General features: G+C 37.9%; 19 protein-coding genes, 1 non-coding gene and 1 pseudogene across 22 annotated transcripts; 11 read left to right on the plus strand and 10 right to left on the minus strand.

Annotated features, from left to right (window-relative positions):
- Positions 1-19191: 19191 nt before the first annotated feature.
- On the minus strand, positions 19192-21263 carry LOC136413044 (cyclic GMP-AMP synthase-like receptor). 2 transcript variants are annotated; one of them, XM_066396388.1, is made up of 2 exons: positions 21211-21263; positions 19192-21153 (listed from the first exon to the last, which is right to left on the minus strand). In XM_066396388.1, exon 2 carries the CDS (start codon positions 21120-21122, stop codon positions 19770-19772), a length of 1353 nt encoding a protein of 450 aa, XP_066252485.1. In that variant the 5' UTR covers positions 21123-21153; positions 21211-21263; the 3' UTR covers positions 19192-19769. The 2 variants fall into 2 exon arrangements, with proteins under 2 accessions (XP_066252485.1, XP_066252486.1); XM_066396389.1 differs by having other exon boundaries at positions 19192-21143; positions 21211-21256.
- Positions 21264-23409: 2146 nt separating this feature from the next.
- On the minus strand, positions 23410-26234 carry Eno (enolase). Its single transcript, XM_066396384.1, has 8 exons — positions 26088-26234; positions 25412-25540; positions 24884-25096; positions 24534-24827; positions 24348-24479; positions 24116-24297; positions 23882-24054; positions 23410-23828 (listed from the first exon to the last, which is right to left on the minus strand). The coding sequence occupies exons 1-8, from the start codon at positions 26215-26217 to the stop codon at positions 23645-23647; spliced, it is 1437 nt and encodes a 478-aa protein (XP_066252481.1). The 5' UTR covers positions 26218-26234; the 3' UTR covers positions 23410-23644.
- Positions 26235-26546: 312 nt separating this feature from the next.
- ND-B18 (NADH dehydrogenase (ubiquinone) B18 subunit) lies at positions 26547-27257 on the plus strand. Its single transcript, XM_066396409.1, has 3 exons — positions 26547-26778; positions 26843-27011; positions 27061-27257. Exons 1-3 carry the CDS (start codon positions 26646-26648, stop codon positions 27152-27154), a joined length of 396 nt encoding a protein of 131 aa, XP_066252506.1. The 5' UTR covers positions 26547-26645; the 3' UTR covers positions 27155-27257.
- A 620-nt stretch (positions 27258-27877) lies between these two features.
- Positions 27878-29130, plus strand: LOC136413052 (15-hydroxyprostaglandin dehydrogenase [NAD(+)]-like). Its single transcript, XM_066396401.1, has 5 exons — positions 27878-28063; positions 28118-28244; positions 28298-28404; positions 28460-28788; positions 28843-29130. The coding sequence occupies exons 1-5, from the start codon at positions 27962-27964 to the stop codon at positions 28985-28987; spliced, it is 810 nt and encodes a 269-aa protein (XP_066252498.1). The 5' UTR covers positions 27878-27961; the 3' UTR covers positions 28988-29130.
- A 60-nt stretch (positions 29131-29190) lies between these two features.
- Positions 29191-32330, plus strand: LOC136413040 (protein peste-like). The gene is made up of 7 exons (XM_066396382.1): positions 29191-29316; positions 29422-29579; positions 30675-30804; positions 30861-31011; positions 31071-31268; positions 31419-31707; positions 31761-32330. The coding sequence occupies exons 1-7, from the start codon at positions 29312-29314 to the stop codon at positions 32312-32314; spliced, it is 1485 nt and encodes a 494-aa protein (XP_066252479.1). The 5' UTR covers positions 29191-29311; the 3' UTR covers positions 32315-32330.
- An 18-nt stretch (positions 32331-32348) lies between these two features.
- Positions 32349-33478, plus strand: LOC136413191 (endoglucanase-like; annotated as a pseudogene).
- On the minus strand, positions 33457-35158 carry Uba3 (Ubiquitin-like activating enzyme 3). Its single transcript, XM_066396390.1, has 5 exons — positions 34796-35158; positions 34517-34745; positions 34281-34457; positions 34031-34224; positions 33457-33976 (listed from the first exon to the last, which is right to left on the minus strand). Exons 1-5 carry the CDS (start codon positions 35096-35098, stop codon positions 33536-33538), a joined length of 1344 nt encoding a protein of 447 aa, XP_066252487.1. The 5' UTR covers positions 35099-35158; the 3' UTR covers positions 33457-33535.
- A 190-nt stretch (positions 35159-35348) lies between these two features.
- Positions 35349-38082, plus strand: mRpS30 (mitochondrial ribosomal protein S30). The gene is made up of 8 exons (XM_066396376.1): positions 35349-35661; positions 35953-36159; positions 36216-36354; positions 36745-36908; positions 36965-37098; positions 37157-37327; positions 37379-37704; positions 37763-38082. The coding sequence occupies exons 1-8, from the start codon at positions 35429-35431 to the stop codon at positions 38036-38038; spliced, it is 1650 nt and encodes a 549-aa protein (XP_066252473.1). The 5' UTR covers positions 35349-35428; the 3' UTR covers positions 38039-38082.
- Positions 38083-38116: 34 nt separating this feature from the next.
- Positions 38117-41002, minus strand: LOC136413034 (protein TAPT1 homolog). Its single transcript, XM_066396374.1, has 8 exons — positions 40667-41002; positions 40354-40612; positions 39987-40300; positions 39820-39917; positions 39236-39477; positions 38965-39183; positions 38732-38916; positions 38117-38578 (listed from the first exon to the last, which is right to left on the minus strand). The coding sequence occupies exons 1-8, from the start codon at positions 40797-40799 to the stop codon at positions 38280-38282; spliced, it is 1749 nt and encodes a 582-aa protein (XP_066252471.1). The 5' UTR covers positions 40800-41002; the 3' UTR covers positions 38117-38279.
- Positions 41003-41321: 319 nt separating this feature from the next.
- Positions 41322-43609, minus strand: Smyd3 (SET and MYND domain containing, class 3). The gene is made up of 9 exons (XM_066396751.1): positions 43545-43609; positions 42942-43083; positions 42734-42889; positions 42590-42678; positions 42410-42537; positions 42177-42353; positions 41831-42128; positions 41603-41765; positions 41322-41549 (listed from the first exon to the last, which is right to left on the minus strand). Exons 1-9 carry the CDS (start codon positions 43570-43572, stop codon positions 41327-41329), a joined length of 1404 nt encoding a protein of 467 aa, XP_066252848.1. The 5' UTR covers positions 43573-43609; the 3' UTR covers positions 41322-41326.
- LOC136413294 (phosphoserine phosphatase-like) lies at positions 42963-44721 on the minus strand. Its single transcript, XM_066396755.1, has 2 exons — positions 43706-44721; positions 42963-43083 (listed from the first exon to the last, which is right to left on the minus strand). The coding sequence occupies exon 1, from the start codon at positions 44418-44420 to the stop codon at positions 43737-43739; it is 684 nt and encodes a 227-aa protein (XP_066252852.1). The 5' UTR covers positions 44421-44721; the 3' UTR covers positions 42963-43083; positions 43706-43736.
- A 634-nt stretch (positions 44722-45355) lies between these two features.
- On the plus strand, positions 45356-46748 carry LOC136413293 (ubiquitin thioesterase otubain-like). Its single transcript, XM_066396754.1, has 4 exons — positions 45356-45573; positions 45883-46182; positions 46234-46419; positions 46469-46748. The coding sequence occupies exons 1-4, from the start codon at positions 45466-45468 to the stop codon at positions 46685-46687; spliced, it is 813 nt and encodes a 270-aa protein (XP_066252851.1). The 5' UTR covers positions 45356-45465; the 3' UTR covers positions 46688-46748.
- A 139-nt stretch (positions 46749-46887) lies between these two features.
- Positions 46888-50315, plus strand: LOC136413292 (beta-1,4-glucuronyltransferase 1-like). Its single transcript, XM_066396753.1, has 10 exons — positions 46888-47036; positions 47818-47975; positions 48162-48355; positions 48408-48651; positions 48707-48838; positions 48897-49033; positions 49088-49192; positions 49378-49634; positions 49687-49812; positions 49862-50315. Exons 3-10 carry the CDS (start codon positions 48211-48213, stop codon positions 50063-50065), a joined length of 1350 nt encoding a protein of 449 aa, XP_066252850.1. The 5' UTR covers positions 46888-47036; positions 47818-47975; positions 48162-48210; the 3' UTR covers positions 50066-50315.
- A 3606-nt stretch (positions 50316-53921) lies between these two features.
- Positions 53922-56858, minus strand: LOC136413142 (nose resistant to fluoxetine protein 6-like). The gene is made up of 13 exons (XM_066396528.1): positions 56425-56858; positions 56173-56369; positions 55909-56120; positions 55798-55856; positions 55670-55747; positions 55498-55613; positions 55254-55444; positions 55049-55184; positions 54810-54997; positions 54567-54760; positions 54385-54516; positions 54165-54307; positions 53922-54112 (listed from the first exon to the last, which is right to left on the minus strand). Exons 1-13 carry the CDS (start codon positions 56687-56689, stop codon positions 53972-53974), a joined length of 2052 nt encoding a protein of 683 aa, XP_066252625.1. The 5' UTR covers positions 56690-56858; the 3' UTR covers positions 53922-53971.
- Positions 56859-57880: 1022 nt separating this feature from the next.
- Positions 57881-62494, plus strand: LOC136413105 (U8-agatoxin-Ao1a-like). 2 transcript variants are annotated; one of them, XM_066396478.1, is made up of 3 exons: positions 57881-58024; positions 60774-60846; positions 61528-62494. In XM_066396478.1, the coding sequence occupies exons 1-3, from the start codon at positions 57949-57951 to the stop codon at positions 61694-61696; spliced, it is 318 nt and encodes a 105-aa protein (XP_066252575.1). In that variant the 5' UTR covers positions 57881-57948; the 3' UTR covers positions 61697-62494. The 2 variants fall into 2 exon arrangements, with proteins under 2 accessions (XP_066252575.1, XP_066252576.1); XM_066396479.1 differs by having other exon boundaries at positions 61561-62494.
- Positions 62495-65253: 2759 nt separating this feature from the next.
- LOC136412965 (uncharacterized) lies at positions 65254-75585 on the plus strand. The gene is made up of 7 exons (XM_066396242.1): positions 65254-65967; positions 72463-72567; positions 73383-73547; positions 73610-73707; positions 74293-74446; positions 74502-74637; positions 74692-75585. The coding sequence occupies exons 1-7, from the start codon at positions 65841-65843 to the stop codon at positions 74837-74839; spliced, it is 933 nt and encodes a 310-aa protein (XP_066252339.1). The 5' UTR covers positions 65254-65840; the 3' UTR covers positions 74840-75585.
- TRNAC-GCA (transfer RNA cysteine (anticodon GCA)) lies at positions 74141-74212 on the plus strand. The gene has a single exon. It is a non-coding gene; the product is annotated as a tRNA-Cys (tRNA).
- A 2282-nt stretch (positions 75586-77867) lies between the features above and the next one.
- On the minus strand, positions 77868-104167 carry RhoGAP102A (Rho GTPase activating protein at 102A). The gene is made up of 14 exons (XM_066395976.1): positions 103989-104167; positions 103695-103895; positions 86157-87786; positions 85938-86077; positions 84607-84763; positions 84450-84554; positions 83330-83514; positions 80557-80784; positions 80351-80501; positions 79873-80299; positions 79630-79821; positions 79113-79405; positions 78892-79056; positions 77868-78828 (listed from the first exon to the last, which is right to left on the minus strand). Exons 3-14 carry the CDS (start codon positions 87763-87765, stop codon positions 78134-78136), a joined length of 4347 nt encoding a protein of 1448 aa, XP_066252073.1. The 5' UTR covers positions 87766-87786; positions 103695-103895; positions 103989-104167; the 3' UTR covers positions 77868-78133.
- On the minus strand, positions 88871-90560 carry LOC136413000 (UDP-glycosyltransferase UGT5-like). Its single transcript, XM_066396301.1, has 3 exons — positions 90303-90560; positions 89218-90253; positions 88871-89161 (listed from the first exon to the last, which is right to left on the minus strand). Exons 1-3 carry the CDS (start codon positions 90541-90543, stop codon positions 88885-88887), a joined length of 1554 nt encoding a protein of 517 aa, XP_066252398.1. The 5' UTR covers positions 90544-90560; the 3' UTR covers positions 88871-88884.
- A 917-nt stretch (positions 104168-105084) lies between the features above and the next one.
- On the minus strand, positions 105085-106631 carry mRpL17 (mitochondrial ribosomal protein L17). Its single transcript, XM_066396061.1, has 3 exons — positions 106299-106631; positions 106070-106244; positions 105085-106006 (listed from the first exon to the last, which is right to left on the minus strand). The coding sequence occupies exons 1-3, from the start codon at positions 106494-106496 to the stop codon at positions 105726-105728; spliced, it is 654 nt and encodes a 217-aa protein (XP_066252158.1). The 5' UTR covers positions 106497-106631; the 3' UTR covers positions 105085-105725.
- A 172-nt stretch (positions 106632-106803) lies between these two features.
- On the plus strand, positions 106804-107817 carry Bet5 (blocked early in transport 5). Its single transcript, XM_066396209.1, has 3 exons — positions 106804-107000; positions 107383-107592; positions 107651-107817. The coding sequence occupies exons 1-3, from the start codon at positions 106902-106904 to the stop codon at positions 107777-107779; spliced, it is 438 nt and encodes a 145-aa protein (XP_066252306.1). The 5' UTR covers positions 106804-106901; the 3' UTR covers positions 107780-107817.
- The last annotated feature ends 2400 nt before the right edge of the window (positions 107818-110217 follow it).

A 110217-nucleotide genomic window follows, 5' to 3' on the forward strand; every position in this document is an offset into this window, starting at 1 on the left:
TTGTTAACAAACATGAGGAGACGAGAGATTGATACCACTTCTGATTGATACCCATCGTACCTCAAGTCATTAATAGATGAGTCAATTCGCACTCAATTCCAGCCGCGCTCAATCCTCACATTTGCAACAGAATGACACCTCCTAAGCAAATACATTACGAACGTAACCACCCACACGTAGAACATATGCGCCATTAGCGTTGAGATTAATGACAAAATAACTTTGTGAGAACAGGAACTAAGTACATAGACCTCAGGCTCGTTGTTGCTTTTGTAATGGCGACGAGCATGACTCACGGTTTCTCACTCACATAAACAATTGAATACATAATTAGTATTGTTGGTGTTCTATTGTGTATGTTTTATTATGCTTCCAACGTAAAGCGTGGGCATATGGCATATCTATGCGCGACTTCGCAGAATTGATAAGGCAAATTAATTTTTCCTTGCATAATCAAGATCTATCTGCTTTCAAGGTTGAAGGATGATTAGCTAAACCCACTGTGGTTAAAAGTAATTCGCACCTGCCAGTCGTGCAGACGCTCAGGTAAAAACCTTCGCTACCAAACTGCCGGCGATATACAGGCGCGTATTCATGACTAATTCAGTCAATCAATTATAATCGAGGTCGGCTTAAGGCAAAATTTATGCAAATTCGGCTATTAGTGGGAAAAGTCACCAAAAATACAGTAAACGAATTGCCAAGCCTTGGCATATTCAAGAATGGAAGTGAGAGAAACTTATTATGGAGATGCAGCGCTTGTAGGTAGGGACAACTTATGCAACTTGGAGGTCAAAGTTCCACCTGCATTTCCATGGAAACTGCACCTCACCTTGATTGCTGGCTAACGCAAGGAGATAAGAAAAAAACGTTATTAACGTAATCATGATTTCAAAACACTCGATCATTTATTTCTAGGAACTGACGTGACTAATTGCATTGGGATATTTATTATCAATCTCTGAATGGTTATTCAAGCGTGCAGTGAAACCAGCAGCCTGGTGAATTAGAATGCAACTGCTGAACATAATGATCCGGACGTTTGATTCCTGATGAAACCCACCTTGCAAAGGAACCTTGTTTGTGTCATAAAAATGTAGTCAGCTGTTTCTCATATCCGCACTTGCCACTTTCGACCCTCATAGCACCCCAACAGCTGACTGCTTTATATACCCAAAGTTGCAGCCCTTAAATGTAAGGGGGAAACTACCCTTCTTCCCTATATCGATTAAAACTTCCTCCCTATATCGATGTTAGTGCGCCCGGAATCCGCCCTACTGTGTCATGACGCGGCGGAATCACGGCGATCAATAACTTGCACTTTGAGGCAATTTGAGGAGGAAGTCATTTTCGGTTTTAATGGGGCACCCTCGAAATGATCAAAACAGAGCCCGAGAGGTCGTCGTAGCAGGTAGCTCTTTATAAGGGCGACACAAAAAAAGGTCTGAAGGGACCAGAATCTCGAAATGATAAATATCTTGTGAACATATGGGGGCATAAAATGCCAGAAATTCAAGAAGGTAGATTAGAATCTGACCGTTTTAAGTTCTCAGAAAACCTCAAGGTGATATGAATGTCAACGGTTTTTTCTACGGAATTTTTGACCACAGTTCCATTACGAAACACGAATCAACACCCCAATTTGGTCTGGATCAATTTCTTTTAATCACGTAGATGTGTGCTTAAGAGAGGCGATCTTCAAGCCGAACTTGTGGCCGCGTAATATGGAAGAAATTCAATGAGATTAGAATCTGATCGTTTTAAGTTCTCAGACGACTTCAAGGTGATTTGAAAGTCAATGGTTTTTTCTGCTAAATTTTTGGCCGCAATTTTGATTTCTATTACCAAAAACAAAAGGAAACATTCAAATATGGTCTGAACCACTTCCTTTAACTTACGTAACTGCGTGCTTAAGAGAACCGATCCTCAAGCCGAATTCTCCACTACCTGCAGGTAGAGGACAATAGTGGTAGGGTTCCAAGAAGGACAATGGCAACCAAGATTTAATAGCTTAAACCGGGCCATAATATTATCATTTAAATGTGCTTTCAAGAGGAGGTGTTAGTATTCAGAAATTGTATTTTTACGATTTTGGTTTGCGGTCAAGGTTACCTAAAGGTCAAAGAAACCCAATCAACGCTTTTTCAATATTAATGGAATTATTGTATCGAGCAGCAACAAGGAAAAAACTCGTTTGCAATGCTAGGACTAGACTCCTAATTAATCGCGTGTTGTAAATGAGCGCACCGGAGCTTGAAGCAACTGTTCAATTGGTTCTTAACAGTTAACAGTTGCTTCACCGCTTTTGAACAAAAACTGAATAAATTAGGTTGCGTATTAATGCACTTTGCATTGTGATATTGTCTGTGAAAGGAATTCCCAATTAGACTTGTCTAACACGTATAGGAAATGTTTTATTTAAGGTGAGTGAGTATCGGTTTCAAAATATTACTCCTCACTAGCGTTAACGACAATGGAAGGGAATAAAGTGCGAATACGTGACGCTCGAGCATCGATGTAAATCATTTTGCGACTGGGTTCAAGGCCCAAATATGTAACGCAATAAAAAGGCGCATTAATTACCGATTGAAATGCGCTATTGCTCTGAACAACCGTAAAATAACAAAAAAAATGAGATTTGAGCTGGGATTCGAGTCACGGAACGCGTCGTTTCCTAACCGCAGGCAGGAATACAAGTTTACTTATGCGATTACGCCTCTTGAATTTATACGGGGCCATTACGAATTTTCAATCAGTATTGGGAATATTGCCTTCACCGGCTGGATTGATTTCTAGCACGTAAAAAACGCATATCACGTAAATCAGAGCGTTAAAACAGAGAAACTCAAAGGCACTAAAAACCGAGAAAATACACCTTTTTCTTTGACTGTCGGGATATTGCGTTGTTATTGACTCAAAAATGGCATCGACAAACCCTGGATTTTCGTATTCCTTCATTTACTATGGGCTGCGCGCACAAGTATAAGGAAATAAGCTTATTTCTCACGGCTTTCATACGGGTATCCATAGCAACGAGGCAACGCAAACATCAACAGTTCGACGGTCATTTTGGTCACAGATGTATCCAATTTTCAAGTTCTAAGCAGTAAATTCCTTTTATTTGTCACTAATTTTTGCAAAAAGACGTGCAACTTGCGAAAAAGATGATGGTATGAGTGACCGCACTGATTTGCGTCTCGTGCGCACACATCGCATTTGTCGAGTAGCATTTCGTGCTCGTTGTCCAATTATTATTATTATTTTCTTATACGAAATAAAATTGTGACCTCCATTATAATTTGTGTTTGCGGGTTCTCAAGTACCGCCTATCCATAAAAAAAGATATTAATCAACATTAACTTAATTGGCAAACAATACTACATAAACTTTTCAATAACCGATAGTATAATTTAAGCTTGAATTGATATCTACATTGTTTGTACTGTAAAGTGTGAATAATAGTTACTATCAGACATCTGTTCCCTTTTTACTAGAGATCATGGAATGGGTATGGTCATTTCTATATTTAGAATAATGCTTTATTCTAATCATTTCGCCCACATTTTGTGTCATTAGTATTTCATAAAATATACATTTTTTACCACTCCAATGAGTGACTCGCATCAGCTGAACCCATATAGGGCTCCATTGCTCAATCCAATTCGATCGACTCAGTCCTGTGAGCGGGGCCTATCAGGTACTTTAGGGAAATCATTTGGAATTATGAACTTATTACGCACAGGCTTCAATTTATTCTGTTCAAAGAATGTATACCTTCATTGATGATTCCAAAAAACTATATTTCAGCTCGAGAACACCAATTTTGTAAACAAACACGACCGAAATCGTGCACATTCTCAACAAATTCATTCGAAATCAAATTCTAATAAAAATGTTCAATTTTTTTCTGTCAAACATTCGTTTGCCACGTACTGTTCGTATCTCCGACTCCTCGATCCTTTTTCCAACCGCGCCCTCAGACAGAGACGGAAGATACAACGTATGATTCATCTGTTTGTAAAGCATTAGAGCAAAGCGACAAAAGCAGGTAAAGAATAATACAGTTGCGAAACTTATTTAACTAATTCTCGGTGACTTTCCAAAATCCCATTAAATCTCGACCCATTTTCGCAAAGTGCTGAATATTTGTCATGTTATTCGAGCGAAACTTTGTTCAGAACTCCCGAGAAAACAGTTTACGTACATAGAAAACTTCTTTAAGTTAGAGAAGTTTCAAGGGTTTCCTTCAGAATCTGGGAAAACAAAGTTTAGATGAAAGCCCCAGCTCGAAGGAAATTATCCTATTTGCACGTGATAGTTTTTCAAGTTACAAGACAAGAAATTAACCATCTGAGAGTTTAATTATTCAGCTTGAATTGACCTCAAAGATCTCGTATTAAATCGGAACAGAAACAACGTTCTGAAAATGAAAACATGAGCATCTGGCCATCATCGTCATATCCGTCCTTCTATTGCAGTTTTCCGAACTTTCCCGCTGTATATAAAAGTTAGAAAGTTTATTAAAAAGTTTAAATTGGTTTTTACTCCTTTCGAAGTTGCCGAACTTTCGACCGCAAGCAAAGTTTTCATTCCATTTTAAATAAGCCGGGAGTGTAATGCGAAAAGTTAGCCCGGTGCAGTTAACTTTCGAAGTTCGCTCTTTGTTTCCGCGAAACTTTATATGAGTCGAGGAAACTGTGGAAGTTTCGAAGTTTGGTCTCATTCCGCCCGGGATAATGGAGAGTTCCTGAAACTGGTTATCTGCGGGGAGGCATTTAATAACTTCCGATTAATTTATATCAAAGAGCCAGTTTCGGGAGGGAATTCGACCTAAACTTACCTCGGCATTGTGCGAGTCGTTAGGTCAAGCACCTACCTGAAACAAAGAATACATAAAGTTAATTACCAGGATTAAGTGGAAAAATAACAAGAGAAATAATGGCAAAGGAACCGAAACGAGTTAAGTGATGCTTCTAATGGCCAAGCCTGCAAATTGAACAATTTCCAACGCATTTGCTGGTTAGTTTCCATGAAAACCCGCATGTGTGCATCCGAAATGCATTGATGCAAAGTCATTAAAAGTTGCGGTTTTACCCCTTATAATTGTTGTCAGAAGTGCATGTTTTTTTGTTTATCTCAACAAATATTTAGGAAGTTTAATTGGGTTCAGACTCGAAGCAATAATAATATGAAAGTTCGACGTTCCGATCGGATAAATGGAGTTTCGCCGAAGGGAAATTGCGAAAAGTTTCTCTGCTGGAAGTTGAAAACTCGCTACGATGTTTCTGTTTAGACAGACGGCAATACAATAAAACGATATTTGGATATTTATAAAGAAAGATGAATGAGGAACGTTGATCCACATTTCAGTGTGTTCGCTCGACCCACGCCAAGTCAAATTACTGCATCTATTTATAATATGACGTCTTTGGCCTCTTGCTTTGTACACACAAAACATCTAAAAATACATGAAAAATCTATATATTTCTCTGCGAAGCATCTCTAACTCAAAAGTTTCTCCAGCCACCCATTAAACTATCGAGTTGCATTCCACCCAAACACGCCCCATTAAAACGAGATTCATTCGCCGGATTGCCAGCTCGGTGCTGCCGCAAAAGCAGTTTCTATAGCAACAATGCGAGGATGCAGCAGACGTATTTATTTTAGGGTAATCGCCTCCCCTATTCCCCTCCCTGGAATCCACGAGACTCGCTCCCCTTTCCCCGCCCCGGGCTGTCGCTTTCAACTACCCCCGGGGGGCGCCTTTTGATGAAATCATGTCATCGAGGGGGTAAAAGTTATGTACACTGTTGCCAGTTGGGTTAGTTTGGGTTAATAAGTTAATCTTCACAAGCCACTAAGATGGAGTACACGGAACTCGGTCCCCTTTCCCCGCCTAGGGGCTGTCGCGTCCAACTACCCCCGGGGGCATCCTTTGATGAAATCGTGCCGCCGAGGGGACAGAAACTATGCACGCTGCAGCCAGTTGGGTTAATAAATTGACCTTCACAAGTCATTGAGATGGAATTCACGAGACTCGCTCCCCTTTCCTCGGGTTCTCGCGTTCAAATACCCCCGGTGGGCCCTTCTAATGAAACCGTGTCATCGCGGGCGGGAATTTATGCACACTGCAATCGGTAGGGTTAGCTTGGGCTAATCGATTGACCTTCCCCAAGTCATTGATATGCATACTGCTAGATAAAGTGAACTAGTGCTGCAATTGGCGTAAATCACGAGAAGCCGGTTAGTTCAACACAAAGGGAGAGTGGCACCCGGTCTAGACGCCCTCCGAAACAATTTATTGCGGAACTCCCTTATTCATGAAACGCCCTTTTAAGCCGTCCCCTTGAGTCACGAAGTTTCGATTATAAAGGGCCGAGGGAGGTAGATGAATTGCGGAATTTTTCACGTGACGTAAACAACACAACTAACCCAGAAATGTTGCCACGTTTAAAGGGAGGCAATGACCGTCAATTTACGCTAGTTATTAGCCTTTATATGGTTAATCTCGTTAATTAGGTTTACAAATCATGTGCGCTTCTGTAAACATTGGGCTGATTCATCTGCGCGCTCGCAATCGAGAGTGATTAACATATGCATGGTAATTAAGAAAGTTTCAGTCCTTGAACAAACAATGTTATCATGCATGTATGAGGCGGGTAAACAGTGCACAAATTAAAGTAATTAGATACTTGGAAATATATTAACGTTTATAAAGTATGTATTTACGAGCAGATACGACCCACGGAGCTCTATGTGCATGAACGTAATGACAATGGCAATTTATTGTTGCTGCGGCGATGTTACGCTTCAATGTCATTTGGAGGGCAAACAACGCTCATTGCTTATGGATTCTTTCATAATAAATTTAGCCTTGATATCCCCTGGTTAAATTTAAATTTACCATAACATACTCCTCATTATGCATAGCTCTAATGCTGCGTGAAAAATTCATACGGTTTTATTGGTTTCAGGGCCAGTTTTTCAATCGTTTGTTTACGTACGAAGCGAGGTTTTCCATGCCTCGTCACGGTATAAATTCCAGCTTATCGGTTGTGATTAACCTATAGGCAAATCTTATCAAAAGGTTGTAAACGTGGTTATTGATAAACGCACAATGGGGGGAGTTTGCGGCAGTCCCCGGCTTCTACTGCCTCATGGATATTTTGTCCCTTTTGGTAAATAATACATTCCGAGCAAGGTTGCTCTTTGGCTCTATGTGCTTTAAATTATGGTGGATTTGTCATCCGGCAGGACCCCTGTGAAGAGTAGAATTCCAGGGCTAGTTTCGCAGGACAACTATTATGTATCTCCCCAAACAATTAGGCCATTAGGATTTTCCGTCACATCAGCAGATTCTAGTTGAGTTCTTAGCTAATTTTTTAGACAGAATCGATTAGAGAAGAGTAGGAAGATGCGTGAAATGAAACATTACTGCACAAGCTAAAAATGGAAAATGTAGTCGCGTTAAAATTTAATTTTCGTAAATTTTAAGTATTTAACAATTCCCTTCTTATATAAAAAAAAGATATGCTCACTTTGATCAAAATTAAATTAGAAATCGAAGTGTAAGTTACAGCAAAGTTTAAGCAAAATGAACTTTATTGGTTGCGATGTCCGAGTTTCGTCCCTAAGGGCATCATCAAACGCAAAATCTAAAACAAGTATACATTGAACAATAAAAATCTGGACACATAAAGGAGCTAAAATCGGATTGGCAGATGATTAAAAGATACACACACTAAGCTAAATGTTAAACCTGCAAAGTCTCGTTATTGTTCTAAAAAAATGCGGGGTTCGGCCTTCGCCAATTATCTGTTGTTCACTTGACATTTCTTTCCAGGTAAAGACTAAGTGGAGATCGTCCACGAGTGTGGAAATGTGTTCCAATCTCACTTACGTCAATCAGGTCTTTAATTAAGAACCGCATTTAATATTTTGCAATTTGAAGAACGATAGCGTGTGTGAAATCGAAATAACATAAACATTCTCGGTGCTGCCCACTGCCTGATAATGACTAGACGTATAGTACATTTTAATTATCTGCAAGTCAGATTCTAATTCGTTTGTGTCCAGGTTTTTATTGAGGTTTATTGGTGTAGGTATTTCTAGATTTTGTCTGATGATGTCCATGGGGATGAAATTAGAGTAAACCACCCAATAGATAATTTTTAAAAAGCGTTTTTACGATCAAATATCGAACTTATTAAACGACTTTTACATTTGGGTTATGGACATATTGACCTCCTTCTCCTTTACATGTTCTCATGGACGGATAAAATTTCGTCTATTCATAAACAAAAACATAAATGCCAGATGCGGCAACGTCGCCTACCCCCCTCGATTACCGGGACAACCACCCACACAGTACACGTGCTGACGACGGGAATTTCGCCCGAGTCCCCTGCGCCCCGGCCGTCCCGCAACCCCGATCTGTGACCTCGGGATCGCGCTGTGGAGCGCTAACTGTTGCCCGGGAAACCTGTTTAGCTGGCTGGCTGGCTGTTTGCCCTGCTCAGACCAGGGACGTCCTTGAAAATCGTTTAAATTTAATAAAGGGACTCCTTTGTGTGTGTGTTTTCGAAAGGTCTGGAGAGTTTTCCAGGTTTTGGATGCGCGTTTTTGTCTTTAGCGCGTGAGTCACAAGGGCGTCGGTTAAATGGAACACGACACACGAAGGTTCTTTGTCGCCAAAAAAAGTAATGTTTTTATCACACAAAGTGCACCCAAACTAACCTACTTAAATCATTCACATTTTTATGTGGTAAGAATTAAAATTTAATAAAATGCTGTAAACAGGCCAGATATTGTGACCCATGTCACATTGTTAAATATCAAACAAGTACTTATATTCTACATACTTTTTAATTTAATTAAAGGACACATAATAATAAAAATTTAAGGGTTTTATTGTTTTTGATGCATTTAATAGACCTGCAGCGCGTCTCTCCGGCACTGGATCTTTCAACGACAAAAGAAACTCATGACTAAGCCAATTTGAATACAAAATTGAATCATAATTCATTTACACAACTTTGAATGTCACCGGAAGGAAAGAATGAAATCGATATTTTATATTGGCCGTAGTGAAAGCTGCTAATTATTCATGCTGTTTCTAAAAGTAGCAATGGTATCTAGTAGATAATCATAAAGAAACATCTGTGAGGATTACTGTATAATTTTCTTGAAAAAGATAATTGGTTCGTATTAATCAATCGATTTCAATTCTTCTTTGTAGTGTGACGGAGAATTTAATTAATTGTGCAGAAGGAGCATTCATGCAATATACAGTTTTATTAGGTACAAACTATCTGTGGTTTGATTGAAAACCATCTTGATGAAATATTTTTAAGGTAATTTACTAAATTAACTGGACAATTGACCTATTTTTTTTAAGCATACGTTTCAATACAAATTCTTATGAAAAAATACAGGAACGGAGTAGATATGTTTTCAAGGAGGTAAAATTGAAAATAAAATTATATCTAAAAAGTCTTGTTTTGGAAAATGCACAGTTGCAGAGAAAGCCTGCCGGGCCATTAATAATTTTATAAGTTAATTAATTAGCTCCACTCACTATTACTGTCAACACCCAAAGACGTGTCAGAAAATTTATGGTGGAAAATATGTTCAAAAAGAAAAAAAATATGAGGAAAGTTTTCAAGGCATTTCTGCAGAATTCCGTGAGCATTCAAGTATGAAGAAAGAGAATGTTAGGTAACCCGGCAACAAGTGTTTCTACTTATGGGTTTCATTAGGTTTTTTTTCATATTCATTTTTTTATTCCTTATAAATCCAATCATCCGCGAAAACATTTCCTTCTTAGATTATCGGAAACGACTCATTAAAACAGAAGAATCTTATAACTATCTATAACCAGAATCTAATAACTTCTGGGTTAACGTTCGTGCAAGGCAGTCACAACTCTTATAACACTGTTATATAGAAGACATCAGTAAATTAGGCAGCTGAGACTCTTTAAAAAAACTGCTTTGTAATTGATTTGGGCATTTGCATACAATTGAAATGTTTTATACCGGCGCCAATTCAGTGTTTACAGCTACTTATCGCATGTAGCTACTGAGTGGTTTTATGAACGTTGCTGCTACTCTGATGAAGGGTTGTGACTACGATGAGGACGTCAAAGTCATCGCCCACAAACACTGGCTGCTCTCAAAGAATAAAACTTTTGGCAGGTTTAAACCCACTTTACCATGTCTTTCTCTTTCACGAAGCGAGCTCCGTTAACGGGCAATGTCAAATGAAGGTGAACCGAGCTGCGGGCAAAATTGATGACTATGCACTATTATGCGCTGCTGCGATATGTCCCTCGCCTTGCAGATGTTCCTACGTTTTACGACCGCATGGCACGAAAGGAAACAATAACACCGAGATGGAGATAACAGTCTCGTGAGGCACTTTAATACGACCATATTTACCAAAGGACAATCTTTACAGTATTTTCGGGCTCAGAACGCCAAGTAAGTTGAGATTCAGGCCGTTTACCTATAGACCACAGGAAACCACACTTGTGCAGTAAGTGTAATAATTTTACGATCCAATGGGCACTAAACAAAAGCACGAACGTCGCGTAGCGTAGCGTAGCGTCGCATATTATTCGAACGCAGCTTTCGGTACGCCGGGAAACGGTCATAAATCCACGGTAATGGACGGCAATATACCGGGTCCGCCGACGTTTCCCCCGGAGTTATATCGGGCAATAAATAACCGGGGAGGTTCGCCCGGTTTTGGTTTTTTGCCCGCTTTTGGTTTCTTTTTTCAGTCGCGGCAGTGCGGTGCTGCCCTTTGAAAAGGAACATTGCTTATAGACATGAATGGAAATAAGTTACATTCCACATGCATGAGAGCGAGATCGCGCCGACTAAATTGTACCTTTTGATGGCCTTAAATTGATGTGGCTCTGACTGCCCACCGGAAAAGAAAAACCAGCTCCCAATCTACATAATAGAATCCACGTAGAACCAGTTAAGTCGGTCCACGTACAACCAGAGGAGCTGTAACTTTCAAATGACCTCTACAACTTGAATGAACGTTTAACGGTACGACCAGTTTTCCCACTTGAAAAAGGCAGCTCTCGCATAAACTTGATGGTACTGAGACTCTTTTTATTCACTGTTGAAATTATTGTACCATAGCCATTTATGTATCTATAATTAATTCCCAACGAAATTTACATTTAATGAAACAATAAATTTATATTCCTATTATTCGCGGTTTTGTGTCCATTCGCAGAATCAATTAAACCGTTGTTTTTGCGAAAAAAGAAAACTAATTAAAAATGTGTGGCTAATTAAAACCGCTCAAGACGCCAATAATATATACGTCGATTTCATCGTTTAAAAGTTTCCAGCAATTAGGCAATCGCGTCTAATTGGACTTTTTCTAGCAACCGACCAGATGACGCAGATGCCAATAACAAAAATGGAAATTCCTTACTGTTAAATTAAAAACAGGTTGTGTAAGCCGTATACCCTTATATACCTAGGCTGGTAATGTCGTGAATAATTTACTGTAGGTATACATAATGGTTATTTATGCAGGCGACATTTAAAATGTAAAATAGCCGGTTTTACTGCGTTCTTTTTGTCGTTTCCTTTCCTTTCTTGTCGAATAATTAATGTCGGCGACCGTTGATAAAAGGAAGTTTGTTGGATGCGGGTTTGTTGTTGGTCATCAAGAGAAAAGTCCATTTTTTACGATAAAACTGTGTCAGTGAACTCGGTAATTGGCGGCTTATACCTGAATTAGGAGCTTTCAAAGACGACAACAAAGAGATTTGGATTCGAACACTACCTGCATTCTTTGTTTATGAAACGTTAATTTGTCTAATTCTGCGTACCTCCAATTTTCGCGTTATCTTATGTATTGAAATAACCTCGTCTAAATATCTATGGCGATAACACTTTAACATTTAATTAAACCGTCTACATATAGGTTCATGTAGAGCAAACAGCAAACAAACCATTTCGTGGATATACAAAAATTCGACAAAGCTTATCGGGGCTCGCCTAATCATATCAGGTGGCTTCAATAAACCCTAAAAGTTCCATGTTATGAAATTATGTTGTAATTATTATTGGAAAAGCGTCTATAAATATGTGCCTCAAAAGCATAATAAAAATGATTACTGTACGATATCAATATGTTGATTGAGTTGAGGAATATTTTATTGTCAATAAAAGTGCATAAAGGTTAACATTCATACATCACAATGCGTAATATATGTATCTGTTGTTTGGATGAGGTTTTATCTTATTTGTGTTAGGGATATTTTGCCCTCGTTTGGTCGGCTCAAGTGCAATGAATCCGGATGAAATTTCATTTTGATAACACAAAAATAATGATAAACGCAACAGCGGAGTCCAAATGAATTGCGTATATGGAACAAGAAATATTATTTTATTTTATTAATCATTTCATTGTGTTGGATGTGTTATTGTATTAATCATTCTATTGTAACAAAATTTCACCCAAAACAAATAAAAAGTATTGAAATTCTTACTGTTTTTTTTTACCGTCGATCGCTTAACAGCAAACCCAATTCGGTGGCAGTTATTTCGTCCAGATGAATTTGAAAATATGTACTTGACATCAGACATTCCTTTCAGAGGCACCGAATCAGGCAGTCAGTAAAACTGTGTCAAACCGTTCTTTGCATTAAAAGTTCCTTGAACACTGATAAACTGGGAACAGACCCACGTGCCCCTTTTTAAGTCCATAACAATCGCTCCTGCAGATTTTGCATGACAACTTTCTAGCCTTTATTTTATGTTCTCGTTGAAATGCTCGTGGACAACAACTTCATTTCGAAAAGCAACAACGCTCGGTTTCGGCCCCAATTATACCCTGCAGCAGCCTTGATTCAATAAATTAAAGCTTACATCGCACGCGGCGTTTCGAAGATCGCATCACTTCGCATAATTAATTAGTCAACCTAAATTTAATCCAGACTCAGTACAAAGTAATAAAAGTGGTAAATTATCACGAGAGAGGATCCTGGAAACGATCCAACTTTCCCGTCTCAGAGGAAATTCCAGCGGTAGACTGCGAGGTATCGGTTTACATGCCCGAGAATACAGTAGTGCAGTTAAATTTAGAGCTCTAATGTTAGTTTTAGTAAAAACAAACACTTTTGATGTGTGCCAAATGGTTCGGATGCTTTTTCCTTCGAAAATAAACCGGCAGTGATTAATAGGCTAGATCTCGTTTGATTTGTTTCAATGAGGGTTCTTGTATAATAAGTTAATCAATACGCGTGTATGGGCTTCCCTGGAGAAACTCGCAAAAATAGCCCAGATTTAACCAGGACGTTTATTTCGTGCAAGATTTCAAAATGGCCTTTTTGCCGCTTAGTGTAGGAGCTTGGCCAATGACAGTCGAGGTAGAATGCAACTGTCCCCCCGAGCTACTCGATTGGGGTTTGTCGATCTAGTGCATAGTGCGCCCATGTTTGGAACGGGTGGTCATTAAAAAAAATCTCGCAGCAGGCAGTGAAGCGTGAACGTAGGGCGCTGATTAAGCAATTTGCTGTTTACCATTAAATTTCTGAAGTATAGACAACAGCTGATGAATTTATCCCAGACATGCCTGTGATATTCCAACGTCTGCTTGATATTTTTGCAACGATGACAACACATTCTTTTAACTGTCAGCAGTAATAGCCACGAAGCCTAGATGCCGTCATCCTGTATGCGCGAAAAAGTGATAACCGATTAACTATACAAACAGTTTATTTTTAAAATTACGAAAATGAGAAACGACAAAACGCCTGGATATAAAAACGTGAAACTTTCCGCGTTAAGCAACAAAACGGTTGCGTCAATTCGATTGCTAAATATAGAATAGAATTATTTATTTATCAATTTATTTACTAACCGTGCCGCTTTAAGCGAACTGTAACCTTGACGAAATGCCAGCGCTAAGTAGGCAGGCAAAAATAATAATTAAAGCGAATTTATACGAATTGTATTAGGAAATTGTTGCATAGTTAGCAGGCTATTGACCGAGGTTATATATTTTTATAAACGGTTAACCAACTACTTTCTCGGTTAATCGATTTTACCCGCGAAACATTTCTATCTTAACGATGCTATGCGGGTATCATTTATGGGGCTTGTAAATTAGTCAAGCCTAGATGTTTTTTTTCGTTTCGCAATCAAATGCGACCTTTCGGGTTATCGAGAAGGCTGATTCGGCGAATCGCTCTCGCAGTCATCAATCCGCGATTAAAAGCGCCGGGTAAGCAAAAGCAAACTCAGCGCTTCGATGCCGTATAAATAACTTAGCGTCGACGTTGCAAAAACCGTTCCGAGAGCGATTCATGGGAAAACTGAGAACGTAATCACGTATTACCGCGATTGTAGGGAACAGTAATTGGTTTTAAAGCAGACCTACCAGAACGAGAGCCGGCGTTAAAACCGATGGCTCGTTCCGATGGAAAGGTCTGACTTTCAAACGACCTCTATGGAAGCAGTTTGTGTGTGGTTTCGTATTTTTGTAGGCTCCGCTCGACGGGCAACTGCCGCTGGTACGACTACGAATCGCTTGTTATTATTTGTAGAATTCATTACATCGAACGCATGAATATTGATAGATAGGCCTTTGGGTAGTTTAATGAATTATTTATCGATCCCGTGGGTAATTTACATTTTTAATTATTGCTGAACACGAAAGCCATTTCCTATGCATATCATCTGGGTATCAGAGGTACATCTGAACGGTGACACTCCGAACAATTAATATGAGATAATAAAACTATATTATGGAAATTTGCGGGCTTAACCGGGGGGTTTGCCGTATTTTTCGATGAGAAAACATTTCGGTCACGCATTAGTGTAGGGGCTTCGCGGCAAGCACTTCTCGCAGAAAATTAATCTTCTAATCAATTAATGATTTAAGCCATTACATGTCAGTTTCCATGGCAACCACCTAGCGGCTGCCCAAGTTGAGGGGCATGCGGGGCGGAAAAATACAGCTGAGGCGTTATTCCCCAAAAAATCAGAGAAAAGATGGGCAATCCGTCTGAAACCCATAGAACGTATATATGTACGTATTTACTAAATATCTAATTATGTACATATGTCGACGGTAACTATTTCCGCATATGTGCTTACTGACAGGGTAATAAACGGCTTCTAAAAAGACGCTTTGCTCATACGCATGCATGACACCTCCATCACTGAACATCACTGTCCCTTCGAAAATACCCGATAATTACTAACTGTTTTCCCATTAATTCTCATCTGAAGAATTTATTTTGACTACTGAGTACTGATTCTGTTAACATCAGGCACAAACTAAAGTTGCGTGGGTATCCGTATATGTACACATGCCAACATGCCAGTTTGCTTTTGTTACGAAAACCAGTCTGGAATTAAAGGAGATCATTAAAATGCTGCACTGCAAGACCTCCTCTCAATGCCAGTCCATTATTCATCGGCTCGAAATGTAATAGCTTCAGGGCCCAATGGCGTAGCAACTGATTTTTTTTTCACATATCAGCCCCACGTCTACGCCCACATCCGAACAACCGTTAAGGCCAAGATGAAAGCGGAGATAAATTGGGGCCCTTTTCTCCGATATTGTTGGGACTGTCCATTTCAGGTTTCTTCAGATTAAACGGCTTTCTGGGTATTGGTGTTGTAAAAGCATTATTTTTGTGTGGGCGGTTACGCGAAACCATGTGACCATTTCGGGTCATCAGCGACGAATTGCATATCTCTAGAATAGCAATCCGCAAAGAATTAACGACTAGGCCACGGAAATTCCAGCATCAAAGCAGCTTAGGATTCAAGGGTCGCCATGAAGGTTTCCAGCCCTAATTAATTTCGAAACATTAAGCCTCCCTGCCAACATTTGTCTTCATTAAAGTCGGAACCGTATCGATCACGTGCACGTATAGACCTACAAAGGAGAGGAGGATATGGCCGGTGGCGAGGAGGGAAAGGCCTTAATTGCCGAACGGCTCAGGGAGACATCACAAACGGGGTTTTGTGTAGGGTTTATAGTCAGGTGGAAAGAAAAGGATATATGCTCAAAAAAATAAGTAATTTTTATAGTACAGGAATTGACAAACCCTGGAAAACATGCATTAACGCACACCTGTGTAATTATTGGGCATATTTTGATTTCGCAAGATCCGGGTTAAATTCTTTATCGACCGCAAGTTTGGAGCGTTGGCAGGCTTCCAAATCCCCCGCCATTTATTTGGCGCTGCTGCCGCCGTTCGGCATGAATATAAATAACGTCCCGTTAACCCGACAGGTAGCTGAGTGTTTTAATTTATTTTTGTAATTGGATTCTTTATAGTTTAACACAACGTTTTGAGTGGAATTTATTGCTTGGAATCCCGCGGCGTTCGAGTACGCTCTGAACGTCACCCAAGGTGTTTGAAAAATGTAAACAACGGCTTGTGCCCGTTACAAATCATCGGCATTTTATGGTTTCTTAATTTCGAATTTGATAACTATTATCATCTACAAACTATGCACCGACGTTACGGACCAGCTTCTTCAATAATGGCGTTAACGATCACTTTGTATCTGCCCCGAGGCCTCGAACAGCGTAAGGCCTGCGAAAAATCGGGCTAAAATTTCAGAATAAACGTTTTGCAGGTCTGAACGAGAACATGAAACGGGTCGACCGTAATTATGACGGGACCGGAAAGTCTCGACAGGGCCCGGTCACGAAACAAGGCCCGGTCATGCGAGAAAATGGAGTAAGATCGACGATCTTACCTCGATTATGCCTGCGTGCATGTATGGGTATTTGTTACGCAGAGGATCAGGGACGTGCTGCTCAAAATTATACCGTAAATCATAATGCGCATTCAAAGTGCAACTGCCGCACAGAGGCAGTCTCAAGAAAAAACTGATTCAGTCTTTTTTCTTCTCGTTTTCAGCATCAAGGTGAGGGTTTCGGGCAGGTGATGTTCAGCCAGCGTTATCAAACCGAAAATACAAAACAGTAAGTGAAAGAAACAAGTTATTCGAACAGAAAAAGAAGTAAACCATCAAGCTAGAAGACATGTTAAACACTATGGGCCACAGCAAACATTGATGTGATTTATTGGAAACATGGTATCCTGTTAGCTAGCACAATATCACCTGTTTTAGCTGAAAACAAATTTGCTTTTAAAATTATGTACTCTAACACTTGTGGACTTTTTGCTTGGGATTTATTGAAGGTCTTGCTACGTGCTCGGGCATAGGAGCCAGATTCGGATCCTCCCATTGTTGATTGACTGATTGATCCGAAATGTGTCCCATTAGCACACCGTTATTATGTGTATTTGGTTACCATGGCGTTCTTAACAACGCCAATGCCAAATGCGGGTCACCATACAGAATTTAATATTTCAACTTTTTCATGTCAGAAATTATGGTTTATCGATTTCTTTCTTTGTGCATATTATTCAACTTTATCTGACTGATACCATATCAGTCAAGGAGACGTGTTGCAACGGGTTTAAAGTCAAATCATTCTTATCTTTAATAAATCGTAAACAAAACAGTGTAAGCCGAGCTGCAAGCAAGGTCAGCAAGTCATATTACATCTACATTTTAAAACCGGTAATAAACCCACAACAGCGCATTATTTTTATTCACAAAGTGCGGAATGCGCCCATGATATTACTACTTTCACCGAGCCCTGCATGAATAATACTTCTGAGTCACGAACGCTCGCCACGGAATTAACGAGGCGATATTCTTGGTTTTGTGACTCTTTTTCTAGTTTCTAAACACGAGACTAATACAGATTAATGCTAATAGCAAATAAAATTACTGATCTGCTTTGCGCTTAAACTCCTCTAATCTAAGTGCAAAACTTTTTCGCTTGAATAATCCTCCACCCGAACGAAACTTTAAAGTTGGAATTAAGCCACGAGACCATGGGACTCGATGAAATCGATAAACTTTCTTCGTACAATCTCATTTAGGCGTGGAAAAGTCCGCGTTATAAATAACCCATCTAGTTACGTAAAGGCACGAACCAAACCAAAAAAAGAACAAACAAACCCATGACCGAGCCGAAACCGGTTCCCGTCCGACATGCGAAAAAATCGCCGCGATAACTATTAACAAATAAATAATGCTGTAATGGAGGCTTATCACATTGTTGTGCTGACCTCGAAGGAGTTGAATAACTGTGGGTTTTACGCATTAATTACATTTGCTCCGGTTACGTACATTAATCATGTCTTTTGTGTTGTTTATGGTTCGAAAAAAACTGTAATGGAATTTACAATAATTTCATACACCAGTTGGCATGCAAGAGGGGGCTCGATGAGTCATAACTGAGGCAAAAATAACTCAATTATGCAAAACAAATTTTGGGAAACAAGATTTGACCAGAAAAGGCCTATTAAAACAAAATGAAACGTGCAAAAGAGAACAAAATGGCGCCTTCGTACACTCAGCCAATCAGCAGCTAAGCAGCACTTGTTTTTTGTTTCTATTATGCACACATGGTAGTTATCCAAAATGGCAGAGGCACTTTCGGGGGAAATTAATTAAATTTTTAGTTTCCAGAATTAAATAACGCCACGTTGATAGTGGTGATGGATGGGGCGCAATACATACATAACAAATTATATGGACGTTTAAACGCATCCATCAGTCCGTACTTACAGAAAAAAAATCTACTTGTTTATATACTTCTGTAGTTATATGAAATTTGAACACCTACCTGGTAATAACAGTAGCTCCTATTGAACTGCCATTCCTGTCCTTCTAAATTAAAAATCCTATTTAATCATATACCTGTGAATAGAGGTGTTAAAGTCATTCCCCCTCAGATCCCAGATTTCACTTATGCGACAACTTACAACCCGCACACTTTCAGTACAAAATTTCTCGTTGACACACACATTTCAGTTCAAAATTGCACCTTAACTATGTCTAACCTTTCTAGTTCAAACCTTCAAACTCTAATTTCTAAATCCTTTTGGCTGAATCCTTAAAATTTTCACACAAGCACCGCACGGCCCAAAAACAAAGCCGTAATGGCGTCACGCGGCTTTGCGCTTTCAATTCTTGTCGCGACGTTGCCACCGTCTCGATGCTGCACACTGCTGGCTCACGCAAGAAATAGCTGTATTTTCGGTCGGCAACAGGGAAAATGACTGTAAGTTGACAACGTCGCATTGAAGCCCGCAGTATTTAGCAATCCAGCTTCTGGGAAGAGGTGGTGTGAGGGTGGAGAGGGGCGAGGGAGGGTATCTCACTGTCTCGGAAAAGCGGCAAGTCAGGGCATCGCGACGGCGCACAAGCGGATTACATGACTGGTTTTAGTCTGGGTGAATGGGTAGTTACGGTGGCAAATGACAAATAGTAGTAATTTAATTGGTGTTTCGGTTCCTTTTCGAATTTCCGCAATAATTAATTCTTTGGAGCTCGTTTATAACGCGTTTGTTTGCTGCATTTTTACCAACACTATGACGTACGGATGAGCTGTGGTTGGTCAATTTAAATTGCACTACGGCCATTTTGAATGCATTTTTTTATATTAAGTATTTAATATTTTGTTTATTAAAAATAAAAATTGAATTGTTTTTTTTATCACAATGATCAATAAGTACATGCAAAAACTTCATAGTAGGCAGTGAAAACGTAGGAGGTTGATTAAGTACTTCACTATTTACCACAAAACATCTGACTAACAGATGGAACAATTCCTGACAAAAGCCTCTGATGTTTCAACGCCTACTTGAGGTTTTTTTTAATAATTCCTATTTACTTAATAAGTAATTAACGATTATTGGTTGTTGATCTTGAAGCCCGATATACAGTTATTCCCACAACGGCAACAATTGCCAAACCTGCTATCCAGGCTGCAGCAGTATTGACATTCGATGTCTGGTCTTCTTGAATCATTCCTGTTCTTGAATTCGGAAATTCGAAATTTCTTGAATCATTCGTCTCATCAGGATCATCGTATAAATTATCTGGTAAGTCCCAATTTGAGTTGGTCCCCCAACTTTGAGTGACATACACTTCATATTTTTTCATAAACTGTTGGTACTCTTCACTCCCTTCTTTGAGAATTATTTTAGCAATCTCCAAAGGCTTTTCATTCTTATTCTTCTCAAAACGTTCAATTTTTTTTTTAATTTCATTTGCATGGTTCTTTAAGGTCTCCGAACCAATTCTGTCAAGTAAGTTGTATTTTTCATTCCAGAAATATTTAATTTTTCCATTTAACAAATGGTTTTTGTACTCACGCAGAAGCCCAAGAAACACTTCAGTCAGAGTACTGTTTTTGTTCCAGGTGTCCAGATTCCACAAAATTATAGTCTTTAAAGCGTAGCTGGAAATGGAGTCATGTTTCAGATTGTTCCTCATCTTCTTCAATAAGCGCAGTGCGGGCTTTAGTTTCCCTTTCCCAGTAATTAACTCTTTTTCTTGTGCCTGAAAAGATGCTCGCCAGTATCTTTCTCCATGATCTGGTATGTCGGCTTTTTTGGGCACAATGACAAAATCTTGATTAGAGCATAAATTTTGCCTATAGCCTTGTTTAGGCCAATAGTTAGATCCGAACTTGAACGCCAGCACTAAATCCACGCTTATTTTACCAAACTCGCTGTCAATTTTAAGGACCAATGCAGGTCCAGACATGGAGTTAATATCGGGCGTTTCCACGGAATAGTTCATATTACTGAACTCATTTAGAGCTTTGCGTACTAAGCTTTGCAGCCAGTTAAGCACTAAGTTAGTTTGAACATAGTCGTCGTTAATAAACTTGCTGAAAGATTTGTGGAAAGTATTTTTCATCTTAAACCAAAAGAACCCGGGTTTGTTGCTACAAATCACTTCCAAACAATCACAGGATGCGGTTTTGTGAGTCTCGCACACTTTTGGTAGGACTAGCAAGAAGTCCATGTCAAATTCGTTTGGCTTTTCTACCTTAAGACCTTCGTAGGAGCTTCCGCCGTAATAGGGTGTCTCATAGAGAGTTTTAAAGAGGTCGTCCTTTTTCATTAAATCTAACATTTTGTTCAAAATTTTATTCAGGAGATCCTTGTTTTTGGACATTTCTGAGCTTTTTAAATTCACATATTTTTTGTTTATTTTCTGCAGGACGTTTTCGATGTTGAGAGACATGTTTAGTGGTACGAAAAGTGTCTGGAATAAACTAATCTGAGAGTTGAAGCTCCACGGTATGCACTTACCAAAGACTTGAGACACTAACCTGTTGATTATGTGGATACCTCACAAGGAAACAAACGTATGTGGTTATTATTCGATTAATTATTATTATGTTGAAACAATTTGAGCTATTCGATATTATCCCCAAATTTTATCTGATTAAGGCTCTGATAAGCCAATTGTACTGGGGTTTAAAAGGCTTAGCAACAAGAGCTGATGATGATAAGCTATTATTATCTGCGTTTCCTTAATTTTATTTTTTGCGCGAGGAAAGTAAAACTTTTCAAATAGATCCATATGGAGGGACACCTATAGACCATAAATAAATCAACCTTCTACTCAAAAAAAGCCGACCTACTTGGAGAATGTAAAAGTAATGAATGGTTGACATAACAAAGTGCTTCGTGTAGGCGAGCTAAAGCAGGAACCTGGGCAATCAATAATAAATACATTTACGTAGGACGTGTAGGTAATCTTTTCTTTTCCAACATGCAACCGGTTAAGTTTGAAGCGTGTTTGTGTTTCATTATTACACGAAGACAGGTTTCACGAAAGGTCAGTGAGTCAGAAATTAGAATAACAGCAGTGCGAGGGGACATAAATTTTCAGGAGAATTTCTGGAGAAACGCCCCTAGGAATAGGCATAGGGTGTAATTAGAATGAGGGCAATTTAGCATATAGATTATTCAGCAACAGGGGTTATATAGGGCGTCATTTGAGCGCCATTATTTGCTGGCATTAATAAGCGAGTTTCCTCGATTTCAGTTAGGCTAGGTCTGGAGGTCGGGAACTCCAAGAACTAAGTGTTCGGACGATATCCATTGTTTTTTTATAAAATTTAAGTTTATAAATTTACAAAAAAATAATTAAAAAAATAAATAACACTTCATTAAATTTGTACTAAATAAAGTATTAAATAACGTAAAAAATATCTCTTAATGCCAAGAAATCCCTAGATTAGAGAATGTGGACTCTTGTTACTTAACTCTATTGAAACTCCATGATTAACGCGAATTAACCTGAACAACATACCCATTAAGGTCATAAACTCGACTTCCCCGAATAGTTTGGAATAAGGCGGTAAATGACCTTAATTGGTTGTTGCTGCCCGTTGGGAAGTCATTAGGAGTTATGAAGAAATCAGAAATAGATTAATTCGTGTCAAAAATTTGAGATGACCAGCAATAGGTAGCGTGCAAAGACCAAAGGAGTTGCTTTACGAGATTTAAACGATGTGGCATGTGGAGTCAAGCACAAATGGATCTGTCGACTATTAACGACAGTGAGTACGTAGAGTATGATTTTTTGGGTAAACATAACGATCTCAAAATAAATTCCGAAAACTCACAGATATGTGCAGTTTTTGATGAGTAAAAATTCCTTATCATCGAATTACATCAGTGCTTAGTATTTAGTATTTTTTGCTGAATTTTAACGAAAAAACACGCTGTAATTACAAACAATAAAGTGTTGACCTGTTTATTTGTGTCTTCTAGTTTTAGCCAAGGCCAGCCTTCACTAATGAATTATTCAAAGCCGGGGCTTCGCTCGAATAAAGCTAATGGAATTTTAATTTGTTCTGGGAACTTTACGTTTATTTTTAGCCAGTTTGGAATAGATAATTATTGTTAAAAAATCAGCCTAGAATGCTATCATCAAGACATTATAAAAGAGACAATCAAAACAGATGGGAACTTTCCATTGCTAGACCTGCGGTTGCGGGACTATTGTCTATCTGATTCAAAACAAATGTAAAGAGAATGGATGATTATTATTGAATGACACTAAGTAGACATCAGAGAATAATTAAGTAAAAAGAAGAAACAATTTATTGTCATTGCTACGTATCCATGATCAACTTGATCAATTAAATAAGCATGTTTAATTAGGAAAACTGCAGGCCTTCTAATCGTGCACAGGCTAGACCGAGTATGGTGACCAGTGGTCATGGCCACTGCTGACGACAGGTTTTATGTTTGGCCGCAAGAGACCGCCATAAATCAACCATCTTCACTGGTACGTAGCCAATTCAAAATGGTTGCCATAGTAGGCTCCACCTTCTATGGTGAAATCCCGCCTACATACGACGAGGATTTTCCATGCGCGCCATCATTCATTTTTTCCGGGAACATGGAAGGTTGCCATAGTGACCCGTAGATGGACGTAAACAACTTGTGGTTTGGTGACACTTTTTCAATTCGACACCAAATAATGGGGACAATAACAATAGAAAAGCACTACAGTGATTTATTTTGTTTATTTTTAGACAACTGGAGCTAATCTCCCGCTTTTATTTTCCAATAAATTTACTAACGACAAAACAACATCGAATGTTTGAGTTCCTTTTACTAATAAATATGTAACTCCAAAAACCGCTTGATTGCTTTTAAGCTTACTCTTTAAAAGTGAAGATTATAAGGTCGAATTTACACGGAAGCTTTACAAACTCCCTGTAAATTAACCTAAAAACCAGGCATTTACTGCGGTTTACGGAACGACTTTCCGGCATATTTGGCAGCAGAGCCCAACTCTTCTTCGATACGCAGGATTTGATTGTATTTGGCCAATCGTTCCGACCGACAAGGAGCCCCGGTCTTAATTTGACCAGTGGAAAGACCAACGACCAAATCCGCAATGAAAGTATCCTCAGTTTCACCAGATCTATATAACAGATATATTTCAGCCTCAGAGATATTTTATTGACATTTTCTTACCTGTGGGAAACCATGGTTCCCCAACCATTTTGTTTCGCCAATTGATGGGCTCTGATCGATTCAGTGACGCTGCCGATTTGATTCACTTTTAACAACAAACAGTTGCAGGCCTTCTTTTCCACCGCAGTCTGGATACGTTTCGGGTTTGTGACTGTTAAGTCATCGCCCACAATCTATTAAGAACATTGGCCATTTTTACTCTACGAAAAACTAGAATCATAGATATATATTTACCTGGATATTGGTGGCGGCAGTAATAGATGTCCACGCATTCCAGTCGTCCTGATCAAAGGGATCCTCAATAGACACAATTGGAAAGTCCTTAATGAATTCTTGGTACAATCCCTGCAGTTTCTCAGAACTAATCCATTTGCTTTTGTCCGAGTTGGGGTTTTTGAAGTCCAAATCATATTGTCCTAAAATTATTTTTGTTTAACTTTTTCTTGACACTTTGGTGGAATCTTACCTTCTCTGTAGAATTCTGACGCAGCAACATCCATTCCAATTTCAATCTTTCCAGTATAACCAGCCTTAGCAATTGCCTCATTGATCAAATCCAGGGCATCCTTGTTATTCAAAATATTGGGAGCAAAACCACCTAAAATTTACTAATATAAAATAGCCTCAGAATTGCACACAGCAATATGCCTACCTTCATCTCCTACTGCAGTAGCATCTAACCCAAACTTGTCCTTAATGACTTTCTTCAAGTGGTGATAAACTTCGCTGCCCATCCTCATTGCTTCAGTGAAGTTGGCAGCTCCAGTGGGCAAAATCATGAACTCCTGCATAGCCAATTTATTGCCAGCATGGGATCCTCCATTAATCACATTGAAAGCAGGAACTGGTAAAATAATATTTGTGTTGCCAGCCAGATCTGCTAAATGCTTGTAAAGGGGAATGCCCTTTTTGGCAGCACCGGCTTTAGCTACTGCCAAAGAAACACCTGTAAAATACAATAAAGCCCAAATTAAAGTGAACACAAAAAATTTCCAATCTTACCCAAAATTGCATTAGCGCCGAATTTCGATTTATTCTCAGTTCCATCTAGTTTAATCATGAACTCATCAATTTCAGTTTGCTGAGTTACCTCAAGTCCAGTTTTAATTAATTCAGGTGCAATGATTTTGTTAATGTTATCAATGGCCTTTTGGACGCTCTTGCCATGGTAGCGTGACTTGTCATTGTCTCGAAGCTCTAAGGCCTCATAAATTCCTAAAATAATGGAATATTGTTGATATGTTGTGGAAAGAGGAGCAGGGGCTTCATCCTACCAACAATTTTTGCTTATGATTAATTTTAATTTTGAAATTTAATGTATGAATAACATGACGTAAATTATTGCACCATAATCACTTGAAACCACAAAAATTAAATTGACAATAATAAAATTTGCTAAATATATAATATTGCACAACCTTGTTTTCTTAGATTTATAAATGTACATAAATATGAATTTTTTTTTGGCAAAATGAACCAATAATGGGAAATTTGTTACAGCTAAAATTGCTTGAAATCACATTTACTTACCAGTACTGGCACCTGAAGGAACAGCAGCACGAAACAAACCCAAATCACTGACAAGATCAACTTCTACTGTTGGGTTTCCTCTGGAGTCAAAGATGTTACGAGCAAGGATGCTTTTGATCGGCATTTTAGCTGACAAAAAGAATTACTTAATGAAATTTAATTAACAAAAATAATGATGAATATGGACATTTCAAGTCTTATTACTGAAAAAGTAAATGGAGTATGTCATTATTAAGTACATTCCATTAAAAAAATTTTAAAGCCACAATTAGAGCTCCATTCAAATTTAAAAAGGATGTGAGTGATTAGTCCAAATATGGTAGGTGTCACTAATTCTGAAGTCCTGAATACTTCTTCACTGTAGAAGTAGTAGGTTCTAATAACAAAATCTAATGAAAATTGATACTCCTGATTTAGAAGCACTCAATAGAGGATTTTTTGTGTTAGATTTCCTTTTAACACTAAATTACTAGAGCATCCATGAATTCTGCCCAACCTTATTGAAGCATGGCTAAAGTGGCTAACAATAAAAAGTATAAACTGGCCTACAATTAAAATGTTCTGACGGTTTTAGTTAAACAACGTCTAGAACTTTGGGCTAGGCCCTGCTACTGTACCCCAATTTTAGGAATATAAATTCTGTTCTTTCTTATACACCTACAACTCCTAAACTTACTTGGAGAAGGTATGTTACGTAATAACACAGGATCACAAGAAATTTCCACTAAATTGCGAAAATTCTGCTGAAATCCTTGGAATACCGGTAGAACAACGGGCGGTAATCTAGATCTAAATCTCAATGGCATATAAAATTGTGATCAACCGATCATTTTCACTCATATTTCGTTTTATAATAGATGTGATCATGTGACATACTGCCCACCAATCTAATAATGGTCACGTGAGCAATAGGAAATTTTCAGAAAATCTGCCTTTATTTGCCCTGAAAGTTTAACCTTTCCAAGGGCAAATGAAGGTCAAGTGAGCAAATGTCATCGATAAACTATAAACGTCAAATTAAAGGAATTTCGTTAATCAATATCCGCACCCAGAGTACGGAGAGTTGTCTGTCAGAGTCTACTCTGAATGTTTAAAGGACTTGAAAAAATTGATATTCCAATGACAGTTAATTATGCAACAAAAAGCGTAACCTCACTTTTCTCTGTAAGTTTATATTTTTTTTATATAAATCCACCTAAATATCCTTAAAAGAGCTAGACGTCAGAAGTAGAAGATGGGTAATTCTATGGGTAATGTTCCAACGAACACGTGGAATCGTTACATGCATCCAGAAATAACCCCTGGTCCCGAGGAGGAACCCACATTCGACCCCTTATTGGGGTTTCCTAACGGAAGAAAAATTAGGGGTACATTTCCCGTATAAGTCATGTTTTTCCTGAGTTAATACTCTTATGTTCTTCCACTTTACAGAACCTCCTGTTAGTGAAGCAGAATTAATATCAGCAAGAATTGATTTGGACAGTCGAGGTTATTGTTCAGATAAACTAATAGAGTTCCACACATGTCGAGCCAAGAATTATCCTTTTGTCGTCAACTGCGCTCATGAGAAGCATGCTTATTTAACTTGCAGACATGAAGAGTGAGAATCAAAGATTTAACACAACTTACAATAACCAAAATATTTTCAGTTTTATAATAAGAATGAAAGAATATGAAAGGGAAAGGCGACTACGAGTGAAGAAACAGGAGAAACTTAAGGAAATTGCTGCTCAAGGTGCTTGAAATGAACGTTTATTATGGTTTTGTAGATATATTTAATTAGACTGTGGTAGAAATACCTATGTCCTGTAGTGTAGGGTGAACAATATATGGTTTACACATTAAATGTTGTTTTTTTTAACGGTCAAAATGAGGGTTAATTTTTTTAGAAATGTTAAAAAAACGCTTTAGAATCAGTCAGATTCTGTGATTATATGAAAATTGGTAAAATCAACCAATGTTCTGTTTTAATTTCCATATTTTTGGATGCTATGTGCAAACTGATCTCAAATGATTTCCACAGTACAGCTCCTTAAAATTATAAAAAACACCTGTGATTCTTCATACCATATTGTTACATAAACTAGATATAAATAGGACCATTACGTTTAGATTTTTAACCCAAATTAACCTAATAGATAGAGATAATGATGACATATGGGCTTCATAGCAATTGCACAGAGTCACCCATAAAACAAGGCTATAATAATATTGATGGTATCACGTTCAAAAAACAATTTAAGAATACGATCCTTTTTTGAATTGCCCTACATGCTTAGAAATCTTTTTGTGAGAAAAGATGATGCATTTAAAAAAGTTAATGTAGCACTCGTTATTCGTTTTTGCTATCTCCATATAGAGTACACTCTGTATAAACGTGAAAAAAAAGTGCATAAACATAATGAAAATCTATAAATGTACCGTTGGGGTCACAAAGGACTGATATAATTTGAGAGGTGTCGATAAATATGTATTGATAAACGCTCAATCTTTTAGTTATTTCGACCACCAAGCAAAACGCTCCAACGAATTATTTTGCACTATTGCATAATGTCTATATTTGAGATTAAAGGAAAAGTGGCCCTTATAACTGGAGGTGCCTCAGGACTGGGCCTAACTTACGCCAAAAACCTGTTACAAAGGGGAGCAAAGGTGAAAAAGTTTGTGAAATTTTGTTTGCAAAAAAGCTTAACCCAAACACCATAGGGTGTTACTTTGGCGGATGTGTCTTCGGACTTGGGGAAAGAGGCCGTTAAGCTACTAGAAAGCGAATTTGGGAAAAATAAAGCCACATTTATTAAAACTGACGTGAGTAATTATCATCAGTTGGAAGGTAAGAATCTATTTTCATCTGCATCATTATTTTATTGACGGATTTTGTTGCAGAGGCTTTCAAGAAAACCCTAACCGAGTTCGACAACATCGACATTCTAATTAACAATGCTGGAATTTTGAACGATTCAATATGGGAACGCGAAATTAACATCAATGTGGTATTTCATCACTACCTTGAAGTGAATTATTTCAAAATTATCACCTAAATTCTAGAATGGTACCATCAACGGCATGCTCTTGGGCTTAGAATCTTACATACCCAAGTACAAATCCGGCCCAGAAGGAGTCATACTAAACATATCTTCTGTGGCTGGAATTGCTCCTTTCGCATGCCTCCCCATTTACGTGGGGAGCAAATTTGCAGTTCACGGTATGACCCTAAGTTGGGGTCTCAAGTCTCATTATGACAGGACTAAGATACGGGTGGTGGCTGTTTGTCCTGGGGTCACCATGACCCCTCTTATCACTGAAGCCTATGGCAGAAATTTGGGGCCTGCCTATCAAGAGCTGGTTAAGGAAATTGAGACCTTGCCCTCGCAGATGTAGGTTGCTGATTAGTGTCTGCGAATAAATAAAAATTAATGCATGTGTTTTAGGACTGAAGATATTGGTCCTCATGTAATGACGGTAATTGAGAAGGCGCCTAGCGGGACGATGTGGGTGATTGAAGGAGGAGAGAGGCCCTATCAATACACGATCCCAGATAGATTTGATGGGGCTAATAAAGTCTTTTTAGAATAACAAGCGTTGTATATATTATCTATAGTTAGCAGTAGATTGCAGAGGCGGTAGTAGGTGCTAAAAATATTCAGTAAATGCAAAATTTTAAAGCTGTAGAGCTAGCTAATAAGTCTATTATAAGAGGTATATTTAAATTGATAAATAAACAGCTTAATAGGGCCATTTCACAAAGAGACGACTTTATCGAGGAGAGGTCAAGTAGTTTCTGATAAAATAATAAAAATCATTAATAATACTAAAAGATTATACTAACGGCAAATCTTTGTTGGCTTTACAAGTTTTACGCAGTATTTATCTTTATTTCGAACATTTAGGTTTAGTACCATGGAGTAAGTACCGTAACGTATTATTTGAAGCGCACAAAATATTGAAATAAGGATTACAGAGCGTTCAAAGAACCGCTGATAATGCTAGCACAATTTCAAATTTTTCAGGGTCAAAGATCTGAAGCAGGGCAAAGGCCCGTACATCAAACTATGCATGTTAGTAACAGGGATAGTATTAATTAGTAGCGGATTAGCTTTCGCAACGTTCCTGGTTCCCGTATACGAGTATATTTTAAGAGATGGACTTACGTTTACGAAAAACTCAGGTGAGTAGTTGCCACAAAGAATAATCATCAATAAAACGTACAAGAGGTTTCATGCTAGTATCTAAAAAATTCAGGGGGTGAACCTGTGGATGATTTTAAGAGAAAAGTTCTCATGAACATGGGCCCGTTTTCGTTTCCTGTCTGTAATACAGGATGATCAAAAAATATAATTTTATTAGTTTTTCCCTAATAAGTCCATTTCGATACTAAATGTTTTTATGAAAATTGGGAAGCTTAAATATGTGTAAAGACATATCTTTTAAGGGAAAAATAATGTTTTTGGCTCCACCAGAGGCGTCCTCATTGACGTGACCCTGAACATTTTAAACGAAAAATATGATACGCTACTGTTTTTAATAAAAATAATTTTCTAAATGTTCCATATTTCTGGGAAAAAAAGGTCTCTTGAATATTTGTCATAATGCTAATAGTTTTCATGGAAAAAAAATAAAACGCAACAATCTGCAACTGCCAAATCGTATAATTCGTTTGTTTAATCCAATAAAAAATACACCAAGGATTTTTTAAAGAGTGTGCGGTAATAGGCGAAAAAGAGTCTAGACATTCATTCTTTCAGGTGGAAGGCATTTTGCAGTATCCTATTTAATTTGTCTTTTCTAAGTAATGTAATGTAATTTAATCTTATACTTTTAATATTAATTAGAAAAAAACCGTTTTTCTTCATGAAAATGGTTAACGTTATGGAAAATACTCAAGAGACATTTTTTTCACAAAAATGTGGAGCGTTTGGAAAATTATTTTTATTAAAAAAACAATGGTATATCATATTTTTCGTTTAAAATATTCAGGGTCACATCAATGAGGACGCCACTGGTAAAATTAAAAACATTTTTTCCCCTTAAAAAATATGTCTCTACATCTATTTTACGCTCACCGATTTTCATAAAAATATTTAATACCGGAACGAACTTATTAGGAAAAAACTTACTTTTTTATCACTGTATTTCAAACAAGAAGTGAAAACAGACGCAAGTAAATATGAACTTTTTTCTTAAAATCATCCACAAATTCACCCCCTGAATTTTTTACATACTATTATGAGACACCTTTTATATATTAGAACTTACTTTGCAGAGCCATTTAAGGCATGGAAAGTGAATGATCCCCCTCTGGATTTAGATTTATATTTATTTAACTGGACAAATCCAAAGGAGTTGCGACATAAAGGGGTTAAGCCGCGGTTCCAAGAGATCGGACCTTATCGGTAGGTTAATAGAACGTGACTGGAAAGGGGCTATAACTTTCCTCATTACTGCTTAGAATCAAAGAAGTAAAAGAAAAGGCCGACTTAGTTTGGAACGACAATGACACCATAAGTTACAAGGTTCGAAAACTGTATTACTTCGACCCGAGCTATAGCCCTAAAAAATTGGACGATGATCTAATTACTACCATCAATGCTGTACCATTGGTAAGCTAGAACGAATCTTTGAAATTTTCCTCATTATAATCATACATAATATACAACAGACAGTGGCATACCAGGCCAAAAACTTCAACTATCTCATTAAAAGGATTTTGTCCATATCGATGTCCAGTCTCTCCCCACTTTACGTAACAAAAACTGCACGGCAGATCCTCTTCGATGGGTACCCAGATGGTATTCTCAACGTCCTGAGCAGGTTTCCCGGATTAAATGCCCAAGATAGGTTTGGAATGTTTTATGGTGTAGGTACCTGCTGTGTAATATTTAAGTCTGCTATTCATATTCAAATTATTTGAGTATTTGAGTAAATTGCATCCCGAAATTCGAATGTATTCTATTTGAGTATTATACCCTTCTCTCTTAAACTCACCTTAAAGGGCAATTTCTTCCAGATCAATGGGACTGTCCAGAATAGTGTCTTCAACATGTACACGAAAACCGATGAGAACTTTGGTCGCTTATTGACATGGAATTACAAAAATCACTCGGGCCTCTATCCGGGGAAATGCGGAGATATCAAGGGCTCCGCTATGGAATTCTACCCTTTGAATATCAAAAAGACAAAGTTGGTATTTTTCTCTTCTGAATTGTGCAAATTTGCTGAACTCAGCTTTGAAAAAGAAGAAGTTATCAAAGGGGTCACGGGATACAAGTTCATGGGTGATAAAATTTTCGACAACGGTTTGAATATCACAAATAGCCTAATTTAAGCAGTAAAATCTATCTTTAATTAGGATCTACAATCCCAGAAAATCGCTGCTTCTGCGAAAACGCTGAGTGCCTCCCTTCAGGGGTCATGGACGTGTCTAAGTGCAGGAAAAACTCCCCGACCTACCTATCTTTTCCTCATTTTTATGCTGCAGATCCATACTACTCAAATCTAATCGAGGGAATGCATCCCCAACAAACCAAGCATCAACTATACATAATAATAGAACCAAAATCTGGTATTATAATGGACATTGGAGCCAACATGCAAATGAACATGCTGCTACAACCGCTCCAGGGCTTCCTCTTATACCAGGACGTTCCAAAAATTTTCTTCCCCATGTTTTACTTTACGCAACATCTAGAGCTAAAGGACGATTTGGCTGAAAAGCTGCGCTTGATCCAGAGGCTACCAAACTACTTCAATTATGCCTCGATAGGGCTCATATGTTTGGGACTTACTTTGGTGGTTTGGAGCGCTTATAGTATATTTTCAGTGTGTGCTTCAGACAAGAAGCAAGTGCGCGAGAATTGTTATGAAATAGTACCACTGTCTGACAAAAACCTACAGAACACTTAATAAACTTGTTTAAAATGATTTTGGTGTTTGGAATATGCTAAATTGGCTGCGAAAAACTTATATCTACAAGGTTTTATCACATATAGTGGAAAGCTATCTTTAAGAGGAATTAAACAGTTATTTAAACTATTTTCAATATAAACAGTCAGGACAATTTAGTTTAGAAATGCAAACACCTGAAAAAATTAGATTCTTTGTGTTTGTAATCTTCTTCACCTTTGCTTGTGCGTAACTATCTTCTTGTCAAGTGTTCTTGCAACTTCTCTACATGCAATTTTCTTAGATTTCAGCTGATGTGCCAAAATAGTATTGGAAATCAAAATCGTCTTTCTAAAAATCAGTATCGATAGGGGAACTACCCGCTACTGGGATTGCAGTAAACCGTCATGTTCTTAGCACAATTCCCCTTATTGTATAAAAGACTCTATATGAATAAAATATAAAACTGCAAGGTAGAAAACTTACCCAAGGGTGTTGTAAACCTCGTGAGATCCTATGACATTGATGGAAACACCACTGTAAGTCTCCATTACCAATCCAGCTGTGAATCAGAAGCGGAACCACTAGTTTCATTTATGTGTTCTGGCCAGCAGTCCTGGATTGTCAACTTGAAACGTTCGTATGGATATGCTGCGGTCTCCTTCATTGGTATAATTTAGTTAAATGTTAACACAATTTACTACAAAATTAACTTAGAGAGCAACGAAATAAGCTGGTGCTGTTCCTGCACGCTCCTTTCATTTCAAGGGCAATTGTAAGGCAAGAAACACCTGATTCAGATCATTAACATTAACGGCGACTTGACTCAAAACAAATTCTATTTATCGAATCCTGGAGGTGGGGTGAGCGTTTATTTGGTGTCATGCGCCGAGGAATGGGATATTGAGTCTACTAAGTGAGGTGAGTAATATAGATGAGTCAGTACTGAGCAGGTATTGCACGTTTTGAGTTTTGTATTGCCTCCTGCAACAATTATGAAACGAACGTAATCAATTTCCGGCAGTCTCGCAACCAGGCTGCAAGAGGTAATGAGAGTTTATGGAGGGAGTACCAAACCCAAATGTAACTTTTGAGAAAGTTGTATGTCCACAAGAAATATTGATGTTACGGGATATTATTAGATTGCTTCAGGAATTGATAAATAAAATGAAAATCTTTTATTGAAAAACATTTCATGAAATATTTTTACCTTAATAAATTAAAATGAAATATATGCAGTTGTTAATCAGCATTCATCTCTACATCATTTGCTTTATAAGTTAACTTAAGTATCACGGATGTTGGGGTGGTGGTATCAGCAACAATGATCTCCTGTCCGTCTTTCAGCCCTAGTTCTAAAAGACTCTTATTTAAATTTAGTCTTGTGCGCATCTCTATGGCAGCAATAGTGGGAATGTACAAAGTTTTGTTTTTTCCATCAATGGTGGTGGTAAGGCCTGGGTTTTTCATTTGAAACCTTTTGTCCTCACAAAGATAACTAATTAAATCTTTCAGTTTCATTTTTGAGGGATCCTCCACAGAAATTTGCTGGGGTATATTGGAGCAAACACTGCAATTATTCTTTTTTTCTGCTTCATAAGTGTAAGTGTATATGCCATCAATATCATTGAAAACCATGAAGTTGTTTAAGGGGTTGCAGCAGCTGGTGGCTAGTTTGAAAACCTGAACAACAAAAATTTGCAATCATTTTATTTAAACAGGCAACATTTAACTCACTTCTGTAGCACAAACTGCAGCTATCACAGCATTTGTCGAGGCAACTGCTGGTATTATATTCTTCACAACCCCCTGCACTAACCTAAATGTAACTCCTTGGATATTGAATTGACTAGCTCGGTCTACGGATTTTTCGTGAACCCACGCTAGATGCTGGGCATCATCGCCGTCTAATGACACCCCAAAGGGATTTTCTAAGAACAAGTGGTATGGAATAAATTGAATTTTTGGAGAGAGGACTGGTTAGCACCTTTATCCCACTGAACTACTTTAACATATTCAATACAGTGTTCTGGAAGTCTAGGAGTGTTTGCAATTGTACATAAAGGGAAAGTGATTTGTGGTGGGTATAAGTCTAATGTACATTCAACACAAGCAGTCATTCCTGGTAGTATGACTCTGGCATTTCCTTTGAAACCCTCTGTCCCTATTGAATTAATGCAGCATATGTTCTTTTGCTTTTAAGGTATAATGAAACAGGCTTACCTCCATCCACCAAAGGTATTAGACTAGACTGGTCCAAAACATCATTCTCATCATAATTCAACAATGACACAATCATGCCATTAATCCATCTTCTGGCTAATATGGAATCTAATCCACACACTATAACATTGAATTGTCTATAAAAATCTTCACTTTTGTCCTGTATGGCACAAAAGTGGGGTTCTACTTGACATCCTTGTATTCGGTTAATAACATATTTTGCAGCCACCTGTAATCTCTGTTGATCAGTAAAATATCAGCAACAACAGTACTCCTCACCTCAGCCTTGGACATTCCAATGTCTTTATGCCGAAACAGGAACTGACGATTTAAGTTGGACAAATCAATAGTGTCCATATCTATTATATGAATGTGCTTGAATCCCATCATTGCCAGATCCTTGAGGAGCTCACAGCCGAGGCCTCCGGCTCCTATTATTAGTATTTTGCAGGTAGAGAGTATAAAATCCAGGATATCTGGGGATGGTTCGAATTCTGGGTGGCTGAAGGGTCCTGGCCTTTCCAAGACTTTCCTTAGGTGGGTCCATCTCTTTTGGGATGATTCTTTGGCTGTTTCGTCCATATATAACTGAATATTTTGGTTTTTTTTCGAGTTAAATATATATAAGGAAATTAATCTAAAAAAACAACTCAGCAAGAGGTAATGGAGGTTATTCTTATTCAACCGTGAGAGGAAAAGAGGTGACCTAGATCATCTTGCTTTCTCTATCTAAAACAGCAAATAATGACAGCACAAAAACAAATAATACTTACTCCTAAAATATGAAACGAACGATTTAAATGAGGAAATTTAAAGTTAGGTTATATTTAGAATTTTCTTTTAAAATGCCAATTTAACTTTAGTATTTTAGTTTCCGTCATTCTTCAATTTTTAAGATATCTGAGGTCAAAAATGAGCTTAATTCGTATACAGAGAAGCTTTAAATTCAGTTTACTACCAAAATCAAGATGTTTCTCAACTCCAGTAATAAGAGAGGAGGAGGAGTACACAGCCGCCCCACAGTATCCGCCAATTTTGGATTTATCCTATGAGAAAATGGTTGAGCGGAGGAACGAAGCATTATTTGAGCAAATTAGAAATGTTAAAACTGTAGAGGAGAAACAGATTAAACTCAACATGCCTCGGTAGTGTACAGTTTTCATTTGATTATTCGATTTAGAAAGTTCCTGCATATGAAGGCTGTACAAACTATGGCTGCATACTCTATTTAACATTATAGTGCAAAATCTTTTATCTGAACATAGGCCAAAAATATTCTAGACATTAACATCTTTAAAAATTTAAATATGCATAACATGAATTTGAATTAAGCAGGTTGTGATGTATATTAAATTTTCCATAAAAGCGGACCTTCCAGTATCCAAAACATCCTTTTTCCATTCAAACTCATTTTAATTGTTTTATAATTTATTCAGATATTATGGTTTCAAAATTCACATGCTCAGAGAGGAATTAATTCCATATGATGATTTGACTCTTGCGCAGCATGCAACCAGAACTCATTTGATTGAAGATAGAGAATTACCAAAGTATTATCAAAATATTCCTGTTAAGGAAGATACACTAGAATTTATTTTAAAAGCTACTGAGGAAGTGGTGTTGATGGAAATTGAAGGAATTAAGTGAGTATTGTTCATAATTTCCAGTATATTTTATTAAATGTGAGATAATGTTTTAGAAAATGGTATGATTTAAAAAGTACTATGTTGTCAAATGTAGAGCGTGAAAATTTGCTAGTCTCTAGGATAGTAAAAGGTTTAAATAGAGTTCTGATTACTACTTTAGCTCATGAGGTTCCACATATTAAAAACACTGAGGTTTGTACTTATAAAGCTGGGTCCAGGCCATAGTAATGTAAAGGGAATTTTGGAAGATAGAAACATGTTAGGAAGAAATTTATCAAGAACAGTAAGTTTGTGCGAAGCTGTTGAGCACAATGGTACTCGTAACAGGATTCATTTTTTTGGTATTATATGAACTGAAAAAAATACACAAAGAGGACGCCGAGTCATTGGCTGAACCGCAATATTAAAACACTGGACCAATAACAACAATGATCTAAAGATATGTAGGTCACAGTTCGAATATTAGCTTTATACGTAATGCTCGCAGTGCCGCTCAAATGAAGGGTTCACCTTACATTGCATGTTGTCTGGACTGGATCTTCAACATTTATTTCCCAATAATCAATTCGTCACTATATTAAGGTTGATATTGATCCAAGACTAGAGTCTACTTGGGCAGTAGGAGGCATGAATCCGCCCCAAAGTGTCAAGAAAAGTAAAGAAGGCCACGAATTCTTTAAGAAGTTTGCCAATGACCCCATTGATCGCATTTTCTGTTACATTGGTTTACCTATATTAACCTTGAGGTATTGAGCCCAACTCTGAATTAAAAAATTCATTATACAAAGCCATCATTCCATAGATCTGACTTACCGCTCCCATATGTGATTTCTCCATCTGAGGCTGAAAATCAGGATTTTAGCGTCCCATTTTTTAAATATGATCCCACAGTAATTGGGGAAAAGTATGAATATAGACGGATAACAAACATTCCTGGTAAGTTCTTTTTTAATATAAATCTTAACAGCAAATATTATTAAACTTATTAAATCAGGTTTTTGGCCGGGAGATTCGCACACTTTCGGCTCAATTTCATATCTTAAAACTGGTCACATGGTGGAGAGAAATAACTACTATACAGATCCAGAGGATATCAAAAACGCCGCTCATAGGCAAGCAATATTGTCTTCTTTTGCATGGTTACATGGGCAGGCCAATTACTTAGGTAAAGCTTATAGTTTTTGTTAAAGAAGTGAATCATTATAATTCTTTATAGGTTTTACAACTTACAATGATATAACGTATCCCTTAGTAACTCAAACAGTTCTCACTAATGGAAAAGAATTTCAGTTTTATGTTTATCAAATGAATACTATTCTCGTACATGGTAAGAATTGCAAAGAAAACCCTAAAAGAAACGTCTGCTGGGCTAGCAATAAGATTAAATTATATGAGGAAGTACACGATGGGAAAATAATAGGACTTAATGAAGAAGTTTTGATTAATTTGATTAAAATGTATAAAAATGAACCTAAAGAACGATTGGGGGTAAATTTGAGGCCTTATTTAAGTCAGGAAGAAAAAGTAGTAGCTGATTATCAGGTGATTTACTCAGGTCTCTTAATGTTTATTGTACGTATTTGTTTATGTATTTTCTCAGGACGATGACAAACGAAAATGGCTTGAAGATCAGTACAAGTTCCTTACGTCCAATAGACCCCGGCATATTGAAGTAGATGAATATTATGCTTGGGAGAAGATTTATAAGATTGACAATAATACCAGACAAATGGACAAAAAGATGCGATTCTTTGAGTTCTTTGAGAAACCCTGGAATAAGAAACTAAATGATATGCTTCCAAAATATATTCCTAGGGCTTTGAGACCTGATTTACCCAGGCATAAGGGTCGGAGAGCCAAGGACTATTGGCCATGAGTCATTTATTTATAATTTGTTGTTGTAATAAATACAATTTTTTTTTTGCGTTTCGATTTTTAAAATAAAATTCCACTGTTGCCAAATTTATTTATAATAAAAACAATTTCAAATAAGAAAAAAAAATTTGCTCACGAGAGCTTTCATGGTTCAGAAAATATTCTTCTTTCTAACAAAAATAAAAATCACAGAAAAAGACCAATCTTCTTTATACAAATATATATAACATTTTTTGTAACTGTTACCCCTGATTTTCTGTCATGTTGACCAAACTCGGCTCACTTTCGCTTTTCTTCAAGCTTTCAGACTCATTTTTTGTGCAAGTCTCTTGGTCTTTCAATTCTTTTTTAATATCAGGTACACTGCGGGTTACAATGTCGTCATTGACTTGTTCCACCCTGACATCTTGACAATTGCCCTTTAACATTTCTTCATTTAAAGTAGCATCCTTTAAGTCTACGGTGCTGTTGGCAAATATAACCGAGGAAGCGCTCAAATCATAGGGAAGAGACGCTATATCTAAGTCACTTTCAGCTACTTCTATAAAAATAAATGTGTGAGGTTCACAAAAGAATTAAATTCTATTTAAACGTTATGAAATTGTTAGAGAAATGGTCATACCGGGAGATTCACGTAGTCTGTTCATTATAAAAATTTGGAGAAGTAAAAAAGACCAAGAATAAAAAGCCATACCTAAAGGGACAAAGCCATTTTTATGTTGAGGACTGGTGGCAAAGCTTCTAAACTTGGGTTCTCTCGACTGGTTTACCGGGCTACTTTGAGTGATTTTTTCCAGTTTGTGCTGATCAATAATACTGCAAGCTTTGCCAAAAATTACGACGGTAACCAGAATTTTCCAGGTCCATACCCAGATGTACCTAAGCAGAAATTAATGAGATCCAGAACGTGTTACTCAGGCTACTTACCCAATGAGAAATATAAGTACGCCAGGAATGCTGGCTATATCAACAGAGGCGAAGAAAACCCTGGCAAAAAGTATGCTTAAAGGTAAGGCAATAAAACCCATCCTTCTAGCTACTATGTCTGAATGGCCGGAAAATGCCTGTTTTTGCAACATGTGAGTCAAATCATAGGCTATACTAGTTCGGTAGTCTTTGTATACATCAATATTCAGTTCATTAAACCTACAGAATGATTTGATAGTTGACATTAATTAAAGAAGGGTAATCAAGAAACCTGGTAATAAAAGCATGTTTAATCCAGTCCACAAACACTTCTGCCACAAGCACCCAAATGGCATTAGAAACCAGTGGCCACAAAATATCAATATTATCCCATTTATAGCCTTTCATTGTTTGCAATATAACAACAAATAGCAAAACCACAAGATGGAATCGTTCCCTGATATCACTGCAGGATACTTGGAAGAGGTTGTTTTTATCAAACTTTTTGAATACACTGCCCTTTAGCTCTACAAACTGAAATAACTTTGCAAAACTGAGCAATAAAAGAGGTAGTACTAGCACAATGAGTGTGCAAATTCTTGCAATCTAATTTCGCAATCATTAACACTTTAATTCAATCCTGCATTCAGCTGTATGCACAATCCAAGCAAATCCAAACTGGTCATATACCAAGTGACCATTTTCAAAGAGTGAGGAGCATGTTCTTGGATACCTCATCTTGTAAAATCCATGCAATCCTTACAAGTGCAAGTTTCTTGGCTAATCTAAGGCATCCATCAGCAATCTTACACAATCAAATGCAATTGAAGTACAAACTTTGACTATCTAATGAAACACTTCTTGAGGAACACTTACATTATTTGACATCATTATTGTCAATAAGGCCTTATTACTTGCATTTATAGCTACATTGAGGGTAGTTGCTTGGAACAGTAATAAAATACTGTGCATAACTATAAAGGAAAGTTAAGGAAAGAATTTTTTTTTAATGTTTGGTTGTGAGGAAGATCCAAAAAGGATACTGACATATACGATTCCAAGAAAAAGGTGAGGGATTACACCTAGGTGCTCACGTTTCCGTCCTTTAGGCTCAGTAGCTGTCCATAATAAGGCATCTAATGTGTCCTGTCCCAAGGATATCAGCAGTTTATCACCAATATCCAACATGTTATAGAAAATATAAAGCTTTATTACTGATTGGCTTTTTATGAGGTGGTAGAGCATGTTGGTATCTAGCAACCACAGCACCATAATGCAGATTATTAAAATGAGGGTTTTCAGGAGATCACAAATTTCTGCAGCAGTCAGGATTTTCTTTGATTTATTATCAGGAAAACTGTGGAATTCAATAGTAAAATAATTTGGTATTCAAGCAAGTGGCTTCATTACCCAAAACATTTCGAAAATGACCTGGTTATAAGTGCTACCAAGGCTAGAACTACTCTGACAGGTAAATAGGTATAAACAAACAAGAAGCTGTCTATGCAGTGTAACACTCCATAAAGCATGAACTTCTCTACTTCCTTTGGTATTTTCATAAATAAATAAAACTTTTCTCTGCCCACACTGAATCGCTCCTCATCATTTTCCAGCAAGTACTCTCTGGTCACTTCAGACTTTAGGAAGGAAACTAAGGAGGGCTTTTTACCTTCAAATAGTAATACAATTTAAATTTCAATGCTGTTTGATAAAGGGATTTTACCGAGTCTTTTGAAATGGTCATTATAATCGCCATCTTTCCATAAGTCCTCCACATTATTATCCTGACCAAACAATTTAGTGGGTTGTCGGAATCGAATTTTCTTTTCTGAGGTGTTAACTGTTTTCTCTTCCATTATCAAAGGCGACTATCTAGTTGTAATATCGTAAAATATGGTCAAAGATCATTCTTGATAAAGTTGTTTTCACGACCAATTTCACATTTAGCAAGGCGGCTTTTGCCCCTTTGGAGAATACTGATAATTTAAAAAAATAATATAACGGTAGAGCTAGTAATTAAATTTTTGAGTTGTGAAAAGTACAGCCGTTTTGGTCAATTTTTAGCTTTTTTTTGAATATGATTAATCACACTTTTAGAATCATTGTGGTCAGTCATACACAAACATCAAAAACATATGTTTTGTTGTATGACAGTTTCGATTAAACATATTGCCACGAGATGGGGTTCCGGACACACAATTTATGCGGTAAATTTAAAACACATGTATTATGTATCCCCAGTATCAGAATAAACTTTTTATAAAGACAAAATCACTAAATAATAGAGATGAAAATTCCCAAACGTGCATCCCTACACGGTTATACCTTGGAACTGGCTGAATACTAATCGGTGAAAGCCATTAAAGAAAGAAAGTACATTCTGTTACTTTATCCCATTTATATTTAATAAACTCCTACATTGTTGTATCAACGGAAAAACTTCAGACTTATACAGAGAACTATTAACTGAGTGCGTAATTTTTAAAATATCTGAAGCTTTTCTCAAGTGTGAGATACCATCTATGGTTTTATCCTTGTACAGCAATAATTTGCATAGCTTCAGGTGTAATAGTCCTGTGAGAGGATGAAACATTGGATAGTATTTGCTGAAAATATACTTGTTTTATCATCCTGTTTACCCTTTATGTTAAAATTTTACTTATAACTTTCCACTAGTTGTAAACCATATTCCAGCGCACTATCAAAATCCTCCAAATCAATGGCAGCTTCAAAGGCCAAATCTAAGATTTTCATATGCCTTACATGATACTTATTTAGCAACCCTTTCTGCCTCTTCAAGCAAATTTTACAGACATCTAAATCTACTGTGTTTGTTAAAAAAAATCCTTGAAATAACAGCAATAGAAATGAAAATATTAAAGGATACAACTTATATTTTTCATGCTGCCTAAATGCATTTCAGTAAATTCTACAACTGATTTAAACAAGTCTATAAATTCACTTGAGAATATGACGTCACATTTTTGACATCTAGAGCCTTTGGTGCTATCATCAATGTACACAACATTGTCACATGCTGCATTAGAACAAACTGCTCCAAACACTTCCTCTTTATTTTCTGGGGTTAAACATTTTGGGCAATCACACAGGAAATAGTAAGTTTCTAATAGTTCCTTTTGACGCTCCTCTGTGGACGCCAAAACGTCGATATAACTTATTCTCACCTGCAGCAATAAAATCACCCACCAAATTTATACCAACTTAAATCTTACCTTAAGCCAGTCTAAATATGGCAGCTTTTCCACAGTTCTAATTAATAGTGTAGTTCCTTCAAACACAGCCAAGGCGTTTGGCTGGCATGAATGATCAATTATTGATGCTCCTATGTAAATGCCTGTTCCTAAACTTTGCAGTTCTTGGTTGCATATATTGAAGCTATTGACACACATCTACAGATCATAGCGAGGAAATGTGAATAAATAGGCAGCAAATAAAGTCTGCTTACTCTGCCATATAAACCCATAAATTCTGCAAAATTTGGCATGAGTTCTTCATTTAGGACATTTAAGAGTATTGCATATAAAGAAGTCATATGATCCATTCTTCCATTGTCATTTTTTAATTCAGGGTAGTCTAAAATTATTTTTTAAACACAATTAATAAAGAGGTTGTTACTAATACTTACGTGACATTAAATCTTTCCACATTCTATAGTTCTTCTCAGAGTAGTATCCCTTATAGGTCAATCCACCATTTTCTAATTTCTTTATTAGTCTGGAATAAAGCATTTTTGGGCATGTAGTGATTGAGAATGTAAATTGTATTATACTTTAATAACATTCTAGCAGCATCAGGTAAAATCCTAGGGCTGATGTGTTTCAAAGTTTTGCATTCATGCTTGTGCAAGGGCCATGCATGTTTCTGGCACAACTTATCACAGTAATATACATATTTGCAATTAGAACACTTCATCATATCCAGATTCCTAAAATTTTAATGAAGTTTTACCTACATGATACTAATCCTCCTAAACTTACTTTTTAAAACAAAAATCACAGCACTCAGTACGAAACTTGCAACTCAACACATAGACAAAAGGTTTTTCCATGAGAATGGTGGTTCCTGCAAGAATCGCCTCTTTTTTAACGGGCATTTCTGAGCTGTTAGTGGTGTTTTCAGCTAGAAATTAATAAACAGGGCTCAAGTACTGAGACCACTACAAAAATAGATTGCTGGTTTTTGTCAATGTGACATAATAACTCAGAACGTTGTATTAATAAACTGCAGCATTATTTTTAGTTTGAGTTGTCTTTGTATGATGAATAGAGGTATTTTGAAGCGAAAACATGTTTTGATGAACGTTAATTGAGTAAACAAGTTGGTTTGAAAAGGATGTTATGAGGATTATGTTTATTCGGCAATGATGTTAGAACTAAACTGAGAAAGTACCTGACTCTTTTAGCTCTTCCATAGCTAGAAATATTGTATTACTTTGTTAATTAAATGATTCAAAGAAAAGGGGGATTAAACATAAAGCAATTGAAATTTAAATATCGGGAACATCAAGATCTAACCTAACTTTGTCCAGTGACACTTTTTTGGAGTGGGGATTTTTAAAACAAACAATTGAGTAAACGTACCTCCTTGTAAACAATGTAGAGAATACATTCTTTCTCACAGAGTATAAGCTGTTTTTAGTCCGAATAGCCTTGGCGGGAAATTTAAATTATATATCTTCAAAATTATATATTGAATACATTTTTATCAAACACAAAAATATATAAACAAAAATAAAATTTACCACTTTTAACCAGCAATTCAGAGCAATTGCATTAAACGTTGGCTTGGTTCACTAAAACATTGCAAATCTCGTTAAAATTCGTCACAAACCACTTGGCCTTGGACTTAACAGCAGCCCGAATAACATTGCCTCCATAACCAATAAAGGCGTCTGCTGGAGGTGCAGCCTCCAAGTCCGTGACCCCATCTCCAATCAGCACCACGTTCCTATAACCACAAGTCTGTTTCAAATGTTGTATTACCAGCCCCTTGCCTCCTGACTGTGATGTGGGCTGATTTTCATCGAAACCAGCATATTCTCCTGTGAAATAGAACTTCAGGCGATTGGCAAAAACATGACTGTGAGATATTTTGAGCTGATCAGCTATCGGGGTGATAATGCACCTAAACCCCCCTGAAATTAGGTAGACTGGGACTTTTCTCCTGTGTAATACATCCACTAAAGTTTTAACCCCTGGAGTTAGGGTGGGTGGATTCATTCGAATGAAATCCTGCACTTGCCCGATGGTTGGCTGAATGATGTTGAGCCTCAGTGTCAAAGCCTCCTGGAACGTCATGGATCCGCTCATTGCCTGAGAAGTCAATTTGGCTACTTCCGAGCCCTTTCCACAAAACTTGGCTAACTCATCAATGCCTTCTTCTCGAATAACTGTGGAGTCCACATCAAAACAGACACAGTCTACTCGTTTTAGGATTGCAAACACCTCTTCAAACATACTTGTAGCAATAAGTGTGGAGTGCTCTTGAACGATTTGTTATGTTTGTGGGTTAAATAATCTTTTGACCTATTGTAGTTAGTAAAGGGAGATAGTGTCATGTCAACATACTGTTGCGTTTGATGATAATGAGTTGATGAGAAGGCAACTGCATTTTATTGGTTTGCGTATTTATTCATAATTGTTTAATGGCCATGTTAATGGTGTTGAGAAAGTGGGGACCTATGGGACCTTGATCAAAGCTTAAAAATGCTGATTCAAACATCCGCGTGTGTTTAGCTGATTAGTAGAGAGTGGAGGGGAGAATCGCTTTCAAAAATGTGGACAGGGTGTTTAAAATTTCAGAGATATCCTGTGGGTTTTGAAAAAGGTGAACAATACAGAGTTGGTTAAATGGAGGTTAAGTTGCGCGTTTTTATGGTCTTCGACATTGAAAGCTACAAAGTTCCGAATACTTAGGAAAGTGTTCGGAAAAAATTTAACTTATTTATTCTCCTTTTTTAATTGAGACTTTGTGATGAGATGTATAGAAATGGCAGTTCAGCAATTTGTGCACAAAACTTCTACACTAAAGAGCTTTAGCAAATCGCACTAATTATTTTATGCTCTAGTTATTAATTTTCCGTTTACAGGGTTCTCTTACGATGCTCTACCGCAGTTTGCTCTGACCAAAATAAAGCGATTTAGCAAAATTTGTTACCTCAATCCAAAAATTAATAATTATAGAACCAGTGTGGTAAAATTGCGATTTAAAAATAACTTTTTTTGTCATAGTTCTTAAATCAAATCACCCAAATTCACAATATTAGAGGTTCCCGGAGGTCTTTCAGGGAGCAGAATTTATCAACGATTCTTACGCCGATAATAGACATGCGGGCAGCCAGATTACCTATTTAAGTTTGTTTAGTTGCTCTTGTCAGGTGACAACTGTCAATGTCTACTGTCTGTGTCACTTAATAGTTTGTTAATTTTTGGGGTATTCTCCAATTTTCCAATTATTAAAAATTGATTTTCCTCTCAGAGATTTCCAGCAAATATACCTGAAATGGGAGACGAAGGCGAAACGCAGACGAACAATTTGCCCGAAAACAGCCAACAACCTGGCAACCAAGACGAACTTATTTTAGCCCAGCAGCGGCAAATTGAAAAAGAGGTAGATAAACAAGCACTCAGGTTAAAGACTCCTGCTCTAGGGGGTTGTTGCCCCTGTACAGAGGTCCATACTAGTTCAACGAGTTATTTAACATATTTTCAAGCATCTTTGTTATTGTTTAATTTCATTATCACTCTTATACATCAATGTTTTTATTTACAATGCATGTAAGGATTGTTATTTCTTTGGTTTTGTCTAGGAGATGGAAACTGTTCAATTTTCGACTGCCCTTTTCCATCCTTGTGGAGAGGAGTACTTTCCACCTGGATGGATGTCAAATGATACCGTTAATACAAATTTGATTTGTAGATCTCAGAATCCATTCCTCTGGTGGGCGAATTGGATGGTATAACTTCCCTCAGATCTGAATACTCTGGTGATCAGGTCTACTTAGCCAAAGTAAAAGACTTAGCTTCGAAATACAGTTATGTTAGACGAACTCGCCCAGATGGTAATTGCTTCTTTAGAGCATTTATTTACGCCACATTAGAACGATTGTTGGACAATAAAGAAGAGTTCAATACCTTTTATAAATTAGCAGAAAATAGTCGGAATGTTTTGGTGGAACTGGGATTTCAGCAGTTCACTGTAGATGATTTTTATGAGACTGTAAGTTGTGCCACTGGAGTAAAACTGGCAATACAGAAAGTGAAATTTTAGTATATGGAAGTTTTGAAGAAATTAGCTGATATAGAAAATGTTGATGCTGCTAAGAAAGAGCTGAATAATATTTTTAATGAGCAGGGATATTCTGACTACATGGTTGTTTATTTAAGACTTTTGACCAGTGCTCAGTTGCAGAAAGACCAGGACTTTTATAGTTGCTTTATTGAGGGCGATCGGACGGTATGTTATTAAAACTACCTGTTTTAAATTATAGTAATTCTTAGCGCAGGTAGCGGACTTCTGCCACCAAGAAGTGGAGCCCATGTATAAAGACAGCGATCACATCCACATTATGGCGGCCTGCTCGGCCTTCAACACTGGGGTTCGAATTGTTTACATGGACAGAGGAACGGGAAGTACCGTAACACAACACGACCTCCCAGAGGGCTCTACGCCAACCGTTCATCTGCTCTACCGTCCCAGTCATTATGACATTCTTTATATTTAACGCTAAACTCATTTATACTCTGTTTACTCAGTTGTTTATAATAAATTGTTATCAAGGCAAATTTTGGTAATAATCCTGTTTATTGGGGGCTATAAAACTAATAAATTATTTGCTGGAGGTATAGATAATAAACAAAGACATTTGTGGTCCTCTCAAATAGGCTTTTCAGGTCGTTTTTATTTTTAATTACTGAAAGTCTTTTCTTTTTTTCTAATGTGTTGATGCTTTTTGAAATACCACCGTCTCATCATTAAAAATATTTTAAACATTAACCATTTTTGAGCCATGGTAATTAAGCGGCAATAAATAAATATTTAAGTTGAAGTTCTTACGTATTATATAGGTATTGGTAAGTATTTTCTGGGATAAAATTGATTATTTTTAAGCTTTTTTGCTTTTGTTAGCCTAGTTGCGACTAGAGGATTGCGTTTAAGAATAAACTTATCTGGTTCATCGTAAAATATGATAATTTTTTATATTTGAAATTTAAATGACGGTTTGTCTAGTATAATACATAGCTAAAATAGGCTAATATAAATCTAAGTACTTTGCGATCACCATATTATCCAGAATTTGGGGAGAATTCTGGACAATCTAGTGATGGATAGTAATAGAGGAGGTTAACGTTATGCTTGAGAGGTCGCTTACTTTAAGGCTCCGCTAAAAGGTAAAAACTCCCAAGAAAAATTCTCATTATGCCGAATAAAATCATGTTTTCTGGTAGAAAATACTCATTGCCTTTTTCCAGAGAATATTCAAGGATCATAATTCTAATGACTTTTTCCATATTTCGCTCGCTTCCTTTAGTCTAGGCACAAGTTCGTAAGGTCATGACTTAGATAGGTTTCATTGAACCGGTCAGTTCTTAGTAGGCACCTATACTTGCAATAATATTTATGACATCAATAACATTTATTATTATATTGAATTGTTAAATTAAAACTTCTAAATATAACCGTTTCGATGAAACAGCAAATATTAGCTTTGGTGATGCGTTTATTTGCCAACATCTAACACAACATAACCGACAATAGATAAGCCGAGAATTATGTCAACAATAACCCTGTAATAACAGTATTTCTCCTTTTATCTGTGGCTCGATAGTATATCTACCACGTGTTATATTACAGCAGTCTCCCGAATCTGGAGTATTGATCCAGACATTTTCCAGCCCAACTAGCGCCCCCACACGGGAAATAGTTGCGAAACAAGCGCTCTGTTCCGGCATCCAGAAGCAGCTAAGTTGTTGATGTAACATAAAAGAGAAAAAATAAGTTGTGTGTTTTAAGTAGGTCTCACTATATTTTACCCTACTCTCTTCGTTTATCATTAAGTGTTTATCGGAGATAAAAAAAGGTGTTAATTGCTAATTTAACACATATCACCGCACTAATTTCAGTTAATCTGTTTAGCATTTCTTCATACCATTTATACGTATTTTGCACTGACACGCGCGTTTCTCGTCACTTTTTAGGTGTAGTAGGCTAGAACAGGATGTTCGCAGGTTGCAAATTTGCCAAAACATGATGAAATTAAAATATGTCTCTTTGGTAGTAACTCTCTCTATATTTTCCGTACTCGTCCTGTTTCTGACTCACACAGAAATTATGAGAATAGCGAACAATGCAATCCAGACCACTAGAGAAATCCATTTTCGCCGACCCGGAGGTAAAGATTTCAGCGTTTTTAATTACAGAAACTTCACTGATGGATTTATCAGCTTACTTGAGCGCTCTGAAACCGGCATCATCAGCAAACGGCTATTGCAAACTGAATTTCGGTCTGCCAACCAAATTGATTTACACCAAGGAGAACGTTTCGGGAACTCCAGAAATGGGGCGAAAGAGCCCCTTTCGTGTTCTTTCTAATGTCGTCAAAGGGCGATTGGGAGATGCGGAGCCTCAAGTCACTTATGTGACTCATTTGACTAAGGAGTTTATCTTTTACGTGCCAGAAGTGGTGAAGTAGGTGATTTCGTTTCCCTTGATTTATTTATAGGTATCGGGGGTCAATTTTTAGGTATTGGGAAGGTCCAATTAGTGTGGCCGTTTACCTCCCGGATGGCGATCCCAGTTTTATCCTGGAACATATTTTGCATTTCTGTTACTGCATTCCAGAGATGTCCCGGCTGTCTCTACATTTAGTTTTTAGGTAGATAAAGACCTTCAATTAATTTGAAAATATTTTACCATCTGGCTTATTATTCCAGGAAGGATTTGCAGCCTACTTACTACTCAAATAAAATAATGCCCCCTCTAACGTGTGATACTAAGGATTTAAGCAAACCGCAGATTTCTGTGAAATCCTCGATCAACAGTGGTAATACCGATAAGGACAAAAATGAAGGTTACTGGATATTTAATTGAAACTTTAATTTTACTGATTTTTATTCTTATTAAGTGTTAGATAATTGGTATCCAATCAACGTGTGTCGCAATGTTGCGAGGCAGAAAAGCTACACTAATTACGTACTAGTTTGTGATATAGAATTAATGCCCAGTGAAGGTAGGATTTACTCAACGTCCCCTAAACGGTATTACCTAACATCGCCTAACACCCTTTAAACAACATTACCCAACACTTCTTAAGCAATACTACCCAATACCTCTTAAGCAACATTATCCAACGCCTTTAAAGGAACATTACCCAATATCCCTTAAGCAACATTGAACAAGGTATATCTTTGCTAGGCCTTGCTAGTCGGTTTATTGACATGACTGAAAGCTATAAATGCCAGGACAGTCCCGAAGAGTGCAAAAAAAGGGCCTTCGTGGTTCCAGTTTTTGAAGTCGAGAGCACTGAAGTGGTCCCTAAGACTAAAAGTAAATTAGTGCAGCTCATGAACTTACAAAAAGCGGTGTATTTCCATCAGCTTATCTGCGGGCACTGCCAAAAGTTCCCAGGCTTAGAGCAATGGATGGAAAGCGATCCTGGGGATGTAGTTAGGGTATTCACTAACCCTTCCATCCCTAACTTAGACCTAATTCTCCCTATTTCAGCCTTTAGTAGAAACCAAGAGGGAGTTTCCATACCAACGCTGGGAGCCCGTTTACATCGGCACTAAGCATGAGCCCATGTACTTTGAGAAGCTCTCCTGGGAAGGCTTTCAGGACAAAATGCTCCAGGTTAGTCCTTCAAATTGTAATTTTTTATTTGAGACAGAAAATTTCCCAGATGTTGGAGATGTGCCTGGCAGAGTACAGACTCATAGTCCTGGATGGAGCTTTCCTGGTGCATTGGTCCGGGATCAAAAGGGCCAAGAGGAAGGATGAACCGTGGAGGCTGCCTTACGTGAAACAGAACCAGGAATTGTACAATGAACTGTTGGAAAACATTACGAAGAAGTATCACGACAATCCTAAGTGCCATTCTAAATGATATTGGTCGGATTTGAGGATGTGGAAGTAGTGAATCCATCCAGCGTAACGCGAGTTAAATGATTGTGTTCGTTTGATGCCTGTGATAAGCGAAATTTGTTGAAGGTTTGTACATATTCTATATAGTGGATAAGTCGTTCATTGTTGACTAATAGTTGAGACTTGTTAATGCTACTAATGAGCCAATGCGATTAGTGTTATATTTAAACATTTTTATCCGAATCAGTCGTTATTAAAGAAAACTATTATAACAGTTGCGTTTATTTGGGACTTCGACCTGTACTGACCAGCTGGAGAAAAGTGAAAAAGAAAATCAACCTTCGGCATAACAGTTTTTAGGGCGTTCTAATGGGAATTACCATTACCACTCCCTGAGAGTTTCACGTAATAATCACTAATGCAAAATTCCAAGAATATGTGGAAAATTTTATATCTTTGTACTTATAAATCTGTTAGTTTTCTTATCAATTCGCCTCGATATATTATTTGACCTTGTACATATTAATTTGATATGAAAAATGTAATCAGATGCTGAATCACATTTGTAAAGGTGTTTTTGAAGATCCCAAATGTTTTTGGCGATCAACGAGATACTTTTCCAAGGCTTCAGGACTTCGATTGAAGAATTCAAGGTCGACACAGGACCTTCATTTTTTGGCACCTTCAAAATCGCAAAAAGCTGGTACCAATGTGAAAACGTATATATCTCAGAAAGAAAAAGAGATTTCGCATGTTCGTTTGCACAGGGCGATTGAAAAGCATTGGGACGATGAATTTGAACGACTTTTAAAGGCTTTACACGTTTCCGAGATATCGATGCATAAATTTGTGGAGCGAAAACCATTTTTTTTCTTAGTTTTTTTATTGATTGCAGTTCTTCAAAAAATCATATACAGGGTGTTCCAAAATGGTTGTGCCAAATTTAAGGAGGTTATAGGGGACATTGCGGCGAACAATTTTTGCATAGAAACTTCTAGTCAAAAAGGAGCCGTTTTGGCTTCAGGGTCATTTTTGTTCAAAAGACTTCGATATCCAACTTAAGTGAATAGAATAAAAACAACAAAATAAACACTTTTTTGTCTTCTAATACAACTTTATCAACTGCATTCCTAAACTCAACGTTGATGAGATTTGATTTAATCGTAATCGCAGCAACATTTGCTTTTTTGGCAATAATTTTTGCGAAATCGGCCAATTTACATTTAAATAGTGTGCAGACATGCATCTGATTTACGGCGAAGTAAGATGCAACGCTACAGAAGCTGAGCGACTTTATGCTGTCCGGTTTCCGAATCGTCAATTATGAGACGGGCAGTTTTAAACCAGATGGAGGAACCGGAAATCGACGAACTGCACGAGTAATGGCCTTTGAGAAAGAGGTTTTGTATCGAATTGTAGAACAACCAGTACACGTGCAATAGCGAATCAAATGAATGCTGTCCACTAAATAGTGTGGCTGGTACTTTACGAGCAGATCTTGCACTCTTACTACCTTCAAAAAATACAAGTACTAGGTTCGCAAGATTACCAGCCACGGATACATTTTTGCCAATGGTCTTTGCAACATATTGCAAACCAACCGGATTTTGGTTCGATAATTTTATTTAGTAATGAGACTTGTTTCACTAAGACACGCCGCATGGAACAGAGCTCATCAAAACCAATTTGTCATTAATATGTGGGCGGGTATTATTGGCGATATTTCAATTTGCCCGTTCCTGCTTCCACCTCAACTAACTGGTAACATTTACCTAAATTTTCTGCAAGGGATACTGTCTGAGCTATTGGGCAATGCACACGTTCCTATGGGCATATGGGATAGAATGTGGTTCCAACATGACCATCTAAACCAACATTTTTATGGCGATGGACGGAGAGAGGAGGACCTATCAGGTGGACAGTGCGAAGTCTCGATTTAAGCCCGTTGGATTTTTTCCTCTGCAGTTACATCAAGTCGTTGATATATGAAACTCCTGTAGCCACCCAAGAGGAACTGTTGGGAAGAATGATCGCAGCATCTCTCTTCGTGTAGCAAGATCTGCTCATCTTAGAGTGGATGCGTGATTCAGTGATTGAAAGAAGAAATTTATGTAACCAGAAGCCTTTGTTATATATATTTTTTTGAGTTATCTTTAATAAAAACGAACTAAATATCGAAATGTTTTGATGTCAACGAGCTAGCATTATGTTTTTGAACAAAAATGACTATGGAATCAAAAGGGCTTATTTTTAACTAGGAGTTTCTATGCAAAAATTGTTCACTGCAATGTTCCTTATAACTTTCTGAAGTGTGGGTCTTTTTGAAACACCTTGTATAGCATAAACGCAGAAACGGTTTGTGTATAAATGTAGATAACAAATTTTTAATCTGAAAATTCCACTAAATATAATATTATGAATACATCCGGTTTACTGTTATTTGTAGTTTTTAATATCATCATATTAATTGCAAAAACATTTAAATATTTTGTTTTGTTGAAAACACATTTGACACCACAAAAGAATGGATTTATACTCCATAAGTAAACAATGAGTATTTGACATTAAAGTCAATTTACGTGAATATTGAGATGTACGTATTATTAATTGTTGCTGATATAAATCATAGATTTATAATACACACACAAAACGCATAGAAATTGCTTTCATGAATTTCCAATGGCCCATTCGGATGTCTGCATCACTGTAACGCACTCAGGCCGGCAATATGGCCTACTTTTTTTGCTGTCCCGGTGTTACAATGACGTGTGATACATATCAGATGGACATCGCCAGTATTCGCCATAGTAGGCCATATTTTAACAAACTTTTTTTGGGAACTTTTTCATGTCCAATATAATACCCAATTCATGTCCAAATACGCCTTTAAGATGAATACGTACTGATGGAAAATTTCGCTTCATTTTGTGATTTTTTAAAACCGCGATTAATACCTCCGCGAGTACAGATTTTGATCCTTACTTGTAACTAGGTATCAGGACCTTCTTATCTCAGAGTTGCCAGAAATCAGATAAATTTATTGACTTTCGTTAATCTCGTTTGAGTACACCTTTGAATTTTTTCTTCATACTTATAAATACCTGGGTGTGTGGGAATTCTCTGGGCTTGGAAACACCAAATTTTAAAGTTAATAAACGCCATAACAAGAACGTACTAGGTTTAACACAATATCGAGTAAATGATGCTTCATATTCCTCAGCAAACAACAAAAATATTTAAAACATTTTCTTATGTCTTTATATTGCTGTCAAATGAGCAAATTCTCTCAAAATGCAAGCTTACGTGTATATTTGGTTGTCTACACAAACTCAGTTGGAGTTGTCTGACATGGCGACGCAGGCATGTACGAGGGCGTATTAAGAAGTTCCACTTTCTTATGTTTTACGTATGATTTAAACTATGCGTAACTACTTGCCACAGTAGAAAATTGGAGAAATTCCTGACGTGCCTCTAAAAATGACTTTTATCTATGTTTTTTGCGATTAATAAGTAATGAAAGTTTTTTGAGGAATGTCTCCGCCCTCGTAGCTTGTGAATCAGTAGAAAGCCGAAGCGCCACCAAAGGGAAGCTAAATAACACAGTGGAAAAAAATTGTAATTTTTGTGGGCAACATTAAGTGGTTCAGTGGGACATATTATATTTTTTTGAAAATTTACAATAATTTATTTCTATAATGTCTGAAACTCCTAACATAGATTAATAAGATTATCACGAAAATAAAACAAACAAAGCAAATCCGCACTTAAAGAGTTTAATTGGTAGCATAACATGAGAGATATTAAATATTTTCTTTATTTGAAATATATAGTCATGGAAAGTTTCATGCATTTTCCAATTTTTGCACTGGTTTTACCTTGACTGGTGCTTTTCCAGCTTCCCGCAAAAAAAAATAAATCGCATTACTTCCTACAAAACAATCAAATAATCAAACCCACCTCTATTCCTTATTAAAAACGTTAAACCCTGCACCAAAGGTGCTTCGAAGAGAATCGTAAATAAGAACCCTAGAGCGACCATTAGGCACAAATCCCCCATTGCTGCATAAAGCTAATGAATCTCCGATTAAAATGAAATTTTCGTTAATTATCACCAAACCTACTGAAGTAAAATCAGAGAAATATCCGGGTGCTTTAGCCGCCCCACTCATAATATATTGTATACCCATGTGCAACAGATACATTCCGTAACTGATCCTGCCTAAAATTCGAAAGGCGTGGAGCGACAAAATATCATTGATTAATCCTGAAAATAAACATCAATTACTGGATTAGCTTAAATATTCCTATTTCCATCTAAGAGCGAAGATAATCTGCGCTAACCTCCATATCCATTTACACAAGCCCACACAATCCAAGCAATGCCCAGAGTCCAAGACGATCTGGATATGGCAAGGAAGAGCGAAGACTCCAATTGGTTGTATTCGTGGTCCTCTAAGAAAAATATGTGACATCCTGAAAAGACTTTTCATGCATTTATCACCAAACGAATGTATCATTATCACCGACTAGTGAAGCCAAGATTGCAATTATACAAGCAATCCAGCCCGCTACAGCCCACATTTTTCCAATTTTGACCCCCTCATGAGGTCTACGATGCAAAACGTACCCAAACCCCAGACCAATAATGTAGGTAGATGCCCTCACATGAGGGGCTATGTAGTGAAATTGGAAGTATTTGGTCTCAAACAGCTGATTACTATTTTTCTGATGGAGAATGAGCTTTGTGTGTGATATGAACAACTTACGTTACAGGTACTGCCCCATTATACTTATTAACCCAGGCAAGATAGAAATTTACCATCACAGAAAGGGCATAGATCAGCGCGAAGTTAATTAGACCCAGGGCCTTGTGGTTCTTTAAAGGGACCAGGAGTATGGGGGATAGTAAGTAGTACTGCATGTCACAGGTGAGGTACCAAGTTTGAGTGAGGCACTTTAAAAATAGGCAGTGTAGTGAATTGGAGAAACCCTTGATAGTACCTACCAAAGGGTAGGGATGAACGTAATTTTGAATATGCAGCACCGCGGCCCACCAATACTCTTGGCAAGGTTTCTGCACAATGTCCAGCATGTCGTTCCATAAAGGGCCAGATCCGAAGTGCTGGATTACCGTGCAGTGCCTTGTGACGGTGAAGCACATATTGTTTCATACAAGTTCCATACAAATTCCATACAATATAGGAATTTACCATAAAACGACCACAGCTAAGGGTGGAGTGATTCGCAGGAACCGGTAGAAGTAGAACATGGACCAATTGATGTTCCTCTTGGAGCTCTCGCTGAAGTAGGCGATGCTCACCAGTGCGCCACTGATCATGAAGAAGGTGTCCACGCAAAGGGTCCCTCCAGTTATTGCTGTGCTGCGATAGTACAAAATCCACTGAAACACTGGTAATCAATACCCAGAAATTTGAGTGATTTTAGTGATTTTACGTCCATGATCTGCAAGCTATTTACAACTGGGAAAAACATCATCATGAGGTAACGATGTCCTATAATGACGTAAAAAGTGCTGAGGACACGCAGCCCGTGAATGCAGTCCAAGTCTCCTGAAATTATTAGATAGAGGGAAATGAGGGAGAAATTTCGGGAAATATTTTGCGACCTTTAGAATGATTTTGGGCGAGTATTTTCCTGACACTGTTCCTCAGTGAGAAGATTTGCAGCACCCCTGACTGAAACTCTCAAAAAAAAATCAAACTTAAGTGGCTCCTTTCTAGGCTAAACCCTTACTGAGGGCGTCAGCAACAGTGAAGGCTCCAATTCCCACCACGTAAAGCAACGATCCGAAGCTGAAAAAGCTTTGCAACCCTTTACCTCCTTCATAAACTCATAATTACTCACATAACCACGAGCTCTATACTGCTAAAGCTTTCAGCAGCCTCAACGAGGCAATCTGATCCCCTTAGACTGATACTTAGGTTCAATCCCTCCGTTAAGCCTTTGATTAGCTTCCGAAAATGGGACAAGACATCTGGGACTTCACAGGAGTCTGGGACGCAAATGGACCAACTTAGGGTGGAGTTTTGCACGAATACTTTAATCTTGCCCCATCTCTAAATATTCGTAAGTGGTAATGGATGTGGAGGAGGAAACAGGGAAACTTGCTTTTGTTGAGACGCCCCCGAGGCTTAGCACTTTTTTCAGCAAAAATTCATCTGGATGGAGTTTCAGGGTGCAGTGCTTGCCCCGAAGGTGTCCGGATAAGTTTGCTTGGGAAATTGAGATGCATTGCCTGTAGTCACCGAAGTCGAATAGGTTTCCATGTAATATACCCGTCTGTAGCTTCGAGGACGAATCAAACACTGTAATAAAGCTCTTTTTGTGCAAGATATTTATATTTTTCTTTGAAATAGCCACTTTTTATGGCCCATTCCTCCAAGTTCCTTAGGGCTATCGCGAGCTCTTGAGAGTGGTTCCTGCACGACGCCCCTATTGCGTCTTTAAGGGTATAAATTTCAACCACCTGATTCATGAGCAAATTTTGCTTTAAATTTAACTTCACTGCTGTTTCAGATGTTTCAGGGGGTACTCTTTCAGCTTCATGTTCTTTTGTTAAACAACAAAAACTGCCACTGGAAAGGAACAGCACAACTAAAATGGAAATATCGCTTAAGTTATGCATTCTCAAATTAATGCGGTCATCCTTTGGCTAGGTTGCTTTATATGCCTCCGCTAAATTAGATCTTACACAAGACATCACCTTAAAAATTCTAAATTGAGGGTTTTTCTTTGCGAGTTTTTGAATATTTAATAGCAGTCGTTAGTTGGATGACTGGGGAAGTTTTTAAGTGGATTTGTATAGAGTGACGGACATATTATCGGACAGTTTGGTGAGGGTGTCTGGGGATGCATTCACCTCTTGATCCGCCACTGACTGCACGACCCCGTCAGAAAAAGGAGAACGACCAATCAGGGTCGTATCGAAAGGGGTTGAGGGGAGTTGAGGAAAAATTTAAGTTGTGAAAATTACGATGCACGCCACTGATGTTTGTAGATATTAGCCCCAGGATCAAACTCTTCCGACTACGACCCTGATAAGATGAGAAAAACTAGGACGGCGATGTGACCATTTTCCTTTCAGGATAACTGAAAATCAGGGTGCACGAGCGATTGTTCGCATAGTGCAGCGTTGAGTGCGATAATAAAAGAATTTAAAAAAAAATGCTTTTTCACGAAAAAGGTTTTTAGCTTTAGGCAATTGCAGAGCCCCTAATGGTGCTGGATCTACTTTAAGCCCTTAACCACCTGGAGAGACAATAACACGTCAAAGTTTCACTCAGGTGTCCCGGAACGCCTTTCCTCTTAAGCAAGATTAATTGATGGTAACCAGGATTAAGGGGAAACATGGAGCTTATATTATTTTAATTAGAGCTGATCCCAGTTGAGAGTCTCGATATAATTGTTCCAGCTACTTTAGTACAATGTAATGGACACAAGAAGATCGGACCGGACGCAAATGCCGGTAAGTCATATCTTATAAAATTATGAAGAATGTTTCGTTACTTGACTACGTGAAGAACTAACATCTCGCTAAGATTAGAATTTTCACATTCTCATGGAGATAATGTGAGTCAAAGTGAAATCTATCACGTGAATTTTCCATTTTACTCAAACGAAAATTTGCAGGGTTTCCCGATATTGCATTCCTACACCGACATGCGGGGGGCCAAAGTCACTCAAATCCCCTTCGAGATGATAAGAAGATGTATTGTTATCATCGCCGAAAAAGTTACCATATGGCGGTGGGTGTGATGCTGAAAACCGCATGCTCTCGGTACAGCTTTGGGCGTCCCTTAAGCGTCGCTTCGTCCACAGGCCTCGTCCTTCGTTCACTCGGCGTCCCGACGCTCAGTGCGCTTTCAGGCGTCTTCCACCGAAGACATGAAGATCGCTTGGCTCGTGTTGGTCTCTTGCGTGCTCGTCCTGGCACATGCTGCTGTGCCATATTTCGATGATGGTAAGTGAAATAAGACGCTTTTCATCGCAGTTATTATTGTTCACATTCACTTTGGGTCACTTTAAAAGTCTATTTTTGGGTCAACTTGTGATACAACTTATTTTTAATGTGTGCTCATATGTCAAACTGCGCTTAGTCGCCCGTTTTCAGCGGTCGATTTAACGTTCAATCATCCACGCTGGGAAACCGGGGATTTTCATTTCCGAACTCAAAGGTTTTCCTGTAATTTTCCTGCTTTCTATCCACGCAATCGGAAGAAAAATTGAGGAGATGGATTAATTTGTCCCACTAGAAATCCTATTAAGGCTCGCTTGGGGATGTCGATCGGGACAAATAGAAACTCAATCTTTCAACTTCTTTATTTCGTTAATCTGCCAGAGAAATCCATCTACTCGCGTTGAAGCCAAAGAGGCTCATTTAAATTCCCCTAGAAATGGGCAAATGAACGATGGATATTGTTACTGTCGGGCTTAACCGAACGTGACAGGGCTCTCCATATGTTCTTCATTCACGAAATCAATTTTCCGGTTATATGCCTGTAATTGAGGAACGTCAACAGTTCCATATTGTCCCGAGTGTTATTCCTGATATGTTATATCTCTAATGGCTTCAATCAGACCTTGGAAACGTGGCAAATAAATCATATTCGTGGGCAAAGCTTGATCTTTCCGCGCAATAAAATATTCAGAGAGCCGAAAAATACGGAAATCTTCCCTAAATATCAACAAGTATCGACTTGTTCTGGCTCTTTTGGCAAACGTCCAAACTGTTGCTACATCACCGGCTGCAGGAACTAAATCAGAGCACATCAGGACCAGAATGGCTTTTTGCTGCGCTGTGGAATCGACAAGGCAGGAACAGAGTTCAATGTGTAATATGAAACTTTCGCTCTAGATTAGGTAACAATCGATAAAGTTCGTGGTTGGTGAATGGATGTGTGCACAACGCAGAAAAAGACATTTTCTGAAAGGTATAATGTGGAAAACAATCTGTTTAGGAAGTCTGTTCAGCTGTTGAGCTTTGTCCCCTTTGTAGCCTCGAAAACGATTTTCTTCTATGCGACACCCTTTACTGCGTTTTTTGGTAATGTATTGTTCACGAAGAATATTTTGCTATTCACTTTCTTATAGGAATTTTGAGATTTTAAAAAAATTTTGACAAGTTATTTTCGTTATATTTGGAACGCTAAAACGCCACTTTTCATATAGAACTTCCCGTATGTTGCGCGATTTTTTCAATTTGTTGCTCATTAAGGTTAATTTTCCTATAGAAAACCCTAGTTCAATTTTCCTTAGTTTTTGAGTACCCTAAGGACTAACAAGAGCACGTTAGCAACACTTTTTAAGGGGAGTTTTCGACATAATTCTTTTTAAAAATAGGGAATTCGATTCTTTGTATCGGACACCCTGCATATTAATGGATTTCCTACTTCTTCAGTAATTTGGCCTTTCATGAAAATGCTCTTCAATATTTTGAGTACTGCTTTGGTGGAGCTCGATGCGCGAAAACTCTACGTTTCACTTGGAACTCCCGGAACATGTATTTAATTCCCTGCCCATTAAGGTTAATTTACCCATTGAAATCCCTGTCTATCCAGCCCCTTAATCTTCAAGTAATATAGAGACTAATCAGCCCATGTTTCCACTGTTACTGTCCACTTAAGTCCTCTCAACCCCCCTGTAGTTATTGAATTAGGACAGTGCTCATAACCTTCTTTACATCACATCATTTCATCCAAGCTGGCGACTCGTGTGAAGGGTCTAAAATCCTTGAACTAACCTGAACTAACCTAAACCAAGGACGAACGGCGCATCTAATTAATTGCTGCAAATTCGTCCTTCGTGCGGTAACAAAGTTAATACTTTCGCGACACATATGGCAGAGTTGCGGGCGATTTTCTCCAGCTTCATTGATTAAATTGAACGAGCCGAAGAAAATAAACTCACGCGTAATTATCGACACGAATTGGCACTCTACGGGGGCGTAAATTTCTCTAAATTGGCTCCATCTTCCCGTTTGATTAACCAATTAATAGCTGTCTGGCTAGAGTCATAAATAAAGCGCAATAAAAATTCAGCCTAAATTATCAGACCCAGCAAATCTCATTAAAACTTCCTTCGGGCAAATATTGAAAGCACGTCTGAGTAGAAAACAAAGTTATAAGTCTCCCGACCCTCATCAGTCTGTTTAATACTTCTTGTTGGTGATTTGCGTACGTTACCAGTAATCCATTTCAAGGCAGGAAAACGGGTTAAAAGGCAACACATTTTCCAGGAAAGTCTAAATTCCTGTAAAGCTGAAGGCGGACGAGGTGTAATTAATGAAAATTAGTTTTTGCGTATTATGTGTTTTCTGGAGGCATTTTCCCGGCTTAGGGTGACATTAATGAAATTTATGTCTGGGGATTAAAATTAATTTTACGAATTTCTGTTGCAATTTACGAGCAAAAATGATTTGCCACGTAGTGAGGGCAGCAACACCTCCCCCAGCCCCACTTGAATACAGCAGTTTAATAGATCTTGACATGAAAAGTTAAATTAACGATTTCTCCTCGGAATTAATTACCCTGGACCCTCTTGAAGTTTTGTTTTCGGGCTTGTTAACGTGATAACGAGCTATTTTATTGAGGTTTAATGCGAAAGGGATGCCATTTTGTTGCCGCAAATAATTTTATGCAAAAAGCATTGTTCTTTTAAACTCTTCGACCGCTTGCTTGAGACACCCACTGAATTTTAATTTCAATTTTCAGACCAGGGATATCCATCGTCAGAAGATGATTATTCTGAAAATCCCGTCGACAGGCTGCTACCTCCCACGCAAAAGTAAGTTTGAAACGATGCACACACGGATTGCAGAATGGAATTTCCCATTAGGTTTATATATAAGAAAATGGGAAATTCTAGCTGAATGTGCAGCTATTTATGTCCAGATTTGTTTAGTTTAGTTTAGACTCAAACATTGAAACACTAAATTACTTGACTCTCTTAATATAAATTGTCTTGGTGAAATAGGGAAGCTGAAGCCCTATAATCAGATTCGTAGCAGATATTTGCTCCATAATCCCCTACTTTTCGATAAAGACTTTTTTTGAAATTTTTTCATTAAATGAATTGCTGTGCAACTATTAAAAAAAGCAACAGGTGCTTCACGAGTAAGGAAGTTTGATCAGTGTGCTCTTACTAATTTTCTTAAGGTTCTTAAGATTTGTTTTCAAAAGTGGCCAATCAGCGGCCTCAGTTCTGAAAGAGCTTATGATAGTACCTATACGCATACTCAGATAAATACTAATATCTTTTTGGACAAATCTGACTAAAACTTCATCAAATGCATTTTCTCCCCCCATAAGAAAACTGAAATCCATTATAACCACATCCACCACACTTATACCTTACATAAGCTTAATATACATATATGTAGAGCGATGCATGCGTTTCATTCATGTTCTGTGTTAGACCTATAGATAGATGTGGTTGTAAAAGTGATTTCTAATTTCCATTTTGCAGACGTCAGAGCTCTTCAATAATTTACCTTTTCAGACGAGCTTGTATCCGAAGAGGAGGAAATTGCGATCACAGATCAAACGATTGCTGTTATAACAGCTCATGCAGGTGCAATTTGTGGGGTTCCAACTGTCGGTGTCAACGAATGGGCCTCTTCCAAAAATGGGGCTAACTTTTCTCGTTAAAATTGTAACTTTGAATGGCCTAGCTCATTGTCTAATTTCGCCTTATCTCTGCTCAGTTCGTCACTAAACCAATCGTTACATAAACCTCGATTCTGTTCTCCAAAGTTGGGTCATTCAAATGAACGGGACTTCCGAATCGGACCGCGGCTTCAACCCTTAATCGAGGGGAAAAAGTTATTTTTAATAATTTACTTTTGCAAGACTGACTTTTAGACTATTTTTAAGATGCTCCTGGAGGGGGTTGAACGCGATGGTCCAGACCTCTTGCTTCGTATCTTGGCTGACGAGAATATCAGTATTTAATATAGCTATTTCCTTTGATTGTTATTCGTGTAAATTACGAGCTATTGTCTAAATTGGACGATTAATTTTTTTCTTACTGATGCCGCCACGACCAATCTCATTTTGAACTGAACGGCTAAACTCGTGGCAGCATCAGGATTAGCCGCCTTTCTACTAAGAGTTAATCCAGCCACATTCTCAGTAGATGAGGGCGTGTCTAATTTCCCAGATTTGCGGCCCTGGGGCTCAATACTCGTCAAAGCCGTTTCGAACATCTCGACAGCCCCCGTGCCGCGAACCAACTGCGTATTAGTTAACAAATAAATGTATAGTTTATAGGGGTATTAAAACGTGGTGATGGGAGCCACAGGAGAAAATCTTGTCAGTAGCGGTTAATAAAACATATTTTAACATACATTAGAGATTATTACATAAGCATATTTATATGTGAGAAGGGTACAACGTTCAGGATTCTGTCAATATAATATATCAATTGGCCTAAATGTGAGTGTTTCATTTCTGCAATCCTAAAACTCCGTTCATTAGACTTCATTTCATAACATTATGAACATTCCCGACACTTTCCATTGAAACCTTCCAATTCGGTGCACTTCACATCTCGCACCTCATTTTGATCTTTCAAGTTTCAATTTTGCACATCAGGCTGCAACTCTCTCTTCGTCTGGAACATTGAAAAATAGGCAACCGCATGTCTATTCTTTATTAAACTATGAATAACCAATTTAACGAGGTGGGAATCCTAGAATATTGAAAATACAACAATTTCTACTACATAATGTTTTGAATTGAGCATGTAAAATGCAAGTACCTACTAAATCTATTTATAATTCTCTCAAATGCACTAAATATTTCCTGGGAATCCATTCAAAGGTCTGGTAGCGTGACCTGGAGAAGAATCTCGACGAATGCGCTTTAATTATTCAGTATTAAATTATACATTTTGAACTATGGCTAATACAGGTGCTTAATATGCACCTTAGAAAATCCCCAGGACGAAAATTATTAATAACGAAGTACAACATATAACATCAATTCATTTAACGATCTAATGAAGAGGGAAAGAATATTCATGGGGACCTTAGGCCCCAGATGCAATATCGACTGCCCGGCTATGTGCCCGTCACTGTTCACAAGGCAGAATATGTAGAACATCATTGGCGTACTTCGATGTTTTAGGACTCAAAAAATGTTCTCTTTATGATGTGTTTTGTTTTTAAATCCAATTATAGCCAGTAGTGTAGCAACGTGGTTTCTCAAGACTTTTTCTTAATTTTATTTCATCCATTTCGGTACAACCGTGATTCTTTTTGTGGTTTGGGGAGAGTAATGTCTCACAGTCAGGGGCGAATCGAGGGATAAGGGGGACACTAGGGACTGGCTTCAAGTGCCGTACTGCGGACGTCAGACACAGTTCTTTAAAATTTTTATTTCTTATATTAGTACCACAAGTACATAACTACATGGCAAAGACGTCTTGAGACGGACCTGCTCTTTCTAGCAATTAAATCTAAAACTACGATAAATAATGGATTTTAATGCGGCTTAAGAGAACCTTCAGAGGCCAGAGTCAAAGGAAATCCTCTTCACAATTGAATAAAGTACATATTTCTTTTAATGCTACCCACAAATGACAACATTCTAGCCCTTTCCATGTTAAATCCAACATCCAAGTGAGTTGAGCACTGGAAAAACTACGATTTCTTTCAGATGAGATGCGTGGGAAGTAAAAGAAAAACTTTCCAAAGAGCTCTCTACATGAAAGATTAAGGCGAATTTACGATATTTCTAGTTCATGCCATTTATTATATTATTGTGCGATTGTGTATGTGTATAGTGTAGGTATAACATAAATTGGAACATGAGAGAATCAACAACAACGGCAAACGTGTCATGATGGCGAAATACAGAGTGAGAGTGGAGGGTGTCTTTGTCGCCATATCGTGAAAGGAATACTGTATATTTTATACATAAGAGATGTAAACTTAAAGCACTTTGAGGAGTACCTAATGGGTGCAAGGGTGCAGAAATTTTTGTGACAAGTGATGAATCACTAAGAGATCTCCCCATTTCTGAGGACAGAACAGAATTTAATTATTATCTCCGCTCTTTAAATGACCCTTCGGCTAATTTTCTCTGAAAACTTTTATTACAACATTTGAATGTGATGAGGAAAGTTTCTCTAACAGTTTTAATTTTTTCTGCGCTACTACTGGCAATTGTTATGCTTTAAAAAGCACTAGATATTTGTGTCGAAATCTGTGGCATAAATTAGTGTTTATTTTTCAATGGAAACGGAAAATAAATACAAACAAAGAAGTACAAGAGGCAGAGAAGAATTTACAGAAACTGTAGATGGCAATCGAATCAAGCTGGAAGCCTTTAGAAGCCTTTATAGGGAGAACAGAATTATTTATTCCCGACTCTTTTAACATTTTATTTTCCCAGCTTATGAATATCAATTTACTTTGAGAGTTTAATTGGGTTATTGGCGGGGAAATTGCTCAAAGAAAATCATATAATGTTATTAAAACATCGCTCCTATATCGTATTACATACGTTACACTTTTAATACAAAGGAATAATATTCTTTTACTAATTGAAAAATCTCATATTCGTAGTTTAATCAAAAGGACTCATACAAAGACATTTTTTGCGAAACCTTTCAGGTTTAAATGAAAAATGGACGCCCTTTTATCCCATTTTTCTTGGTGGGGTTTCGTTTTTACGCTCGCAAATAAAGAAACAAAAAGTAAGCTAAATAATTTAACTTTAATATTACCATATACTTACTCTATTGTGATCTGAGACCTTTAAAACTGACTAATGAACCTGTCTTACCCGAAAACTCTTCCTTTTTGACTTGTCGGATCTCAAGAATTTGTGCTCTCTCCGTCTGATGCATTGAAATCCCTTTAAAGGTATTGAAACGTATTTCCAAGTCACAAAGATGTATCTAATGAGGTCTGAGGGCTTGAATTTCTTAAGCAACGAGTTCTAACTCCAGGACTATTTTTATGTAATTAATTCCAAATTGCTGCCTGCTCAAAATATGCAGTCTCCGGGTGCCACAACGTCATAGCACCCATTGCAGCGAAACCAGTCAACATCGCCACGCTTACGTGGTTCTTCCGCACCGACGAGAAGGCGAGTCCGAACGAACCATCATCACGAACCCAGCAGTAGAACCGCAGTTATGTGAAGCCGACAATAGTTTCCCCCTCCTATGGGCACTCCTTTCAAGGTAGAACCGACTTTACTAGTTGACTTTAGTCGGTTTAAATGCGGTCCTAGTTACCGTAACAGTTTTTTCGAGTTCTTCGGGTCTGGGCGGGAATTGTTCGGTTTTCCTTAGAAAAACTCCCAGAAACTCGGGTGCGGGAATCGGGAGTTTGAGCTGATGCTGCTTAGAAGAACACCTAGTGCGCAAGTCAGTATTAAAGCGAGTATTCATAATGTATTCATGGGAATCCACTTGAGTTAATTGCTAATTATTAGTGTCAACTTTTTGTACCTTGATCCAGGTCCATCACATGAAAATTTGTGATCAATGAGGTCTAACAGAAACTCACACATTCCTACTATTAGTCAATCCATTAATGGACCCACCTGTGTTCTCGCGTGCCCATTTCTCCATGGGGAACTTAGACGGCAAATTATTGATCCAGAACTGGCGTTTTTCCTGTAGTAACCAAACTCTTCGGCCGATCATGCGCCAGCTCTCAAGTGCAGTGTTGTTATTTGTTTAAAAACTTGTTGATGTTTTGTTTATGTTGATTGTTGTCCCAAAAGTGCAATAAAAGTCCCCCAAGATGGTACCGTTGCGATAAAATGGCAGCTAGTGAGGTGAAGCCTTTGTATTCGACATGCGTCGCAGTTTTGGGGTTCATCTGCTTCGTAGTTGGGGCCACCGCCGTCGGAATACCCATGTGGGGGTACTTCGACACTCCAGGATGGGGTAAGTAATTGAGTAATTCATCTGCACGGTAAACATGACACTCTTGACCCTATTTAGAGAAGTCACTAGGGCACTAATTGGCGCAAATTTGCTCTGACTCACATTGGATTGGATGGCACTTTACCGTAATTTTCATAGGCTTTGTTTGGTCATACAGCTAAATGAATTCCATTTGCTAATGGACAGATGGGTAGTCAGTGTTAATTTAAACGTAATGCATTAGCATTGAGTATCTAAATTGAGCATATATTAATGAAGCCCTTGAAATGTTGCTTCTGTGGGAGCCACCTTGAGCATAACAAATAAAATTTCTCATAAGTATGTGCATATTATAACAATATGTAATAAAGAAAACCGCAATTGGCGATGAATCATTGCATTTCTGCACTGATGAAGAAGCGTTTTGATATTCCGGTGAGGTTGAAAGTAAGAACGCCCATTGACTGAGAATAAAAAAGTTAGAAGGTTATTTAACGAGTAAAACATCTGACTGAAGATTTGCATTGACCTTTAAGAAAACCGTAAAATTTCCCCTAAAAGGGACTAACGAAATAACTGGCACTCCTCCTTTAATAAATAATTGACAACTTAACTGGAGCAAACATCCTTTGTAAACGGCGTTGACCTTAATAACAAAATAAAGCTTCAAAATCCGAAAGGCTTTTTGAGCCATTTGTTTTAATGAAAAATTAGGGTCGCTCTAAGACAAAAACAAATTTCTTTTCCTGCACGAAGAAATGGTGACTTTTAAAATCTTTTGTAGGTTATGGTGCCGGTCGCTTATTCGGCTCATTAGTAATCAGAGAGTAGTACGATGTGTTATTTTCACTTCCTCTTTCTCAGGTTATCAGTAGGACATGGAATTTCAATTGTGTTCAGAATTTTCATGCCAAAACCTTTTAATATAATGACCAGCATCATGATATGGTGACAACTTGGGAAATAGTCTCATATCAGTTTCCAGATGACGCCAAATATTTCCATGAAACATCGCATGCATAAAGGCCCTGTCATCGCAGTTGCAATAGTATTAACATACCTGAAACGGCTGTGGAAGCAGCTCAGTGATCAAGTCGTTTAAAAAGTGCGATAAAACGAAAACACTTTAGACTTTAGAAAGTAAATATGTTCAGGTTCGCAAACTAACTACAAATATCAAGAAGATGAAGTTTGTATTAAAAAAGAAGCAAATAATTGGGTTTATTTTGATTTTACGAGAGTAATTTTGGTAAAATTTCAAAACTGGCAACAGGGCACTAGCATGTTCGTGGCGGCCGTATTTGTTTGTCTCTGTCGCGCTTACGTCTCAGTCAAATACGGCGGTCAATGTATTTTGACAAAAGAACGTCGCGGCGTTGTCATTTACTGAGTCGCCGTTGCAGAATTCTTAATTCTGGTTGATTGACCTAGGAATATAATTAATTACAAATAGATATAAACTTAATAAGGAATTTTCCTTAATTGACTGGCTTTGTGGTTTAAAATAAAAATATTGAGAATTAGGTTGGGCTAATCAATAGCCAAGGTTAGATTAAAATCGATGTCCGGAGAAGCCAATGATGATGGATAACGCTAAATATGATCATAATATAAATGAGTGGAGACCACAATAGAGATGAAAAAGAGTATTTCAGGCAATGGAAAAAGACTTTAAATCATTTGTCCGATCTAGTAGAGGCGCAGGGTGTTTCGAAGTAATCTGTGTACAACATTCATTCCTGAGGTCGGTGTATGACGACTTAGCTTAACTTGCCTTAATCTGAAAGTTGATGGCTTTTGAAATACGCGTAGAAGAAGCAGAACTTGGGAAAATAATAAGTAAAAAACTAAGCAGTTGAACCCATAATAATCAATTCCTCAATTTGCTCTTCCTGCTAATATTGCAGGATAAAATTCCCAACAACACGTTTGCAATAAAAAGCATCAGCAATTTCCGTTATTGATTTCCCTTGTTTCTTTACACGAGGCAAAGATATCTTTCGCAAGAACATTCCTATCTCTTGGCAGACAAAAGCTCATTTGTCATTAGTAGCTAATTGTTTCTTAAAAATGAGTTTTCTCCTGTTATATTATTTACATCGACAATGACGAATGGACGAAGTCACAACCAACGTTAGAAGAAGACAAAATGAAAATTAGCCCGCGCCTCAATGGGTTCGGTAACTTTAGAGTAATTATTCAGGGCTCTGGTTGATGAGTTAACACCAAATTGTTGGTAAGCAACTCTGGTTTTATTTGCTTTTTCAATTATTTGGCTCTGGTCTAGGCAGCTAATTTAAAACTGCACTCCTGATGAAAGCCGAGGCCGAGCGATCTGTGTAGTTTTGATTTAAATTGGCCTCATTGAATGCTATAATTAATTAACAAAATCGATGCCGAGGTGAAGTGTTGCCATTTTGTCGATGGCACGTTTCCAATGACGTCTCTTTTTTCCAATTTTCAGGTGAAAATTTGATTGGGGGAGTGAGCATTTCACGAGGAAAACCATTACGAATTCGGCACGTTTTGTGACCTTATCGATATTCTAAATATGATGCAGAAATTAGTCTTGACATCAGCCTACATCCCATCGAAAATGAGAGACGAACGATCCGAAAAAAAATTGTTTCCTTTAGTAGGGATTTTCCTCATGTTCAAAGTTAATTTCCCCCGTACAAAAGCTAATAAATTATATCATGCCTAAGCCATTTTATCAGTCATTCACTGGAACCAACAACATAATTAGTTCGTCCTATAAACAGAGCTAATACGGCTTTAATCGCTCTGTGATACGCATTTCAATTGAAAGATTATTACAAAAACCACTTTAGATAACGTTTTATGGTAGATATTTTCACAGCATATCAGTATTACACCTGAAATTATATCTATTCGATATTTATTAGACGTAGAAAATCAGCAAAGAAAACTGAGAGCGGTGATAAATTGTAAATGAAAGTTTAAAGATTTGATGAATTCTACATAATTTTTTATGGAGTATAGATACAATGCTAAAACTCTAGTTTTTTACATCTTATATGTTACTGCATAGGTATTTTGATCTAGTAGTCACACCGAACATTTCCCTTATACCCTCCCTTTCCTCTATACAGTGTGTAATATATCATTATCGAGATATTTCTGGGGACGATAATAATTTGCAAAATAATAAATGAAATACTAATAGACCTATGATCAAAAACGCATCGTTTTCGTTATTCAAGGTGGCAAAGTTTCAAATTTTTTCTCATATTTTGCGTTTTTTGCTTTGAGTTAAATTTTTGAAAATTCGCACACTTAATTTCTTCGAGATCCTCTACAGCAAAATGTCAAAATCGTCAGTAGTCATATATAGGGTGTTGTTTTTCTGGGTCGCATATTATTTTATTTTTTGTTTCTTTTTTTGAAATATCTTATATAAATTTTAATGTCAAATTTAAATTATTTCTTCAATTCTTTTACTTTTTGGCCTCTTGCAGTATTTTCGCATCTTTCGCCGTTTTCATAGAATATTCAAAAATATCTATCGATGCAAATTAAGAAAGTCCAGTCCACATATCCCGCTCTGTAATTTAGGGTGCCGTGACTGAGTTGCAGCCATTTTAATAATTTTGTTTTGATTTTTGGCATTTTGCATTTTCAAAAAGTTAATTCGAAGCATACGTAAGAAAATCACAAAATATGAGAAATAATGTGAAATTTTTCTACCTTGTATGTCGGAAATGGTGCGTTTTTGACCATGAATTTATTAACATTTTTTAAAAATTTTGCAGAGTACTGTCTTTCTATAGAATACTTCCATGGTGATATGTTACACCCTGTATATTTCCGCAAATACTTTTTGGGTTGTTTAAGCTGCACAAAGTTAATTGTTGTTTAGTTTGGAATGCAAAAACTCTATTTTTTCGTGTAGAATAGATCAGAAAAAAAGGATCCTTTAGAAGACAGAGAGAGCGAGAGGGAGAGAGAGAGCAACACATAGTAATCAATGATTTCAACGCGAGATCTCCAGCTGCAGGGAATCAAAAAGATTCTTAGAAGCAAACGAGGATGTCCATGTTACGACATTGAAGCAAATGTGGGGTTCTTGGATATTATGCTTACCGAGGGCCTCAGCTTTTGTGGAAAACGTAATTCTATGGAGACTTGAGCAGGGCGACGAAGGATTCACACATCAACACAAAGGATTTTTTTTTATCAAGCGTGACAAGATGGCGGTCATAATTCGTAGTCTTTTCCGTATCCATATCCGATTTTAAACGACCGAGCCTTCGGATTTTGACAAATGAATGTCGCGCTGTTGCCATTTACCAACTGTTGCATTTACGAAGCCAGCTAGTTCTTTAACAGCATCCCTCTTTTGCCCTTTCAGGAGATCAAAAGCTCGAAACTCCGTCTCATACAACACATATTTTAAATGATTTCCCGGGAGCAAGTTTGAAATTGCCGCAATCTCATACTCTCAATGTCAAACGTCCCGTATATTTGAGCCTTGTTCTTGAACTTTATCTAAATGTAAAATAATGCCCCCCACGCGCTTTCGCCCTGAATTTAGCGGCTCGGGGTGAAAATTAAATTCGCACCACTTCGCTTTGTCAAAGCGAGCGCCACTTTTCTGTTCCAACTCGAATTCATTTAAGTACTTGCACTATTTACCGTGATAAAATGTGAAATGTAAGCAAAACATTGTTATAATGAATTAGAGTTTGGGGAAATTTCATGGGCGTAGGCCCTCGTTGTGACGTTGGATTAGGACTGCTGCCTATCGCTGTAGTGGACTGTTTGAGACATGAAGAGATAAGTTTCTGCAGAATCACCTTTCTCATTTTATGAACTTGTGCACTTACATTGTCCGTTACTACTGATCTGCATCCATACAGGCGGAAAGCAACAATCGGCTAGACTTCCGCTCTATTACTATCGGATAATGGGAATCCGTTACATTCCACGGGAATTTTCTGCGTAATCACGGTCAATTCCTACTTAAGTCTTGACAGGCCATAATGAAGATGGCATAACTAGATCCCCTTAACTGTATATCTTGCATACAACCGCGTCTATTGTGCAATACTGCGCTTATTACGAAACGCGTATAGCGGTTGTTTGCATACATCAGTACCCAAACTTTGTTGGTTCCTCGCTTCTTGGACAACAACCTCTGATGGGAAATGGATGAGCTGGGACACAACGAGTTCGCAAACGTAGAACTCTGGTTCTTGGTCGAACCTGCCCAAAATGATACTTTTCAAGAGATTCTAAAGCTCCAACCTCATGGTTGACGCTGGTAAAAGTCAGAGTTGGTGATATCAAACCTTGAAAATGTCTGCAAAGGTTTATGACCCAAACTTTGCTGGTTTCATGTAGCGGTATAGTTATTTGCCGTATTAAATTCTTTGTGGTTTTCAAAAACAACGCTTTGGAAGATCCAAATCTCTCCTTGAATGCCGAATTTAGAAGCAGAAAAATCACCAAAGTTGCACTCATGAGCTGGAATACATAATTGGTATTTGTCAGGTCCCTGAAAGGCTTTCCGTGTAGCGCGAATAAACTTATAGGGCAAAGCAACTAATTCCCTTTAGGTGAAAAAGTTTAATACCCGTTACAAGGGCTCATTATTAAGTCCTAAAACTGAATGAAAAATAACTTCAAAGCGTAAGAGGATTTGGTGTTCTGTAAGCGTCCTTGATGTCGGTCATCTTTGCCTTTACCCGAAGGCTGTCCTACCTCGTTTTTAATCCTGCCCCGTGGATCGCTCTACAGCAATAAGCTTATTAGTGCTTTGTTTAGGCACCTTCTTAGGGACTTTGCAAATGGGCGCAAACTGCCCTCAAACCTCTTCTAACTGCACACGTAATTTTTAGCTCGGACTCAATTTTTCCCACTCTGATCAGGGATATAAAGGGATTTGAGTGGTAAAATATTCCTCCTTAGGGCACATCCGTCGACGTCCATTTGAATTTAGCACGCTCGAGATGCCGAGATTGAGAGAGTTTCAAATTAAATTCCCCCTGCACCTATCCGACCTCAAGACGGGGCTGCACGTTTGATGCCTCTTTTAGCCTTTTTTTTGTAATAAGTGTTTGGCCGATTTGATTTGGTTTTGCTCACTAAACCGTTTTCCCACGAGAGACTTTCTTTGAAATTTATACCGCAATTACGAAATTCAGTCGCATTGAATTTCATATCTTGAAACTCGAGACACACATTCTATTTGCTGGATTTTTAAACTCTCCAGAAAGGTTATTTTTGTTATCTTTATCGACCATTCTGCTGAAATGGAAGTTCTGTTGAAAACCACGTTAATTTCACCCAAGCACGTATCTATTGTAGTTAGGGAAATCGCTTCGGATTACAAACCGCTGATCCGTGTGATTCTCACCCATCAGAACAATCAGAGGCACCGGTCTGATGTTTCTATTTCGCATTGTTCGGCTAGAAAAATTCAGAGCGAGGCCAGAATCAACCATTTGAATCTGCAATAGCGAGGAAAGTAACCTTATAAATGTTCTCTTAAAGGAGTGGGCGACGACAAAGGCTATTTCGGACCTTGGAAGACTTGCAAACTGCTTCTATACAACAGGGAACGATGCGAGGAGGACGTATCCCGCTTTCGATCAAGTGGTAAGCTTATTAAGATTAACCCCGATCTCAATTCAGTACACGCTAAGACTAAGATGTAACCTTGAGTGCTGACCCTTGTTAAAGACCCTTAAAAATATTGCCGTCCAGCTATCATCAGATTTAGGGAAAAGCCCTTTCGTTAATCCCTGAAATAAACTTCCCGGGAACGCTATAGCCACTGCGGATTATTGGTCAAGTCCCCAACAGCAACCGCAACAAACAAGGGAATGTTGCAGTTAGTTTGCAATTGCCGAGTAGAGAAAAAATGCCTCGTGAACCGGAAAACGGGCTAATTATTACGACACTATTTTGTCCGAACGTTTGTGTAACAATTACCGCATCGATAAAACAAATTCTTTCTATATGAGTGTGAATTTTACTTTAATTTTTTAACAGTTTTTCCCTGAAAAGCGGGGCAGAGGTCAAAAACAAATCATGTTGTACCATTACGGTGCTATTAAATAATAAATTGTTCATTATTTTGTTTAGTAAAAGCGTTTTAGTCTGCATATTGTCAGCATACGCGCCCAAAACTGCAAGTCCAAATTACAAAGTCTGGCAACATGTAACAGACAAGCCACATCTAGTCATCTCTGTCGCACTTGTTATCAGCTGAATATTCTCGCGGTCAAGTTTTGACAAAAGAACGTCGCGTTATTGCCATTTACTTAAGTCTATTAATTTCATTTCTCAACAGGAGTAGCTCCACACGAATTCTCATAATTTTCCGTTTCAAAAAGAAAACGTTTAATTTACTACTTAGGTGTCTTCGCTTCTGTTTTTGCACCCTTTGATGGACCAACCTTCTTTTTTAGTCGCTGTTTGGGTGTCAGGGCTAGTAGCCTCCCTCTCAGTAGTGGTTTTAGGATTCTTCTGCTTGCTCAGCGTTTTACAGCTCGCTATGATCAGTTCCAAAGAGAAGGTGGTCATGAAATATAGCGTTACAGTTCTAACTAAAGTGGTGCTGGCTTTCGTTTCAGGTAAAGTTGAATTAAATCTTTATAAGTACCGAAAATTACGGGGAATTTGTTCTTTATTGCAGCTCTTCTTGCCATTGTGGCAGCTAGTCTTTTTGCCACTCAGATCGATGACGAGAGGAATGGATTCGAAATAACTAGAGGACCAGGGTTTTATATCGAGGTAAGGGTTTGAAAATCGAGCGGTTTTTAAATACCAAATAAATTGTCATAAAGGGTACGGTACATATTTCAGAAACACGATTCTGTACTTTCTCTTGATTGTATGTAACGATTAATAATTACTAGAAACGTTTTAAACAGATAACAATATGGAAATCCGTATATATGGAAACGTTATACGCTATACGTAAACGCTATGCATAAGTATGAAACAAACTAATATGTCTTGCTTTATTTATCATTTTTTCCCCATAGAACTGGCCCATCCACAACTTTTTTTTAAACATGTTCAAGATAACGTAAACAGTTTTTCGTAGATGCTTCCAATATTTAGGTATAAGAAAAGAATTTCAAATTAAAATATAAGCGAATTAATTTTTTTTCTTTACTTAACTTATTTGAAAGAATACGACCATGATTACTTTACGAGCCATGGGGATATAGCTCAGTGGTAGAGCATTCGACTGCAGATCGAGAGGTCCCCGGTTCAAACCCGGGTGTCCCCTACTAACTTTTTTTAATTAATTTAACATTTTTTCAAAAAATATATAAAACAAATTGTTATTTTTTACGTTTTTTAAAATAGATTCTGAGCATAGTACTAAATTCCTGCCTCTTCGTAATGGCACTGTACGATATGTTTTTTGCCAAAAGAGAAGGAGGCGATCCAACTATAGCTGCAATCCCTGCCGAAGCCACCACCTACGGGAACCCCGGATTTCGCGATCGGGGCACCAACGGTTAGTCCCTTTTAAATCCCGCCTTACAAAAAAAATCACCCAAAAAGACTTACAGGTATATCAATGACAGACGCTAGTGGCAAACCCTACACTGCCGCATCTAACGGCTCCATGGCTTCCATGAACACTGCTTCAACTACTTTGGGTTCTACGAATGGGTCCACCATAGCCTCTTCCATAGGCACTGCAAGGTATCTACTATGCTCATAATTCAAATTACAGTCAAACCAATTGAAACCCTTTAGGTCACCATTGCGAAGCAGCCTGAAGAAACCTAAACCCAAAGATGGGTTGGGCATCCAGAATCCAGGCTTCAGCGGGACCTCGCCTACGTTAAACCGCAATGGCAGTACCAAGAAAGTTCGGATACAGACTCATAGTACTGAGGTGTAAATACCGTATTTTGTGTGTGCGTTGATGAATGACCACATTTTTATCTATCTATATAAGTACCTACGTGAATGTTTATATTATTGAGGACTTCGAAGGAATCTCTTATTGTCGAGAAGGAAAAGTTCTGTTCTAAAGTAGTTGGTTCTAGTCCATTTTAAAATTTCATTTTACCGTTTAGATGTTTTAGTAAGTTTTATAATGTCTGCTAAATTTTTATTATTTTTGTATTATTTGATTATTTTTATTATTTGACTTTTTTATTATTTTTTAAAATTATTTTCACTATTTGATATTATTTCAAATGTCTACTAAATTATTATAAATAATAAGAACTATGAATAATATTACTAAGGCTGTACAGATTAAGTTTCTACATTCCTTATAGCACTCCGTCCATTTCCAATTTTAGCTTGAGGCTTGTTTTAATTAATGTTTAAATTACATTACCTAAACTAGCAAAAGTGAAATTTAAGTTTCACAATAATTTTTAATAGGGGTCACTTGTGATATTTTTTGTCCTGGTTCAAACATGTTAATTTATTGTTGTTGATCTGTACGTTATTAAGGTGAATGAAGTGATCAGTACAATTTAATAGGATAATAATGTAACAACCTATACGTGTGTACTATAACGAAATAATCTACAATAAGTGGCTTTTTCGTCTTCTAAATTATAAAATATTGTTGTTGTTGCTTTATTATTTCGACGTTTCGAAAATCAATTAAACATTTATTATATTCGCTTATTTTAGTCCCTCCATTTTGCAATGTTTGTCCAACGTAAAACGTTTAACAAGTCGAGTCTATATTATATTGTTTATAAGCGTGTTATGTATGTATTTTATGAATATACATAAGAGATTTTTATAATTATACATATTGTGATACAAATGAAAATAAATATCGTATTGATGCAGATCTAAAACAAAAATAGTCCAGTCAAACCCATATAGCCAAGACATATCCTGTGAATATAATGTAGATATACAGGGTGTTCCAAAAAGGTTGTGCCAACTTAAGCATGTTATAACGGATGTTGCGATGAGCAATTTTTGCATAAAAACCCCTAGTCAAAAATGAGCCGTTATGGCTTCAGAGTCATTTTTATTCAAGACTTCGATATTCAACTTAAGTGAATAGAATAAAAATAGCAACATAAACACTTTTTTGCTTCCCGATACAAGTTTATTTATTGCATTCCTAAACTCGATGTTATTGAAATTTGATTTTAGTAGTTATTGTAGCAACATTCGCTTCTTTAGAGACAATTTTTGCGTTTGAACTGTCAAAATAGCCCAATTTACGTTACAGATCTATGAGGTGGCCAGCGCGAAGTTCCGATTTAAGCCGGTTAGATTTTTTCTCTAAGGTTACATTAAGTGATTGATGTATGAAACTCCCGCAGCCATCTAAATGGAACTGTTGGAAAGAGTGATGGCAGTCTCTTTTCGTGTAGCAATATCTGCACATCTTACAACGGGGGCGCAATACAATAATTCAAAGAACAAATTTGTGTAACAGGTACTGGGTCGTTATTTTGAGCCTTTATTATAATTTTTTCGGTTTATTTTTAATAAAAATAAATTGAATATCGAAGTTTTTTGGTGTCAAACGAACTAAAATGACGTTTAAAAAAATACTCTGGAGCCAAAACGGCTCATTTTTAACTACGAGTTTCTATGCAAAAATTGATCACAGCAATGTCCCCTATGACTTTCTTAGGTTTGGCACAACCTTTTTGAAACACCTTGTACAATAGATATTCGCTACAGCTCATCCTATGGATATGTTATTAAGTGCCGAACAGCCATCCTAAGGATATGAATGCAAATATTCACCAATATCTCTTTGGGGATTCCCGAGAGACGCCCCTCAAGCGATCTCGACATACGAACTTATCCATAAATATATTGATGTGCTAGTATTACATACCTCTAGTATTCTATAAACATCTTTTCTTTTCCTAGAATATCCCGAATCCTGCAGTTTCTGGATCGGTTTGTTGGAAAAACTCTTAGGTAAAGTTTACCCTGATTCACTGACACCAGCTTCCGCTTACTACCTGAAATCCAAAATAACACACTGAAAATATACAAAGTATATGGATAAAGTTCTTTGAGTAACCTGGGAATATACACTGTATATGAATATACAGGGTGGTTCAACGAAAACTTTGCACCTCGAATTTCAGTTTTTAAAATAAAAATGTGCATAAACGCTCGGACTCGTCGATTTTTGATTCGAGGGAGATCACTTTTTATTGTATTTTCTATTCTTCAACTTTAACCCCTGAACGGGGATGACAGTTATTTCTAAAATTTTAACAGTAGTTGTACCCTGATTATATCCGACAAGTTTGAAGTCACTGCCGTTATCCACGTTAGTATGACAGCTTGTCAAAATCTGTGGAGAATTTATCACAATGAGAGGCGCAAATTTAAAAATGGTGGCAGGAAGACCTTTGAAAGTGAGATATTACTGAATCGTTTTGAAGGAAGCGAGTTTTACCCCTCAAATTTAAAGAATACGTTTTTTATTTGTTATCTTTTTCTTAAATAAAGTGGGTAAATAAAATTTTCAGGACAACTATCATCCCTGTTCAGGGATTGAAGTTGAAAGGTTGAAAATACAATACAAAAATTATTCCCTTTCAATAAAAAATTGACAGGTTTGAGCGTTTTTACACATTTTCATTTTAAATACTGAAAATTAAGGTGTAAAATTTTTCATTGGGCCACCCTGTACGAGGCTACATGAGGTGATGTGGCACGCTTGCCTAAAGTCTGGTGATTTCTCGATGTATCTACAGAAAATGGCAACAAGGCGTTGCTCATTTGTTTCCAAACCGCCATGACTGGTCGATACGTCACCACCCTTGTGGAAATGCGTCCAATGTTGCCATATATCAAAATAGTCAGGAGGTTTGAGACATTTTTTTGAGCTCATTTACTTTAAAGATTTTTTTGTTCACCTACAAAGCTTCCTTATACGGTGTGTGGTTCGTAGCTGTTAACAAAACAACGCGATCATTATATGGAAATATTTACACAATAATTTATTTTTACATTAAAAGCCCTTTTTACAATACGACTTTTAAAAAATACCCATTGCTTACACGTAAAACATCAAAAAATACCTCTGACTAGAACTCAAGAAAAATTATTGACCACAGCTCAATTTGAACTTTATATAACGTCATTTCTATAAAACCTAACAACGATACAAGCGACTGTTACCTCCTAATAACCATTTTTTACAAAAATATACGATTATGTTATAAAATCAATTCACAGTTTATTTGTTGTGGACGCTCGAAATGAGCTCCCTTCGCTTATATACAGGGCCAGCTGCAGCTCCCGCAGGGGCCACCATCTGCTCTTTCTTCTCCAAACTCTCCGAGTCTGGAATATGCCTCGTGGGGTGTCTAGTGTCCGTGTATCTTCTCTTTGTATATTTTTTCTTGTCTGAGACAGCGCTGCTGACTTGCGGAGCCACCACTGCAGGCGTCACCTTGGGCTTGGTCTCCACATTAATAATCCTTTCAAAATCCGCAGTTTTTGACTTCAAAACAGCATTTCCGATGCTGGTAATACTGGGAGTGAATCTGGGTTCCCTTTCTTGGAAAGTGCCCGCGCTAGCGCTCTTCATAATTTCCGCTCCGGTTCCGTACATGGCCTTAAGATCCCTCACTTTCTGTATAGTCTGAGGACTGGGGCTTTGAGTGAATGACACCTTTTGGATCATCGGAGCCTCTCTAAGCATACTTCGGTCTTTGGGGGCCGGTTTCAGCACGTTTATATCCTCAGGGATGTAGTTGACGGAAGTGTGAACGCTGTCCGGCGAGGTGGGAGGACTGCTGGTCCAGCTGGGAGGGGAACTGAAATGGCCTTGATCGGCTATGCTGGAGGAGACTGAAGTGGGAGTGTTCTGGAGAGGGGAGGAGTATGTAGTGGCTGCTGAAGAGCCTACTGCAGAATCGTAGCCTTGACCTACGAAGAGCAGAAAATAAAAGTTTTAATAGATTAACTTTAGTGTATACTACTTTACTGTACCTAAAGATAAGGATCCTGTGATTGGTTGAATGTTGGAGGCAACCGAGGAATCGCTGCCAACGGAGGTGTTCCTTCGTCTAGGGGGTACTGCAGGGCCCTTTACTACTCCCACAGTCATATGTTGTCTACCATTTTCCACATCTTCAATATAAGGAATGTCGTCATCTTAAATCAATAAAAGTTGTCAGCAGGGTCAATCAGTGGAAAGTTTCCTGCCGTACCAATGTTGTAAGAGACCCCTGGTTGGACTGGTATGGTCAAGCTAGCCGTCAGCACGCCACTGTCGTCCAAGACATATGGGCTGGACTTTCGTCGTTGTTGAAGTTCGGCCTCGGACATTCGCAGGACTCTAGTGACGTCCTCGTTTTGGGCAGATCCACTACTTTCCAGAGAGGAAGACCTAGCTTTTGAGTAATCATCATCTTTTTGAGAACCGCGGATCTTGGAGAGTAACCCATCCTCGTATTTTTCGCGTTTACGACGGAGGCTTCGTTCCCGAATTTTGTCTTTGTGCCTTAAGGAAAGAGCGTTTAATCAGAATGGCAGAGGTTAAGAGAAAATAAAAGAACATTTTGTGCAAAAACTCTCCATTTTTGGTACTTGTCCACAGACTCTTGAGATTTTGTTGGATGGATAGAAATTACTATTGGAGGTACAGGGGCATTTTTCTGAGGAACGAAATTGCATTCAACGAGGTCTAAGAGCTCCAATTTGAAATTACCTTTAGATGGCACTTACCTAATCCTCATGCCAATATTTGGGCCACCAGTGGCTGCCGTTTCATGCAAACACTCCTCTCTTGAATAAGTCTTCTTGGGCTCATTATTTTGAGGTTTAACATCAAAAGCATATTCCGTGGAAACCTCTGAAGTAGGATGTGTCGGAGTCCAAGGAGCTGAATTAGATTCCGAGTCCAGCTCATCAACAGACCTAAATTTCAATAAATTAAAATCCAGAATTTCCCCAAATGAAAAAACTCACTCATCGGCCGCTCCAAAGACGTCCCTTTTATTCAAGAGCTGCTCCAGAGCTTCTGGATGCGAATCCACCATATGCGCGTAAACTTCGTCTAAAAGTTCAGCGGACAACGTGAACACCTCCTTGTAATGATCGATGAGGGTCCTCACTACATTAATAATGTCGATTCTGTCTTCGGTCCGGTCCTGGATTTCCTTGGATCCCGGCTTGATGCAATGCAGTATGTTGGGAGCGAACACTGTAGCTAAATTATTAGAATCCATCTTGTTGCCAACTACTTCTTCTCCAAGGGCGTTTTTGCCATCATTAGCGTTCTTGGCCACAATCGCCAAAAAGCTGAGAAGTACGTATAAGGTGTCTCTATTGGAGGACGGCAACAGTTGCACCAAATGCTGGAGGGCTTCTAATTGCAGTCTTCGATTGCGTATCCCTGTTCATTCCGATTTTAGGCAGAGAGGCAAAATTATGAATTTTCGCTTACTTTGAGTCTGGATGAACGCGTGATATAATTCCCTGCACAACAACGGATCTGGCAAGTCCCTGAGGAACTCTTTCAGCAAATTGGCCACGTCATGGGGACACTGACTTTCGTCTATGGTGGTCTCCTTGCCGCAATCAAAATCGTCTCTTAACTGGAAATTGATTGTGCAATAGTGATTCTCAGGATGTAAGTGACTCGAGACTAACCTGCCTCAATCGCTTCTTTGAGGCGCTGACCCTAAAAATACCGAAAGTGTGCAGTCCGTGATGCTCCAAATGCCTTATGCACTCCCCAAGGATGTTGGGGACAGCTGTGTCCTCCTCGGACACTGCCCCAGGTATATCGGCGGCCGAAGAGCAGGACAGAGTGTCCAGCAGGCCGGGCACCGATCCGAGGATTCTTTCCCTGCCCATGAGGCTCTCGCAGGAATCAGTCTGGAAGCAAGCTCGTTTGTGTATTGATGACGCTCGTGACATGGCCGATAAAAATATCGTCAAGGTATTAACCTCGGTTATAATTGTTATGTCTTTCTTATTTTTAGATACATTTCAACTAGACAAACCGGCCACAAAAAAACCTGTTGCTAAAAGCTCACTGGAGGTAATGGTCGCTGATGGGTCGCTCGCATCGAGACGAATTTGAAACTATTGGAAACTCGTTTTCGTTTTACTCGCAGCTAAAAACAGCTGCCGCCAATCCACTTCGCGGGCTCTAAAAGTCATACAAGAACTCGCAACTATGCGTAATTCGATCAGTTTAAATATTTTCGTTTTGACGTAGAAGCAGTTAAATTTCTCCACACTATCATTAGCCCAAATTCGAAATTGGAGATGTTTGAATGGAAGCCAAAGCCATGAAACTGAATGAATTCGGACCGCGAATGTTCGAGGGAAAAAGAATTTCCAATTTGCCAATTTGATATCTTATCCTAATTCTAGACCCAAGGCCTCTTGCCCTAATGCTGAAATTTTCCTAATTGGCGCTGAAAATGGCGTAAATGCACTAGAAGCAAGATCCTCCACAATGTAGACAAAGTTTTATATAGTTTACATCGCAAAAACCACGCAATTAATTACCCAGTAGAGTTCAAGCTCACATCTAGCACCGGCCTTATAGGGGGGGTCAAAGCGGCGGAATTTCCCGGTCAGAGGTTTTTCTTGGGGGTAAGGGAGCGATGGTTAAAAATTCCGCTCATGGCCCAAGGCCTGCCCACGTAGGATCTATTGCAACATCCCTATTGTCTTGTTCAAAAACGTGCATATTCATTTAGCCAACTCTAGTGAAACATATGCAAAAACCCATAAAAGAGTGAATTAACGCATATGAAGACAACTGCAAAACTGCATCTAGCAGAAATGGGTGTTTTCAATACTAAGAAAACTATAAGCCTCCCAAGTAGAATTCAGTCTTTCACATTTCTTTCAATATTTCTCGATAGCTGCAGAGTTTTCGATTTTATCCTAGCAAACTGCAATAAACATTTCCTTAAATAAACCGTTTTGAGCAAAGTCGATTCTTTTAGGAGTTGTAAGCTGAATCAAAAACAACGTGCACGTCATCGCGATTTTGCTCCCCTTCGAAATCCCCTTTAGGGCCCAAAATGGCTACTTTCAGCTCTTTTGCTTAATACTTGGATAAGTTTCATTTAAACGTTAATATCCAGAAAGTGAAAGCAGGCGCCGTTTCCATCAGTCGCATTAGAGAGAAATTCCGCCCTTTTCCCTCGCTTTATACGTCTGCAGGCTATCCCTTCAAAGCAAGCGAATTTTGACGCGAATCTCAAAAAAATCCTAAAGAAAATTCCCACAGAAGATTATCTAGAAAGATGGAATTAAGATAAGATGGATAAACTGGCTGAATATACATCTGGAATTTTTATTATAATGAATATTATGTATATTTTGTGTATACCGGACGAACATTGGTGTCCCAGTTTCCCGTTACGCAATGACACTTCTGAAAATATCCCGCATAGTCATGTAACCAAGACTTAAAATCAACACGTTTCGAAACAAAATTCAGTTTGATTTGACAAGTGGACTCAAGAATGACGTCAAAGCTACAAGATGAAGCAACCAGCGACACGTCAGCGAATTAAGTAACCGAACATCATGGAGTTTTCTGGGTGTCAAATTCGGTTACTTTTATTCGGTTCTGCCATGCAAATGACAGGATTACGCTGACTTCTTGCATAGTGTAATGTTTCTCCATAATCAATTATTTGTCTGAGGATACTGAAAGTTTCCGCGTTGAGATAGGCCTGAATGAAACCAAAATAGTGGAGATAAATTCTTGCAAAAACTCCCCATTTGTCGACGATTTCGAAATTCGAAAGCTCGGGACGAGAGAACATTTGGACCACTATAAAATACAAATTAAATTTTTAAACAAGCCACTAAAATTTCGGATCGTGTTTTTTCATAAAATAAATAAAACGTCCGATAATAGAACGAAAATTATTTTAAAACCCATGCAGGAATTTTTCCAGATTTTGCTCAGGAAGGAATGTCTTGCGCGATAAAAACTCATCGACAAATCTTACGGCTTAGATTGCCTACACTATCGACGAAGTGGCAACTCCGCGATTGACGTTTGTTTATACGTGGCACTTCGCTCTATGACAGCTTTGCTGGCAGGTAAAGGAACAATGTTGCCGATGAAACGGGAAAAAATTGAGCCTTGTGGAAAGTGGAGCCTGCGGATGGCCCAGGGTGGTACCTACCTTCTCTCCTCTAGGCGAATCAGTAGGCGAACTAAAACTCGATCTCGATCGGTAAAAACTCATGGATAAATCTTATGGCTCAAATTGTCTACACCATTGATGAAGTGTCAAACTCAAGATTGGCGTTTGTTTATACACGACACATCACTCTTTGATAGCTTTGCTGGCAGGTAAGGGAGCAACGTTGCCGATACAACCAGAAAAAACTGACGTTTGGGGACAACTGGGAGTTACAGATGGTCCAGGGTGGTACCTACCTCATCTCCTCTGGGCGAATCGATAAGCGAACTAAAACTGGACCTGGATCCATGCCTGGCAATGTTGGCCCTCTCCTCTGGAGAACTGACCAAGTCCGTCCTGCCTGCACTTCGAAGCCTGTCATTTTCCACGCATTGTGTTAAAGGAATGCCGAACACTAGCCCTCCACTTGAATTGTGGCCATCTGGAATTCGAGTTAAATTTCAAGAAACGCTTTGTAGTGAAAGGGAACTTGTATATAACAAGCTCAGCATTACAATGTGCTTTTCACATATTTTCTGGATGAGACTGCGTCCGTTGGTGTAACACGAGCCGATAGTCTGGAAGGTATTTGTCAGTTGCATGGACAAGGATAAAAATACAATGCATTCATACGTGTACAACCAATGCCAATAAAAATTGCGGAAAATAACACGCGGTTTTGTTTTAGGCAGCTATTTTGTTGTATTTCGGACCGATGCTGGCAAATTAAATTGCTCGAATTTCTCTGGAGACGAAATTAATGTTACCTGCACAGTTTTTGATGCACACAATCGTGATATTCTAGGAATGCTAATAAATACATATTTAAATTGACGTCAAGAGCTCTCCCTCGAGCTAATTGATAGGTACACATGTGCTGTTTTGGAGGAAATTAGATTTAAATCCGATACGTGAAACCTTTCAGTGCGTGCACCACCGTGGAGAGCTTTGACAACGACATTTTTAGAGGTCTCACAAAGGCCCCCGTGGTCGCTAAGCAGAAATATGTCTCGCTGTTCCTAATGTTTTTGGAGCTTCTATGAATTGTGCTGCTATTAACCTGAGAGAAAGCTATTTGAAATATTTCCCGTCTAATCGCCAGGAAAACAAATAAACAGTGCGAATATTGGCAATTGAAAGGCCACGGTTTAATTATACATTACTAGCGTGGAGTACTCAATACTAACGCGAAAATACTGGTAATTGTTTCTTTATGGTGTCACGGTCTAAGCGACCGCAAAAATATTCCGCGCTATTTTCGACCTGCAAAATATTTTCGCAGTCTACCTGCGATAAGTCACATGTTGCGCTCGTTCACGTTTGACAAGATTGACAGCAGGAATTCCTGCCCGGCCGATCAAGCAGAACTCTCCTCACCTTTATCCAAATCCTTCCTGCCGCTGTCGAAGATACTGGTGGTGAAGGATTTCTTCTTCAGCCCGTAAGGCCGGCGCTTCTTTGCGGGGACCGAGCCGACGTTTTCTGCAAATTTACCGCTGATTTACTAGCTTCATGTAAATTTTGCTTAAAGTACCTGTAGGAACTTTAACAGTGACGCCCAGATTAAGGGCTTGCAGCTTCGCAATCGCAACTTTCTGAAGGACCTTCCTCTCCACTTCGGTTAAATGCAATAAATTGGTGTCTTGGAGAATCACTTGACGGCCCGAGACGCTGTTCCAGACACAATTACCCTGGATGAGAGGAAAAGGGGCTGTAAGAGCTAAGATAATTCTTTTCCCATCGAAATCTCCATGGTTGCTACTAATGTTAATGAAGCTATTTCGGGCATGGCGCTGTCCACGTACGAAATATGATTAGAATCGGGACGTCACTGGTTTTTCTTAAAAATCCGAAAAAAAGGATTCTTTACTTTGCTTAAGGGTTGTCTAAAGGGCTAAAGGGGGAAAGAGATTCTGCTCCTTAAATAGAAGTCAAGGTGGACCTTACGAGGGTCGCTTTAATTGCAGTTAGGGGGAATTGGTGCGTCCCAAAACCCCACCAATTTATTAAATATTCATTAATTATTTAAATTAACTAAAACATTAATTAATTTATATATTTGCGGTTCGTTTCTATCCGAAAAAAAAAATGTTTCTATTACATTATGTCCAACGCTTACAACTTATTTACATTATCCCCTGAAACCCACAAGAATTCTCCGTTTTTCTCACTCAAAAGAAGCGAAGAAAGGGTACATTTCAGCGTAGGCGTCCGACGAACTCATATTTCAAATTTATGCGTAAAAATTCCACGTTCTCGGTCAGTTTTCAAGCTCTCAAAGCCTCCGCTTAGTGACACCTCCATCTTTTATTTCCTCTTTCTCAGTTAGATCCACTATTATTTTAACGCATTTTCAATAAAAACCACTGCCACCGTTAGTAATTAAACAGGAATTAAAAATAAATCGTTTGTTTCCGAGAATACTGAAACTCAAGAGCCGACAACTATTTATATCTGAAACACATTGTGCGTGTACCGGATTCCCTTTTTTTTTAATTTCTACAAATTATTCAGCATAAAACAATAGATAAACGCACAAGTACATTAATGACAGTGATTAATAATCGAGACATGAATGTAGCGAACGCGTTAATAAAGTCAAAATTATTAATCGCTTATTGGTATATTTCTAGACAAACTGACGTGTATCAACGTCAGAACTTTTGTGGGAATTTGACATTGACATGTGTGTGGTCTAAAAATAATCTACCTTACACGTGCGAAAGCATCTTTACCGCACTTCCTGCATTCTGGCGACGTTCGGCGAACCGCAATTAATGTGCGATGTAAAGTATAATTTTATGCACTTGTTAGGTAAGTAATTATTAAGCCTAGTCCGCGCTAATGCTGTAAAAAGGGTCTTACCCGATTGGTCCAACTGCAAGGTGTCTGCGCAGGCCTTGTTTGGCTCTTGGACCTCGACCGAAAGATCTTCTTTGCCAGACTTCCCTGCTGCATCACACTTGACGATGATTTACTCTTCTGCATGGCTGTGGCTGTTACCGCTGCAACAAAGAAACCTCAAATCAACATATATTCAACTCAGAAACATGCCGAGAAAGGACAAAATGTTGCTTAACGAACCTTTATCTTTGTTGCCATGGTGCAACAAGTGGCTCAAGAACCCGTGGCTCCCAGACTTAACACTGGGGGGACTGCTGGGGCTGCTTTTGGACTCGACAATCCCAATGTCAATGCTGCTTCTCGCACTGGACACTCTGCTATCATCGGAAACGTCGTAGACCTCAGTGAATTTGAGGTCTTTATACGTGAGTATCCACTCATCGTTGGTTTGACAGCCCTTATTCAATCCATCATCATCCCCTGGCTTGGTTATCTCGCCCTTGGCCTTGATATTGCGCAAGTTTCTATCATAGTTCACCCTCTTGAAACCTACAGCCTTCTCTGAGTCAACGCTCTTTTTCCTGGCCATCCTCAAATACCTTTTGATAGTGTCTGAAACGCTTTGAGATACATCGTCATGGTCCACACTGGATCTTCTCCTGAACCGAAAGTCTCCTTCCTTATCCCTCTTCTCCTCCTCCTCTTCTGCCTGTTTCTTCTTAAACTCGCTCTCGCATTGTGCCAAAACTGCCTCAGGCACGGGAAGAGTCTGAATTCCCCAATCCCGATAGGTAATCTCTAAAGTCTCACTCTCGACCTCAATCAAAGGAGGAGGGTGCTTGGGGGAGTAGCTCCCTTTCTCTCTATATCCTCCTCCTAGAATTGACCGAGAATTGAAGCCCCTGGTAGGTGACGAGTGATAATCCCCAGCAGCATTATACCCGCTCCCCCCTCTTCTCCCTCTAAACCCTTTAGCTTTCCTGAGGTCAAAATATAACTTCTCCAAGGCTTTCCTGTCAGTCAAAAGGTCAGAAATGACCTTGTCTCTGTTGGTGTATTGGCCAAAGTACCTGGACAAGGTGTCAGTCCTTTGAACGCTGTCCCCTTGGAAGCTCACGTGAGGATGCAGAGTCTGGTAGCTGGAATGAGGGGAGACATTGGGAGAATAGTCTCGATTTGAAGGAGAGTTGTTGCGGCTCGAAACTATGTTCAAATGCGTTTGAAGCTTGTTGAATAATTCCTCGTAATTGAAGTCCCCAGAGCTAGTTTTAAGGGATGTGGGAGTGTTCGAAAGCTTCAAATACTGTTCTAGCATTGCTGCCAGTTCGTTCTCATCGGAATGTGCCTGATCTAGAGAAGCTGCAGAGGTGGACGGTTCGGTGCTCAAGAAGTCCTCCCTCATTTTCTTCAAGTCGAATTTCCCCTGAATTTTCGGCTCCAAGAACATTAAGTCCTTAGGACGCTCAGGCCGCAAAACATCCACCTCCCCCTCCGAAGCTGCCTTCCTGCAGCTGCCCCCCTTCCTCAAAGCGTGCTTGCGCTTCTTCCTGAAGCCTATGGCTCCGGGATAAGAGTTCTTCCTCCATAGCAGGAATTTCGTCTCCTTCTTGCACAGCTCTTGAAAATGAGCCTCGATCTTGGGGATGTCTTCGACACAGTTTTTCGCGCCCTCGGGTATCAACTTCCTGCCAGCATCCGCCATATATTTCCAGGTTTTCCTGGTGAGCAGCCATCGTTCTTTGGGCTTTTTCCTGCGCACAGATCGGCCCATCGTCACGGAATATTCGGTGCTTTCGGTGGAGGCACTCCTGCCGAAATTCTTCCGCTTGGAACTGGCCCTTTCTGCCATCACAGAGTTTGCCTAGAAGGTCTGGCAGAAATGCATCATGACGGGTTTGCATAAGGTCCGTTTTTATTATGAGCTCGTGTGTCACCGCCAGTGGCAAACAATCGGATCAGATAAAATGTGGATAATTTTTGGCAACACTTTTTGGATAGACGGGCGTAGGTTTTTCAGTAAGATTTTAGGCCAGTCAGCTGACAATGTGCTCGTCCGAAAGTAAATAGGCTATGACAGGTCAACTTGCATTATGGATGGTGTTTGGATGGGTGATATTTGATAAAATTCCCATGGGTGAATTTTGTGCATAAAGTCGGATTGCGATTTGTGACTACTGAGAGAAAATTCACTGATTCACTGCTAATTTGTCCGCACTAAAAGACACTCGCGAGCACTCGTACGAGTGGGGGTTGTTTGCTCCCCGGTTTTTCTCGGCGTGAAAATTTGCACGGCCGACCGCCCGGCTGACTCAAAAAACTGCGAGACACCAACTTGGAAAAGTGGAATTACTTCGAAACAAAAATATCAGATTTTGGCAAGAGATACAGAGTAGTTTTCGCAATGTTGCCACGTAAAAATAGACGGAAATTTTTAGCTTCGTCTAGGGTGGGCAAACGGCGTTGCAATTTCCCATTAATTATCCATTATTTGTTTATTGTTGCAAAAATGACCATGAAAAATTTTAGATAACCGTAACAGGAACGGAAGGCGTAGAGCCAGCCAACAGCCCTCCCAATCCAAGTAAATTTGTGGTGGGTAATATTAATATTTTATAAAGCAAAATAACGCAATGCCTGCTCATTTCAATTTTAAAACAATCTCTCATGTGAGACGCCTCTGATATATAAAAAATATTTGGAGAATGCGAAGTTGAACTTTCCGTTAGGTGCGTAAAAATTTCATTTCAGGATCAAATATTTCTTAAATATTGGATTGTTTCTATAGGAAGAGCGGCTCCGCACGCATGGCCTCCCAGATCGCCAGACTTGAATCCTTTAGATTATGTTTTGCGGACTCCCTTGAAGCCACTGGTTAAAAAAAACGGGATATTTGAAAACCTTTTTTAATATTTATTGTATTGTATTAAAATTTTAAAATAAATAAAAACACACCATATGTTTTCGCATTCTATTCCTTCTTAATTTTCCTAACATTCCTCCTCTTACAAACCGCCCATTTTATCAACTTAAACAAAACATAGTTGCTAACAAAGACCACGACCAATATCACAGCAATTACATCGAGCATATAGTACTTGTACAAGGGTAGTTGAATCCCTGCTACCCTTAAATGAGGTGCCCCTTTATGCCTGACCACATACTTAATCCAGTAATCAGCCAGTTCTATAGGCTTCATTGGCCGATCCTTAAGGAGGTTTGATCTTATTTCTACTGTTTCTTTGTACCTAAAAGTAGCAATAAATATTATCTTGATTAAAAAAATGAATTAACTAAATCTTACTTTGGATCTTCCAAAACTAGTTCCAAAGCCTCAGTGAGTCGTTTCTCGGTTATTTCAGCAAAAGGTATGGAAACCCCCATTCCTTTAGCTACTATCCTGGCAGCGTTCATTTTCTGGTCTCCCATTACCGGAAGGGCCAATACTGGTACCCCAAAATATATAGTTTCGGTGGTGCTCAAAAGTCCCCCGTGGGAAATAAACAGCTTGCAATTTTTGTGAGCCAAAATGCTTTGCTGTGGAAACCATTTTGAGATCAGGAAATTGCTCGGTTGGTTCTCCAGAATCTTCTCGTCCCACTTCCACAAAATCTTCTCCTTCCTCCCTCCCAAAGTCTTCAGCAAAGCTTTCTTGATTTTGTTCGACATCAGTGAGGGTTGTATGTTAGACCCCAGACTAAAGTAAATGACCCCTTCAGAGGCATTGTCCAGCAAATGCTTTAAGTCGTTAGGCAACTCTTTAGGAGGATTCACATGGAATCCTCCAATGTCGATCATATTGGGCACATGAGGGATTGCATCATTAATACTATCATGACCATTGGTCAGCACTAAGGACACATTATACAACAACTGCTCAAGCTCTGGAGCATCAGGGAAATATTTTTTCATTAACGCATTCTGTTTGGGGTAAAAGAACTGGTAGAGCAACAGGTTATGCACAGAGCCAAACACAGCATTATAGAGCCTCTGGAAAAAGGTCATTTCCTCGTTGAAGTTGAGCAAAAGGTCTGGAACATAGCTTGGATTTTCTGGATTGGCCACCAAGTTATTCACCCACTTGTTCGGACCGATGGTACTGAACACTATGAGATGGGCGTTGAAATGATGGGCAAAAACCTTCATGGCGTCGTTCCAGAATTGCTCCACTATAACTGCGTCGAAATGTTGATTGGATTTGAGCAATTGTTGCACTTTCTCATCGGAAAATGTGATATCTTTCCAGAAGTCCATCATAGGGCTGCTTATTAAATAGAGTTGAAAAAATGGGGAAGTGTCGCTGTAACTGAAAGGGTTGAAGAATTTTTGCTCCCTTAAGGCTAAAAACTCTCTGTTAGTCCCGGGAGAAAGCTCGCGAGTGGCACTTACAATCTGTATAATCGGTAATTTTGCTTAGGGTTATGTTGAAGTAGTTTTTAGGAGGATTTTTCTCTTCGTAGGCGGAAATCATAGTGACTTCATGTCCCAGACGGGCCAGCCCTTTCCCCAGCTCATTGCCAAGAAAATAGTGACTCTTTGCCGGGACTGGGAAGACAAACAACAGCTTCAAACCACTCGTTTGCCCCAACATAAGCGAGCCACAGACCAAAAGAACACTCAGACTCCACATTTTAGCAGGCGATCTCGACGATAGCACTATTGAAACTGAAACTCACGTATGAGATATCGCCGAATGATAAGCGCATACAAATTAATTGTTTATTTCATGGTCATAATTTGTTGAAATTGAAAAACGGTTGAAAATGCCTATTGATTAAGATTGAAAAATATTGCATAAGGATGATTTTACAGAGAGATTCCTATATGAAAATGGAAAGGAAAAATCCGCATAACCTGTCGTAATAAATTGTAATGTTGTTGTAATTAAGTTATCGCAAACAGTAATCTTTCGAAAAAATCATCTGAATATTTGAATTTAACGTTAATGTGAGCGAAGAATACTTGACCGGTTAGGCAACCCATAATACTCCCATTCCCGCAAGCTAACTCTGCCCATTGTCCAGATTTGTCAGGGACATTTCTGACGATTTTGAGAGGGGTATCAGCACTAAGTTCTTGAGAGACAAAAGAAGATATCATTAGAGCCCCCCAATAACGTGCGAAACAAAGATAAATAATCGCTTATATCAACAGACACCAGCATAAACTTTTCATAGAGAATATTTTATACTTTTGCTTTTTTATAATCAAAACATGCCCGAACATTATGAAAAATAATATTTTTCTTTCCGTTATTTTTAGAGGCGTTTATGCTTCGGCCCGGTAATCGATATATTTCGCGATGGAACCGTCTACTTTACGACTTTTCGCTTTACACGAGTTTTGTTTAACTTATCCAGATGGTATGCTGGGGATTATGCAACACCGGTCTTCAAGAGGGAATCTTGAAAGCTCTTATTTTTTTATACATACGAGAGAGTCGTTTATCTGCCGCATAGTTTAAGAGGAAACGCTTTCATTTCGGTAGGTAGTAAAACTTCCAAGTAGTCTTTTTTAAGACTGATCTGCTGGTGCATCGCATAAAGATTATTACTAACAGGAAAAGTAAACTCTTCCTGGTATTTTTATTTTCGAATGCACTAGAATTGTGTCGTTTTAAAGCTATTACTGACTGACATTTCCAACATTCGTGTTTCCCGTTACTTTACAGACTTCATGTCTTTATTTACACACGTTACTTTAATACGAAACAGGCCTAAGAGTGCACGTTAAAAAATTGAGGCAATACTTGTTTTCAGACCTATTATTTAAAAATGAATTCGCTAACAGCCCCCATCGAAAACATAACACCTCGTAACCCTTCGTACTTGGAAAAAATACATTTTTTTGAGCATCAAAAATATATCGGTCAAAATAATTTACCGCTGAAAAAGTACATTCAATGTCATTTTATGTGATATTTTGAAGTAAATGGCTCATAAATTTATTACAGATTTGGTGGCGATAATAAATGCAAAAAAAACACAAAAGTCCTGAATATTTGGATATTTATTATACTTATTCTTTTCTGTACATAATTTACGTTTATGATCAGGCCTCACCCGTCCGGGTAATCATAGCCATATAAACATAATCAATTATGGGACAGCATACCTTTTAATAATACAGGCATATAAATACAGGCAACACGTTATATACCTTCGTTAAACATTGACACACATGGACTTTGACGTTTTGGTGAATGTACCCTGGAGCTGTCTGGCGCATTCACCAAAATGTCAAAGTGCATAAATTTTAAGGACCTTTTTTACTAATAATAATTACATAGAAATGGGAAAATGGGTATAGAGTAATAAAATGTTTTCAACGAAGTAGCGGCGAACCGTCAGGCTTGCAACTCATTCCATTCTTTCAAAAAAACGGACGCCTCCTGAAATCTCCTTTCCTTTTTTTACATTGCTTAAGGTCCCTTGATTCACGATTCTTCAATGGAGAAATCTTGGTGAGCATTTAAAAAAAATCCTCACATCAACGCTATACAACTTAATCACATTCATACGCTTATCTTACAACCCATAATAATGAACGCACAGCGGTTTTTCGTTCCAACGTGTGTTTTAGTACTTTTCGCGTGGTTTAAATCAATAAACCATTAATTTTATTGGTAGGTGTGTTGTAAACTACTGTTTACACAGTCTAGAGTAAACCACCCTCAGTTTGAATAATCGAGCAATCCTAAAATACCCGAAAGTGCGTATAAAGGTACACGCCAAAGCCACACTTACATGCATAAGGCCATTATAAATAAATCAGTTTGGGCCGAAATTCAATTTTCTACGTAACCTTGATAGCAGATTACAATAAATAATCAAGATTCTATTTCGGTATCAATAAGTAAACGGGTATGTTTAAAACGATCTTGCTAATAAAGATTTATTATACAGAAAATATATATATGTACGTTCTGGCTGGTAGTGGGCACTAATTTTATATCTCTGTGTGTAATTGTATTGATTGCCAGTAACAGCATCATTTCCTCGCCCACTGGGAATTATCGCGACACTTGGCAACGTCGCGCTTAACATGACAAACACTGACAGCTCTACTACGGGCGTGGTCCGAACTGAGATTGAAAAAAGTAGCGCAGTGTTGCCAGACCCTCCTGAAAGTCCTGGGTTTACAATTACGCACGGCAACGTGAGAAAAAAAGGCAAATAAAAAGAGCTCCTAGTTATAACGTCATCAGACGCTTTCTCATAGTAATCTGCCGTGGAAATCGGTCTAATAAAAAGGCTTGGCCGTCTATTTAAAGCGCAAGCATGACGTAAGAGAATTTTTACACCAAAATTAATAAACCAGGCTAAATTTAGAATCTGGATTGGTACCCCGTGTTTATATCGGACCGAGGCCTCTCAGACTCGAAATTTATTTTTAAGCTCGGTCAGATGGTGGCTGCCCGTCCAGCTGTGCATTCAGGGGACAAATGCCGGAAAAATCCTTCCTGAAACCACTGGCAAATCTCTTCGTCATGATCTTGCAACGTACACTCGAACTCAATAAAACAATTACACGAATAGTGCAAAGAGAAAGGTTGCACTCCTAAGTGCGGCCCTGATGGAGTCCTGATGCACTGTCACCTTTGCTCCACTTTATCCAGGTCTATAAGATCTTTGCTAAATTTATTTCTGGATAGGTGGGGGCACCACCTTCTTGCCAGCGAGTCGAATTACTACAGGCCGCGTTTTCCAAACTTTCCCGAATATTAAGGATTTTCGCAATGTTTCCGGTAGAGGCCAGCAGGCATTGCCTATCCAGAAATAATGTTGTTGTGCTCTTTACAGTTCTCTATCCAGATGGTTATCTAAGGTGATAGATGGCGGAATGCCGCTGGACTGGGAATTTGGCTGGACAATTTACACATATTCACCGATTTTTATTTTTAGTTTTTGCATCACAATATTACCGTTACCTTTCCAAAGAGCTCTTGCCAACATTTCAAGGTGTAACGTCACCATGTAGTGTTTGGAACATTAGCCACGACAGATTGCAAAGCAACAATGCACCTTTTGAGGCAATAACGTCACGCGACGTTGTTGATCCAGATTCAAGTCCAAACGTGATAATTGACGGGGTTTTGCGTAACAGAGAGGCGAAAAATCGCATCTCTGGATCCATAAACAATCCGAGAAATCTGAAAGATCCACATGCATCGGCAATTAACTTTTTTTAAATCGGATATTGTTTATCAAACACGTCTGGACAGAAATAAAGCATAAAAAGGCACGATCTAAGGCCGATTTGCGCGCACTTTTGGTACCTATTTCCATCAGAGTTTGTTCGTTTATCATGTAGAGAGACATTTAATTATAAACGTGCACATGTCGCTGCCATTTGGAAACGCATTTAACCAGGAAATAACCTATGGTAACCTGTGCGTATTGACGTCATCAAATTATCGCCAACACATTTATTTTCAGGATGGAGGCTGAAGCATAAATTGCCGGAAAATTCCCGAACAGTTCCAGAAGAGAAAATCTCATGGTTGGAGGAACACACCTGTTTGTGCAAATAATTTAATTTCAGCTCAAATGTTTTAACAAAGGAAAAATAAAATGATGCGAGTAATTTTTGTAAAATTGGCAATGTTGGCTGCACGATTGCTATCCTAGACAGCGCCATTAGACAGGGTGTTTCCAAAAATGTGGGCAATATCCCGTCAATGAAAAGTTCTGGTCAAAGATTGTATTGAGGCTTATAAGTTGTTTTCCAGAAACTTACCGTTGCGGGAATACGGCTCTTCAAAATTTGATAGCGAAAATGGTATTTTCTACATAATTTTTCTTCCAGTTGATGAAATTTAATTAATTTATTTCAAAGGAATAAATTCCTTTTTAACAAATATAACACAAAACTGTTGTTTGTTTTGGTAACTAGATGATAGAGTAAAAAATACACGCAAAATTCCATTACTTTTGTAAAATACGCCCTTGAACAAATTGGTGTTTTTCTGGAAAGCGTCTCGGTTTACGTACATCAACAAAGAGTGCCTTTTTTCTAGGTGTACAGGAAATCTAATAACCCACACAACGGTTAAAACCCCCAAAACCTTAAAAGTTTATGAATAAAGAAGTTGAGAGTAGCTTCCCTCCGCCTCCCTGAAGACGTAGAAAGAGGTGTTAGGTCCTATCTTATCAACCTTGGTATGATACGCGAGTAATCCGAAATTTATTAAATTTTGTTACCTCGAAGAAAAGTTATTAAGAAAATACAACTTTCGCTATCAAGTTTTAAAGAACTGTATTTCTGCAAGGGTAAGTTTTTATGAAAACTATTTAAGAGCCTCAAAAATATTTTAAAGTTATAAAACCTTAAAGTTCTTTGACGCGTGCATAATTATATTTATTTATGTGTATTCCTGAAAGCACCATAAAATAAGGAAAAAATTAATCGAATTAAATTATGTTTTTAATAACAACAATACGGCTAAATTTGAATCGAATAGAAATTTCAAATTATAACAAATGTTCAAATAAAGTTCCATTATTGTCCAAACATAAATATCCTCTTTTCACCGTTTCCATGGCATTTATTTATTGTGTACCATTGCGATAAGTCAAAATCATAGCCGACTTATCAAAAAATATTTCAATGACCATAACTCATAGAGTATCTGCGGAAAATACCGAATACGAGGTATGTTCAAAAAATAACGAGAATTTAGTCATTTTGTAGGCTGTATTAATTCTATTTATGCGATTTTTCATTAGTTCAGTTGGTAAACACAAAAAAAAACAAAAACGTAAAAAAATCCCTAAGCAAAATGTGACATATTGAAAGTTTAGTCTGTTGACAACTTTCAAAATTTAGTCTGTTGACAACTGTCAAACAGTCACACAACAATCAACAGTCAACAATGTCTGTTGTATTGTGCTCGACGGGTGCGGCGATCTTTGAAAAATGGATCAAAGAACTTGCATCAAATTTTATTACAAAAATAGTGTTAGGTTATAGAAAGTTATAAAGATGTTTAACATTTCTAAAACCTAACTGCTATTTTAGCAGTTAGGTTTTAGAAATGTTAAACATGGCGTTTGGTGAGTCCACTATGAGCAAAACAAAATTTTGCGGATGATATACGTGTTTTCGAGAAGACCGTGAAAACGTCGAAGATGACAAGTGCACAGGACGACCCAGCACATCAAAAACGGATGAAAACGTAGAAAAGATGGAAGAAATAGTTATGAAAGATCGTCGAATTACAATCTGAGAGGTCGTTGAAGATGTTCGCATATCAATTGACTCATGCCATGAAATTGTTTCGCATGTGAAACGTATGACTGCAAAGTTTGTTCCAAAACTGTTGAATTTCTGAACAAAAACAGCGACGAATGGAAGTTGCTCAAGAGTCGTTTAAAGTAATCGACAACGATCCAGAACTACTGAAACATATTATAACAAGTGATGAAACATGGGTTCGTGGTTGTGACATCGAGAATAAGACGTAATTATCCCAATGGAAGCAATCTGGATTGCCAGACCAAAAAAAGCTAGACAAAGGCGATCGAATTTGAAGGTAATGCTCACAGCGTCCTTCGATTTTAATGGCATAGTACACCATGAGTTTTTGCCACAAGGCCAAACGATCAACAAAGAATATTACTTACAAGTTCAACGTCGTTTGCGTGAAATAATTCGAAAAAAACGCCCGGATTTGTGGCGAAACAATTAATGGCTTTTGCACCATGTTGATGCGCCCGCTCACACCTCATTGCTTGTTCGTGAATTTTTGGCCAAAGTCAATACTGAAATGATACCACAAACTCCATATTCGCCAGATATGGCTCCCTGCGACTTCTTTTTGTTCCCGAAAATAAAGATAACTTCGAAAGGTCGTTTTGCAAGCATAGACGAGATTAAATTCGCATCGCTGAAAGGGCTGAATAGTATTCCAAAGTTTGAGTTTCAGAAGTGTTTCGGCGATTGAAAGAAGCGCTGGCATAAATGTATCTTAACTAACGGGGACTAGCTTGAAGGGGACAAAATTGACGTAGTCGCATAAATAAAATTCTTTCTAAAAATTTAAAATTCCCGTTTTTTTCTGAACATACCTCGTATAATACATAGCTGAAAAGGGAGTTTTATGACAATTTTAAAAATATAAATATTCGATATTGCGTCTGTATGAAAGTCAAAAGTTTAACAGTTTATCTCCAAAAGCAGGACTTAACAAGAAAACCGGCAACACTGGTACGAAATTCTCAAAAAGTGTCTTAATAATGTCAATCCTCAACTGTCCATCTAAATGTCAATCCTTAAACTGTCAGTCCTTTATTCCCGTAACTGTAACCTTTTAAGAGTTATTTGCAGAAAGAAATACCACCAAATTCTTTTTTTCCGAATATCTTCGTAACCATTCGGAATTTAGCCGATATAAAAACAGATTATTAATTTGCTTTAAATTACGCATTTTTTGTCCTAATTTTGGCAATTTCCTGTCTGTTAGCGTTTCTGAAATCCCCATGCTGTTCATTCTTATCTGGGACAGACTGTACAAAAAAATAGAGGTTTCTAATCAAGAAGGTCGTAGTTTGAAGATAGTAACTGATGAAGCTTGGCAACACTGAGACCTCTATTGTGCAAGTTAAGAAACAGAAGACGATTAATGATTAAATGATTAAAAGCCTGAAGCGAGGCGATGCTGGACAATATGACGTTTAAGACGTTAAAATTTGACACTTCTCTATGAACCAAGACACAAAAGGGCAGCGCTCTATTGCCAGTTCTTCGAGTCTCACAAATTTCTTTCACCGTTTTAAGTGAACGAGAATCCTGCCGAATGGCAATGCTGCGAAGGTTGTCTTTCGTCTCTTCTTCATCATTTACTTTCGCGCCTGCTCGTTAAAACCTCTATTCCAGAGAAAATCACCACTAAATTAAGATCCTGATCTAACAGTACTAGCACGTGACTAATATTTGATAATCCCTCGGGATATTCCAAATAGTAATCGTAAAATAGCAGAACATCGCGGTGTGGATTTCGACGAGTGATGCGCCCACGCAAGTCGCGCCTGATGGCGGGTTATTTTGACCGTTCGGTCGATCATTTTCCAGAGCTGGATGCGATTCCCTCGGGATTTAATTAATTTTTAGAGCAAACATAACAGCTAAAAGTTTCATCAATGTCGGTCGATTCATTCGGTTCGTGTTTGAAATTTTATTACCGACTTTTGATGGCTCGGGCTTTACACCGAAATGTTTGTTTCGATTCGGTCGATTTAATCGTCATTATTTATTTTGGGTCCTAATTAGTTCCGATTCGCAAAAATTGGGACGAAATTGAGAATATCCCAAACGCATGAATTTCATGTGCGATGAAATTCATATAAAGCCTCGATGTTTAGGTTAAAAACCGAGCGATAAAGAAGAGAGGGGCGTCCATAAATCACTTGAAACCAGACTTTTTAGTCATCATCTAGGTGTCTGGTCGATTATCTTCGTTTAGTGGCACTGATATTTTTAGGACTTCAATTAGATTTTTGCGTATGTTTTTTCAAGATCGAATTTTACGATTCACGATTTAATATGACGTTCGGCGTTTTGGTTAAATTTAGCGTTTTCAAGGAAAAAAGGAGGGAACGGTTTTAACGGAGTGACGATTCTTTGCGCCTTGGTAACGTCCTATAATGCGATTAGAGGTCCGGCGTCAATCTTCTTTGCGGAAAAAATCATGTTCTGGGAACGTAAAAGTATTTATAACAATAGTCAAATTGACGATCATTAATTAGCACGATGCACAGTCTTATTTTCAGGGTCATGTTCCTTTCAACGCGAGACATACTTACATGACAAAATAGTTGGCAACATTTCTAGGAAATTCCTGCTGTATCTGCGTATAGGATTAGATAAACTAGTTTGTTTTCATGACTTTACCCAGACATTAGAATTTTTTTTTTGGTTACACACACTCACGCATGGTTTTCATACGAATTTCGGCTGAAGTTTTGCGCTAAACTGAATGTTAAATTAGGCCAATTTCACAAAAACGCAAGAAGTCCCCGTTCAAAATTATTCCGGGTTGAAAACCGGTAAAAAAACCTCGATTTCAAAATTTAGTTTGACAGTTCTAACACTCATTGTATAACGCTCGGATCGGTCGAAGACACACGATGGATGGTTCAAAGACCTTTATAGAAAATTCTTAGTTTACCTGCGTAAAGGATTAAGCAAACTGGTTTGTCTGCTTTCATGGCTTTACCCAGACATCAGAACTTTTTAAAATAGGCACTCACATTTGGACGAAGTTCGTAAATTTGATCGTTTACAATTCTTCCTGCTCAATGAATTAAAGAGTTTGGCTTAGTTAAGACTAAAACAGGAAAATTTTAAGAAAAATACATCTGAACTGCTCGAAGTGTCTTTCAAGTTACATTTACACTAAATTTACCACACCAATCAAAATGACTGCTTTTACAATTTTATTTTCAAATTCCTACTTTACCTTTTTTTGAAATGAAGTCATGATATTTGTAAAGATAATTAAATAATTAATGCCAGATGGTGAGTTTTATTTTCTTTTACTCAAAATCAAATAGTTTTTTATTATTATTGGTACTTACACCAAACCAGTCAAAATGACTGGTATATTTTTCTATGTGATGGAATGAGTTTTGCGAAGTTATAATAAACTATAAATACTGCGCAATTGCAGCACGATCAAAACAAATGATATGCGCCTGATAATGACACACAAATATGATGACAGTCCCTGATTGAATTTTAAGGGATGGCAGTTGTGAAACTTTGTTGAGAGTACTGGAAAAAACCATTTCTTTGGATAATAAAATATTCAAAACTATATTCTTTTAGTAAGAAAATTAAATACAGCGAGAAATATTATCCTATTATTAGTTTCAATTTATTTTTATAATTATCGCCAGGCTCCAAAATTGGCAAAACGAAAGTAATCTTCTGTGTTTTTGGAAAATATAATCCACATGCTTATTGAATGTTCGAATTTTGAAAATGACAAGTTTTCTGGTAGCGAAGGCAAATTATTTGATAACCAAAGTGATTCACGCAGCAGTAATAATAAGAAAAGAACACAAAGCAAAATCTATGTATGTGAAAATAGCGGCAAAATAAAAGTAATTTATAATTTTTTAAAAATATATGAAGACTAGAAACTACACCAAATATTTTTCCTAAGACCACTCATTTTAACTGGGTTAGTAAAAGTAGGTATAGTCAAATTGTCGATACATCTAGTGTTAAGAAAAAAAAGCAAATTTCTCCATTAAAAAAAACATTTCCCCCATCGATGAAACATTTCTGTCGTACTTCTGCCACCGTTTCTGTCAAGCAGGCCTTGAAAACAAAACGATATCGCTTCCATAATGGCGACTTCGCGTCTCCACTCGCTTCGCTCGTGAAAAATATCAAATTTCAGGCAAAATTTTGAAAAATAATTGCTAAATTGTGTGTTGAATCAGGTCAATTTCATAGAAATGTAATGAATGTTCGTTCAAGACCGTGCCGGACTGAAAACAGGTTAAAAATCGCCGTATCAAAATTCAGTTTAATGTGACAGTTCTGTGAATTGTTAGATCATCAATCAGACGGCCGAGGATGCACGACGAATGGCTGGGGGACTTTTATTGGAGGTTCCTGCTGTTGTGCGGAGAGGACCAGATAAATTGATTCGTTTTTATGGTTTTGCATATGTACTGGATTTTTTTAATAGGTACACAGGTCCACACCATAGGAACTTGATAATTTCTAATTTTACCTGTTTAATAAATTAAAAGAGTGTGGGTTAATTTATGTTGAAACTGAAAAAGTTGATGAAAAATACCTCTAAATTGCTCGAACTGTCCTTCAAGCTGCCTTTAAGAAAAGTAGCAAACTGTTCTATTTCAAAGAAGTTCAATTTCCTCTCTAAATGAAACATTCTTGTCGTATATTTCATCGCTATGACCCATCGAACTATTCATCCGACGCGACTTTTTCTTAGGTCCAATAGATCAAAGTCCGGGCGAATTTACCGGAAAGGCACTATCAATGGAAACCTTAATATAAAGTCAAAGTATTTCGATGGAGTTTTCGTGGAAATAATCTTCCAAGTGAAGTTGCCGGTACGTTAATCTAGTGGCCTTTCGGAACTTAGTGGCTCTAGTTGAAGTTTTAGCACGCTCGTTCTCGATTGGGTACGATGATATTTTTATTCCGCGCTTTCTCAAACGCACATTTTCTGATTTGCGACCAATAATGAGGCGATTTATGACTTGAAATATCCGCATGGAAACATAAACAAAACCGATTTCAAAACTCCACTGCAACGTGTTCCCTTTCTACCTTTCACAAAAATTCCTCCCTATGGGAACATCATTTCAGCTAATTAAGCTTTGAAAGGAAAACATATCGCTTCGTTAATTGCAAATCCGCATCTCTACGTGCTTCATTCTAGAAAAATGTTTTAAAAAAAATTCTGGGAATTGTATCATCTCGTTCGGGTAAGCCGAAAACGCACGATGGTCGGTTAGGGGGCAATCGGCACAGAGCTGGATCATCGGCATCTATGTACATGCAATGTTGTCAATTTAGCTTATGGCTTGGGGGGTTGTGGGTTTACGGGGCTACGGGGGTAAGTAACACTGGTGGAGCTTGTAATAGAAAATGACAAAAAATGCAGCTTTGTATAATTAAATGTTCATGAACATTTGCAGCAACCAATAGCAGCTTTGAGATATATTTTATTTATTTTTAAGAGAGCACGTTATGCCACACGTTAAGCTCTTCTAAAGGTACCTCACGTGTAATCACATTTTCGTGGAGTATTTAAGTGGTTTTCCAGGACTGTTTCTCGTTTACGTCTCCGTGAGGAATTGAGATCATTTAAATCTCGTTTAAGGGCTTAATTAGATATTTAAGCCGGCAAATTACCAGTTAGTTGTGGATAATTTCAAATAATGTGATCTCAGGGATAATTTTACTCGTCCGTTTCAGCCAAATATCTCAGAGGTAATTTATCAAATTGTCCTACAACCTCAACTTTTTCTTGACATTTGCTTACACGTCCCTGTACTGGTATGAAGATTGATATGGGCAATAATTGTTAGGTACGTTTGCCAATACTGTGGTTAACATGTGTTTTTCAATGTTATTGTCCTTTGGCTATTTTAAAATCTGTCTCCGCGGTCCAGAAAAAATACATCATTTCCAACGAGAAATAAGAATCTACTGAGATGCGAACGTTGCCGAAAACTACCCAGGACCGAGGCATCCATTGCCCTATTTTAAGTATTTTCCCATTAACCTAACCCGATAAAACCGGAATATTTTTATGAGTTTATTTGCCAAATTTTACATTTTTATTTCTGGCATAATGACAAAACTAATATCCGAAAACTGGGCATATGCCTGCAAACAAGGAAAAAAGACACTTTTTAATTTACTACATTAAAAACGACAATAAATATTTAGAAGACATGCCAGAGCCAAATTTCCTTAGTCACAGACTAAAAATGCAAAAAAAACGCGTATAGAACGGCCGGCCACCTACAGCGACAAAAATCTGTTATTTCTTGTATAAATATTTTTATTATGTCTGACATATGAATTCAGAGCCTGAGGAATCATTGAGCAAAAACACTCAACACGAGACTTTAAGTATGCAATTTAGATATAAAAAAATCTATGGTTTCATAAAGTTTAAACATCTCATGATATAAAATAGTCTGTCAGCTTGAAATCACCCAGATTGAAATAGATTTTCGAATCTATAAATCAAATTAATTCTCCTGTAAAATGTTCAATACAACTGCACTTAACAAGATCTATTTATAAGATATGAAACGAAAATTTGGGTTATTTATAATAAGCGGCTTCCTGGATCTCAAAACGAATAATTAAATTTAAGATTAATTCGTGTTTTAATGGCTAGTTCAGTCACACTGCGCATCCAAATTAAGAACAGATGTTGAGGTTTGTTTCAGGAAATCGCTTAATATTGAAATTGCTCCAAATTGATCTGTTGCTCTAAAAAAATATCTCACGACTGTCAGCCACATAGGTAGCTCTATTGCGTGCTGATTTTTCCTTAATCTATAATCGACTTCAATCGACGGTTGAAATGCGGTTTCAATTAAAGAAAGAATACGTAATATTTATTTTTGTTTATCATCAAAGCTTATTTTGCCCTATAAACGAGACTGAAACGTCCCGAATTTAGCACTTCCATTGACAGGCATGTAAAGAAAACGATTTTATTTCGCACCTAGTTATAAAATAAGCATTTTAATCTGGCCACGTCCTCAAACGAGCAAAATTGTTTCTCGGGTTTTATCTGTTTTCTGTCTCGATTTCCTAAAGGAAATATTTTTATCCAGCGCTGTTAATTTATCCTAAGTATGATAGCCAGTAAATCTTTCAATTTATCGATTTTTTTGATCATATATGTAGGTAACTACTAATTGAAAAATCGCCCTGAAGACAGGCTTATTAATAAACAAATAAATACGCTTTGTGTATGACGCAAAATCGCCTTAATATTGTTTTCTGTAACATTAATTCACATAGTGGGAAAAATAGTTGATTTTGGCAACGCCCGACTAAGTTCAAATGTGACATAAAACGTGCTAAGTGGATTATAAAATTCGCAATAAACATCGCTTTTATATTATTAAGAATCTGTTACTACAGCCAAGTCTGCTAGTAAATTCTCATTTTATTATTTATTATGCTTTGTACTTATAAGCTTCCATAAGAGCACGGCCGATCAATTTACCATATCACGTAGGCGTGGATAAACACGAAAATACTTACTTATGGTTTTCGATCTGGTCACAACCTTGTTTCCTGTGGACTCCATACCCATATTTGCTCGAGGTTTTAACGAAATTATGGTCCGCGAACTTCCTACATCACTGCTACGTGCCACAGAGATCATTGATGATTACCACGATCAGGCATCACAGATAATCACAATAATTCTTCAGTTTTTAATTTCTCTCGCAAACGCACTATCTGTGGAAGAAGGACATCTTTTAGTTTTTGATGTGAGAAATATCACGATTGCTCTACAACTTAAGGTTCCAACACTCCTTTAAATAGTCATACCTCCAAATGTCCAATCAATCTTAACGATTTCTTCAAGAAATTCAACGGAACTAAAGGAAAATTGTCTTTTCAGTCACTAAATCTGACCTCGCGTGTCGACGACAATTCGCGCGTCGAAACTCAAAAAAATTATTTTTGGAACCGCCGATGCACTTGCTGTCCGAGAGAGTGAAAAGATACGACTAAATGTTTAAGTTTAGCTTTTTGGCTCGGTTACCGGTATATTCTTTTCGGTTTTTCATACAGAAATAGAATCGACAATTTTCGAAGAAGTTTTCTTGTTCATCCCTCCAGGCCCATAAAGGAAGGTTGAGAAACTCTTCGACGGACAAAGTAGCATCCAAAAGTCATTGATCTTAATTCTTTTAAGTTTTTTCATAACGCTCATCCAATTTTTGGTATTTAAAAGAACAAGAAAATAGCCACTCCCCATCTGAATGTCCTTCTGGAACTGTCCTGGAGTGAATACGTCTCGAGCAAGTGCGCAATGTGGACGTGCTAAAGAACATTCGTTTCTATCTCGGGTCTTAAACCCAAATCCTGCACTGTGTGGGTGAGGTTTATTCTTACATGTCCTGGAATCACTGACCGTGAGAACAGCTTCCATTAGAGCCCTCGAGGCGCTGCTGAGCCTCACCCCGTTGGATTTAATGATTAAATCAGAAACGATATTGAGCTGAAGTGCTTAAAGGATTAAAGTTGATTAATAGAAGTTGAAAGAATATAATCGTGAGAGTCCTTCTTGTAACACAATTGTTCAGCTTTTTAGTGGATCAAGTCGCTAATAAGTTCAAACCTTTTTAAAGTGTCACCTCAAACAAGTCAAATTTGCTTGAACCAGTTTAATCTATGAATATGTTGTTTCTGTATGCGTTTGATTAAAAAATGAGTCTTAAGGGATTTAAAAGTGTACAACCGATGTTTAGAACTTTTCCGCAAATATGATGGATTTGAAATCCCAGTGCTATGTCTAATTCCCTACAACAAAATCCCATAAAGTTTACTTGAGTGACAACAGGAACTTGATTTTACACAAACTTGCGAGATAATCTCTAAAGCATAATGTTAACATTTATAAAACGGGGTGACGTAGATACATAACTATAATATTTATCAACTGGCCTTTCTCTCTAGTATTTGTGTTGTTGTGATTGGCAGCGATGCCTGTTTAAAACTGTGAATGTCACTCTCCTCAAAACGGGAACATATGATCGAGGGAGCACATGTTTGCTTGTACATCAATAAACAACACAATATCTATTTACTAATAATTTTAAAATCCAAAAATTAAAATCTTGGCACCGGCATAGGAGTCGTGTTTGTTTGAAATTTTACTAGTAGCTGCCGTTACCAAAAGGCTGAAGTACCGACATCTTAGAATTTTACCAGCTAATGAAATTTTTCGTATTAATTGACGTCAAAAACGAAACAGTTTATCCAGGATCCGCAATAACGGCCGTCCATTACGATCGAAGGTATTTCGAAAGTCATAAAAACCCCAGAAACAAACATGATACTGTTTACACAATTGACTGGGTTTCGATGAACAGCTATTGTAAACTTAATTACCAGCGTTGTTTTAAAGTTTATTTTGTTGGTAAATTAGCGCTGCGTTAATGAATGTGAGAAATGTGATTTTCTTGGAAAACCTCAATCTAATAGGACCTCAATGTGATTTTTATTTATTACAAAACAAACATATTTACAAAAACGAGTTACCTTCCTTAAGAGTTCTACTTAACTACTGCGGCTCGTATCTTTACTTTCATCTGTACTTGCTTCTTCAGATTCCAAAGACTGTCGTTCAGGCTCTTCAGTCGATTCAACATTGAGGCCCACTGCAGATTCCACAGCATCAATTTTAGCCGCTATTTCTGCATACTTTTTTGTCCTATAAGCTTTTTTGGCTTCATCTAACAGAATATTGTGAATCAAGTTTTTGTTTGTACTGGTATCTGGCAGCAGAGATGGATAAGGATTGCCTTTAAGTTCTAAGACAGCCTTCAGATTCTCAGGTCCTAAAATAAAATATTTAGGATTCACCATAATGTCAAGAAAAATATGAAGCAGTAAAATTATACCTGGATATGGTCGTGGAGCTCGAAGAAGTCTTGTATAACATACATTATATTGTTCAAATCTGGGAACTAAAACTTTGAATAATTTGTGAATTAGCTGTTTCTCTATCAGCCAATAATCAGCCATTTCCATTGTGGGGATATGGCAATCCCCATGACGAATTGCATCTGATATAAGCTAAAATGGTGTTGGTCAAACATCAACAAACTACTGACAAAAAGTTAAACTCACCCTTTCTGCATACATTCGAGCTTCATGAGCCCTTGGAAAATTCAACTCCAGTCTTTCATGTTTTACTAGAGCGGTAACAGTTTTGCGCATTTTATTCAATCTTTCCTCGGGGCCTTTAGGGTTTCGGAATTTTCGGAGACGGGAAGGGCATTGTATTCTCAGTTGGGAGACTAGTTTTGAAACGTCAGCTTGGTTCATTTTGAATGGCTCGATTTAGTCCAGGTATATGTAATAAATTCGAAGGTGGGTATTTAACAAAAACTGTAAAATATGTTGAACAGAAGTGAAGTAATAAAGGAGGAATTTGAATAAATTCCTTGAGATTATTGAGCCCCACTTTCCTGAGAAAAGTAAGGTTAAGAACTCATGTTAAGGTATAAAATAAGTAATTTTGAATAGGCATTGTGACAACTAGAGTATGGAGAGTGCTTGGAGCAGATCTGTACACTCACAGAATACATTTTCTATCCTGCTTCGATCCAATGAAAGAAAGGAAGACGAGGAATTAAATAGTTTGGTTATGTTAGTGTTTATTGTTTTTCTTAATAACAGAATTAAAAATATTAAAAATTAAAACAAGTAGCAGATTTAATAAGCTTTATTATGACCGTACATAATATTTATATATTCGATAGATTAGGTACCTTGTTGTATTATCAAGAATGGAACAGATCGAAGCATTCTGGTATAACTCGAGATGAAGTAAGAATAAAAATACAACTACCAATTTCAGTTCAACTTCTGTAAATTTCACTTTCACTCTCCAAAATTTCCCATTTACAACGTTCAAGTGACCCAACTGTTTAGTTTTCTCTTTTATAAACGCCAATGAAATTTCTAGAGATAGTCGAGGCCCTGTGCAACCTCACATCCTTTCAAATCGTATCTCATACAATAATTTCCTGCGGGCGTACGTTGGGAAATTCATATTATTTCTACCAATTTGTTAATCTTCTTAAGTAAAACAGACACCTTAACCTTCCGTTATTCTGGCAGACAGGTCAGGATTTTATAAAAAGAGGAAAGATAAAGGGGGGATTCTTCTTTGTGTCTTTACAAACCTTACATAGCAGTACTTTTGCAGGAGGCAAAATTAATGTACGGAATGATATTTTCCCTAAAATCCTTTGTAAATAAAATATCTCCGACTGACACCAAAGAAGGCTTTCTCTTCTACAAAACGTCAAAATACACTCTGCATTATTTAGAGACACCATCAGGGTTGAAATTCATCTTGAACACCGACAACCATTCGCAAGGGGTTAGAGATTTGTTGCATCAAATTTACAAGGAGGTAAGTTTATTCCTTGTTAAATTTGATTTTCTAGTTAATTATGAAGGTTTTTTTCTAGATTTTTGTGGAATACGTAGTGAAGAATCCTCTCTGTAGCTTGAGCCAACCTATTCAGTCAGAGCTTTTTAAAACCAAGTTAGATGCTTATATTAAACAATCCTCAGTTTATATGACGAAGTCAATGTAAATCCTTTTCACTTTATTCTAAGCTTTTTGTTATTGATTTTTTGAGAATAAAATATAAAAAATGTTTTTTTTTATAGGAGGTTCTTCCAATGCACACTGAAAAGGTCCTTTTATCAGCGCTCCAATAAATATAAAACGTTCAATATTACGAGTTATTTCGTGATATGCGTCACAGTAATAGAATGTTATTGAATTTTTATGGTGCCAAGGGGAGGTAATATGAGGGTGCCGAATCATGCCTTAGATAGGTAATAAAACGAGAGCAGGTGTCGCAAATTTATTTTCTACATGAAAATTTATACGTAGCTTTATTTATACGATTGAGCAAAAGACCCTCTTCGAGAGGAAGTTTTAAAAATGTTGCCTTTCCAGAAGCGATCATTAATAATTCTCCTGGTAGTGACTCGAAAAAGACCAAAAAGCTTCTTCCATTAAGTAGTAAGTTGCTCCCTTTTGAACGTTTTCCATTACCCATGCATATCTGAGTCTAAAGTTTTCGGGGAAGCAAAATTTCCATTAAAGGACATTTATCACAGCGAGCGGATTGCTGTGATTTGAAATATGCCGCTTTTATATAAATTAGGAGCTACACCAGAGTTCAATCAGGCAAATAAACGAATTGCGACCTGGTTTTCTACAGGGTTTCCATTACTTTTATAACCTTCCCAAGTTTCCATGGATTAAGCAGGTTTTAGACTGACAGGGTTCAAATTGCGTTTATTATTAGCAGGAGGAGATGAAATTATAATCATGATCGAGCGGTGTACAACATACAAAATCATATAATATCATGAAAAATTCATGAGGGATGTGAAATTTACATTTCAACAATCTTCCCTCATAAATGCCGTCTAGAATTTCGTTTCCCGAATAGTCGGTGAATAATGCATGGAACACTAGCAAGGAAAACAAGAGGACTCTGATTCAGTTAAACGTCGTTTGTCAGCATTATCATATCGCATGATAAAGTATCGAGGACTAAAAGATTTTGTCCTGAGAACTCGAGAATGTGGACAAATGACTCCTGCCCCCGGATGACGCACTACGTACTTTAGCGTTTGGGGGGCGAATTTTAAATATGTATGAGATGCAAAGTAGTTCTGACAATTCCATGCTCTTGTTCAAATTTAAGGTCAAGAGCACAACTCTTGTGGTCACCTTTAAATTTCGCAAATGGATTTCTATTTACAGGGCATTTCGGAATAAGTCTGGTAATTGCTTATGGTAGATCCCTATGACCAAAATAAGAAATGAAGTTCATGTGACCATGGATCTGTTTTCGCTTCCTGTTTGAAATACCGGGTGATACAATTTTTTTTTTGCTTTTTTCTAATGAGCCCGTTCTGGCATTAAATATTTTTGTGAAAATTGGGGAATGTAAAATAAGTGTAGGGAGAGATTTGAATGGAAAAAATGTTTTTTATTTCACGAGTAGCGTCCCCATTGACGTAACCCGGAACATTTTAAACGAGAAATATGACACGCCACTGGTTTAAAAAAAGTAAAAATAATTTTCTGAATGCTTTATATTTCTATGAAAAAATGTCTCTTGAATGTTTTTCATAACGTTAACTGTTTTCATGAAAAAAACATTCTTTGCTAACTGATATTAAAACTACAAGACCGAATTAGGTACATTACGTTATTAATAAAAAAACAATTAAATAAGGTGTTGAAAATGTCCGCCACCTGCAAGAATGCATGGCTCGGCCCGCTTTCGCATATTTTATCGTGCACTATTTGAAAAATTCCTGGTTTATTTTTTATTGTTTTAAACGAATGAATTATGCGAATTTTCAATTGCGAATTGCTGCGTTTTATTTTTTCCATGAAAACGGTTAACGTTATGAAAAATATGCAAGAGGCCCTTTTTTACAGAAATATGAAGCGTTCAGAAAATTATTTTTCTTTTTTTGACCAATGGCGTATCATATTTTTCGTTTCAAATGTTCGGGGTTAGATCAACGCCACTGGTGAAATTTAAACCATTATTTTCCCTTTAAAATATGTGTCTACATCTATTTTACACTCCCCAATTTTCACAAAAGTATTTAATGCCGGAACGGGCTTATTAAGAAAAATGCAATTTTCTATCGCCCTGTATTTCAAACAGGAAGCGCAAACGGACTTGTGTTCGTATGAACTCTATTTCTTATTTCGGTCTCAGGACCCTACAGTATGCAGTTGGCAGGCTTATTCTGCAACACCCTGTATGGATATAAACGAGCGTAATTTAAGTTAATTTGAAAACTCTGTAGCTTTTATTGATTTTGTCCTACGAGGGCCAAACAGAACTGCCCTGGACAAGCTCCATTACCGAGTAGAATTGGCTGGATAATAGAACGGGCATCGGTTCAGAGATTTAAGAGAATTGGGTCATTAGTTGAGTAATACGAGACATTTAGCAAGGATGAGATGGCAAGGAAGGCGTAGCGCAAA

This window comes from Euwallacea similis, chromosome 13, assembly GCF_039881205.1.
Source record: "Euwallacea similis isolate ESF13 chromosome 13, ESF131.1, whole genome shotgun sequence".
Taxonomy (NCBI): domain Eukaryota; kingdom Metazoa; phylum Arthropoda; class Insecta; order Coleoptera; family Curculionidae; genus Euwallacea; species Euwallacea similis.

Bases quoted from the DNA above. Each gene is read 5' to 3' on its own strand.
- LOC136413052 (XM_066396401.1), top strand. From the start codon at position 27,962: ATGTCTATATTTGAGATTAAAGGAAAAGTGGCCCTTATAACTGGAGGT. The intron at 28,064-28,117 runs GTGAAAAAGTTT...CAAACACCATAG, and splicing joins TGTTACAAAGGGGAGCAAAG to GGTGTTACTTTGGCGGATGT. The intron at 28,245-28,297 runs GTAAGAATCTAT...ATTTTGTTGCAG, and splicing joins TAATTATCATCAGTTGGAAG to AGGCTTTCAAGAAAACCCTA.
- Eno (XM_066396384.1), bottom strand. From the start codon at position 26,217: ATGCCATTGAGATTTAGATCTAGATTACCGCCCGTTGTTCTACCGGTA. The intron at 25,541-26,087 runs GTAAGTTTAGGA...TCTTTTTGTCAG, and splicing joins ACGTAACATACCTTCTCCAA to CTAAAATGCCGATCAAAAGC. The intron at 24,828-24,883 runs GTAAGATTGGAA...TGTATTTTACAG, and splicing joins CGGCGCTAATGCAATTTTGG to GTGTTTCTTTGGCAGTAGCT.
- Smyd3 (XM_066396751.1), bottom strand. From the start codon at position 43,572: ATGTATTCTCTACATTGTTTACAAGGAG. The intron at 42,354-42,409 runs GTAAGCAGACTT...TATGATCTGTAG, and splicing joins TTATGGGTTTATATGGCAGA to ATGTGTGTCAATAGCTTCAA. The intron at 41,550-41,602 runs GTAAAATTTTAA...GTATATTTTCAG, and splicing joins CAACTAGTGGAAAGTTATAA to CAAATACTATCCAATGTTTC.
- LOC136413105 (XM_066396478.1), top strand. From the start codon at position 57,949: ATGAAGATCGCTTGGCTCGTGTTGGTCTCTTGCGTGCTCGTCCTGGCA. The intron at 58,025-60,773 runs GTAAGTGAAATA...TTCAATTTTCAG, and splicing joins TGTGCCATATTTCGATGATG to ACCAGGGATATCCATCGTCA. The intron at 60,847-61,527 runs GTAAGTTTGAAA...TCCATTTTGCAG, and splicing joins CTGCTACCTCCCACGCAAAA to ACGTCAGAGCTCTTCAATAA.
- RhoGAP102A (XM_066395976.1), bottom strand. From the start codon at position 87,765: ATGGCAGAAAGGGCCAGTTCCAAGCGGAAGAATTTCGGCAGGAGTGCC. The intron at 79,406-79,629 runs GTAAGTGCCATC...TCTTTCCTTAAG, and splicing joins AATATTGGCATGAGGATTAG to GCACAAAGACAAAATTCGGG. The intron at 79,057-79,112 runs GTACGGCAGGAA...TATTGATTTAAG, and splicing joins AGGGGTCTCTTACAACATTG to ATGACGACATTCCTTATATT.
- LOC136413294 (XM_066396755.1), bottom strand. From the start codon at position 44,420: ATGTTTGAAGAGGTGTTTGCAATCCTAAAACGAGTAGACTGTGTCTGT.
- LOC136413000 (XM_066396301.1), bottom strand. From the start codon at position 90,543: ATGTGGAGTCTGAGTGTTCTTTTGGTCTGTGGCTCGCTTATGTTGGGG. The intron at 90,254-90,302 runs GTAAGTGCCACT...GAGAGTTTTTAG, and splicing joins AATTACCGATTATACAGATT to CCTTAAGGGAGCAAAAATTC. The intron at 89,162-89,217 runs GTAAGATTTAGT...TGCTACTTTTAG, and splicing joins CTAGTTTTGGAAGATCCAAA to GTACAAAGAAACAGTAGAAA.
- mRpS30 (XM_066396376.1), top strand. From the start codon at position 35,429: ATGAGCTTAATTCGTATACAGAGAAGCTTTAAATTCAGTTTACTACCA. The intron at 35,662-35,952 runs GTAGTGTACAGT...TAATTTATTCAG, and splicing joins ATTAAACTCAACATGCCTCG to ATATTATGGTTTCAAAATTC. The intron at 37,705-37,762 runs GTGATTTACTCA...GTATTTTCTCAG, and splicing joins AAGTAGTAGCTGATTATCAG to GACGATGACAAACGAAAATG.
- LOC136413142 (XM_066396528.1), bottom strand. From the start codon at position 56,689: ATGCATAACTTAAGCGATATTTCCATTTTAGTTGTGCTGTTCCTTTCC. The intron at 56,370-56,424 runs GTGGCTATTTCA...GCTTTATTACAG, and splicing joins GGAGGAATGGGCCATAAAAA to TGTTTGATTCGTCCTCGAAG. The intron at 54,308-54,384 runs GTTAGCGCAGAT...GTTTATTTTCAG, and splicing joins TTGTGTAAATGGATATGGAG to GATTAATCAATGATATTTTG.
- LOC136413044 (XM_066396388.1), bottom strand. From the start codon at position 21,122: ATGTCTCTCAACATCGAAAACGTCCTGCAGAAAATAAACAAAAAATAT.
- mRpL17 (XM_066396061.1), bottom strand. From the start codon at position 106,496: ATGAACCAAGCTGACGTTTCAAAACTAGTCTCCCAACTGAGAATACAA. The intron at 106,245-106,298 runs GTGAGTTTAACT...ACACCATTTTAG, and splicing joins CTCGAATGTATGCAGAAAGG to CTTATATCAGATGCAATTCG. The intron at 106,007-106,069 runs GTATAATTTTAC...ATTTTATTTTAG, and splicing joins AGCTCCACGACCATATCCAG to GACCTGAGAATCTGAAGGCT.
- LOC136413293 (XM_066396754.1), top strand. From the start codon at position 45,466: ATGGGAGACGAAGGCGAAACGCAGACGAACAATTTGCCCGAAAACAGC. The intron at 45,574-45,882 runs GTAGATAAACAA...TTTGATTTGTAG, and splicing joins AGCGGCAAATTGAAAAAGAG to ATCTCAGAATCCATTCCTCT. The intron at 46,420-46,468 runs GTATGTTATTAA...TTCTTAGCGCAG, and splicing joins TTATTGAGGGCGATCGGACG to GTAGCGGACTTCTGCCACCA.
- LOC136413292 (XM_066396753.1), top strand. From the start codon at position 48,211: ATGATGAAATTAAAATATGTCTCTTTGGTAGTAACTCTCTCTATATTT. The intron at 48,356-48,407 runs GTAAAGATTTCA...TGGATTTATCAG, and splicing joins CCATTTTCGCCGACCCGGAG to CTTACTTGAGCGCTCTGAAA. The intron at 48,839-48,896 runs GTAGATAAAGAC...TTATTATTCCAG, and splicing joins TCTCTACATTTAGTTTTTAG to GAAGGATTTGCAGCCTACTT.
- LOC136413040 (XM_066396382.1), top strand. The intron at 30,805-30,860 runs GTAGGTTAATAG...ATTACTGCTTAG, and splicing joins CAAGAGATCGGACCTTATCG to AATCAAAGAAGTAAAAGAAA. The intron at 31,012-31,070 runs GTAAGCTAGAAC...AATATACAACAG, and splicing joins CCATCAATGCTGTACCATTG to ACAGTGGCATACCAGGCCAA.
- Bet5 (XM_066396209.1), top strand. From the start codon at position 106,902: ATGACCGTACATAATATTTATATATTCGATAGATTAGGTACCTTGTTG. The intron at 107,001-107,382 runs GTAAGAATAAAA...GTACTTTTGCAG, and splicing joins CTGGTATAACTCGAGATGAA to GAGGCAAAATTAATGTACGG. The intron at 107,593-107,650 runs GTAAGTTTATTC...GTTTTTTTCTAG, and splicing joins TGCATCAAATTTACAAGGAG to ATTTTTGTGGAATACGTAGT.
- Uba3 (XM_066396390.1), bottom strand. From the start codon at position 35,098: ATGGACGAAACAGCCAAAGAATCATCCCAAAAGAGATGGACCCACCTA. The intron at 34,746-34,795 runs GTGAGGAGTACT...CAGAGATTACAG, and splicing joins TTGGAATGTCCAAGGCTGAG to GTGGCTGCAAAATATGTTAT. The intron at 34,225-34,280 runs GTGCTAACCAGT...ACTTGTTCTTAG, and splicing joins AGTAGTTCAGTGGGATAAAG to AAAATCCCTTTGGGGTGTCA.
- LOC136412965 (XM_066396242.1), top strand. From the start codon at position 65,841: ATGGCAGCTAGTGAGGTGAAGCCTTTGTATTCGACATGCGTCGCAGTT. The intron at 65,968-72,462 runs GTAAGTAATTGA...GTTCTCTTAAAG, and splicing joins CTTCGACACTCCAGGATGGG to GAGTGGGCGACGACAAAGGC. The intron at 73,548-73,609 runs GTAAAGTTGAAT...TCTTTATTGCAG, and splicing joins GGTGCTGGCTTTCGTTTCAG to CTCTTCTTGCCATTGTGGCA.
- LOC136413034 (XM_066396374.1), bottom strand. From the start codon at position 40,799: ATGGAAGAGAAAACAGTTAACACCTCAGAAAAGAAAATTCGATTCCGA. The intron at 40,613-40,666 runs GTAAAATCCCTT...TACTATTTGAAG, and splicing joins TGACCATTTCAAAAGACTCG to GTAAAAAGCCCTCCTTAGTT. The intron at 39,478-39,819 runs GTAAGTGTTCCT...AAGTTATTTCAG, and splicing joins CAATAATGATGTCAAATAAT to TTTGTAGAGCTAAAGGGCAG.
- ND-B18 (XM_066396409.1), top strand. From the start codon at position 26,646: ATGGGTAATTCTATGGGTAATGTTCCAACGAACACGTGGAATCGTTAC. The intron at 26,779-26,842 runs GTACATTTCCCG...TCCACTTTACAG, and splicing joins TAACGGAAGAAAAATTAGGG to AACCTCCTGTTAGTGAAGCA. The intron at 27,012-27,060 runs GTGAGAATCAAA...AAATATTTTCAG, and splicing joins TTAACTTGCAGACATGAAGA to TTTTATAATAAGAATGAAAG.